Genomic DNA, 144179 nt, shown 5'->3' on the forward strand with positions numbered 1-144179 from the left:
TTAGTGGAACCATGTCCTATGGTCTGATGAGACCAAGATTAATTTGTTTGGTTCAGATGGTCTCAAGCATGTGTGGCGGCAATCAGGTGAGGAGTACAAAGATAAGTGTGTCATGCCTACAGTCAAGCATGGTGGTGGGAATGCCATGGTCTGGGGCTGCATGAGTGCAGCAGGTGTTGGGGAGTTACATTTCATTGAGGGACACATGAACTCCAATATGTACTGTGAAATACTGAAGCAGAGCATGATCCCCTCCCTCCGGAAACTGGGTCGCAGGGCAGTGTTCCAGCATGATAATGACCCCAAACACACCTCTAAGACGACCACTGCTTTATTGAAGAGGCTGAGGGTAAAGGTGATGGACTGGCCAAGCATGTCTCCAGACCTAAACCCAATAGAACATCTTTGGGGCATCCTTAAGCGGAAGGTGGAGGAGCGCAAAGTCTCGAATATCCGCCAGCTCCGTGATGTCGTCATGGAGGAGTGGAAAAGCATTCCAGTGGCAACCTGTGAAGCTCTGGTAAACTCCATGCCCAGGAGAGTTAAGACAGTTCTGGGAAATAATGGTGGCCACACAAAATATTGACACTTCAGGAACTTTCACTAAGGGGTGTACTCACTTTTGTTGCCGGTGGTTTAGACATTAATGGCTGTATATTGAGTTATTTTAAGGGATGAATAAATTTACACTGTTATATAAGCTGCACACAGACTACTTTTCATTGTGTCAAAGTGTCATTTTGTCAGTGTTGTCCCATGAAAAGATATACTTAAATATCTGCAGAAATGTGAGGGGTGTACTCACTTTTGTGATACACTGTACATGTTTGTAAGTAGCTGCTTTCAGTGGGGTTGTAGATGAATTCAGATGTTTTAAGCGGTCAGATTTCTTGTTTGTGGAGCTTTACTTTCTCACGTTACTATCATGCTGTATCACCACAAAGCAGCTAACTCATACCACGTAGAAGAAGAAGAACCTTTATTGTCATTATACTTGCATACAACGAAATTTAGTTAGACACTCTCCGAAAGATAAAAAGAAGAAGCAAAGTATTTACATAAGCATATGGTTATTTAAAAAGAGGCAAACATATTTATATAAGCATATGGATATTTACACAATAACCAGTACAATCTAAAGTATGGATTTCAAGATAAATAATAAAATAAAATATGGGTGAATATGAATATGTAAAGTGACTGTGCTGTGTGGAGATACCAGTTCAGTTTCAGAAATGATTTATGTTGAGTGGGAGAATGGTTGTATGAAGATGTGCAAATACGCAATGTTCAAGTTTACAGTCTATGAGGTGTTGGGAGGGGTGATGGAGGCCACTGCTCTTGGAAAAAAGCTGTTTCTCAGTCTGTTCGTGTGTGCACGAATAGCTCTGTACCGCCTCCCAGATGGTAGCAGGGAGAACAGATAGTTCCCAGGGTGTGTTGCATCCTTACTGATGCTGTCGGCCTTGTTCTGTAAACGGCTGTTGTAAACACTGTCCAAGTTGGGGAGTTCGGTCCCGATGATACGTTCCGCCGCTCTGACCACCCGATGTAGGTCCTTCCTCTCTGAGGCTGTGCAGCTGGAGTACCACACAGTCATGCAGTTTGATAGGACGCTCTCGATGGTGCTGCGGTAGAAGTTCACCAGGAGTTTTTGAGGAAGCTGAGCTTGTTTTAGCTTTCTCAGGAAATAGAGTCTTTGATGTGCTCTCATGTTCAGGTACGAGGTGTTCTGTGTCCATGTTAGATTGTTGGATATGTGGACCCCAAGGAATTTCACACTCTCCACACGTTCCACTACTTTTCCAGAGATGTGAAGGGGGTGATGTTCTGACCTCTTTGTTCTCCTGAAGTCCACGATGATCTCCTTTGTCTTGGAGGTGTTAAGTACTAGGTCATTGACTTTGCACCATTCACCCAGACATTTCACCTCGTCCCTGTAGGCACATTCATCACCATCTGTAATTAGGCCAACAATTGTGGTGTCGTCAGCAAATTTAATTATCGTGTTGGAGGTGTGGATTGGGGTGCAGTCGTGCGTGAACAGGGTGAAGAGCATGGGGCTCAGCACGCAGCCCTGCGGGGTACCGGTGTTCAGGATCAGAGTGGAGGAGGTGTGACGTCCTATCCTGACACATTGTGGTCTGTCCGTGAGAAAGTCCAAAACCCAGGAGCAGATGGAACTGTCCAGGCCCAAGCACCCCAATTTCTTGACCAGTTTGTGAGGAATTACGGTGTTGAACGCAGAGCTAAAGTCCACAAATAACATCCTCACGTACGTGTTGGACTGTTCCAGATGTGACAGTGTGGTGTGCAGTGCCATGGAGACAGCATCTTCAGTGGATCTGTTTGTTCTATATGCAAACTGATGTTGATCCAAATCCGGGGGTATGATGTCTCTGATATGTGAAAGAACCAGTCTCTCAAAGCACTTCATGACTACCGGTGTTAGTGCCACTGGTCGATAGTCATTAAGGCATTTCACTGCAGACTTTTTGGGTACTGGTATGACTGTGGAGGTTTTAAAGCACGTCGGGACAGCCGCTTGTTTTAGCGAGAGGTTAAATATGTTTGTAAAAACCTCAGCTAGTTGGTTGGCACAGACCTTTAATGTCCTTCCAGAAACTCCATCTGGGCCCGCTGCTTTGTTGGGGTCCACTTTCTGCAGGGTGGTTCTCACCTGATGACACTTTAGAACCAGTGTCTGCTCCTCAACAGGTGGTGTGATGTGAGAGGCAAGTCCGCTGTTTTGCTGATCAAAGCGAGCGAAGAACTGATTTAACACATCAGGTAGACTGGTGTCATTACTGTCCTGCAGGGTGTTGGTCTTGTAGTCCGTCAGTGTTTTAATTCCATTCCACATGCTGCGGGGGTTGTTGTTCTCGAAGTGCTCCTCAATACGCTGTTTGTATCTGCGTTTGGCCTCCATAATGCCTTTTTTGAGGTTCCTTCGAGCTATTGAATAAGCATGTCTGTCTCCAGTCCTGAATGCTGTATCACGTCTTTTAATCAGAGTCTGTACGTTCCTGTTTAACCATGGCTTCTGATTAGGAAACACTTTTATTGTTTTTGTTGTGAGTGCATTCTCAGTGCAAAAGTTTATGTATCCCATGACTGATGATGCATATTCCTCCAAATCTGCCCCCTGTGCAAACAAATCCCAATCTGTGTTATCAAAACAGTCCTGCAGTATTGAGGTTGTATCCTCACTCCACACCTGTACAGTTTTGATTGTTGGTCGTGTCCTGCAGATCAAAGGTTTGTACACTGGGGTCAGGTTCAAGGTGATGTGGTCCGAAAGTCCGAGGTGTGCAGATGCTTTGGCTTTGTATGCATGTGGAATGTTTATGTACACCTGATCCAGAATGTTTCTTTCTCTCGTGGGAAAATGCACACATTTATGAAGTTTCGGCATGACCGACTTCAGGTCTGCGTGGTTAAAGTCCCCTGCCACAATAACAATTCCGTCCGGATGTTCTGTCAGCTGGTTGTTTACAGCGTCATGAAGCTTGCTCAGCGCTAGCTTAGCATTAGCTTGTGGAGGAATGTATACTGCCGTGATTATAACCGCGGTGAATTCCCTCGGAAGAAAGAACGGTCTGCATCGCAGTGTTAAAAAACTAAACTGTTAGATGTAGTTGTTTGCTGTGTAAATAAATGTGTAGATTTGTAATAATGACCTGAAATATGTGTCTTTGTTAATTTAAAAAAGAAATATATGTTATTCTGTTTACATTTATAAGCACAAAGTCAAAAGGAAAGAGCACTTATTTATCAAAACAAACACACGGGAAAAGAGCCTCACTACGCATGCGCAGACGGAACAAGGGGATTACGTAGGATGCGCAAAGTGCGTAAAGCGCGTTCTGTACTTTACGTACGTATAATTTACACTATTATTTCCATAAAATTGCCCCTGTTTCTGTATGTGCAAATCAAATTATTCAAAAACATACAAAATATAGCAGGAATGTTATAGAATGATGTCTGAACTGCTGATATAAGGCATGTTGTGTCTATGGAATATATAAATCAACCCCACATTATTTTTCTTACTTAAACTTCATTTAAGATTCATGTTCTTGGTTGTCAGGAGCAGAACTTAATTAACAGTTCAGCAGTTTCTGATAGACTTTAACCAGCCCCTCTAATCACCAAACACCATGCCACGACCAAAGTTACTCATTAATTGGCCAGTATGTTAATTCAGCATAGTCTAGATGTATAATTTTTATTATGTTTTTTTTTTCAAGCGACTTACATTATGTGAATGATTTTTTACGCAACCCAGGGAACACAATGCCTCTTACTCTCTCCGTTTTGCTCTGTAAACTCTGGTCCCAAGATGTAATATAAAGCCTTCACAAGGGGGTGTTTGCATAGAAGTTCATTTCACGTTTTAGATCCTGTTAAAATTTGTTTATTTAATTACTTATTTTCTCTCCCTTTTTTATGGCTCACGACCAACCTAGGAGTCCCGACAAACTTGAATACATATGCAAACCGAATGATATGAGTGAAGTATTCGTTGCTCTTGTTTATCACTTTCTTTGTGGACAAAATACTTAATCAGGCAAAAGACACGATGTGATTAAATTTCAGTTTTATTTAACATGTCTAATAGCAGTAATATAGGAAACATTAATTGCATAAAACTGTATAATGCTGACAAAATAAGTAACAGCAACAGTACCATTTCCCATCCACAAAGTCTCTTTCAAAAATTCATTCATCAGAAAAGCTAAACTGCAAATTCCATTAATAATGACATGATAATAATATACGTTTTTCATAAGGCACAAGTTGACGTGTAAATAAAAGCTCAAAGGCCGACAGTAAAATTTAAATGATTGTGAAAGCTCTGCATCATTTCTTTCAACAGGTAAAGTATTACATATTTGCTGGTCATTTGTCATTTTAAAACTCTATAAACTGTTCTGAAAATTTCTTAGTTTTAACTGTACACGATTCAGTTGTGTACACACACACACACACACACAACACATTTTCTGCATGTACTGATACATTAACATTAAGTTGGAAAAAATACGGCAGTTAAAAACGTTGCAAATTCTGATGAGTTGAATAAAAAGAAGACACAAAACCGTAATCACATTGTCCAACAGGGTAGATTTAAAGTGTAAATGCTTTTCTTGTGTACTGCATGTGAGGAAAAAACACCAGAAAACTGGAATGTACATGATGAGGCTTCAAACGAGAAACATATCAACCGTAATGGATGCCCTGAATTTTATTGTTACATACTGAATAAAGTAAAGCGTATACTATCCTTATGTAGGCTACAGTACAAACAGCATTAAGTGCATAGGTTAAACTAATTGGGCCTCGGTTTTCAGTGCCTATTATTAGCTGATTACAGGGTCTGAAGAGGCAAATCTATTACATTTCACACTGCATCAACATGCTTCTTCAATGATACTTTCTGTTAGCATAAACTTGATTTTAAATACAAAGTCATAAAGTACTATGCATAAGACTAAAGGCTACATTCAGTAGCCCTCCGCTATCATAATACGTCCCGATATGAGTTCATTTTCACATTAGACACATTTGACATCATCATCATCAACGTTTGCTAAAATTAGAAAAAAAAATAAAAAAATCCTAACTGCATTTTGTGAGGCTTTACATCAAGAAGAACTTATAACATGTAAGACAGTTGAATATTTGGCTTAATACGTTTTGACACCACCAGCTATGATGTTAAACCTAGACAAATTTTAGACACACGAAAGCCACTTCATTCAGGCACTAAACATCTGTCCCTTTTTCCGTTTCTAAGTTTAAAAACGACAACAGTCCTCCCAAAATATCCCACAGACGAACAAACTTTGGGAGGCTCCTTAACTCCAGACGTCCTGTGAATAGCGCCCCTTGGTCATCAGCTTCTTGATGTAATCTGTAGCTTGGGTGCGAGTCATGCCACCCAATTCTTCTGCTATTTCATAGAAAGTGGTTTGGACGTCCCTTGCCATGTTACGTGCGTCCCTGGGGGAATAACACATTTAACTACGTTAAGATTAGATAATTGGCATTCACAGTACATAGCTGTTTCATTTTAAATCCCTTCAGTTTGCAGACATGTCTCCTGCTTGGCTAACTTGAAGCTTTTCTATTGTTATGGCGTCACTGTGATTATTTTAAAGTTAGTATAAATCTAAATGTGTCTTATGCAAGTGGATATGGGCCAATGCACTTACAGAAACAACACCAGAAACTAAGTTTAACCTTTCAATGCTTTTCATGGTGACTCACCCGCAGATGTAGATGTGAGCATTGTCTGTATGGATTTGCCTCCAAACAGCTTCCTTGTTTTTCTTCAGGAGCTGCTGCACATAAACCTGTTTGGGAACAAAAATAAATGAATAAAATAACTAAAATGCATTATAAAAAAGAAGCACGGTTTCCAAAATTCCTTAGCGTAGAATGTTTAAGTTCTATGTTAGTCAGAAGGGGCCAGTTTACCAAACATGTCTTAAATCAAGCTGAATGTCGCTGCTAAATAGCCTGTTGCACTAAGCTAACATGAGGCACTTTATAATTGTTTATAAACACACTAGGATAACCAGAAAATCCTGAGCCTTGCACCTGCAGGTGCACTTAACTTGGTGTAACATTTTAAAACTATAAACATGGATCATTTTTTATGTTGTTAATAATTTTCAACAATGTTATGACTGGGTGGCCTTGCTAAATCAAACTGTTAACCTTGCTAATGCATCATGTCTCGTTTCTAGGATTGTTTTCATTGTTTAAAAGTGTTTCCTAGAAACGTCTCTCGTGTAAATAGCTGTAGATGCGAACATGACATGTTTTAAAATACACTGTATTCATAGCAATGACTATTTATCCATGTGGTTATTGACTGGTGAAAAATTGCCCTGAAGATGACTAGAAATAAGCCTCAAGAGATTAAAAAAAAGGTTAAAAAAATATTCTGAGATCTACAACCCACAATACCATTTATACAGCATAAACAAGTGTTTATGTGGCATTAGAGAGTAGTCTTCGCCCAACTCGCATCAGTAATTGCAGAAACTTCTTTCAGAAGGCTTTTTAAGCTTAAATGAATAATTCAGACACTTAAAACTAACCAGATTCTGAAGATCTATAGAAGTACAAATTAACATCAGAATTGCAGGTTGACTTTATAGGATTTCTTCACCCCTACTTTCTCCAGTGTCCACCTGACCACCCTGAGACTTTAATAGCCTAGACTGAAACGAAGAGTGAAAACTGAAACCTGTGGTACCTTATGCTCCTGGTCCCTGGAGAAAGCCACATTGAGCTGTGTCAATGTTCCTGTCTTCTCATAGGCTTCCAGCTCTTCTTGGTACAAAAAGTCTTCAGCCTTGTGCCGGCAGCCAAAATACAACACAGTCTCTCCAACGTCCTTACCTAAAATTAAATAAACAAATAAATAAATAAACAGGTAAATTTAAAATGCCAGTTTAGGGCAACTTTTTTTTTTTCATTATGCATGTTGTATTAAAGGGAAATCAGAATGTCTTTCTGTCCAAGCTGTTTAATAACAGTGCTTATTCATTATTGCCTCTACACAACATCACCTTACACACAAACAGTCTTTACCTTGCTCCTTAAGCCAGGTGCGTTCCTGAATGAAGCCCATGAAAGGTGCAATGCCTGTGCCAGGCCCAATCATGATGACCGGGTTGCTGGCCTTAAAGGGCAACCTGAACTGGGACTTGCGAATGTACATGGGCACGGTGGCCTTGTGTCCGTTGTCAGTAACCACTTTGGATTTGAGCCAGTTGGTGGCGACACCTTTGTTGATGCGGCCCGTCTTCGTCCCGTACTCCACCACTACGGCGCAGATATGGATACCGTTGGGATGCACCTGTCACAGGAGGGCGCCGTTTAGCACAATGCAGCATAACGCTTGATTTAAAAGTATGTGAGATAAGTAAGCACCTTGGAGGAGGACGCGATCGAGTAATATCGAGCCTGTAAACGAGGTAGAAGCTCACAGAGATGGTCGATGGGTGGCCGTAAAGACGGTAAGTCATCCAAGATAGCCAGAATGTTCCGGGAAGAGTCTAAGACCCAGCTCTGGTACAGTGCCTGGTAGAAAAAAGACCCAAAAATGCAAAATAATTCTTAACTCTCAACGGTTGACCACAGTTCAGATCTTGACTGAGGATAAATTCTAGACCAAAAAGCATTTTTAAATAAATTAAATGATAAGCAGCAAAACTGATTTTTTAATTTTTTAATTTTTAATTTCAATCAAGGTCCATACTGAATCTTATTAAAGAGCTACCAAGTAACGACAAGCAATTCCACGATTAATAAATGCAGAACCAGTCTCCTGGTTTCACAGTTTACGTATTTTCCTCACAATGTTATGTTAAACACTTTAGGCATTTCCAAAACATCGAGAATCAGTTTCTCTCTGGAATGTCAGTGCTTCACTTCAGAGTACCTCATTTAAACTTTTGGTAAGGCTTTAAAAAGCTCAGCAGCAAACAGTGTCAAAGTTTATTTAGACTGAACTTTGATCGTAATGTCAAGCTGTAAAACCAGGAGTCAATGCGTCAAGTCTGCGGCCGCTTGAAAGTGCATCGGTAAGGGTAAGCTTTACTGCATCACTCCATAGGAAACAACGGCACAGCCAGCCGTGTATCACGTGAATGCAAGTGTTTCAATTTAAGACTAAGACTATATTAAATAACAACAACAGAACAACAGGTTCAATACATGTTTCTACTCAGTCATAAGGTACTGGTACGTACTTTTCCCTCGGGGGACGAGGAAGCCATCTTGCGCATGTTTTCCTGCTCCTTGGGGTCTGAGGCGTACTGTGCAAGCTCGTACAGGACGTTGGTTCGCGGCGAGTTTGTGATGTCCAGGTAGTGTGTGAGGGCTGTGCGGTAGGTGGTGGGGCATGGGAATGGGTGTTTCTTATTGGATTCCTCTGAAAAATTAAATCCCCACACAACATTATTAGGATACGACAAGCCTACATAATAACAGTATTTTGAATGTTATTAATTATGTTAGTAGAGACTGCAATACATATAACTGAGATCTTATTTCCCCAACCAATTGTAATATGAGAAATCTCTTAAAAAGACGAAGATAAGTTACATTTTGTGAGTGCAAAATTTGAGAGGTCTAAAAGCTGGTAAAACCTTTGAAATAATTAATAAATAACTGGCTGATAAGAAAGTGATGACCAGTGATGTTTGTAAGGACATCAAGTCTAAAGCAAATTAAAAGTAGGCAGTTTCTAGAGATGCCAAGAACAAAAGATTCACTTACATATTTTCAAATGCGACTCAACTAAAATACATCCTAATTAAACTATTAAACTTTTGGTGGAATTGTTCCCTTACACAGGAAATACACAATTTCTATCCCAAAAAATGGACAAACTAATCAGAGCTTCGTGACGCCGTATCTGGTAAAGTGGGTGTCGCAATGCAACATGGGTCCTAGGGATCTTGGTTCACTCCTCACTTACTGTCACTGTCTGACAAAGAAAAACAAGCTGAAGGTGGAAGACTCCTTAGAATTGCCCCCCTAGGTGGGAGGAAATAAAAGTAAATCCATGTGCCATGCCTTGTGATGGATTTATAGCTTGTACAGCACCCATTGTTTCCAGGTGCCGCAGAACCCCCATATTAATCAAATATAAGGAACATTTTCATCAAAATGCAACAAAAAAGCCCCAAAAATAAGAACACTATATGTCACTTAGCCCCGTGAAGCCCTGGTGTGACCTTGGCACTACGGTTAGTCACACCGCTTAGAGACATTTGAACAAACAAATGAGTCGTACTGCTCAATGTCAAGGTCATACCGTCAAGGTTGTTGAGCGTGATAACTGTATCAAGGTCCACGCCAAGGATCTCCCCGAGTCTGTTCACAATGCTGGAGTCATTGGTGGGATACACGGCCACGTGGTCTCCTGACTCGTACCTGGTTGGGTAAGCAAGGAAACATTTAGTACAATCCTAATTCCAATTAAGAGCACATCAACTGTTATCACACATGGGCTGTATGATCAGCTGCCTGCCTTATCAGAACAGGTAATCAAAAAAGTGTTTGCCTTTCCTTTGCTCTATATTAAAGCACAGTCTGATAAGACAATTACATCACATGGTGTAATAAAACATGTAATAAATCAAGCCAACTCCCCAAAGGCATCTAGTTATTTCCAATTCCCATACCTGTGGCACCCAAAAAAGATTCCTATTGATGATACAACTCTTTCACACTCGGTCTACTGACATTTTTAAAATACCAAGTCCACTTTGAAAATAATCAGTAATCCACATATAATTAGGATACTGATTCATGACATCAGATTAGAAACTGTAATCTGAACTGTATTTTCATCTGTTTCTAAACTAAAGTACCCTTAGATCAAGCTCTAATTCAACACATGCTTTTCTACATCAAACTAAATTCTATTACTTGAGCTCAAGACTGGTTGCTGCAATTTAAAGTACAGTAATTAGTAGTAGAAAAGTTTTTTACCTGATCTTTGACCCTGTGATATCCAGCTCCAAGTGCATCAAATGTCGATCTCCTCCTTTGTTGAGCTTGCGGTTAACAGTGACAGGGGCCAGGAAGGGATTTTTAGCATCAAAAGGCCTAAAAGAAAAGTTCAGTATTGTGTGTTACCTATTAATTGCTTTCACATGAATATTCTAAAGAAAAGCAGCTGCTTCTGTATTTCGGGTCACCACAATGAATAATTCTGGCGTGCATACCCAATTTGGGAGTTTTTAAGCCAAATGCCCTTTCTGGTGCAACCCTCCTTGTTATTTTCTAGGCTTGGGACTGGCACCTCCCAATGGCTAGGCTGTTCGCCAACATCCCTCCCCAATACACAGTCAATAGTGTCTGTGTATACACCCGATCAGTTGATAGCACCTCTGAGATTCAAACCACAGATCTCAGCAGCAGTATATATTTATATATTTATTTATTTATATATTTAAATGTTGTGCCACCAAGCACACAGAAGCAGAAAATAATAAAAAATAAAAAACTCAAACTAAAGATACACTCATAAAGAGAAAACAGAAACATGTGCACTACATGAAATTCTCTAATTTTCTTCGGGATCAATAAAGTATCTATCTATCTATCTATCTATCTATCTATCTATCTATCTATCTATCTATCTATCTATCTATCTATCTATCTATCTATCTATCTATCTATCTATCTATCTACAGAAATGTGTCTTTATCAGAAACAACTGCATCTTGTTTACTTTTCTGCCTTAAGTCAACCATGTTTTTGAGAACAATCATTTGGGAATTTTTGGGCTTCTAATACAATGCAGTATTGTGTATATATTGTAATATATACACAATAATGCATACAGAACTGTAAGAAAGGCTCACTGAGGAAATACTTCCTGGATTTGTTACCATGTAATAGACATTTCCTGAATAACGTAACTTTAAAGGATATTAAAGGTGTGAGAAAACAGCAAACTAAACTGTCCTGGAACAGCATTTCCTCTATGAATAATGCAGGGCATCCTGAATTATTGATGGCTATCTTTAAATGACTTCAATGGTCCAAATAAATATGTTCCAGCTGCAGGTGGTAATGAAAAATGTTTTTAAAAACCATAATTTAAATGGTTACACATGAGTAAATTACATCAATGAATATGCAGAGCTAGGTACTGGTGTCCTACGGTGTTTGATGTGGTAATAATAAAAAAAGCAGCTAACATTTGCTTTTTAATGGAAGGTCGCTGCTTCAAGCCCCACCACCACCAAACTGCTATTTTAAGGTCCTATGCAAGGCCCTTAATCAATTGCTTGGATTGTATTTGGTAACTATACTAAGTCTCTTTGGATAAAGCGTCTGCTTTGTGGAGAAAAGTATATGTAAAAATTCTGAACAGTAATATTTGTTAGGGAAATAAACAAGAGTCTGTATATTCTCATGAATTTAGGACTGAGAGTGCTGTTCTGCGCAAGAGCACATTTTAATACCCAAACCTCTTTTATTCTCATTAAAATGACAGAAGGTTTAAATCAGCTACATTTAGACTAACAATAACATGACGCCAAAATGAACACTGCTCCAATACCTGTACTCGACAGAATGCAAGACATCTTCATGTTCTGCATTACTTTACCTTATAATGACAGGTATCTATAGCTATTGTGTATTTTCTCGTTGTGAAGGGAACCATGAGGGCAACAGTACAGTATAAAAACGTAAAGTATAAATGAAAAGAAAGATTATGCATTACATACGGTTTCTGGTTCTCAAAGCTTTTCAAGCGTCCCAGTTCTCCTGTGTAGATCTTATTCATGTTCAGGTCCTCATGGACCTTCAGCTCATACTGACGAATGCTAAGGGTAAAAAAAAGTAATAAAATTAGACCAATACTTTCAGTAGAAAAAATTGTGTGTGTGTGTGTGTGTGTGTGTGCGCATTACATATATACAAATACTCTGATTCTTTAATTTCAGGAAGCTGTAGATATATACCTGAAATCTTCTCCAGTAGCTTCAACTCCGAAATGCTCACACACAGCAGGCCAGAACTGCTCTCTCCATGAAACAAAGTCCTCTTCAAGGCTATTGGGGGGAGGGAAGGTGTTAAACAATGAAATACAATCAAAGTGATCAGTTTTAATACCATGTTTATATAATAGAGGAACATAAGACTAGGCCAAGTTTAACAATTTTAACTTACTTGCCGTCATCGTCTCCCTGTCCGAGATCAAAGATCCTTTGGGCACCCAGCTCCAACAGCCTCTTGTCCACATACTTTCCCATGGCATTGTAATGCTCATATGTTTTATTGCCAAGTGCAAACACCTACAAAGGGAAAACACTTTGATAAGGCATGAAATGGTACAAATAGGAAACGGCTTTAATTTCTCCGTAATAAGAGAAACAGCACAGAAATGTTGCAGTGTCATAGTGCTATCATATTCTGACAACTCTACTACTTGTGCTACGACTGCCCAGTAGATTAAACAAGTTGATAAGACATTCAAAAGGTCATTCATAACAGTAACTAAAGAAAAAAACAGCAAAACTTAAGACAAAAACCCTTCCAGCTAGATCTTCACTTACCGGTTTTTATCAACTGGTAAATCAATTTTGATTTTCTTTTTAAACTAGTGTGTGTGTGTGTGTGTGTGTTTGTGTGTGATGTAGCAAGTAAAAGACTTCATGTGTGCAAGAACACTGCACAACTGCTGCTGGTGTTGAGATGGCCTTTGATAAGCCTTTAAATGTATCTCAGCACAGCCAGATTAGAACAGAACATTTTATTAGGCAGTTAGTATCTACAGGGGTTGGACAATGAAACTGAAACACCTGTCATTTTAGTGTGGGAGGTTTCATGGCTAAATTGGACCAGTCTGGTGGCCAATCTTCATTAATTGCACATTGCACCAGTAAGAGCAGAGTGTGAAGGTTCAATTAGCAGGGTAAGAGCACAGTTTTGCTCAAAATATTGCAATGCACACAACATTATGGGTGACATACCAGAGTTCAAAAGAGGACAAATTGTTGGTGCACGTCTTGCTGGCGCATCTGTGACCAAGACAGCAAGTCTTTGGGATGTATCAAGAGCCACGGTATCCAGGGTAATGTCAGCATACCACCAAGAAAGACAAACCACATCCAACAGGATTAACTGTGGACGCAAGAGGAAGCTGTCTGAAAGGGATGTTCGGGTGCTAACCCGGATTGTATCCAAAAAACATAAAACCACGGCTGCCCAAATCACGGCAGAATTAAATGTGCACCTCAACTCTCCTGTTTCCACCAGAACTGTCCGTCGGGATCTCCACAGGGTCAATATACACGGCCGGGCTGCTATAGCCAAACCTTTGGTCACTCGTGCCAATGCCAAACGTCGGTTTCAATGGTGCAAGGAGCGCAAATCTTGGGCTGTGGACAATGTGAAACATGTATTGTTCTCTGATGAGTCCACCTTTACTGTTTTCCCCACATCCGGGAGAGTTACGGTGTGGAGAAGCCCCAAAGAAGCGTACCACCCAGACTGTTGCATGCCCAGAGTGAAGCATGGGGGTGGATCAGTGATGGTTTGGGCTGCCATATCATGGCATTCCCTTGGCCCAATACTTGTGCTAGATGGGCGCGTCACTGCCAAGGACTACCGAACCATTCTGGAGGACCATGTGCATCCAATGGCGGTGCCGTGTATCAGGATGACAATGCACCAATACACACAGCAAGACTGGTGAAAGATTGGTTTGATGAACATGAAAGTGAAGTTGAACATCTCCCATGGCCTGCACAGTCACCAGATCTAAATATTATTGAGCCACTTTGGGGTGTTTTGGAGAAGCGAGTCAGGAAACGTTTTCCTCCACCAGCATCACGTAGTGACCTGGCCACTATCCTGCAAGAAGAATGGCTTAAAATCCCTCTGACCACTGTGCAGGACTTGTATATGTCATTTCCAAGACGAATTGACGCTGTATTGGCCGCAAAAGGAGGCCCTACACCATACTAATAAATTATTGTGGTCTAAAACCAGGTGTTTCAGTTTCATTGTCCAACCCCTGTATATATATATATATATATATATATATATATATATATATATATATATATATATATATATATATATATAAAAGAGATGGGACGATCGATCGGCTACGAATCGGTATCGGCCGATTTTTAATCAAAATATGCTATCGGCGATATTTCCTAAAAGTAGCCGATCCGATCGTGTGATATATAAAGACCATGTTAAGTTAACAGCTCAGTGGATTGATCCAGACTTTGAGCTACGAAGCACCAACCATCACATCACCATTCATCAACAATCGTACAGAAACCATCGTGAAAGCTCTTACGATGTAATTTTGCTGATTGTAATATTTACTTTAAAAAGATAATTCAACCCGGTCACATCTGAGTCGATTCTATCAGCACGTTATATAAACTCCTGGTTCACTTTGGTAAATCGTAAGCGGTTCTTACTTGTGATGTAGATGAGAACAGAAGACGTTACAGAGCCAATCCGAGGCAAAAGTTTATTCATTACCAAATTCGTTAGTTCAGGATCATCTGCTGAACTTTTAGAAAACTTTTAGCTCCTTAGACGGAACAAGTCTGACTCGGTTACAGATCTGTGGTAATAGCAGTTTAATGAAGCTTTTTAATGTAAGAGAGTCACACAGAATGTTCTGTAGTAGCTGGTGTTTATTTAAAACCACGACATTTAATTAATAACAGTAAACACGGAGAGATAACTGAGAAGAGAAACTTACACTTCACATAAAAACGAATCAACTCATGAATCAATGAATCACTTATAGCGATACTGTGAACAAAGCGTCTCTTCTAAAGGCGCACACACACACGCACGCGCACGCAGCTCCGGTTTATCTTTACTGTGAGGCTCTTTTTACGTTTATTTACTGCTAATCCCCCCCCCCCCCCCCTTCCCGAATCGGCTATCGGCCGATGTCCCTGAGAGGAGATCGGAATCGGTGCAAAAAACCCCGATCGGTTATATATAAATAACACACACACACACATATATATATATATACAGTATATCATGCTGCTTTATGTATGTATGTATATATATTTATCATGCTGTCTAGTGTGTGCTACACTGGCTGGCCTGCAGTTCAGACCAGTCTACCATTAAAGATGGGTGGCACATTATGAAGTGCTAAATAAGACAACAAAGGTGTATTTAGTCCCTAAACTATTATTAAAGGATCAACTGTAATATAACAGTAGTAACCCACTTCTGTTCCAGCTCTTTTGAAACATGCTGTGTGCATCAATTTTGGTTATATTTACAGATAGAAGACAGAAGAAGGTAAAACATTAATTCTGGAATTTTGAATTTTATTAACATTTTAGATACTATCTCCATTATTTTAGAATTGAGGTTTGTAAACTGTGTACAATGGCAATCAGAATCAGAAATATCAGATTATAAAACAAAGGCACAAATACAAAGGAAAAGTACAAACAATAGAGGATGCATTTATAGAGTATTGTTTCAAGACGCATGTCTGTAACCTTTCATGGAAGGAAGAGGGACAATGGGCCTTTCAGATTAGCATGGGAAGCAAATTCGAATGCTTAGAAGCCTAAACGTAGCATATATCTAGCTGGCTTCCTTGGCTAAACTAGGTGACTACTGCTTAATAGGAAACATTTGTAGTGAATATACCTTAATATATCTCAACAGGACAGAGTTGCTTTGACTGACTAGAATGATTTTAGCTCTGTGGGTCCCCCAAACCTCCCTACTTTGCTAGTTATGACAACGTGACAACAAAAAGCAATCTTAAAAGTGTCCAGCTAATTCAGTTCATACTTTAATAGCCGGTATGGCAAAATTTTGGTAATTCATGTTTGATTGTTCAGCATCATTATTTTACTGCCATGCACTCACTGGAACGCGTTTCTCAGATGCAGTTTTCTAACGAATAGGAAAATCTCACTTCGTTCACATCTCTTTAACATGTACATCACCACTTCGTTTGTATTAACAAAAACAGTACAACTTGAACCTAATCGCATCTTTAATACATTTCACTTTAACTCTTATTTGCAAACGAAGCAGCAAAGAAAAAACATAAGAGAGCAGCAAGCAAAGAGGAACACGGAGTTCTGCCATTTCACCTCAAGTACTGTTTTTAAGTTAGATTCCCAGCATGAAGAACACGAGCAGAGCCGGTTTTTCAGCAACCAAACCAAAGCCTTTTGTAATCCGACTTCAATGAGCAACTCTCATCTCTGAATGCTAATTTAATCTTTAATCTGCTGTGTAATGCAGAGCTGGAGCGAAATGAAATGCGGAACAAAGCAGCAGCTGCTGTTTTATCGCCGGGTTTCCATTTGAAACACGCTGCAACCTTTTGTAGATACCAGAGCCATTAATGCTCAAAGAATGGCAAGGGTGTTATGACCACCTTTCTATTTGTACATTATGTGAAACATGACAACTGAGCTTCCAGCCTTGTAACTGTCAGTAAATCGACCTTTCCAAATCAGGGTTTCTATTTTAGCTTGTGACTACACATTCATACATGTTCATACTTCTTGTACAGTAATTCTGCTTAGTCAGCGGGGGTTTTCTAGATTTCGCAATGTTTAAGAACAAGGCTAATAATGACATAGCTAATAATGACTATGAGATTTCAGCAGTGGTGGAATAACGTGTTTTACCACTCTGCCGCCAGAGCACCAATGAAGGAACATTAAGTACATGTCGATTTTATTTTCATTAACCGCTTTATTGTGTTGAGGATCGTGTTTAATCCGGGTCCAGCGGAAACACTGGCCGCTTTGGCCACCCACCGCCCACTCAGTCGGCCATAGTCAATCATGTCTGTGTAGACTGCCGGATGGTCAGTAGACCAGCTGAGATTCAAACCTGGATGAGGGCTAGCATAATAGACCACTACACCACATTTGAGTTAACCATACAAACTTCTACACCTTTAATGAAGGAGGTTGACAAATACCCAACATTTCAGACAACAGTTTTTTTTGTTAAGAAAGTACTTAGTTTAGTTATTTTGCAATCTTGTACGCAGTAGATGGTTTCCTGTGTGGTCATCAGTTACTTACTAAATAAGAGAAGTGTGACAACATTTTAGAATCAAGTATGACCCTGCTTTACCCGCTCTCTGTCACTGCCTTGTCACCGAGCAATGGTGTGCTTAAGAGAAAAACAAACTGTTACTAAAGGTCACCGAGAGCTTATCTGTGGATGACATGGCATTTTGCAATTCATGCTGGTTCAGAAATTTCAAATGGGTGTAAACTGTAAACTTGACCGCAGGCAGGGTGAGTAAAATAGAAGAGTCATCGAGAATGGGTTTTTAACATTTAAACAAAAGCCTTAAATAAATAACAGGTCACATTGTAGAGAGGATTCTAATAAGATATCAAACTTATAAGGCAAGTTATTTAGACTCACTTTTCAGACAGCGATTACGGCGATTGCATCACCGCAGTTTTCTCTTACTAAGAGAACACAGTTTTCCACAGGCCATTCAAACCAATGGGCTGAGGCGGCACAACCTGCTAGCATGCCAGCTAACATCTAACTCCGTGTACCAAAAATGGTTAAACGGTCACTTCGAATTAAGGCACCTTAGTAGGCAGAATTTTAAGGCATCTAAGAATTCGGACAGTCTTCTTATCAGGAGTGAGTGTAGGATGTTGTACATGCGTCTATGTAAAGAGATCACTAGATTTTCGGACCGACCCATGGAGTGACATGAAAGTACAAAAGATTTAACTTGCCGTGAAATTGACTCCATCTAGGTCCATGTCGCCCTCCTGTAATAAATCATAGAAGTCCTGGGCGTTATCTGTTGGGTCTCCCTCACCATACGTGGCCATGCAGAAAATGGCCAAGGAGTTGTTGATCTCTTTCAGCCGACACAGTTCATTCTGAAAAAAAGAGAAGGATGTGGGGGAGAGAAAGAATTGAAAATACAAACTAAAAAAATCCACCCTTAACATGTCGCACAGCAATATGTTTACACACTATTTATAGAAACTTCTTTTTCCCTAAGATCCCATTAAACAGTGGCTGGCTTGACATTAGTGCACAGGAAGCAAACTGTAGCTCACAACATTACTCTGCTCTTCTGAAAGATCTGGTCAAAACAGCCAAACTACAGGTGCAATCAAAAATATTTAGAATAGAATAGAATCTGTATCGTCACTATGCACTGGTACAATGACATTTCGTATGGCATCTCTTCGATAGAGGTAGTCGCAGCAGTATAGAAAAAATAGTAGCAGTAAAAAAAAAATCACAACCACCAGAATAAAATAAGGATTAATTACTAATCCTTCAGGTTGAATGATTTAGCAAATGAACAAAGACAAATTTTGGAAAGTACTGAGGCTGGGGGTTGAATAATAGTGCACATGGATATTTGTCAAGAGAACTAAATGTTTTTTATTCATATGTAAAATTACCCGCGTCAATAAATATTCTCTCTTTGCTTACTGATACTTCTTGTTGGATATTTTACTTTAATTCTATACATCACTATAATACCATTGAATACCTGTGAATAAAGGAACAAAAATATTACCAAATCATATTCCTCTGGATCTGCTGCCATACCCTTCATGCCATAGCGCTGGGCATCTTTAGACAGTCGGTTGGCAAACTCTTCAGCAGTACCGGTTTGGGAGCCGTAGAACACGACAATGTTCTTGTTCTGGTGATTATAGAAAAAGAAAAGTTACGTGTTTAATCACATTTAAGGTGGACAGTAATTAACTAAGCATTTAGTGCATATTCTATAAAATGTTAGTCAAGTGACCATGACCAAACTGCATAGGCTAACAAAATTATGACACGCCATGAACTCAGTTTTAGAACGGTGCTTTATTCATATACAATAACACTATCATACAGCATGTCAGGTGACCCCCATGATTTGAGGTGTCTGTACAGGCTGTGTATGAACTATACAGACATAACAAAACTCCAGACTAAACAACTTTATTATATTTTAAATGATATTCCACGATGTTTCAGTTCTAGGCTTGGCAAAAAAAATGATAAAGTACATATACGTACTGTTTTCTTCATCTTTTCGATGAAGCTGGTTTCTCTTGCTGCCGCGGGTCTAAAATAAAACATACAGATTTTTAGGTGATTGCAAAAATCATTAGATTCGCAAAAAATAAACAACTTATGAACTTGGACAACTTAGACTCCTTTAAATTCAGTCAAAAGGGGCAAATTAAACAAACAACCTTCACAATAAATTTTGAGAAAACAATTCAAACATTGTCAGCACTAAAAATCACCTCCAGCTTGCTCATTTACAGGCTGTTAAATCAGTATCAAAATTATTACACAAGAATTAAAAACACCTAATTATGGCTTATGACTTAGAGCTTGTGCTTTCATTACCAAAACATTTCAAGAACGACAAACTGACCAATCACGTGCAGTGTATTTAAAAAAGCATGAATCAGTATAATTCCATTTTTTACCCATCGATCCACACTTACTGTAGATTACAGTAGTAAAGTATGGAGGTGGGAGCATCATGAGCTTCTCTGTAAATAGTACTGGGGTAATTAACATAATTGACGGAAAGATAAACTGATGTACCAGGACATATTACAGGGGAAGTAAATCTCATCTGCTAAGAACAAAACAGCGTTTAACATAATGCCACAATTACTCATTGAAAATGTATCAAGGATTTTAATAAAGCAGATCGTTTAGAAAAATTACTGTAACCTTAAAAAAAAGCAGTGGGTCAAAATTAATACATAATACTGCAAAGAGCTTAATTTATAATTTTCATTTGTGGTGATAGAATACTTCTTCAGTGTTCAGTGTTTATAAACATAACACAGGCATAGCGGGTGGAAAGTTAGCTCTTAACTCTTTAATAAGTTTCTCTTTAATTTGCCGTTTGATTAACAAAACAATCAAGTTTCCTGAACCCAGTTCTTATTTTTGCTAGTTTTTTATATTCTCATGTTTTTAAATGATAGTTGGCAAAGTGCTATTACTTTAAACTAAACTACATTTTACACAAAAACTGCAGATGAATACTGCCGCTTAGTAGCAAAAAAAAATTTGCTAAATAGCAGTATAACACCTTGTACTTGTACATCTTTTGACTTGCAGCTTAAAGAAAGTTTAATTTTATCCCCTCACTTTGACAGCTGTGCATGGGAGTAAAATGCCAGTATTTAGTCAATATTATAAAAAACAGAAAGACCTCAGTGCAATTCATAAATGTTTAGACTGAAAGCACTAGCATAAACACAAACAGACAAAAAAAACTATTTTACTGCCTGTAGCATTCTAGCACACTCTCTAACTGATACTTCATAAAATTAATCATATCCTTGTAATATAAATTTAATTTCAGTAACCTGAAACGCACATGGAGTAAAAAGCATCCCATTTGTCTCCTAGCAACTAAACTAATCTCAGCTTCTTAAATCTCAGCAAAAGACGTTAATGTGTGATCATTTACATCAAAGCTATAAAGTCTAGAAGAAACAAAGCCTTGCTTTAGCAGACAATCCATTCTTTTCTGTGCATTTTTCATTGTCAGAGACACAGGATGAAGTTTGGAGTGTAGCGGGTTTGCATAACAGAGCATGCTCAGTGTCCTATTAACTTTGGACTATGGTCATTGTGAACCCTGAAAATAACTGTGCCGTGTGTGACTGCACTGACTAACAGCAATTTTAAACCACGTACAGAACACTGTGTTTTATATTAACAGTGTCATGTAAAGAAAGTATACATACAGTACTTACATTTGCTTGTTGGATTAACCAATACGTTTAGCATTAATCATGCTTCAGCCAGCCAAAAACAATTTCAGGTTAAAGACCCACCTGTTGGCAGCAGCCAGTTGCTCCTCGGGTAAGGAAAACACACAGCCCATAGTTTTAGAAAGCCAAGTTAAACCCAAAAACCAGAGAAACTCGACCAATAGCCACGGCTCACTAAGGCACTACACACTCTTATAACAAGAGATTGCATCTAATTTGTATAGCAGCTTTTCCCCAGCAAAAGTTTGCGGCAGCATCAAACAAAAAAAACGGACGAAAAAAAAGAAAAAAAAGACCTTCGCAAAAGAAAGACTCAAGTATCGCAGTTTGTTAAAGATGTCATGAGTAAAATCCAGAACAGATGACTAGCGAAAAGCTCCACAACCTCAACTGCACAGGAGGATATAAGCAATTGTCCAGTAGGCATTTCCTGCGTCACTGAGGACTGACGGAAGGAGCGAGCTCCGTGCTTTCCATTCTCACACACATGCACACCCCATCCGCCCCATGTGAGGAACATCTGGCAACCACAAAGGCTGTTTTGGTGGGAAAGAAACCAAGGCTGTTTAATGAAATCAAATCTCGAATAAAATATGCAGCAGACCAGCACTCAAACTAAAGTAAAAAAAATAAATGAAATTAAAAACAAACCAACAAAATACCAAAAGCTCAATAGTAACAACTCTGTAACCCCGGCAACAGTTGTAGTAATGACAATGTTACTGCATTTGCGAGAGGAAGAATGACTGAACGCCTCGGGCTTTTAGGCCCACCCCGTGCTCGCTGCAGCTCGCTTCTGATTGGAAAACGTGGACTGCCATGGCAACCTCATCCGTCATAAAAGCCGTCTCTCTCGACAAGCCAGGCCCTACGCCATTCAGGAACGCAGCGAGAGCAAATTAGAGACGCTCTTTGCTGAGAAAGGAGGGTGAAAAAAAGCAGAAAGAGGAAGAACAGAATGGAGCGCTTGTCTCTCTGCTCAACTTTCCACCTTTGGAGAAAGCCCTGGCTGGCCTTTCCTCTCACGCTCTCCAGGGAACGTTTAAACGAGGTTCTGGGACACAAAATAACAAGCGGGGGCCCCGGACAGACTTAACACAGATACACTCTCTTTCTTGATGATTCACTAGGACAGTTTAGAATACAGAATCGAAACTGTATGATGGGAGCAGGGGAGAGATCCAAGAGAACACAAGATTTCTTTTTCATAAAAGCTTTGCTGAAGTGAAGATCCTCCCCACTGTAGAGAGTAAGTAAGGAAGCAGGGAAAAGAGAAAGGAAAGTCTGTGTGTGCATTTTCACAAGTACTCAAAGTTCTTGTTTGAACAACTGCCATGATCCATAATTACTGGGGGCTTTTTTAATCCTGCTTTATCCTGGTCAGGGTTGTGGTGGCTCAGTTTCCCCAGAATCAATGGGCACAATGCAGTCGCACACTATGTACAAGATGCCGAATCCCCAGACATAAGCAATCATGTCTGTATCTAGACACCCAATTAAAATGATAGAAATGATAGATTTATTGATCACAGAAGTTTCCACTATGGTTAAGACAGACGATAGTGGTGGCGTGTTTCCGACTTTCCGACTACCAGTAGTATTACACAGACCCGAGTAAAGGTCTGTGGGTTAACAATCGGTCATGCAGCCCGCACACTTGAAATTAGCTGCTCCTGAACTATGCCAACTTTATTTATACAGCAGCGAACCGTGACGTTCGGCTTGCTTCCATACGTGCAGTCTCCCACAAGTGCATTCCATACGTTCAAAAATGTCGGCTCTGCTTATAGTCAGGTCTACTTTAAAGGCACTATATTCACTTCCCTGTTCACAATTGATATTGACGGCACACAGATGTAACCTTTTTCACTGGCACACACTGTTAGGATTGGTGTACCATCAAAATCTTTCATTATTTCTTACAGAATGCAAGGCTGTGTGATATGCTTTCTCAGATGCATGTTATAAAGATGTCTGAAATATTTGGCTCATAAAGTAGGTTTTAGCCACCTGTCAAACCAGTAAAAGGGTAATAAACAGGTTTTAGGTTAGGAAAAATGTACAAAAAAAACACTGTTAATACTTGTTTGTCAATGCAAAGCACATCTGGGAAGCCCAAATTCACAAAAGTCCTGGTAATTTTCAAGAACCTTTGTTGCTCTGGACAAACTTTAAACCATCAATTTAGCAGATCATCAGATTATCTTTTCTTTTCAGGAAGATTATACACGGAACTTGGAGTAATCAGATTTCCCTGTGGGCTAAAGAAGCTAAATAGATCTGCAAATACACAAGAGGCTATATCACAAGCACTGAATTAACTTAAAGTTAGTGGCATGTTGTTGAATTCTATAGCGCACACACACACACACACGTACGTAGAGCGTTCTGAACTCTGTATCACCTGCATACAGTGTATCACAAAAGTGAGTACACCCCTCACATTTCTGCAAATATTTTATTATATCTTTTCATGGGACAACACTATAGACATGAAACTTGGATATAACTTAGAGTAGTCAGTGTACAGCTTGTATAGCAGTGTAGATTTACTGTCTTCTGAAAATAACTCAACACACAGCCATTAATGTCTAAATAGCTGGCAACATAAGTGAGTACACCCCACAGTGAACATGTCCAAATTGTGCCCAAAGTGTCAATATTTTGTGTGACCACCATTATTATCCAGCACTGCCTTAACCCTCCTGGGCATGGAATTCACCAGAGCTGCACAGGTTGCTACTGGAATCCTCTTCCACTCCTCCATGATGACATCACGGAGCTGGTGGATGTTAGACACCTTGAACTCCTCCACCTTCCACTTGAGGATGCGCCACAGGTGCTCAATTGGGTTTAGTCCATCACCTTTACCTTCAGCTTCCTCAGCAAGGCAGTTGTCATCTTGGAGGTTGTGTTTGGGGTCGTTATCGTGTTGGAAAACTGCCATGAGGCCCAGTTTTCGAAGGGAGGGGATCATGCTCTGTTTCAGAATGTCACAGTACATGTTGGAATTCATGTTTCCCTCAATGAACTGCAGCTCCCCAGTGCCAGCAACACTCATGCAGCCCAAGACCATGATGCTACCACCACCATGCTTGACTGTAGGCAAGATACAGTTGTCTTGGTACTTCTCACCAGGGCGCCGCCACACATGCTGGACACCATCTGAGCCAAACAAGTTTATCTTGGTCTCGTCAGACCACAGGGCATTCCAGTAATCCATGTTCTTGGACTGCTTGTCTTCAGGAAACTGTTTGCGGGCTTTCTTGTGCGTCAGCTTCCTTCTGGGATGACGACCATGCAGACCGAGTTGATGCAGTGTGCGGCGTATGGTCTGAGCACTGACAGGCTGACCTCCCACGTCTTCAACCTCTGCAGCAATGCTGGCAGCACTCATGTGTCTATTTTTTAAAGCCAACCTCTGGATATGACGCCGAACACGTGGACTCAACTTCTTTGGTCGACCCTGGCGAAGCCTGTTCCGAGTGGAACCTGTCCTGGAAAACCGCTGTATGACCTTGGTCACCATGCTGTAGCTCAGTTTCAGGGTGTTAGCAATCTTCTTATAGCCCAGGCCATCTTTGTGGAGAGCAACAATTCTATTTCTCACATCCTCAGAGAGTTCTTTGCCATGAGGTGCCATGTTGAATATCCAGTGGCCAGTATGAGAGAATTGTACCCAAAACGCCAAATTTAACAGCCCGGCTCCCCATTTACACCTGGGACCTTGACACATGACACCAGGGAGGGACAACGACACATTTGGGCACAATTTGGACATGTTCACTGTGGGGTGTACTCACTTATGTTGCCAGCTATTTAGACATTAATGGCTGTGTGTTGAGTTATTTTCAGAAGACAGTAAATCTACACTGCTATACAAGTTGTACACTGACTACTCTAAGTTATATCCAAGTTTCATGTCTATAGTGTTGTCCCATGAAAAGATATAATGAAATATTTGCAGAAATGTGAGGGGTGTACTCACTTTTGTGATACACTGTATATGGGTGTGAAAGACTGCAGTAAAGAGTTAGAAAAATGTCACACAATCTGTGTACCTCAGATAAGAGTAGTGTAATCTGGCTCGGTAAGGTAGCACACTCAGTTGTTCTGGCCTTTAGCACAGAGCGAGTACAAATCAATAGTGTAGTTGCAAATATGCACTCCGGTACACCTTAGAATAGTGGACTTTAAGTCAAGTGCAAACCAGAAGCACCAAGTACAACCATATATGTAGCATATCATAGCCTAGCGGTTAAGGTACTGAATTAATAATCGGAAGGTCACTGGTTCAAGCCCCACCACTGCCGTTGGGCCCTTGAGCGAGGCCCTTAACCCTTAATAGCTCAGACTGTATACTGTAATAGCTCAGACTGTGTACTGTCACAGTGCTGTAGGTCGCTTTGGATAAAAGCGTCTGCTAAATGCAGAAAGTATAAATGCATGTTTCTAAAACATATACATGCACACTCAGTTGCCTAAATGAGCAGCAAGTACAACCTGCTCTTTTGCCTCCAGGTCTTTTGCCATTTTTTGACACATGCTAAAACCTAGCAACCTAGAAACTGTGTTAAGAGCAGCATCAGACAGAACATGACAGCTGGAACATGTTAAGCCATCCTTCTTATCTATTCTCTCTTTCCAAAGGTGGTGTCTGATACAGTAAAGAGCTTGCAATATTATCTCATGCACCTGATCCTTTTATCTAATACATTCAAGTTTTAGAAAAAAGCTGTGAACTGCATAGTCTATAAACAATAAACAGACTAATATAAAAATATATAAAATTCAATGGGTGCAAATTACAGAGTAAAAATGACATTTTAAATCACTACCACATACCACAGTTTAAGGACGACCCCTTTCAACCAGTTTTAAATTTAAAACAGTACAAATATATTAAGAGCTTTTATGTAATAAATATAAAAACAATCAGTAAGTCAATAAGTACTCACGGGGTTTCGATTTTTCGAAATTCGGGAATGGGCTCAGGCTTCTTGCGGAAGAAGAACCAGTATATGATTAATCCCACGATGAGAGAGAACAGAAAGATGTCCAGGTTACTAAAAAGCGCCTCTTCTTCATTTAGCTCTGGTTGCGTTTTCTCCGCCTGCTCGTCTGCCATGTCTGTGATGAGCTCTGAAAAATTATGTTGTTCTGGTTAGAAGAAAATATATATAAAAAATACTAATAAAAAACAAATAGGCTAAAGAGAGCAGGCTGATCGCACTGCTGGGGATTTAAAACCTGGAGCCCCAGCAGTAGTGGGCAAGCGTAATTTACCCCTGTGCCACCCGAGCGCCGGTTTTAATTATTTTGAAAAGCAATTTTAGAATGACAATAAATAGCATGACAGAAAACACTCAGTATCTTTTTGTTAGACAGACACACATATTTTAATTATTTTTTACCCTTATTGTGCTAAAGAATCATTGTTATTCACTAACTACTATACAATTTAAAAGGGTTTTTTTTCTGTAGTGACTATAAATGATAAAATCAGAGGAAAGACTGTAAAAGATCATTTATCACCACCTTGACAACAAATGTTTGATTTAGTATCTCTGGCAACTGTTCCATATGTTATCAGGGCATGTTTGTTAACGTCCCCAAGAGGCACCCTGTGATGTTCTCTGGTGTCTAAATGAACAACACTGAACATAAAGAAGTGTAACGACAGTTTAATCACTGCAACCAGACATCATATTTAATAAAGGAAAGCAGCAGAACATACAGTTGTAATCGGCAATACACAACCCCTCATTTTCAAAGGTATTATGGTGATGACTATAGAATAAATAAAAAGAATTACTCAAAAAAGCTCAGTAGTCTCAGCAGCAGAGAAAGAACATTTAATACATAAAAGTAATTTTGAGTTTAAATGAAAAACATTTAGCTCTTCTGACAAGTATCCATGCACACTACTATTCTACCCCAGCCTCAGCACTTGTTGGAACGTCCATGGGCAAACAGTTCTAGTTTTGATTTGACTCAGCAGGCCTATTTATATTCCTTCTGCAGTTCACCCTTTCTGTTCGTCTTAATCAAGTGTGACGTGCAGTGTGAAGTTTGACCATAAAGTCATTTGTTTATCTTATATCACTGCTAAAGCAACATTTAGCAGTCATTATTGAGTTCTCAATGGCTTAATCATGCTGTAACTCAACTTTAAGTCATATGGAGTAGCATGAGGCTTTAGGATTAGTAAAATTATGTAGGGGCTGAATAATTGTGACATGGCAGTATTAACAAATACTACATCATTCATATTCTTTGTTCATTTGCCATACTATTTAACTGATAAAGACTTCATTTAAAGCATATAAATCCTTTCTTTCTGGGGGGGGGGTACTAGTACTTTCTACTAGTAAACTAGTACTAGTTTACTAGCTGCAACTAGTAAAATGGAAATGTGTTGGTGTAATGTGTACATTTACAAAAATTAAATGATAGCTAAAGAAAATCAACAATTGGCTATAAAAAGATTAGAATCTTAGTATAATTTCTGTACTCTAACCATGCATTATTTCAAAATAGGGATCTTTAGCATCGAACTTAAATATAAAACACATCACAGAATTTCATATCCACATGGTTTCAAACTTTACTGATTAAATGGAGCTTAACACGGTGAAGGTGGAACTAATGTAGAACAGTACGATGAAAATAAACACAGTGAGCAGAAAATGCTCATCATGATAATAATGAATGCAATAAAGATGCAGTCAGTATATTAAAGCTCTTTCTAAGGGCATTAGTGGGGTTATTATATGATACAGTTTCTACCTTTATAATGGGACAAAACATTATAATAGAGGGTAAGCTGTAGCCTAGTGGTTAAGGTACTGGACTAGTAATCGGAAGGTCGCTGGTTCAAGCCCGACCATTGCCAGGTTGCTGCTGTTGGGCCCCTGAGCACGGCCCTTAACCCTCAATTGCTCAGACTGTATACTGTAACTGTAATGTAAGTCGCTTTGGATAAAAGTGTCTGCTAAATGCAGAAAATGTAAATGTAAAATAGTAGGATGATTACATTATTGATTAACTGGAATCCAATCATTTCCTTTGGGTCCATCCATCCCATCCCATCCATCCATCCATCCATCCATCCATCCATCCATCCATCCATCCATCCAATGCACAGATTGAAGCTGCCTTAGCTCTATAAATACCATTACAACTAATAACAATACATTCATTTTTATTAAATGTTTTATCCTGGTAATCCTGCCGGTGGTAGCTCATCGGTTAAGATACTGGCTTGAGGATCGGAAGGTTGTTGGTTCAAGCCCCTTCACCTCGAACCTGCCACTGTTGGCCCCCTGGGCAAGGCCCTTCCCTTAACCTAAACAGCTTGTTCTGAATTCAGTCCCAATAGTACCAGTCGTTGAATAAATGCTAGTTAATGCTGTTTCTATTCTCCACATGAGCTTGTAATAGTTCCAGCACTGCACACCTGATGTTTAATTCTGTCTGAATCAGCTGGTTTGCCACCAAACTTATAGCACAACTCGTGTCTGCTGTTGAACTTTAATGACTCTTTGCACAATTGATTCAAAAAGTTAAATCAGTTCAGGTCAGAACCTTTGAACAGCTATTCCAAAAGCTTCATTTTTGCCATTCCAAAACCAGTTCTAACGTGTGTTTCAGGTTACTGTCCTGCTCAAACACAGAACAGTGTCCAAGATGAAGAATTTAAAGGGGGATTCTCATTCATTTGTTTAAGTTGACGTTTTTGTGTTCTCATGATATGGTCCCTGTGAACTGAATGGAGTTTATTTACACACTATACATATTTTAAACGTTTTAAGTGGAATTTATTGTGAATAGCTGTCACAGGTAACGTTATATTTAACTGTACCAGCAAGCTAAACTAGGTTAGCAGCTCAACAACACGAATAACAGCTCGACAGAGGCTGTGTTCCAAACAGCTGCCTTTACTATAAGTAGTGCACTACATCTAGGCTTAAAATCAGAATTATATACACTCTATAGGTTAGCTGATTAGATAATATATATGCATTTGGGATTCTGCCGGGCTCTCCTCAAGTAGTCAGTCCAACGACCGAAAAAGGTAAAAAGCGAAGATTTTAGAAAGTGCCAATACTGCAGTGTGAAACATACCTTAATCCGTGCGGTGTCTTTTTTTTTTTTTTTTTTTTTCAATCTGTAAGTCGAAAATGTGGCAGAGAACGAGCTAAATGTCCAAAAGCTAAGATAACTTATCTTCAGACTTATTACACTGACAAGCGGGTTGCACGACACGAGATCCCAACGTCACCGCCTCCACGCACAGTGCTAGCTCAGTCCATTCATATACAGGGGTGCGCTGCTATTCAGTTCCTAAATAATCACATTTAATAAATAGTTTTAGCAATACACATAATTTAAAAAATATTTAAAATTATTATGCATTTTATTTTAAATACATTTTATTATTTACTTAGCTTAGGTCTGTTACAGTATTATCTAAATATTATACAACTCCCCCCTTTTGTCAGTGGACGAATCCAGTGCGTGTGGATCATGGGGCTGAATGGGATTGGTCGGTGCTGTAGTGAAATGATCTCAAAGTACAGTGAGCGGAGGTCAGGGTTAGGCAATCATTTCAACCGTATCTGTGGCCCTGAATCTCACTCGCCTTCCATCATACTGCACTATTAGTCTTGTTTCGAATAATTACCTTATATCTTGTTATAACTTTCTTATCTTGATAAATGGTGAGATCAAGTGTTTACATACATGTACTCTAAGAGCATGTGGAGGCCTGATCATAAACTTGTTGGACATCCTATTTCAAAACCATGGGCATTAATCTAACCTGTTTTCTTTCTTTCATTCAATCATTTAGACTTTGTGAGGTCAGGGTATGTTGTGTTTAAAGACCTGGGTCATTGAGTTTGAGTTCCTTAACATGAAACTTGTCAAACTGTGTCTATGCTTTGTAGTAAGGGGGCACAAAGCAAACAATGGGTGTGGGTAAAAATGACTGAAAAGGGTGTGCACATACTTTTGTCCATATAGTGTATGTCACAGCAGTCTCAGGATTTCAATACTTTTAGTCGAAATGATTGGACCAACAGTCCTCATTCTTTAAGGATTTGATTGAGATGTTTTTGCTGACATTTGTTCACTCCTTTTCAGTGCAGTACTGATTATGCCCAAATTATGTGCTGTATTAAACATCTCTTTAAACCCTTAAAATAAATCTCTCATTTATTAGTTTTAAACAGTAGAATTTAAACACTAGAACAGTCCACCACGGGTATCTGTGCTTAAAATAAGCCAAAGGTTACCAGATTCCTTAAACTGTGTTGTATCTACAATTCACACTTTACTGCACTGATTGCAGCGATGCAGTAATGCAACTGCCCCATAAACATATTGGATATAACATCCACTTGTGAGAGATTGATTATTCAGCGCATGTAACAGCAGCTAGGATAAAGTTCATCATTTTATCGGTAACATTGCTGCCAAGCAGTTATTGCTTGCTTGAGCTATTAATTTCCTGTGTGTGTGTGTGTGTGTGTATGGGTGGGTGGGTCTGTGCGTAATTTGAGTTGCGTTGTAGGCACCTTTTTATTAACACAAGAATGCAAATGATCTGAATCATTATTTACAATAATTTTTTATTTAATTTTATTTATCAACCGTTTTATCCTGGTCATGGTTGAGGTGGATCTTGTTTACCGGAAAACACTGAGCATGAATCCATCGCAGGGCTTTGGCCACCCAACGACATCACCAATCATGTCTGTGTAGTCTGCCATCCAAGCGATAACAAAGCTGAGATTTGAACACAGACCTCAGCAGTGGTGGGCTACCGTAGAACCACAGCAGGTAGATCACATTGCCACCTACCATACATATTACTGTGAAATTATTCAGGATTTTTTAGGATTCTCTGTTGAATGTACATGATCTCTGAGACCTCAGACGGCACTCCTTGCAAAACCGTCAAGGAACTGTGATAAATATAGTTACATGGACTCAGGGATACTTCAGGAAACTGTTGTCACAACACAGTCCACCAATACATTAGGAAACACTATTATGCAAAGAAAAATAAAATGTAGCATATTCTAACATCGTTCCAAAAAGTTTGACAATCATCCAGGTGCAGTTTAATGTTGTGGAGTTAGAAAGACTTGCCTTGGTCAGGACTGGAGACATATGAAGTTATTTAGATGTATTTTTGGGAATATACTTTGTGACAGGCCTTTCAACAGGATGGGTACTCTTGGTTAGATTTACCACTGTTTAAAGGTACTGTGGTTGGTTCGGTGCTAAAGTTAGCCCTGAAGAGGGCGCCATTGCATTGCAGGGCAACATACACTCATTTATTCATGAACTCACTCACCTGTGGGAATTTAAAGCAGCCAGTCCACCCTGATGTTTTAGGAAGATGTGAGAAAAACAGAAATACATGTGAAACTTATGTATTACTGTAACCTGAACTAATGATTAAACTCTCATGTTTTATGCAGCACCCACATTTCAACACTTTGTTAAAAATTATTTTTCATACTGGGGCATGTTTTCTGGTGGTGGTAAAAACTGAAGTAACTTACACACTGGAGAACATACCAAACTTTAACATTAAATGAGAAATTAACTGCCTGTCCTAAAATAGTGTGAAATATTCCTTTCCAGTCCTGCAGGGGGCGGAGTGCATTACTGCGTGCACAGCGCTGCTCACCAAGAGCTCCAAAGAAGAAGACAAGCGCTACTGCGTAGTCTCGCGTTGATCCGAACAGAACCAGAATGTCGATATTTACACCAACTAATCAGATCCGCCTCACTAACGTGGCGGTGGTGAGAATGAAGAAAGGAGGAAAGCGATTTGAAATCGCCTGTTACAAAAATAAAGTGATGAGCTGGAGATCGGGAGCGTGAGTAGCTTTTTTTCCTTCATAATGCTAACTGTTGCTAATGCTAACTTACATATGGCAACATGTCACAGCTGTCATTATACAGTGTAGACTCGAATCTTTACTGTTTACATCGAGTTGTTGGTTTCCATGCGTTTAACTACTATTCAGGGTCGCTGTGGGTCCGGTGTCACATCTGTTTTTGGCTGATGATCCTTGTTAGATTCATTAATTGGGCACCTACCACTTAGAATCTTAATTATCAGGTTCCAAGTGTGAAACGTAAACTTACTGACACTTTGTTAGGGCCTTTCCCCCACCTCAGGTACCCACTGACATCAGCAACTTTGCCAGTGACACCTACACCAGTGTCCATACAACAGTAGCTTTGAATAATAGGACATAGACACTGGTGATTTTCATGTTTTATCACTGTCTTATCCTGGTCAGGGTCGCAGTTGGTGTTTCCAATTTCCCCAGAATCACTGGGGTAACACAAGCCAGACAGGACTCCAAACCATTCCAGGGCCTCAGCAATTCCCCCAACCATTCACCCAACTGGCTAATAGCACAGCTATTAGGATTTAAGGTATTCGACCCCCCGGATCCAAGCAGTAGTGGGCTAGAGTAATTTCTAGAGTAACTGCCGCATGACCTCAAGTTCCTCCTAAGTTTTCTTAATTTTGGAAATAATAGTTCTTACTGTGGTTCAGCTTAGTCCTAGAAACCTTGGGATACTCGACATGGTAATGATTTTGCTCTTGTTGAGAAAAATAATATCAGATTATCTAAAATACATTTTATCATAGCCTAGGATAGTGACTGAAATAAAAACAAAACACAAGCTGACAATTTGACTGACAGGAAGGTTTGTGGTTTTATTCTATAGAGTTGGCTGTGTTTAATTTGCTAAATTATTTAACCTGTAACTTAAATTATTTGATACATTAAATTATGTTTTATAAATGTCTTCCAGATCTCTTTACATAATATGTTTTTAATATGTTTTTAGGGAGCTTTTCATGATTTCTGTATGTGATTCAGAATTGCCTTATACCCATGTTGTGTGTGTTTTTATTATCTTAGAGAGAAAGATCTGGACGAAGTTCTTCAGACACACACAGTGTTTATCAATGTGTCAAAGGGTCAAGTGGCCAAAAAGGAGGATCTGTCCAAAGCATTCGGAACAGAGGATTTAACTGAGATCTGCAAACAGGTAAAGTTTTTATTAATAAAGACATCCTTAAATGCCTGATCTTATTAAAAAATACTGTATTATTATATTTAAAAGACTGCACTATATAGACAAAAGTATGTGTTGGCCCCTTCTTATTAAGGGTTATGTATGTTAATCATGCTCACTGCTGGGGAATAAAATAAATTATATATGGTACAGTTCGGGAACAGCTTTTTACCATTCCATGCGCACAAAGTTTTGTTTAATAAGGTGTGAATGGTGTGCTTTTTTTAGATTTTGGCAAAAGGAGAGCTGCAAGTGTCTGATAAGGAGCGCCAGACTCAGCTGGAGCAGATGTTCCGGGATATTGCGACAATTGTGGCAGAGAAATGCGTGAATCCGGAAACCAAGCGCCCATATACAGTAAATCTGATAGAAAGAGCGATGAAGGACATTCACTACTCAGTGAAAGCCACTAAGAGCACAAAACAACAGGTAAGCAGAAAAACACTGACAGTAAGTGTATGGCCAAAAGTATACGGATACCTGACCGTATTCTGCCATTCCGCTTGTGGCTACCACAGCCTCCACTCCTCTGGGAAGGCTTTTTCCAGGATTGAGTGTGCCTGTGAGGTTTTGTGCCCATTCAGTCAAAAGAGCACTTGTTAGGTCAGGAACACAGCTGAACATCTGGCCCCAATTCAATCATTTTTAATGTGTTCAGTGCAGCTGAGGTTAGGGCTCTGCAGGACCTTCCTTCAATCGTTACCCAAATTGGAAGTAATCTTTAATTAAGAGTTGTAGTCCACATACTTTTTGCTATAATGTCTGAGCTGTTTAACCACACTAAGTATTTCTCTCTCTAGGCACTTGAAGTGATCAAACAGTTGAAGGAGTCCATCCAGATCCAGAGAGCCCACATGCGGCTTCGCTTCATCCTGCCAGCCAAGGATGGGAAGCGGCTGAAAGAGAAGCTGAAGCCCCTGTTGAAGGTGGTGGAGAGCGAAGACTTCGATGATCAGCTCGAGATGGTGAGAGACCATCGGCTGAAAAGTTTAGGCTTGATCATTTATTGCAAATGTATTTTAATGGCATACAAGAGCTGGAACTGTAGTTGCTTTACCTGTGTACATAATTATTATTGTACTATTATTATTGTGTTATTATTGGGGATGTAACGATACACTTTACCCACGATGCGAGTTACGAAACTGAGTTCACGATATGATTTTTTTCCCGATTTCTTTAAACTGAAATTGAAGACAAATTATGACATCTTAAAACATAAAATAAAATACTGTATTTGTGCTTATCTTTTATTTATCTAAATAATGAATGCCCTTTTATTTCTGAGGTAGGTACAAACTATGCAAAACAATTTTGAATTGAGCTCAATTTGGCAACCAGGCGTATAGCACCAGTGACGTCAACTAGGCGAGGTGAATAGCGCCAGTGCCCTCTGCTGTTTAAAGTCAATATCGATTCATTTCACATGTCAAATCTATTTGAATCGTGGAATTTTTAAATCGGTTATTAACTGTCTTGTGGTGCATCGTTACATCCCTGGTTATTAATAATAATCAGAGGAACAGTCAAGCAGTACAATAGTTGTGATTAGAATCTGAAGGTTAAAAGACACCCACTAAAAGACTTGCTTTTCCCGATCAGGTGTGTTTGATTGATCCGGGCTGCTTTCGGGAGATCGACGAGCTGATTCGCTGCGAGACGAAAGGCAAAGGCTCGGTGGAGGTGCTCAGTCTGAAGGACGTCGAAGAAGGCGACGAGAGACTCGAATAATCCACGACACTGCACACACACCCCTTACATTGTTTTTTATGTATCTTATGTTTAGTCAATTTATATACTTACATATAATAATAATAATAATAATAATAATTTAGCAGCATCTGCTGTGTCTTGCTTGATGGACCAGTAATTATATCTTTATAGTTCATACATGCAAGTAATTCTATCAGAGGCTTAAACGACTTGATGGCAGGAAAGAAAAAGTCAGAGTCAAATCACAATGAATGTTTATTTTCTGTGAAAATTGAAGTAATTTGTGTGCTTGACTTGAAAAAAGTGGTCTGATTTATTAAAACACATACCAGTACAACTTGTTGTACAGCATAAAAATGATAGTATCTGTACTTGCATATTTGCCAACCAGCTTCTGCCCCCCTTGCATTACCCCTGCCCCTCGTTCCAGAACCCACATATATCAAGAATGCCACAATATCTGACACTTTACACACAGCTTCTGCTACCAATGTCTAAAATAAAAATATTTACTAAAAAGTGCACTTAAATGATATTAACAGGTGTGTGAATGTATTTCTTTGCTTTTAACTTTGGGGCGACAGTCTGAGGAAGGCCAAAGAAAGACACAAATCCACACTCTTCTGTACATTCTGGTTTTATGTTACATCTTGTAAACCACAGTGTGACCAGATTGTCACCATTTTTATTAATTAAGTATATTTCATTTTGTGTTTTGTTTCGAATGATCGTTGGTGTTGCCTGGTTCGCGGTAATAATCTAAGTAATTAATATTTTAAATTTCTTATAAGGCACATGTGTCAAACACGAGGCCCGAGGGCCAAATCCGGCCCGCCACGTCATTTTATGTGGCCCGCGAGAGCCTTAAAAGACGTATGATTGTCTTAAAATACACAAATGTGGGTTAACTGAAAAAAAGTGCAGCTTATAAAATAATCAATGAATGTACCTACCAGATGTGTATCTAATAAAGTGCTCATTAAGAGTAGTACGTAATGTGTATTAGGAGAGAATTATTATTTGGTATCCCCTATGCAGACTGCTGCCTATGTTCCTGTGGGGCCAGCTGCCAGTGGCGAATTCTTATGAAAAGCTTTAGCGCAAACTGAGGATCACACTGTGCTTGCTGTACTCTTTTGTCATTTGTGCCTGCTTACAGCTAAGATACTAATTATGTTTAATAAACAGGCAGTTGGCACCACTGAGACTTGAACTTGGACTTCTGATCAGATTAAGTAATTTTATTATTTCATTTTTCACATTCCTGTTAGATTGAATTCTAAAGTATTTTGTCCAGTTGTCTGGTGTTGCTGTCAGCGGTGTTCCAACCTTTCACAGTAATACCATAGAAATGTGTGACATTGTTAACACTCAATAACACTATGGTGTTATGCTCTGGTGTTACCACGTCTCGCTGTAAAACCGAAGTACTGGCTGGTGTACCCAAGTCTTATACAATAACTTCAAAGAACCTTGGTGTCCCTGATGGTAAGATAGATGGTAAGACCAATGTATGTGGTGTTACCACTACTCAGAGTAAGTCCAAATAAATGTCTGTGGTGTTATCAACTCTCACAGTAACACCAGAGAAGAGAGACACACAAAAGCAATCTAGAATGTAATCTTTACATGTGTGACCTTTCCATCGCTCGATAACACTTTGGTGTTGTGGTCTGGTGTTACCACGTCTCACTAAGACAGAAGAACTGTCTGCAGTTATCGTGTAAGACTTGGGTACACCAAAGAACCTTCGTGTCTCTGATGGTAAGATCAATACTGATGTCTGTGGTGTTACCACTTCTCAGAGTAAGACCAAAGAAATGTCTGTGGTGTTACTCTCACAGTAACACCAGAGAAGAGACACACACAAAAGCAATCTAGGATGTAATCTTTACATGTGTAACACTATGGTGTTATGCTCTGGTGTTACCACTTCTCACTGTAAGACAGAAGAACTGTCTGGTGTACCCAAGTCTTACACAATACCTTCAAAAAACCTTGGTGTCCTTGATGGTAAGATCAGTAGCAATGTCTGTGGTGTTACCACTTCTCAGAGTAACACCAGAGAAGAGAGACACACCAAAGCAATCTAGGATGTAATCTTTACATGTGTGACATTGCCATCTCTCAATAACACTTTGGTGTTGTGGTCTAGTGTTACCACGTCTCACTGTAGACTGAAGAACTGTCTGGTGTACCCAAGTCTTACACAATAACTTCAAAGAACCTTGGTGTACATGATGAGATACACACAAATCCAATCTAGAATGTAATCTTTAAACATTAGGACTTATTTAACTGTTGAAATGGGAAATATGAAATATATAAACCAGAGAAAAAGAAATGTGACCCCGAAATGGAACCACCTTTTAAAAAGATCCATGTAAATATAAATATAACTTATTAACAAACACTAATTACCAACAAAAATGGTAAAAAAAAAAAAAAAAAAAAGCAAAATGAATGGCCAAAAAACTAATCCAAGGAACTCATACCGTGCAGATAGTGTGGACAAAGCTAGAAAACACTGAAGTACATCTTTAAAGCTCTCAAATTGTAACTATCAGGAAGGTCATTTTTATCAGTGCAAAAAATTCCGTAAACAGGTCCAAGCAACTCACAATGTCCCCAAGTCTGAGTGCAAAAGTTCAAAAGTTGTCTTTATTTACACGGGTCTCGTGGTCTGCCTGTATGGACTCGGTATGAACGCAGCACTGTGTATGGCGAACAGAGGGTCCTCAGCTCCCGGCTCCGCTCCTTGTATTGTTCCTGCTTGTCCTTGCTCCTGTGGAGCTGCGTTACAGCACCAAGTGCCCAGCACTCCTCCCCCGACCATAAACAACACCGTTCCAATCCATCCGAAATACAGCGCTGCACCCCAGTCCTTTTTTAAAGTGATCAGTGTCTTCAAATTACTGTTTGTGATATGAGTGACCCAGCTCATGAGCACCAGCATGAGCAGCCCGGATAAGATGAAACCGAACCCAGCTGCGGCTTTAATTCTCACCATCTGGGGAAACCTGGCCAAGCAAACTATGTAGAGCACTGTCGGGATAGCTCCTACTCCAAGCAACACGTTGAACACCACTTTCCAGGACCCGAAGCCTCCAGACAAAGACAAAAGAGACTGGTAGAAGTGGCAGTGCAAGTCTCCCAAACTGGGTTCCTGCCAACCTAGCCATATTCCGTCCCAGTACAAAGAAAGAGTGTCGGTGGAATTGTCTACAGCTCCGGTCACAATCCAGACAGGTAGGATTCTTGTCAGGATGGCACAAATCCAGCCACAAAGAGCTACCGCGAAGCTGGCTAGCTCGAGCCTGGAGTCCATGACTGGTATCAGCTGAGGAAGAAAAAGAAACAACAAGCTCCCTGCAGGAGCAAACCAGCCGCTCTGGATTCCAGTTGTGGGCGTGGAAGCCACAGTGTGTTCACCGCTGTGTGCTTGCTTTTAAATCCATGGTTTCAAAACACTGTCAGGCCCTTTTTTCTCTTTCTTCACTCAGCCGCTGGGACAATAATGTCCTTGTGCGAAATCAGCAGCCTTCTCTTTTGTCTTGTAGGGACAAAAAACCACACGGCACATTCAAAGCCAACAACGCTGTCGAGCATGGAAATGAGAAGCAAATTTTATTCAAATATGAACGGACATTAAAGGCATAAGGTACAAGGAAGCAGTCAGAAGATGATTGGGTTCTCCATGAAGCAGTGTAAACGTTGTACTAAGTATTATTTTGCAAAAAAAAAAAATAGTCGACCAGACTATGAACTTGTAAAACATTCAATTCCAGAAACGTAGGCATTAGTATGGAGTCCAGTTGTCTGTTACACAAAAATGCCTGTTTTGCAGTCAGTGTTCTAATTCCTCCTAATATTGTAATGGGCCCACCTGCTGTGGAGCTTGGCCGGAGGCTCGGTTATGGATATGGTAAAGCATCATGCATATTGTGTTCATTGTCGCTTAATGCAGGTGCAGGGCTACACCTGGCTATTCATTGATGAGACACGATCCCTATAAAAAAAGGTATTCAATATCACTGTAGTCAGTTCACTGAAGTTACCAATTATGGGGGATGGGGCGGATGGATTGGCTCCCTGTCCAGGATATTCTTACTTTTTGCTCAGTGTTTTTCGGTGGAACTGGTCCTGCCTGGATCCTGACCAGGATAAAGTGGTTAATTAAAATAAAATAAAAAAATAAGATATATAGCTTTAGAATAGTAACATCAGCACTGGTAGGGCATATTACCAGTAATATGTACATAATATTACACACTATTTTGGATGCAGCAAAAAATGGAGGTACTGGACTAGTAATCAGAAGGTAACTGTTTTAACCCCACCACTGCCAGCTTGCCACTGGTTCTCAAGCTTAGATGGTATTGAGAGGCCACAAATGTCAATTGATTAATACTGAGGTTTTATTTCAAGCAACTTTGTAAGGTGTTCTGGATAAAACAGTGTAAAATACAGTAACTGTAAATGTATTCTGACAAAACTCCAGGACTAAAATCCCTCTTGTTTTTAATTGTAATGAATGTAAACCAACAAGCTGATCTTCTATTATAGAATTGTAAAACAATTGTGCATTTTAAATTCTAAACAGTATTGATTATTCATAGATTCTAATACTCAAAGATGTATAACATTTTCCAGGTTTAGTATTACCAGTTCAAAGCAACTTTCATTTCACACATAGTTCCTGAAGGCATATGTACTTGGGCTGCTTGACTTTGTTGCTGTGTATCTGGGAGAGTGCTTGACCCTCTCTGGTGGGCAGCTGGTACACAGAACTGCCCCTCCGACAAACAGGAACCCTGCGGTCACCCAGCCCACATAAATGGCAGCGCCCATTTCCCTCTTTAGTGCCTCGTGCACTGTAGGGTTATGAAAGTCTCTGATGATGGTGTCGGCCGTCCAGGACACCGGAATCGCTGCTCCCAGCCCTGAAAGCATGAAAGTGATCCCAGATGCCACCACGATCCTGGCCTTCGCTCGAGGATTGCTGAGACAATTGGTGCACTCAGCTCCCACCAGAAATATAAGGAATGCAAGGCATGCAAGCGCCATAGTGGTAACCACTAGACCTCGTGAGGCCTGCAGGGTCGGGTCCAGGTCCAGCAGCGCGTCGTAGAGCTTGCACTGCATTTGGCCTGTGTGCTCGTACACACAGGTCATCCACAGGCCCTCCCAGAAGACTTGTGCCACCACGATGTTAGTGCCCACGAACGCTGTTACCTTCCACATGGGCAGTGCACAGATGATGATGGTGCCTGCCAGGCCAATCATGGACAATGTAATGCCCAGCACCTGCAAAGCCATGGAAGGGCCTGAAAAGAAGAAGGAAAAAGAATGGTGGGGTAAGGGGCAAGTATCACAAATTCACATTGTGCATTTACAAAAAGCACAGAGTGAACGTTTATTCATTTAATCCTTAATTTACTCATTAATTCCTCTTAATTATTCAGTTCTGAGGGTTAATCTCAGAAACCCCGGACACAATGAAAGAAAACACCCTGGAAAAGTTGCTAATTCATTTAAAAGCATCAGACATCAGAAATTTATTGAATGCCATCATACACTGCTCATTTTTTTACACACTCCATCCCTACTGGCATATGAACATTGGGAGAACATCACAAATTTCACACAAAAATAACCAGACAAAGGGATTATGTAGCACACCCTCTACCTGCTGACCCATCATGCAGCTCATGTGTTATACATATAATATGTATTCTTCTTCTGTTTACTCTAGACTGCCCATAGGTGTTCCCAGTCTGCAGTGGTTAGTATCTATCAAAAGTGGACCAAGGAAGGAACGGTGGCAAATCGGCGACAGGGTCATGGGCGGCCAAGGCTCATTGATGCACGTGGGGAGCGAAGGCTGCTGAAGAAGTTAATGCTGGTTCTGATAGAAAGGTGTCAGAATACACAGAGCATCGCAGTTTGTTGCGATCCACCCTGTCCACCGCCGAAAGCGCCAACAAATGGCTTGTGAGCATCGGAACTGGACCACGGAGCAATGGAAGAAGGCGGCCTGGTCTGATGCATCACGTTTTCTTTTACATCACGTGGATGGCCGGGTGCGTATGCGTCGCTTACCTGGGGAACACATGGCACCAGGATGCACTATGGGAAGAAAGCAAGCAGTGCGGCAGTACAAAGTGCAGAAAAAGAGTGTAATAAACACAAAAATCTACAATAAACACAAGTAAGATACATTATTAGACCTAAAAGGTGAAGGGTGAGAGATCAAAATACACTACAGGACCAAAAGACAAGTGTGGTGTTAGTCAGTACATGATACTGAGTAAATGTAATGAAAAAGAATACACAACATACTTTCTTTTATCAATTTTTCTTTTAAAAAAATGTAACGACAAGTTTCCTTTTTGTATTTATCACTAGATGGTAGTATTGCACAAAACCTACAGGCAATAAATTCCCCTAAGGGCATCATATAAACGTTTAAAACGTCGGATTCATGCTAAAAGAACAGACGTGTTTAAACAGATACTGGCTTAATGCCAGGTCATGCCATTATACTTTCATATAACCTGAAGGCCCAGATTTTTAAAGGTGAAAGAGATCAGTTCCTATTCACAGAAAAGCAGTTAAAATATCACCTACTTATGTTAAGTATTAGTTTACAAGCTAAGCTAAACATTACAAGCTAAGCTAAACACTACAAGCTAAGCTAAACACTACATGCTAAGCTCTTTATTAGAACTAAAAGAGGTTAAAAGTGGGATGAATTTGTCCATCTCGGCAGTTTAATAAGCGTAACAAATATTTAGTAGATCCAGTCCTTTCTTATAAACAAGGTCACATAGAATCAGGAACTGATACGATTGTTTTGACTGAATTACAGACTTTGACACAGTAATTTGCCATGTATACTCTCCTGTCACCGTTACACATCCGCTGACCTTAGTTTAGAACTTTTACTGTAGTTACTGGGTGAATCACCATTCATTATTTCAGTTACGCATTACACATATTTATTCAGTCAAAAGAGCATTTGTGAGACTTTGTGCTATCGGCCTGTCAGGCATCTACACAGTCATGATTTACTATGTTTTGATGCTGAACAGCCTAGTCACACCTAAATAAGGGAGCAGCCAAAAGGAAAAAATACCCCTGTTAACAATGGGTGTAGCTGAAACTCCTGCACTCAATTATTAGGAGTGTAATTAAGCTTGGTATATTATAGAATGTTGTAGAAATATAGTGTAGAAAGTGTTAACTGTTTCCTTTGAAATACTTTGTAAAGTAGAAATGTCTGAAAAATACCTGAAAAGAAATGTTAAAATATCTTTATTTCAGTTTAATCCATGCCAAAAGCTGGAAATGCACTTTTACTTCTTGTTATTGTTGCTGTAAGGAAATGAGAGTGCTGTAATTGAATCATTGTTTGTACTTGACAGCATGATTTAAGGATACAGGTAAAGCTGGTGTGGCATGGCAGAGGAATGTGTGTGATGGAAGAACAGGTTGTTAAGCAGGTTTTAGGAGTGTGCTTACCTTTAAAAGGTAAACACAGCAAGAGTGGAATGACTTGAAACACACGTCAAAATACTTTGGTGTTTATTACTTAATACAGCGGGCCGACTCATAAATACCACAGAGTTCTGGTTCTCTTTACTGGATACATTCAAAATAGTATTAATACAGAGTAAATTTATCTTAAAACATAACAAAAAAACATTTTTTTTCTTATATTTGTATTATTATTATTATTTATTGATTATATATTGATTATGTATGTCACACTTTTTAATGCACTCACATAAATTGGGCCAGTATTAACAACATTACAAAGACATTAAAATGAAATAATTAAAAACGTATCCTAATAATAATAATGATAAAATGGTAGCCTAGTGGGTAGACAGTGGTAGCCATGGGGTTGAGCTTTGGGCTATCAATTGAAAGGTTGATAGTTTGAATCCAGGTTCTGCCATGCTGCCACTGTTGGGCTTCCAAACAAGCTGGGATATGCGGAGAAAGAATCTTGTTGTACTGTACACCTGTGTAAGTATATATGACAAATAAATCCATTCATTCATTCATTCATTCATATAGCTAAAAGTATGTGGACACCTGACCATGAAGTAATTGCCAACAAATTCAAAACCAGGGATGCATTGGAGCTGTCTTGATTTTTACAGCTGTAACTGCATCTCATTGTCTGGAAAAGCTTTGTACAAGGTTTTGTAGTGTGTCTAAACAGCATTTGTCAAGTCAGGCTTGCAACTGATGTTCCAGTTCATCCCTGTGCTCGGTCAGGTTGATCTGGAGTTTCATCATGTCAAAACACTTTTTAATGGACCTTGTGTGGCTAAAAGAACTAGGCGTAATACTTAGGAGAGGTGTACACATACTTTTGACCATATAGTACTTATCCACATACTTTAAAAAGTAAAAATATTACATCTGTATAAAGATTACAGTGCTGTTATTTTTTACTGAGCAGAGCTTTCAGAGATGGTTCTCGCCCTTCATTTTACAGACACAAATTTTTTTTTAAAGCTCTAGCAATGATCAGTCTTTTCTGATATAATAAAAGAAGAAATCTAACTGATTACCTTGACAAAAAGTCACAGAATATCAAATAGATGTGGCAGTGCTTATTAAAACATACAAATAAAAATCCTTCAAATGGAGAAGAGTAAAGCTTCGCTCAACATTTTCACATTAGGATCACATCACGTCAGCTTAAATCTGCAGCACTATTCACTTCATGTTCACCACGTCCTTAATAAGAGTCTAGATGTAGGTCTTAGATATTGACGTGATGGACCTCGGTGCTGAACTCTTTGAGCTGAATACCTGGGACTTGCTGGCTGATTGATATCTGACAGATGGTGGACGATCGTCCTGTCGGCAAGCGGCACAAAACAGTGCTCCTCCCAGCACCAAGAGTAATCCTGCTCCCCATCCGATGTAGAGCGAAGCCCCAAGCTCACGCTTCTGTGCGCTGACCAGCAAAGGGTTGTAGAAATCCTGTATGACCACACTGGCTGTCCAGGACACAGGGATGATGCAGAGGATACCCGAGATGATTAAAACCACTCCAGCAGCCACAGTAGCTTTTGCTTTGCCGTTTCCCTCCGCGATCATGTTGGTGCACTTGCCGGCAGCGAATGCCAAACCAATCCCAGCGATGCCTACCACCAGCGAGACGACCATCATGGCACGGGCGGCCTGCAGGTCTGAAGAGAGCGCCAGCATGGAGTCGTAGACCTTGCACTGCATTTGCCCCGTGCTCTGCACCACGCAGTTCATCCAGATGCCCTCCCAGAAGATCTGTGATGTAACTATGTTGTCTCCGATGAAAGCAGTGACCCTCCACATGGGCAGGCCGCAAACGACGATCACCCCGACATAGCCGATTATGGCCAGAGTGGCAGCCAACAACTGCAGACCCATCGATGCCATTGTCACGTTGGGTGTGCCTAGCTTCCAAGCTTCCAAAGACGGATAATCCTTGCTCCTCTCTTCAGTGCAGAAGCGATCTGAAATAAGCTCGTAGCTGTACGTGGTCATAAGAGGTGTGTTCTGTTGTTCAGTGAATACCAGCTTTGCAAGATTCTTTGTGGACAATGTTGGGCGAGGGTTGCGTCTCTGTTCTATTCTATTTTGAAGCTCAGTTTACAACCTCGTGGTTGAAACTGTTTGCGAGGAATTTCTAAGCATGTCGAGTTCAAATGGCAAACATGCAGCTACTCCAGTTTTGAGGTTTGTCTTGGTTTGTAAATCAAAGACAATAGAGAGAACACAAAAAGCTCCTGGATGGACAAACCCAAATCCAAAGGAAGATGTTTAATGTTTCAAATCACATTTATTGGTTTTGAATATACAAGCATTTTTAAATTTGGTGGTCAGTGGCATGTTACTAAGTGTATTAGTTATAAAAGTGGATTTAATTTTCTTTTTTCTTTTTATATGATATAACACTTCACCTGCTCAACAGTCCAAGATCTCCGTTGTTGTATAACAGGCTGCAATAATGTGCAATATGTGCAGAATGTGGCTATTGTCTAATTATTAGTCATTAATATAGGTCTATTATATTGTCTATTTGGCAGCATATGTCGCTCCAAAACCCTAAACCCCATACAATGAGAAATGCTGTCTTTTTAATGCTGTGTTGGTAACAATTGGGATGGCCTGTATTCTTTTTGGCCTGGAGGACACAACGTACGTTATTTAAAAAAAAAAAATTTAAATCGCAGGGCTTCGGCAACCCCCAGCTACAGACTTCGGAATAAGCCAATCATATCTCTGTACACACCCAGCTGGCTGGTCGGACTAGTATAACAGAGGCTGCGCCACTTTAGCACCCTCCCTTCTATTCAGTTATTTAAAATAAATTATATGGTTTCATCTGTGATAACAGATTGTAACAACTGGGACACTTTGCACAATGCAGATTTTATAAAGATGATGATTTAATCAGTCCAATGTGGAACAACTCCACTGGCCTGTATAGAGCCCTGACTTCAAACTTGCTCAACACCTTTGGAATGAATTGGAAAGTTAACTGCAAACCGGACCCCAGACCTTCTTGTGTAGCTGTGCTGTTGACTAAATAGACAAAAAATTTCCACATTCAAATACAAATGGAAGCTGTTATAGCCATTAGGAATCGGGGTGGGCTATATAAGATAAGATAAGAAAAGATATACTTTATTTGTCATATATACAGTACATATACACCTGTACAGTAGAATGAAATTTTGCTTGTTTGGAAGCTGGGGTCAGAGCGCAGGGTCAGCCATCGTACGGCGCCCCTGGAGCAGACAGGGTTAAGGGCCTTGCTCAAGGACCCAACATTGGCTGCATAGCAGAGCCTGGATTTGAACCGCCGATCTTTCGGTTGATAGCCCAAAGCTCTACCCACTAGGCTACCACTGTCCCAAATATTGCCCATCTCAATATAAATAAATAATGTTGGCACGTTTTGTGACCTGGTCCCTAATTTAATGTCAGTGATTGACTATAGCTGGTATCTTCTCTGTGCCCAAAAAACTAAGGCTAGAAATAAACCTCTACTCCTATTTTTATTAGGGTGCAAATTTCGGAAATTGGGCTCCTCTTTAAACCCACAGCAAAATAAAGCTTGGGCTTAGAACAGGTTACCCAATTTATAGCAGCTTATATGAATGAATCCTTTAATTATTGTTACACTATATCTCAACTTATTCAACTTATTGGTTCCAGCATGACTGAGTCCTTGTACACAAATCTCACAAAGTAAACACTGGGATGGATTGGAATGTCGTTTGTGAGCCAGGCCTTTCCATTCAACATCTTACAGATGCTTTTACATACTATAAAATCTTGTGGAACAAGTCCTGCCAGAGTGACAGAGACTGTTATAGCCGCAAGCGAAGCTTCTTACTAATGCCTATAGTTTTGGTATAGGTTGTTTAACTAGCTTATCATAAGTCGTCCACATACTTTTGGACATATAGTTACAGTAACTGCAGTTACAGGTCATTAATATTCAAGATTAAAACACTTGACTCACAGTTCTGTTCATGTGAAATCATTTTAATTGACAATGTTTGATTATGAAGCAAATCAGTAAGATTTTATTTTACATGAACAATAAATATACACACATACAACCATCTTACATGAAACTAAACTAAACAAAAGTAAAATGCTCTTATTTTAGACACATCTGGCTCTTTTACAACAAAATGAACATTATTAAAGTGTTTAAATGCATTGTCTAGTCCCATGTTGGACCTGTTTACCCAGTTCACATCTCAAGTCCATTTTCACGCCTCCTTATTCACAGTACTCAGCGTGTCAAGAACAAAGGCAGCATATAAAACATTAAAAAGTCCTTCCTTGGTGATTTCTCACTCACACATATGCTTTGCTGTGGGCCACAGACCGTGGCTGTGAGAACCTGTAGACACCGTTGTAATTCTTTTCATCTTCAGGTGGGCAGGAACTGCAGAGCAGACCACCACCGATTAACAGAAGTGCCGCGGCACCGAAGCCGACGTAGAGCGAAGCTCCCAGCTCCCTCTTCTGAGCCGAGATAACAATGGGGTTGTAGAATTCCTGGATGATGCTGTTGGTGGACCAGCAGACCGGAATGAGGCAGAGGACCCCGGCGATGATGAAGGTCACGCCACTGGCGATAGCTACCTTGGCCTTGGTCGTCTCGTTCTCCACAAAGTTGGTGCACTTGGCTCCGACGGTTCCCAGCAAGACGCCGAACACACAGACGAGGATGGAGATGACGATCAGAGCTCGGGCGGCCTGCAGATCCTGAGGCAGCGCCAGCATGGAGTCGTAGATCTTGCACTGCATCTGACCCGTGCTCTGCATCACACAGTTCATCCACAGGCCCTCCCAGATGATCTGCGCTGTCACGATGTTGGCTCCGATGAAGGCCGTCACCCTCCACATTGGAAGAGTACAAATAATGATGGTCCCTATGAAGCCAATAATGCCTAGGCTTACCCCTAGCATCTGCCGGCTCGTGGACACCATTTTTAGAGTCTTTCAAGGACTGCTGTGGAAGCTTTTGGTCTGCAGTAAATCTCAGAGAAGAATGACGGACGTTGTTCAGCCAGCAAGTTAAAAGGGCTTTTTGAAAGGGTGGAGCCAAGTGACAAAACACTTGGAACCAGTTTGGTTTCAGGCATGGCAACATTCTTCAGTCTTAGTACGGACAGTTTCGATGAGATGCATCTGTAAACGAGTATCGCTCATGTTCAGTATCTATTGGTTTACATTTTTCTCTGCATTTTCATTAATCCTTTTTAGAATTTGGATAATTTTCGTGATTTTTTAGAGTTATTTAGTGACTATAGCGAGTCACTTTTATGTGCCCATACCTATAGGGCTAGTTTGACTGTATTTAGACTATATTAAGTACATTGAACACTTGTCTCTTGCCAGTATTGAGAAGATAACAAAACAGTCATCATGCTTAAAGTAGGTTTGTATAGATTGTCATATGTAATCAAAGAACCAAAAAAAAAATACACAATACACAAGAAAGTCCCTGTCAAGCATCAAGTTTCGATTTCTGGTTGATTGACCATTGAATGATGTCATACATCATGCAGGAAAAACAACAGCGGAAGCAATCAGTAGTGTAAACAGAAAGTCACCAATATTTTCATTTATCTTGGGAGGAACGTGACACATTCACATATTAATTTAAGATTTGGTTTAATTACATTCATTTTTAATTCAATTAATTTTTTTTATACTTTTTTAAAAAGTAGACATACAATGAAAGTCCAAAGTTTATATGTACTTGTATGGGACATGTCTGTGTCATGGCAGTCTTGGGATTTCTATGATATGATATTTTCTATGTTTCTTTTTCTATGACTATAAACGTATTTCCATATAGTTTGACTTCAAAAATTAACAAAATGTGTATTTTAGCCAGAGGTGCTCAAAATACATATTATTATGATACCAGAAAGATATTCTGGTGGTGTTGGTTATAAAAAGCAAATAGGAACAGGAACAAAAAGGCTCTTGTTAAAGAACAATATTGTATTTTGTTTTTAAAAAATGTGCACAGTTAACTAATAGCAAAACAAAAATAACAGTAAAATAACTATTTTTTTAATTTTTACCACAGACTGGTAAAGAATGTAAAAGGTAAGAAATTTCCCTGTGTAATTGTAAATTATTATTAAATATATATTATATATTATGGGTAGAATCAGAACACTGTGTATCCACCACAAATCAGAACAAATACAGCAAAAAAGCCAATGAAAAGTAAAGCTCCGGACACAGTTCATCCACAGGCCCTCAAAGATGATCTGTGCTGGTGTGTTTTTGGCTCCAATGACCGACGTCTCAGGAGTATCCACTTAGCCAACGATGACCAGGGTAAAACCCAATATCTGACACCTGCATCCCATTTTAAATGCTTTCTTGGTGGTGTGGAAGCTTACAACTCACAAACAATCCCTTGCCAGCAAGTTATGGTATGGTACTGGTACAAGATGGCTCTTTTTAAAGAACAATATCGTATTTTGCTGTGAAAAAATGTGCAATAACAATAAAATAAACTATTTTTCATCATAAGTGAACATCTCAGACTGGTAAAGAAGGTAAGAAGGTGCAAAATTATATGTAACACTTGAATGGCGGGAACAATTTATTTGCAAAACATACTTCACATGTGTAAGATGATTTACAGGACAGTCTCACCCTGTTTGCCATCATGTTCAACACACAAAAAACCAGCAAGCAACAGTGCAGTACCATTTAAAGCCCGGACACACGGGCAGGGAATAGATCCATTAATGTTAACAATTTTGACTCACCCGGTATATATGTGTGTGTGTGTGTGTGTGTGTGTGTGTGTGTGTGTGTGTGTGTGTTTTATGATTTTTGTGAGTAGGAACAGAACACAAAGCATCCACCAGAACAAATACAGCAAAAAAGCTAATGAAAAGGAAAGCTTCAGACACAGTTCATCCACAGGCTCTCAAAGATGATCTGTGCTGGTGTGTTTTTGGCTCCAATGACCAACGTCTTAGGAGTGTCCACTTAGCCAACAATGACCAGTGTAAAACCCAGTATCTGACACCTGCATCCCATTTTACATTATTTTAAATGGTATCATGCTGGTGTGGAAGCTTCCAACTCACAAACAATCGCTTGCCAGCAAGTTATATGGTTATTTTTAAAGGGTGGAGATGGGTGCCACCATACTTTTCATACTAAACCAGTTCTCAGTTTTTAACCAGTTTCAAGTTTTGGTTTCAGGCGTAGTCACAGCAACTTGGACATGTTTTAAAAAAGAATATCTCCCATTAACACAACTAAATGTTTTATGTTAAATATAGGCTACAACCACTCTTGCAGCTTGAACGATTGTTTATAAAAGTCGCTAACTAGGTTCACACAAATTTTATAACAAGCATTTTTACAACATTGAATTAAGATAAACTATACAGGCAAAGACATGAGCAAGTAAAGAAGCAACCCATTAAGGTGGTAGTCCAAGTCAATTTCAGTCTGTGTGTTGCTTACAAATATTGTCCAGGTACGGCTGAATAAGCTCTAGGGGCAGCATACTGTTTATTTGGAACATATGTCCCAGAGTATGTGACGCTAGGCCGATATCCTTTTGCAGGCATGTAGGGTCCTGCTGGTCCCATCACAGGCCCTTGGTAGGGATACATGCCCATGTTATTCCGATATACACTGTCATTTGGTGGACAGGAAGTACATAAGAGGATCCCTCCCAGAAGTAGAACACATGTAGTTCCCCAGCCGATGTACACACAGGCGCCTATTTCTCTCTTCTGAGCAGTGGGTGTGAGGACGTTCTTGTAATCGGAGACGGTAAATGCGGCCGACCAGCAGACAGGAATGAGGCACACGATGGCAGCCACGATGCACAGCACGCCTCCACAGATAACCGTTTTAGCCATGGACGACTCGTTCTTCAAGCAGCTGGTGCATCGGCCCCCGATAAACGTCAAGAGCACGCCGGCGAACGCTATCAAGATGGCGATGACAGTGAGGGCCTGGGCGACCTGCAGGTCCTGCGTCATGTTCATCAGGGACGACTGGATCTTGCACTGCATCTGTCCCGTACTCTGTATCACGCAGTTCATCCACAGGCCGTCCCAGACGATCTGACCCGACACGATGTTGGCCCCGATGAAGGTGGTCACGCGCCACAAAGGAAGGCCGCAGGTCAGGCAGATGCCGATTAAGCCGAGGAAGCACAGTACCTGGCCCGATACCTCCTTGCCAATCCTTCCCATTTTGAAGGTCTGAATTAAAAATTATGGCAGCTGTCAGAGTGCTCTGTTACGACTGAGACGCGATAAGGAAGTGGTAGCCTGTTAGACAAGAACCCTCACAGGGAGGTGTTGACTTCTTCCAGTTGTTGCTCTTCCAGAAAAGCCAGATTCCTATGATGCTTTGTGTAGACTAAGAATACACATACCAGTAAAGGCACGACTACACCACAGGATTTAAAATGGATTAAACGCAATAATGCACAATGAACGATGATCAAAATTTACTTGGCCATATATGCTTATATATGGCCAAAAAGATGTGGACACTTGACCATTAACTTTTTGAAACCAAAACCATGGCTGATAAGATGGCTATTGTTTGCAGCTCAAACAGCCCCCGCTCTTCTTGGAAGGCACACAGTCATGGTGGGAAAGGGAGGGTAAAGGCAGGTAGTAAAGCAACTACACTGTTGCTTTAATGTTGACTGAAACATCTATTCAAAACACCTACAAAAGTTGTTCATATACTTTTGGCCATATTTAACAAAGACCTTTACTAATTTAGGTTCTTTTGTAAGTATATTGTGGCTTTTTCTGAAAATGTGTTGTGATAAATCTAAATTTCAGAATCTAAGACTGAGACTAAGACTATTTCACAATCTACAGTGCATAATATCATTATTCTCATCTCTATACTAATTAAAAATAATTTAATATTAATCATCTACTAACATGGTGCTTCAATCAGTCTAAAATCAGACATCTGTCTCGGTATGGGGTGCATCTGTGCCCCAACATGGATGACTTGCATATACAGTGTATCACAAAAGTGAGTACACCCCTCACATTTCTGCAAATATTTCATTATATCTTTTCATGGGACAACACTATAGACATGAAACTTGGATATAACTTAGAGTAGTCAGTGTACAACTTGTATAGCAGTGCAGATTTACTGTCTTCTGAAAATAACTCAACACACAGCCATTAATGTCTAAATGGCTGGCAACATAAGTGAGTACACCCCACAGTGAACATGTCCAAATTGTGCCCAAAGTGTCAATATTTTGTGTGACCACCATTATTATCCAGCACTGCCTTAACCCTCCTGGGCATGGAATTCACCAGAGCTGCACAGGTTGCTACTGGAATCATCTTCCACTCCTCCATGATGACATCACGGAGCTGGTGGATGTTAGACACCTTGAACTCCTCCACCTTCCACTTGAGGATGCGCCACAGGTGCTCAATTGGGTTTAGTCCATCACCTTTACCTTCAGCTTCCTCAGCAATGCAGTTGTCATCTTGGAGGTTGTGTTTGGGGTCGTTATCCTGTTGGAAAACTGCCATGAGGCCCAGTTTTCGAAGGGAGGGGATCATGCTCTGTTTCAGAATGTCACAGTACATGTTGGAATTCATGTTTCCCTCAATGAACTGCAGCTCCCCAGTGCCAGCAACACTCATGCAGCCCAAGACCATGATGCTACCACCACCATGCTTGACTGTAGGCAAGATACAGTTGTCTTGGTACTTCTCACCAGGGCACCGCCACACATGCTGGACACCATCTGAGCCAAACAAGTTTATCTTGGTCTCGTCAGACCACAGGGCATTCCAGTAATCCATGTTCTTGGACTGCTTGTCTTCAGCAAACTGTTTGTGGGTTTTCTTGTGCGTCAGCTTCCTTCTGGGATGACGACCATGCAGACCGAGTTGATGCAGTGTGCGGCGTATGGTCTGAGCACTGACAGGCTGACCTCCCACGTCTTCAACCTCTGCAGCAATGCTGGCAGCACTCATGTGTCTATTTTTTAAAGCCAACCTCTGGATATGACGCCGAACACGTGGACTCAACTTCTTTGGTCGACCCTGGCGAAGCTTGTTCCGAGTGGAACCTGTCCTGGAAAACCGCTGTATGACCTTGGCCACCATGCTGTAGCTCAGTTTCAGGGTGTTAGCAATCTTCTTATAGCCCAGGCCATCTTTGTGGAGAGCAACAATTCTATTTCTCACATCCTCAGAGAGTTCTTTGCCATGAGGTGCCATGTTGAATATCCAGTGGCCAGTATGAGAGAATTGTACCCAAAACACCAAATTTAACAGCCCTGCTCCCCATTTACACCTGGGACCTTGACACATGACACCAGGGAGGGACAACGACACATTTGGGCACAATTTGGACATGTTCACTGTGGGGTGTACTCACTTATGTTGCCAGCTATTTAGACATTAATGGCTGTGTGTTGAGTTATTTTCAGAAGACAGTAAATCTACACTGCTATACAAGTTGTACACTGACTACTCTAAGTTATATCCAAGTTTCATGTCTATAGTGTTGTCCCATGAAAAGATATAATGAAATATTTGCAGAAATGTGAGGGGTGTACTCACTTTTGTGATACACTGTATGTGAAAGTGTCATTAGGATCATATTAGGATTTATAAAGGTGACGTCTTTTCCCATAAAGTTCTTGAATACTTCAGCATAACATTGCAAGTCATCATTCTGTATGTGGTACAACAGTGTGGCTATGTAGACTGCGTGTGCTTGACTGGCCTGCCAGCAGTCCATATCTGTCTTCTATTAATAATGTATGGTGGATCATAAAACAATGGCTACAAAACACTACACTTTGTTAATTCCAAAGTGAAATGGATAGGAAAGATAATAACACAGAGGTGAACACGGCTGCTGACCCAACTTTTTTGTCGTGCAAACACTGAACCCAAAACATATTTACCAAATATGATTAAGTTGGTCTGTAAAAATTTGGTCTGTGGAAATCTGTTCTTTGCACTTTGGTCAGTTAAATCAAAGTTCAAGAGAATTAGCAATTACAGATTCTTGTTTTTATTTATGTCCCGACTTTTCCTTTTGGCTTAATTAGTGCTAATGTAAACCAGTGTTGCAACAACAATTGTTCTTGTGAATTTAACTGTTTTGGGGAGTGACTTGTAGAGCGTGTTGATTAAAAACTGGTTTGGAATGACGTTCTGCTATAGAGTGTACCATTACATCCTCACAACAAACAGAAAACGTTTAGAAGCGTACAGCAAACAAGACCGTCTTGTCTCTCGTGGCTAATCTCCTTATCAGTGCAAACAATACAGAGGAGCAGAGGAAGCTGTTAGATGACAAATGTTTAGAAGGATAATCCAAATGAGTTGTAGACTATGGACTTATTGTATAATCCACATGATACTGTACATAAATTATACAATTATACTGTACATACAGAAATATGTGGTCATCACTAATATTACTAGTTAGTTGTTTTCCTGTTCCAGCGTGACTGTGCTCTGTACGGTCCATGACAAAGTTTAACAGGTATGGTGTAAAGAAACTCCAGTGAGTGACCAGCACATCACTTATCATAAAGTATTCACATACTATTGACCATATTTTGTATTTTATCTCTAAATCCAGTATTATTATTTTTCATTTCAAAAGTGGTTCAATTTGTGTTTGGAATGTAATCATTTTTATTGTTTTGTCACCTGCCCCTATTCAGTGTGTTGTCTAACATGAAAAATAAAACCAATGAAAACAATGACACAAAGTTGGAAGAATATAATTAATTTTATATATTTGATTTTATTTACATTTTAGCCATTGGTTTAATAAGTTTTATTAAATGTATCTTTTCAACACATATTAAGTAAGTCTCTAAATCCAGTCGAATTTATCCCATTTTGGCACTTCATCCTAGGATCTGTATTTTCAGAACACTTGCTAATACTATGTTCATCATTAAACATATTTTAAATAAACATTTGCATGGTAATAAACTATCAAACTATCAATTTATAAAATATAAAACATGAAGGATTGTTGATTTTGTTTTATTGATGACTGATGTAGAAACAACCCACATTTATGTTAAAACCACAAGATCTACAAGCCACAGAAACATAAGCGTTTTTATCATAATGTTTTTGCAAACACATCAGACCCTGCTGGTAATGGTCCATATAAATAAAAATAAATCGTGACTATGATGTATTAATGCATGGGTACGAGATTCTAATGGGTGGTCATGACGTGGTGGTCATTAACACGTAAATATAATACGATGTTATTAGGTCATAGGCATGAATTAGTGACACATGATTCTCTGTTATGCCAGTGATGGGGAAATATACAGGGAGTGAAAATAGTAAATTTGTTTATTTTTATTTTCCTTTTGGAGTAAATTATGGTGATATTTTGGAGTCCATACTTCTAAGCAAGATACACATTTGAATACAAAAGCACATAAATCATCCAAGAGCTATATATAATTCTGTATGCTTGCATACTCCACTACATTATGGCAAGATACATGATAAAACAAATAAGTTAAGCTTCTAAAAATAGTTCAGGTAAATGTTACAATGTAAATGTAGCATGTGGCCACCCACATAACTTTATATTTATTATATTTTTCAGATAATTATTTATAATATACTAGTTATTCCTGTCTACTGAAAGTCACTGGAAACAACATATTCTAGTCTCTCTCAAACATATTCCTTGGAGATGCAGCTTGATCTCACTTGGGAGAATTGTGGGTTGTAGATGCGCTGGTGTTTGGGAGGGCAGCTCATACAAAGCAGTACTCCACCCAAAAGAAAAAGTCCGGCAGACGCCCAACCAATGTACAGAGAAGTCCCCAACTCCCTCCGTTGTGCGTCCATCATTAACGGGTTGTAAAAATCTGCGATGATGCTGTGGGCTGACCATGACACCGGGATCAAACAGAGCAAGCCCGCGATTATGAACAGGATCCCGGCCGTGATGCACGCCATTGACTTGGAACGAGCGTCCTCGATGCAATTGGTACATTTCCCACCAGCAACGGAGACCATGATCCCGCAGATTCCGGCCAAAATGGCGACAATGATCATGGCTCTGGCGGCCTGCATGTCTGCGCTGAGAGCCAGCATGGAGTCGTAGACCTTGCACTGCATCTGCCCCGTGCTCTGCACCGCACAGGTCATCCAGATGCCCTCCCAGATGATCTGCGCCGTCACAATGTTCGAGCCGATAAACGCGGTTACTCTCCACTGAGGCAGGCCGCACGTGATGATGGCTCCCACCCATGCCAACAAGCCTATGACTATGCCCATGATCTGAATTCCTTGAGACGCCATCCTTACTTCTTTCAGTCGGTCATTCAAAAACAAGGATCTAGGAAGGATTTGGTATTTATGGGTTACAGGTTGTAGAAGGTGGGCTGGACTTTTCTTGGTCGAGATGCAGCTACTTGACACCATTTCTCACATGGTTCTTAAGGAGGCTGTTTACACCACAAACACGACCTCTAAAAACACCAACAGACAAATACCAAGGTCGTCTGTCTCAAAAGTCTGTAGAATGAATTAATCTGAATTAATATAAATATACAGTATATACATTAATTTAATTATTTGTTCTCTATTTTACTACTGCTTTATCGTGGTCAGGGTCATAGTTTGGTAGGAAGTGAGTGAAAGGTAGAAAATACACTGACAGCTCACCAGTCCATCCACCAGTCTAGTCCAGGTGAGTTAAATGACAAAGTGGATTTTTAACACCACCAAATAATCTAATAATTATTAAAATTATGTATATAAAAAGTTAAATTAATATTGTAAATAGCAATAAAAACAAGAATCTGTGATTGTTAATTCTCTTGAACCTTTATTTAAGTGACAAATGTACAAAAAACAGACCTTTAATGTTCTTGCAGACCAACTTGATTACATTTTAAGGCCCTGTGATAGACAATCACCTGGTTCACACAGAGTTTCTTTTCTCCTGCCAGTGGCAGAGTCTAACAAACAGCCTTACAGCATACAGAAAGACATGCTATGAACTCCACAAATACCCCATCATTACTGTAGGAGCCTCGACTACACAACCCAGATCTGATTGTATCAGTCCAGTCAACCTCCATCCCTCTCTCTTACAACCAACTGTACCTGTTTGGATGCCGGGTCAGGTTGATAGCACCACCTGGGACACTGTGTATACCATAAATGGGTAAAAATAGGTGGACACCTGAGCATTATGAATTCGCTTCCGACCAGCTATTACAGCCTTCACTCTTCTACTTTTGGCTTTTTCATGGTGGTTCCCAGTAGATTTCCACACGCAGAATATCACATTTTGCATTATGTTTTTTTTAATATAATAACTTCTTTAATTTATAATAAGATGTAATGTACTTACATCTTTAAAATAAGGCCTGAGCGTTTACAGCAGAAGGCTGTAGTAAAACTTAATTTTGTTCATGAGTAGACTGATACACTTGTTGATACACTTGTAGTAACACTAGGTGTCGCTGTCACATACATATTTCTAGTAAAGCCTAAGCAAAGTATGGAGCTACAACCATTTGGTCATGCAAAAAGACCTACAGTAAAGTAATATGTACTAATGCACTTAAATGCACAGTTGTACCAAGGCACTTGTGAGGATATAAAATATAATTAACAAATACATCAATAGGTCCAAATGTGTAAGAAAAAATACAATATAAAGAAAATAACTATAAAAACAAATATATTTGTTTTTGACCCTGTATTTAACAAGGAGTCTAAAAGCTTTCTGCAAGATTGTGGAGTGTGTCTGTGGCACTTTGTGAAGTGTATATTTAAGGTCAGGCACCGAAGGCCTGGGTCAGGACTGATTCCAGTGATTCCCAGAATGTTTAACAGGGTTCATGTGAGGGCTCTGTGCAGGTCACTGGGGTTTTTCTGCACCCAATTCATCAAACCATGACTTTATTGACCCTGTTTAAACTGTTGCCACCAAGTTGGAAGCTTGTAATTTATATTTTAAGATTGATTTTATGAATGGGCAGTAAAGCAGTCTGTAAGTTACTGTAATACGGGTCAGACAGTTTATATTATTCAAAAAAGCACTTTAAAATCCTTGTGTAATCACATTGTAAATAAAGAACCACATTAAAACTATATGAATCAATGTCGTAATAATCTATTTACAACCTTGATGCAAATTCTAGGGTATAACATACACAGAAAAAATGGCTCCAGGAATTACAATATATAAATTTTAAAATACCATACTGTTTTCTTGGTCTTGGGACAAAGGGGACAAGCATTGGGACAGCACCGTTACTTACAAAATGTGTTTATCTGTATTGATCCGCTACTACAAATATTAAAGTATAACACAAAGTACATTAGCAGTAAAGTAAAGTACAGTAAAGTGTGTGTGTGTGTGTGTGTGTATAATCAATAAAACAGTTTAATACTACTGATGAAAAAACATTGGCATGTAACAGCAGAGAAACATAAGAAATGTAATGGAAACCGTAATATTAAAAATTTAAATGCAAATGTAATGTTTAATAAAGTTCAACAACACAATAATATACATTTAAATGGCTTTTTTTTTTTTTATGAAATAACAGCTTAATACAGTAAATAAGCTCTTCAATATAAAAAAGGATCCCAATCATCTTTGGCAAATGTTGCAGAAGTCTGTTAGAACCTGTGAAATACTGTAATGCCATAAATATGTGTCAGCTCACCAATCTGTGTTATTATGGCTTGATTACACATATCCCTTGGATTGTGGTGATCTGGCTCCGGAGTACTTTGCAGTGTAGTTGTCTTTAGTAGGACAGTTGCAGCAGAGCAAACCTCCTCCGATGAGCAAAAGAGCAGCAGCGGCCCATCCGATGAACAAAGAAGCTCCCATCTCCATCTTCTGTGAACTTATAACTTGGTTGCTGTAGAATTCTGTTATGATGGAGTTGGCTGTCCAGCAGACCGGGATCAGACACAGAAAACCAGAGATGATGATGACCACACCTGCAGTGATTCCCACCTTCGCCTTGGTGTCTTTGTCCTCCACACAGTTGGTGCATTTGCCTCCGGCTATGGCCAGCAGGATGCCGACGACGCCCATCAGGATGGAGATGACACAGAGGGCACGGGCAGCCTGCAGGTCGGAGCTGAGTGCCAGCATGGAGTCGTAGACTTTGCACTGCATCTGTCCAGTGCTTTGCACCACACAGTTCATCCAGATTCCCACCCAGGTGGTCTGAGCTGTTACAATGTTATGACCAATAAAGGCTGTGACCTTCCACATGGGCAAAGCGCAAACCACGATGACCATCATCCAGCCGATGATGGCCAGCGCTGTGCCGATCATCTGAAGCCCAGCTGATGCCATGATTACTAGCTTGTGTTGACTTGGTATTCCACAGAGACAGGAGAGCCTTTTATAGGCTTTGGAAAGGAGTGGCTGTGGACACTCACTCCCCCTTTCTCACCCCCTCTAAATTTCTCTCGGCATTTTAGTTTTCCTCACGAATTAAGTCATAAGTAACACTTATAAATTAAATTAAAAAAAAACTCCAGGTTAATTCTAGTATGTAGCAATTGTATCATTTTTGTGATTTCCTTGTTGGAGAAGATTGTTGTATATATGATTAAAATCGTATATCATTTTTTAACATGGTACAAACACAAACCACAGTAAAAACCAATAAAAATAAGAACTGCACCGTCTACTAGACGAAGGAGGGCAAATACAGATGCACATACACCTATACTGGCACCAACTTGTGCACCAAAATTGACCACAACTTTAGCAAACGGGGTGATCTAAAGCTGACCGCTTTGATTAATGCACCCATTTGTGAACCCTTTGGAATAAACTGGATTTGTGTAGTATATATTAAATGATGTCTGTAATTCATCCAAGCAAAACAAATGATTTTAGTGAAAGGTATACGTTTATTCAAAGTTTTTGCTGGTCTCTTGGTGTGATCTTTGCAAACCCCACTCCTAAAACAGTATAAAGTTTTTACCATGTGTAGAAAATTGCGTCTTGAGTTGAGTAAATGTGTAAATCATCTTTACAAATGCTTTCCCAGCTTCACCTAGCTGTCAATTTTACTGGACATTTTCTACAGTACAGTAAAATTGAGTCTCTAACTGATATGAACAGATTTCTTTTCTTCATGTGTCTTTTTATATCATCACACAATAACCTCAATTTTTATCTTTTATCTCTATAATAAGAACACATGATCTTTGGATTTGGAGAACTCATTTACATAAAGGTTTACATATATTTTGCAACCTGACCTGTAAATGATATTTTATCTGTATATATTCAAATGTAAGTTTTTGGTTGTCTGTTATCAAGACAAAATCAGAGCACATTATAAGAACTATCTATGCATCCAAAGTCATCCAAGTGGTTCAGAACTTGCAGCTGTAGTTTTTACCACATGCCCGAAATCAGCCCGAAATCTATAACATCAACCGTGTTTATCAACAAATAGAGCAGCACAGACATAACAAACCTTTTCACTCTCCCACAGTCAAAATAAAATAGTTTGTTTAAAAACTAAGTTAATTTAAATTCATTTAAAAAATAATGTCAGAATGCCAAATTAGCACTGATACAAAAATCATGAGAATAAAGAAAATCTGACCTTTTCCTTGCAGTCCAGATGGATGCAAATGTGCTCAACGTCCAAGGGTCCGATGTGCTCGATGTCCAAGGGTTTGCAGATTAAGGACACAAGCAGGACATAGCGGCTGGAAAAAATCAAAATAGGGTACTCGAGAGTCCAAGTAAGAGAAACTTATTGTTTCATTAAAGAAAGAGAGCACTGTTCAGGAGCCAAAAACTGCCATTAGGACAATAAAGGGTCTTTTTTTAGGAAAGGTAGCTCATTAAACTCTACTTGGCTAGGGGTCGGTGGATAGAGTTCCATGTGCAGGTACACAGGTAAGGAATTTCTACAATTAAGTAGCTGAGGAAAGACATCTTGGAGAATATCACTTTCTTAAGGTCTTAAATTATCAGAGACCAGGTGAAATCAGAGACACCAGTGGGCCAGAATAACAAAGTTTGCTGGACAAATAGCCATTCAGTGTAGAAAATAATATAATATCATTTGGGTTTGTGGCATAGTCTTCTATTTTTATATATATTTTTGTTTTATTGGAAGGTTCTAATCATTCAGTGACAAAACAATTGCAAATCATTCATACTATACAACCAATCAATCATACTATACAACCATATGTAAATGTTTGATCTTTACTGTATTCTAAATGGTTATATATATAAAAAAAAAGCAGATACAGATGGACAAATATGTGGACACCCATACTAATTAGGAAGTTTGGGTGTTATAGCCACACTAATTACTAAATTATACCAATGTCTATATTATAAATTATATATAGGCTTATAAAATTATTTATGTAAGATAAATTTGGGAAAGGTCCTTTCCTGTTTCAATCTGACCGTGTCCCTGTGCACTAGGGTTTATAAAAATGCTTTGACTAATTTGGTGTAAAAAAAACTTCAATGACTGCTAATGAACACTGACCTCAACCCAGTGAACATCTTTGGAATAATGTGGCATAGTGGCATACTTTGTAAATGTTTTATATAATGAGTGAGCACAAATTTCCACATTCTTTGCACACTCAACCTTGAACAGAAACTGAACTGAAACATTAAATTAAGTTACAAAGTAAGTTGTAGCACTTTTGCCTCGTTGTTTTTTTCAAATGGAGAAAATTTGGAACAAGAATGGTCGTCCTGCTGGAATTTCTCCAAGAGCTAAGATAGGACTCATCCAGAAAGTCACAAAATACACTGTAGTTGGAAAACTACAGATGTTGAAGGTCTATGGGACAGGAATTACTTCCTGTGCCTTGCTAATTCAGTAGTCTGGTGGTCAAATGGAGAAGCTTAGAGCAGCCATTCCAACCAAGAATGGCTGTTCTACCTAGATGATTCTTTAAGAGTCATAAAAAATTCAAATTAAACACCTGAAGAACCTCAGATGATACTAGCCTCTGCTCAGGCCAATGTTTTGACCTAATCTATAGGACAATGCAAGCTGAAATTGCCTCCTGTGTTGTGTTGTTTCCTGTGAGTTGTTTAGAGTCTTTGTATTAAGCATGAGCGATTTTCCGCTACAGTAAATAAGTAAATGAATGACTTGTTTGATGCTGGCATTTTTTAACCTCAGGGCTTGTGGGTAGAGCAAAGTAAATAATCAATGAAGTTGATCTCCAGTCTCATTTAAAAAAGGTCATCTTGACCACTGATGTCCACTGAGGAAATGTAAACAAATTCTACTATATGGACTAATCTAGGACTAAGTCACTCCAAAGCTTTAATTCTGTGTATTTCTAACCATTTAAATGTGGACTTTTTGGTATTGTAGACTGTAAACTTTGTAATGCTTAAGATAGGATTTGCAATTTATGTTTAATACATTTACACATATCCAATTCACCTTCAGTGCATTATCAATCATGTGCAAGACATCCATGTTGGCCAAGCAGGAGTTGGATACCTTTTTTATTTTAGTGTAATGTTGTCTTTTTTATATTAATGTGTAATCACTCAAAATACATTAACAAATGCCACCAAGGAAACATAAAGAATCTGATGGTTTTGTACATTAGCTGTTGTATAAAGTTAAAGCATTTCCTCATTATCTTTTCCAAACAGAAGCAAAGTAAATAATTACTCATGACCATCATTTACAGAATGAATAAATGTTAAATCATATCCTTTCTCTTGCAATCTAGAAACACATTTTCAACATGAATAAAGATAAATGAAACAGCAAACATTCTCAACTTGAGTCAGCTTCACTATCTGCTATCACTTCCTATGAACATTCATTCTTTGAACTACAGAATGTAACCACAATATCTAGATATATTCCATTGCCAAAAGTATGTGGACACATGACCATTAGCTTGTTGGATATAGTTAAAAATGTAATGTTTTACAAAAGTTGGCTTATTTTAGTCCTGAAAATAAAAAAAAACAGTTGTGTGCCTGTTCAAACTATTTCAAGTAAATATAAATGCCAACAGGTGGTCCATTCAAAATCACATTCATAACCCCCTCCAAAAACGAAGCTGTAATTTCACACAAAAAACTGCAAACCTTATTTCCAGGACAATGTTTGATTAAATGTGGGAAAAACAAGAATTATTTTTAATGTTTTGACTGACCAACTTTCTAAAAATGTAAAAATATAACATTTTTACCTGACAATGGAATCTGACATTGCCATTAAGGTAACATCTTTCCCTACGAAGTTGCTGGTTAATTCAGCAACACATTGCAAGGCCATATGCTGCATGAGCTACAACAGCAGGACTCTATAGACACAGAGAGTGTGTGTGCTTAACTGGCATGACTGTCGAGCAGCTAAAGTCTAGTATTAAACAAAAATGGGCAAAAAATATGAAGGTTCAAAGGAATAAACAAGTCACAGATTCTTGTTTTACTGCAAGTCCCAACTTATTTGGAAATGGTGTTGGTATGCATATATAATCTTAAATAAATAGATATGCAATTTAGATATTATTGAAATCACATGAGAACATCTGTCAGGTCGACAAAAGACCAAAGGTTACTAATTACTTTCTGGAAAAGTGAACCATTTCAGAGGATCAAACTATTGTCAGTCTTGTTCAACTATAGAATAATCGGTTGTACCAGATGCAATCCGAGATCAGATAATATCAACCCTTAATTATTCTATAGACAAAGAGAGGAATTGTCCTGCTCTCTTCTTTCAAAAGCAAGGCTAATAAGTGAACTGCTTATATGAAACACAAGAGTGGAGTCCATTTTTAGCATTTTTAGCTTCCAGAAATGAGTAGCGAGGTCAGTATAAGCTTGATAAACAGCTCACTGAACCTTGGTAATGTGGATTAAGATTTAAATGTGGGGTTCTGTCGAAGTTTGCTGGTTGCACAAGTATCCTCCCTCCCCAAAAAGCCCCTGGTCAATACTTGGCAAATACTTTTGGCTGCGATTACAGTTGCTAATGTTCTGGTTTCTGTCTCAGCTTGAATCCTGATCTCTGTCAGATTAAATGTAGAACATTGGTAAACAGGGCTGTTTCCAATCATTCCACAGATTCAGAGGAAGTTCTTGACCTTTTTTTAAAAAACATTTAACACATTAAAGTTCTTGGTTCAACCACTCAAATCTGACTTTGGCAGAATGGTTGGACATTCCAATTTTAGGGCAGAGGTTAAAAACAGGTTTTCTTCTAGGATGACGGGCTCCATCCATCTTGCCTTTAACCATGATCAGTTACCCAGTCTGTACTTATAGTGTTTTCAGGGTGATATCAGCACTGGGCTGCGCATTGCACAAAGCACAGCATTGGTTTCAGATCTGAGAACCATATATGACAACTCTCCATTAATAATTGGCAAAGACCAAACAAGCTTTGTGGAGCGTCTAAGCTATGGTTACAGTGGGGTCAAAAAGTATTTAGTCAGCCACTGATTGTGCAAGTTCTCCTACTTAGAAAGATGAGAGAGGTCTGTAATTTTCATCATAGGTACACTTCAACTATGAGAGACAAAATGAGAAAAAAAAATCCAGGAAATCACATTGTAGGATTTTTAAAGAATTTATTTGTAAATTATGGTGGAAAATAAGTATTTGGTCAATAACAAACAAGCAAGATTTCTGGCTCTCACAGACCTGTAACTTCTTCATTAAGAAGCTCTTCTGTCCTCCACTCGTTATCTGTATTAATGGCACCTGTTTGACCTTGTTATCTGTATAAAAGACACCTGTCCACAGCCTCAAACAGTCAACCATGGCCAAGACCAAAGAGCTGTCAAAGGACACCAGGAAGAAAACTGTAGACCTGCACCAGGCTGGGAAGAGTGAATCTACAATAGGCAAGCCGGTTGGTGTGAATAAATCAACTGTGGGAACAATTGTAAGAAAATGGAAGACATACAAGACCAGTGATAATCTCCCTTGGGGTCAAGATCTCATCCCGTGGGGTCAAAATGATCATGAGAACGGTGAGCAAAAATCCCAGAACTACACGGAGGGACCTGATGAATGACCTGCAGAGAGCTGGGACCAAAGTACCAAGGCTACCATCAGTAACACACTATGCCGAGAGGGACTCAAATCCTGCAGTGCCAGGCGTGTCCTCCTGCTTAAGCCAGTACATGTCCAGGCCCGTCTGAAGTTTGCCAGAGAGCTTATGGATGATCCAGAAGAGGATTGGGAGAATATCATGTGGTCAGATGAAACCAAAATGGAACTTTTTGGTAAAAACTCAACTCGTCGTGTTTGGAGGAAGAAGAATGCTGAGTAAACACCATACCTACTGTGAAGCATGGGGGTGCATCATGCTTTGGGGCTGTTTTTCTGCAAAGGGGACAGGACGACTGATCCGTGTTAAGGGAAGAATGAACGGGGCCATGTATCGTGAGATTTTAAGCCAAAACCTCCTTCCATCAGTGAGAGCATTGAAGATGGAACGTGGCTGGGTCTTCCAGTATGACAATGATCCCAAACACACCGCTCGGGCAACGAAGGAGTGGCTCCGTAAAAAGCATTTCAAGGTCCTGGAGTGGCCTAGCCAGTCTCCAGACCTCAACCACAAAGAAAATTTGTGGAGTCCGTGTTGCCCAGCGACAGCCCCGAAACATCACTGCTCTAGAGGAGATCTGCATGGAGGAATGGGCCAAAATACCAGCTACAGTGTGTGCAAACCTGGTGAAGACTTACAGGAAACGTTTGACCTCTGTCATTGCCAACAAAGGTTATGTTACAAAGTATTGAGTTGAACTTTTGTTATTGACCAAATACTTATTTTCCACCACAATTTACAAATAAATTCTTTAAAAATCCTACAATGTGATTTCCTGGAAATTTTTTTTCTCATTTTGTCTCTCATAGTTGAAGTGTACCTATGATGAAAATTACAGACCTCTCTCATCTTTCTAAGTAGGAGAACTTGCACAATCAGTGGCTGACTAAATACTTTTTGGCCCCACTGTAACTGGTGAACATCATTCTGAACTGTGGATGCCTTTAACTTCTTGTTTGCTTTTTACTGTACAGCCTCCTCCAGGCAGGTCTTGGTTGTGCTCTATTGTTCCATTAAAATGGTACTGTATGAAATGTCCAAAGTTTGAGGTAATTTGCCAAACCATGACTAACTTTTTTAGAACTTAGAAGCATATTGGTCCTAACATTGTTTGTTTAGACATGTTCTTCAGCAAACTCTGGGCACACAGGTCGATCCCATCAACTAGAGCCATTTTAGGGGGTTACAGAAATGAGGATAGATTTTCCTCCTTAATTTCTTGGGATATTTTGTGTTGGATTTATTTCATGTCGATTAATGATGTGATAATTTAGTTCAAAACTCACAAACCAAAAGTATACAAAAGTATTGGGACACCCCTTCTAATTTTTGAATTCTTGTGTTTCAGCCACAACAATTGCTAACAGGTGTAATAAATCAATTATATAAAGGAAATGAAGGGGACATGCTTTTTACTTTAAAGAAACAGTTTGGGGAAGGTCCTTTACTGTTCCAGCATGTCCCTGTGAACAAAGCAAGGGCCATAAAGACATGAAGAAAAGCTCAGTTTAAAGAAACTCCAGTCCACTGAACAGCTTTGTACTGAAAACATGAACTGAAGCATCAATGTCCAGCCATACAAATGCTCTTTTGACTGAATGAGCACAAATCCCCACAGTCATACTTCAAAGTCTTGTGAGATGTTGAAAGCTGAAAAGATTTGTTTCTGAAATGGGATTTCCAACAAGCTCATGGTCAGGTGTCCAAATACTTTTGGCCATATAGTGTATAACGATTGAATCCACATGTAAATGAAAATGTTATATGAAACACATGCAGCAGATTGTGATCGCCCTTAGATGATAGAACATTAATGTTTTTATACTATTTATTAATAGAGTACATTTGTACCAAATTGGTTTTAATGGTTCCACCCAATTGCAAAGGACTGACCCTGAATCCCAGTTTGCTCTTATACCAGTGCACAGATGATGCCATCATGGTCTGACTCCACCTTCGAACTATAAGTATAAAGAAGGTAGAATCCTTTTCTCTGCCTCCCCTTCTCTTTCCTCCCTCCCTCTCTCTCTCTGTATCCTTTACTTAAGCTTTATCCAGCATTGGACCGGGCAGATCTAATAACACACCTGTTTTTTGGGACACAGAGGACTGTTGAGGACTGCAGAGCACCAGAGACACGAGGGACTATGGCTTCCGCTGGCCTCGAGATCCTGGGCATAATCCTGGCCGTGGCTGGCTGGCTGGGCTCTATGGTGGCCTGCTGCTTGCCCATGTGGCGTGTGGCGGCATACGTGGGCCAGAACATCGTGATCACGCAGGTGGTTTGGGAGGGCCTGTGGATGAGCTGCGTGGTACAGAGTACGGGACAGATGCACTGCCAGATCTATGACTCCATGTTAGCTTTGTCCAGTGACCTGCAGGCATCCAGAGCCCTGGTTGTCATTGCTGTGTTCGTCGGCGTTGTGGCCATGGCACTGTCTGTGGCGGGAGCCAAGTGCACCAATTGCACGTCAGATCCGACCAACAAGCCACGCATCATGCTAGGCGCAGGAGCGGCGTTTGCAAGCACTGGGCTGCTGCTTCTTATAGCCGTGTGCTGGACGGCATACACCATCGTCCTGGACTTTCATGACCCCATGCTGCAGGACACACAGAAGAGGGAGTTTGGTAACTCACTGTATTTTGGCTGGGGAGCGTCCTGTGTGCTCATCCTAGGGGGAGCCATACTTTCATGTTCTTGTAATTCCAGAGCGACTAAAGACGCTGGGTCTGCTGGAGCGCAGTACTCAGTGGTGAAGTCAGTGGCTGCAAATGGGTACTGCAGAAGGGACTATGTTTGATGTTTGAGGTTGCCAGATGAAGCGAAGACCATACACTTGCATTTAAAGACAATTAAGACTGTCTTGGGACTATACTGGATGAAAGAGTGTGTAAAGTGTCAATCTGTGATGTAGAGAGGAACAATAAAGGTAGCATTTGGCATTGATGTCATGTAGAGTATGTCTTCTGGAGCTGAAATAGACATTTCAATGTGTAATAACCTTTGTCACATTTGATTTAAGCATTTAAACAGATAGGTCATGCAAAAATATAGGTTTAAAAAATTATACCTGATAAGTGTACAACAAGGCTATGCATTAGGTCCAATTATGATGCTATTCTTTGTTATGAAATTTACATGTAGGTTATTAGTATGCATTCATAAACTGGTGGGTATGGTAACACTAATAAATAAAACATTGGATACATGACTTGTGTTATGCTCAGCCAGCGCTACAGTGTTTTTCAGACTTTTTACCTACTGGGAATGAGTGATAACTCCCCACTGAAACAGGATCCCTTTTCAAAGCTTATCTGGTCACACTGAAATGAGGAATGTTCACTAATCCTTATCTTTTGAGATCTACCTAGCTCCCAAAGGCAGCTACACATTCGAAATTAGCCTCCCTGCATCTGTGTGTAGCCCTGACCATGCACAATGCAACCGTTGTTCCCAGAGCCTCTGTTGCTTCTTTGTGTCCTTGTTCAAACTTTTTAGCTCAGGAGTTTAGGAGCGTAACTGAAACTGACCTTCATCAGATGAAAGCGCTCACCTTCTTTCTGGGAGGATAATTCTCCAGACCAAATCCTTAATGGCTCCAGTGAGCTACAACAGTAAGCATTTGGATTCAAAGAGGGTACAATGCTGTGATATTCCTTTGTTTGGATAAAGAACATGGGGTATCATTTTTACCAAAGACATTTAAAATTGCACTTAATTAATAAATTAAGATTATTAAGATGTTTCCTGTTTGTAATACACTTTGCAAATATGTAAATGTTTGCAATAATCAATGGATATAATTCTCAAACTGGAGTCCTTGAATCCTTGGGGGTCTGTGGTGTATGGGTAGGGTGTCTGCAAAAACAGTAAAAAACTGTGAATTTTACTTAACCACTAAAATAAAGGGGATCATTTTCCAACCTAAAATGAATGTTAAATGAACCAGAAGAATTTCTGATATATGTTGTTATGCAGTACACGTTACTTGTTAATGTTCACCAGCATAGCAACCATGGAAAATATTTCAAACTGGCAAATAGTGAGAACTTGGACGCTATTAGTCATCTGTGGACTTAAGGCAAACTTAGATAGCGAAGGGCGCTTGGGTGGCCCACCACCACTGAGATCTGGGTTTGAATATTGGCTGTGATATCAACTGTCTGGGCGTCTGAACATACATGATTAGCTATGTCTAGAGGGGGACGCAATGGATTGGCTTTCTGTCCAGGGTATTCTTCTTATGGAATCGCACCCAAGAGCAAGATAAAATAGTTGATGAAAAAGAAATGAAACCTTATAGGCCAAACGTAATTATTAATGTAAACTACAGAAAATGTGCCCAAGTTCCCTCTTATTAGGGATTAGGTATTAGGAATGGTGTAGTTTCTCTGGCGTTGTTTTCTTCAAACCTACCACTTGGAGATCAGTCCTACTAGTTCAATCTTGGTCTACGGTCATCTGCATAGACCGGCCAATTTTTGCCCTACTTTAAAGCCTCTGGTAGCTTTCCTTCTGGTTTGGACATCCAGGTTGAAGGGACAGCCTGATTTTGGCAAGGTAGTAGCAGTGCCATACAGTTTCCATTTCTTGATAATGCTCTGAATGGTATATTGTATTCTACTCCTAACTTGAGCCATCCATCCATCCGTCCATCCATCCATCCATCCATCCATCCATCTCTCTATCTATGAACCATGGTGAATTTTTGTGTTACCATGCACCATTAGTAGTGGTATCCTCAAGAAACAGCTGCTGTTTATTCTTAAATAATAAAAACCACTACAGTGGGTGTTGAGTGTTCATTAAGCAGTCTGGTTGTACGATTTGAAAGGTTGATTGGTTATACCTGACCAATTCTATTATGGTTACTCCAATGGGCTGGTTACTCTTCCAAACCATATTTTATTAATGAAATTATAAATACAGTTGGAAAAAGTTAGACTCAGTTTATCTCTAACAAAGGTCAGAGATTTTAATTAGGGTATGATGATTCTACATAGGCACTATAGTTGTGTTTTTGTCCGAGTGTAACCATGTCTGGATTGGACACACTAGTTCTTTTGTGTTCTGTGTCCATGGAAGACAGCAGTGACCGCCATTAGTCAAATACTCTCAGTCAGGTAGGATTTGAGGATAAGACAAGTTTTTTGTAGGAAGGAAACTGGACACTGCTTAGCTCTTTGTGTCACTGCTAGTAATTTCCTATTTTCTCCAAAGCCGAGATTTGAATAAAGCGTTTATGTGACTTGGTAAAACCTTGCTTAAGATTTATAGGCTTAAATTCTCTAAAACAGCCTCCACAGGTGCAAATTTAATACATTTTCTGGTTTAAGTGTCACATATCAGTTATTCTTTAACCAGACTTCCCCAGTCTCTGGTTAGCAATTCACTGTTTGAGCAAATAGTTCAATCATTAAAAGTTTCTGTGCCAAGGTTATACTAGAGAAAAAAAGAAAAGAAGAAAAAAACAATATTTTGAAAGTTTTTGACCAATCCCTGTGAGATCTGTTCCATCAAAGCTCCACCTTCCCCTGTCTAGATAAAGTATTGCTGAGAACCTCCTTCTGCATCTGAATCCTGTGTATCCATTTCTCTGGTGGATTCTCCAACAGAAGCAACAAGACAGAATGGCGAGTCAGGGATTAGAAATCCTGGGTGTCACGTTAGCAACTCTGGGCTGGCTAGTTGGCATTGTCTCGTGCGCCTTGCCCATGTGGAGGGTGACGGCCTTCATCGGATCAAACATCGTGACGGCGCAGGTCATTTGGGAGGGAATCTGGATGAACTGTGTGGTGCAGAGCACGGGCCAGATGCAGTGCAAAGTCTACGACTCCATGCTGGCTTTGTCCCAGGATCGGCAGGCGGCTCGGGCACTGTGTGTGATCTCCATATTGCTGGGCGTGCTGGGAATCTTGGTTTCGGTCGTAGGGGCCAGATGTACCAACTGCATTGAGGAGGAAGCCACCAAGGCTAAGATAATGATTGCTGCTGGAGTGACGTTCATCTGTGCAGCAGTCATGCAGCTCATCCCTGTGTCCTGGTCGGCCCACACTATCATCATGGACTTCTACAACCCTTTGATTACCGAAGCCCAGAAACGGGAGATGGGCGCTTCTCTGTATCTGGGCTGGGCGGCTGCCGCTCTGCTGCTGATAGGGGGAGCGATTCTGTGCTGCAGCTGTCCACCACGCCAGGAGAAAAACTACGTCCCGGGGAACAGGATGGTCTACTCCGCTACAAGATCTGTAGCACCCAGCGGCTACGACAGAAGAGATTACGTCTGACCTGATGAGTGGGACCTTTGATGAGTCTAACCTTGCACTAGCTTTGATCAGGCTGAGGAGGTGAAAGACTGATTGGGATCAGACTGATGCTTCAGAGAAAAATGGGCGAGTCAGAGATGCAGTAGGGTTACCTTCATGGCTGACTGAATACTTTCATCTTAAAGGTTATTTAAACTGTATTTTTGTATATTTTGGTCATGTTTAGTTGGTATAAACTGTACACCATGATTATCACATACATGTATGGACTTTTGAGTATTATTAAGTATATGGTAAACAGAATGTGGATTATGTTTTTGTGCTTTTTATGCTTTGTGTGTATTTTTAGAACTATGCAAACTGCTTTTATGACACTCAGGCCAAACAGAACTGTGTATGTGTGTTTTTTTTTTTTTACTGTGGTCTGTATTATAGTAAAATAAAACTTTGCTTTTGGTTGTTTCAGAAAATGAATGTTTTTTTTTTATAATTATTGATAATAATAGGAACTTGTTTACTAAATTACACATTAAATATGAGTCAGTCATTCAAAAAGTATTAATTGCATTGACTAATTGCATAAAAAAGTAAAAAACAAAAAACACAGTATTATTATTATAAATATTATTTAAAAAAAGCACAGTATTCATATTATAAATATTATATTATAAATATTATAATATAATATTTATATAATATTATATAATATTATAATATTATAAATATTATTTTAAAAAACACAGTATTAATATTATAAATATTATATTATAAATATTATAATATAATATTTATAATATTATTATATAATATTATAAATATTATTTAAAAAAACAGAGTATTAATATTATAAATATTATATTATAAATATTAAAATATTTTATTTATTGTATAATATTATAATATTATAAATATTATTTTAAAAAACACAGTATTAATATCATAAATATTATATTATAAATATTATAATATAATATTTATATAATATTATATAATAATATAATATTATAAATATATTTTAAAAAACACAGTATTAATATTACAAATATTATTTTTAAAAAACAGTATTAATATTATTATTATTATTATTATTGATTTTTGTGTGGAGTTTCCTGCGGGTGCTCCGGTTTCCTTCTACGAGTCCAAATTCATGCAGTCAGGCCAAATGGAGTTACTAAAACCATGCTGTGCATGTGTGTGTGTGCACGCGCTTTTGATAGACTGGTGCATTTTGCCCAATGAATCTGACCCACTACAATCCTGACCAGGATCAACAGGTGGTAACACAGACTGAAAGAATGAATGAACATTTTAATGTATTTAATGCCATCAGACCATGGAAAAGCGTCCAAGGAAAAGTCATACTGTGGAAAAGTCATACTGTGGGGTCACAAATATACATAAATATGCAGGTTGGATCTTTGGTCTCCTTATTTTGGCACAGTTGGTACAGTTCAACCAAATTGGTTGGTATTTTTTAAACATTTTTCACATATCTCTCCCAAACGTATAATTGCCAGTTCTCATGCCACTTGTACCACCCCCGGGCTGGCCGATAGGGGCTGAGATGATCAAGTGTCCCCTCAGACATGCAAGCAGTCACCGGGTGCATCTTTTCACCTGCCAGTGGTGGGGTCATGCTATGAACTCATACCCACCGCTGGCGCAGATGCCTCTACCAGACACCAGGGATTGCACCTGCACAGTTTAATGTGTTGATATTGGAGCGGGGCACGACAATGTAAAGCTTACTTGATTGTGGACATGTCACCCATGTTTCTCTTTTTTCACCTCTTAATTCATGCCTGGTCTGTGTTAGTGATAATTAGATTACATATGACAATATGAGAACTTTAGGTTGTCTTTCCTTGACATGGTCAAATAGGACCAAAGCCCCATGCACTGGATTACTGGACAGTAATGTGACCTTCCTGACTTTCAGAATATCTAAAGATCTGTAGAGCTTTCTATACTGTCCAAATGTAATAATGCTTGATCCTATTCAAATACTGGGCTGAAATGTTTAATTTGGTTTTAAAATTAATCAAACTAACAAAATTCAGTGTTAATTATTACCCCCCTCTCACAGTTTGCACATAACAGTTTGTAACCAATGTTCTAGCTGGACATACCAAAAACAAACAAAAAAACAGGTCTCAGTAAGAAGGTGCTGAATTAGAGCTTCTGTTTACTGGCCTTTTGCAGCTTTATAAGCTTTCCCCACAAGGCCCCGGTCCAACTGTCCATATAACAATGAAGCTGTTTCAGTGTAGCAAGCTAGAAACCAGCCGGTGAGTTTAGACGCCATGGAATGTCAGGGGAGCACATTATCTAAGCCTCTGGGCCGTATCTAGTGCACCCTCCCTGTAGTTAAAGCCTCAAGGCCACAGGAATTAGGAGCAAACAGGCGAAAGATCCACAAACACAGAGGGGTCAAGGAATGTGGATAGTCACACAAAAGGTGAATAGTCACACACGGGTAATTCAGTCTATAGTAATGTGCTTAAAAATTGGTGTTTTAGACCGGTGGTTGTCAAAATTAAGATACAATACTACCCTGGTTCAAGGTAAATAATTCAGGTACCTCCTAAAAGCCGAGGAATACACACACTCATACACACACTTATACTCAGTAAGCCTGACCATTTTCATTGGGGGGGGTCTTTTCTTTTTTATAGGGCAGGAAACCTCTATAAGGCACAATTTCAATCTCATCTCATTAATTGGATAGCCTTAGAAAACATCATTTTCTTATAATCCAGGTCATTTCAAAAGGTTTAGAAGTATTTATTTTGTAGCTGTGTATGATAAAAGCCACAGCTGTTAGAATCTTTAATCCAGACAAGATAAAGCAAATGAGTAATCACACTATAACTTTAGAACACCCTAAAGAAGGAGACTACTTATCTGAATGTTTTGAAACACCAATTTTCCTGGCAGGTGTGGTACACTGGGAGGGTTAGATCACTACCATGCACTGAGTGTAACGGCCAGATTCTTGTTCGCAGGATTTGGCTCAGTGGTATCTAGATACAGTGTATCACAAAAGTGAGTACACCCCTCACATTTCTGCAAATATTTCATTATATCTTTTCATGGGACAACACTATAGACATGAAACTTGGATATAATTTAGAGTAGTCAGTGTACAGCTTGTATAGCAGTGTAGATTTACTGTCTTCTGAAAATAACTCAACACACAGCCATTAATGTCTAAATAGCTGGCAACATAAGTGAGTACACCCCACAGTGAACATGTCCAAATTGTGCCCAAATGTGTCGTTGTCCCTCCCTGGTGTCATGTGTCAAGGTCCCAGGTGTAAATGGGGAGCAGGGCTGTTAAATTTGGTGTTTTGGGTACAATTCTCTCATACTGGCCACTGGATATTCAACATGGCACCTCATGGCAAAGAACTCTCTGAGGATGTGAGAAATAGAATTGTTGCTCTCCACAAAGATGGCCTAGGCTATAAGAAGATTGCTAACACCCTGAAACTGAGCTACAGCATGGTGGCCAAGGTCATACAGCGGTTTTCCAGGACAGGTTCCACTCGGAACAAGCTTCGCCAGGGTCGACCAAAGAAGTTGAGTCCACGTGTTCGGCGTCATATCCAGAGGTTGGCTTTAAAAAATAGACACATGAGTGCTGCCAGCATTGCTGCAGAGGTTGAAGACGTGGGAGGTCAGCCTGTCAGTGCTCAGACCATACGCCGCACACTGCATCAACTCGGTCTGCATGGTCGTCATCCCAGAAGGAAGCTGACGCACAAGAAAGCCAGCAAACAGTTTGCTGAAGACAAGCAGTCCAAGAACATGGATTACTGGAATGCCCTGTGGTCTGACGAGACCAAGATAAACTTGTTTGGCTCAGATGGTGTCCAGAATGTGTGGCGGCGCCCTGGTGAGAAGTACCAAGACAACTCTATCTTGCCTACAGTCAAGCATGGTGGTGGTAGCATCATGGTCTTGGGCTGCATGAGTGTTGCTGGCACTGGGGAGCTGCAGTTCATTGAGGGAAACATGAATTCCAACATGTACTGTGACATTCTGAAACAGAGCATGATCCCCTCCCTTCGAAAACTGGGCCTCATGGCAGTTTTCCAACAGGATAACGACCCCAAACACAACCTCCAAGATGACAACTGCCTTGCTGAGGAAGCTGAAGGTAAAGGTGATGGACTAAACCCAATTGAGCACCTGTGGCGCATCCTCAAGTGGAAGGTGGAGGAGTTCAAGGTGTCTAACATCCACCAGCTCCGTGATGTAATCATGGAGGAGTAGAAGAGGATTCCAGTAGCAACCTGTGCAGCTCTGGTGAATTCCATGCCCAGGAGGGTTAAGGCAGTGCTGGATAATAATGGTGGTCACACAAAATATTGACACTTTGGGCACAATTTGGACATGTTCACTGTGGGGTGTACTCACTTATGTTGCCAGCTATTTAGACATTAATGGCTGTGTGTTGAGTTATTTTCAGAAGACAGTAAATCTACACTGCTATACAAGTTGTACACTGACTACTCTAAGTTATATCCAAGTTTCATTTCTATAGTGTTGTCCCATGAAAAGATATAATAAAATATTTGCAGAAATGTGAGGGGTGTACTCACTTTTGTGATACACTGTATCTTATCAGGTAGGAGTGTGTAGTGTCATGCAGAGAGATTCATTGTTGATCTTAAAAAGTCAGTTGCTTTAAAAAATATATATATATAAAAAAGGCCCAAACTGGCAAAATAAATTAGAAAACCGTAATATACAATACAATTATCTTGTTAACCAAGGGTATTGCTAGATAGTTGCTGAGGCTTTGCTATGATGCTTCAGGTGGTTGCTAGGGTGTTAGTAAGCAGTTGGGATTGTATTTTAGATGGTGGTGTACTCTGCTATGGTGTTGCTAAATGTCGGCTATGTTTAAGAGTTTCTGACTAGTTCCTATGGTGTTTCAACGTCCGGCTTTTTTGTTTGTTTGTTTGTTTTGTTTTATTAGGATTTTAACGTCATGTTTTACACTTTGGTTACATTCATGAGAGAAACTGTAGTTACTCATTACACAAGGTTCATCAGTTCACAGGGTTATATCGAACACAGTCTTGGACAATTTAGTGTCTCCAGTTCACCTCACTTGCATGTCTTTGGACTGTGGGAGGAAACTGGAGCACGCGGACACGGGGAGAATATGCAAACTCCACACAGAAAGGCCCTGGACCGTCCCACCTGGGGATCGAACCCAGGACCTTCTTGCTGTGAGACGAGGTGGCTGCTTTGGTTTCCCAGGTGGTTGCTAGGATATGCTAGCTGGTTGCTTTGGTTTCCCAGGTGGTTGGCAGTGTTTTGCGAGGTTTTTGCTTTGGTGTTTCAGTTAGTTGCCTGGGTGTTGTTTAGTGGTATTCATGGTAGCCCAGGTGGTTACTAGTAGATTCTAGGTAATGTATTCTTGGTGGTTTATTAAGTTATTAGTTTAAGTTTATTAGTAACAATAAGACAGCCTACAAAAATGTACTGAAAATAAGTACTGGACCTCAGTCGGTGGTGTGTTGATAAGCATCAAACACTAAATACAAGCAAGACCAAAAAAATGATCCTACACTTCAGAAAAAGCAAATATAAGTAGTTATCTAGATTCTCGACATAAAAGTGAAGCAATAGATAATACATTTTAGATGACAGAAAAACAGTACAGAGGAGTGGATGTCAGTGCCTAGTGCCCTGCAGGACTCCTCCCTCCACCTGGGCTGAAGTATAAAGGATACTTGTTTTGTAAATGAACCACATCACTGACTCTGAGGCATTGCTTTCGCTCTGACCGCTTCTTATCATTTGCTGCTTGGCTGAGACTCCTCCAGCTGTCGCCAAGCACAAAACCGCAACTCGAGAAAGCAGTGCGCGTCCACAACCATGTCTGTCGGGTTGGAGCTCATCGGGATCACGTTGTGCGTGCTGGGATGGCTTCTCGCCATCGTCTCCTGCGCCCTGCCCATGTGGAGGGTCACGGCCTTCATCGGCTACAACATCGTGACGGCGCAGGTGATCTGGGACGGCCTTTGGATGAGCTGCGTGGTTCAAAGCACCGGTCAGATGCAGTGCAAGGTCTACGACTCCATGCTTTCGCTTTCCCAGGATCTCCAAGCAGCCCGGGCCCTCACCGTCATCTCCAACCTGTTGGTCATCCTAGCCGTGCTGGTGTCCGTCGCAGGGGCTAAATGTACCAACTGCATCGAGGATGAATCATCCAAGGCCAAAGTCATGATCGTGGCTGGTGTTATTTTCATCGTGGCCGGCATCATGCAGCTGGTTCCCGTCTGCTGGTCTGCAAACACTATCATCAGGGACTTCTATAATCCGTTACTGAGCGACGCGCAGAGAAGGGAGCTCGGGGCTTCGCTCTACATCGGCTGGGCTGCCACGGCTCTTCTAATTATGGGTGGATTGCTGCTGTGTTGCTCTTGCCCACCACCAAGGGTGACTTATTCTGCACCACGCTCTTCAGTAACGCCAGCGTATGACAGAAGAAACTACGTCTGAGTTGCAAAATGAGATGGACTGTTTTATGTTAGGTTTTGTTTCCAGACAAGGGTACATAAGTGCCCTCTCAGACTCCATTATGAAGGAGAATGTTTGACTTTTTATTTATCGAATGCCTAAAAAGATTTTTTGGACTTTTGATTTATTGTGTGTATTATTGTGGCTCATGATCAAAACGTGATGGCACATGACTAGAAGAGTATTTCATTTTTATACAATCTTAATTCTCAATTACTTTGATGAGCAGTGTGTATTTTATTGTAGAATACTGTATACGTGCAGTGTAAGATTATCCATACTTGTGTATACTGTAGTGTGGGAAAAGAACTAGACAACTGAGAGGATCGTGAATAGCTCTTTGTTGGCAGTGAAGCAAAAAGGAACGTTTGGATCATGCTGTCTCTACACTACACTGGAAGATACTGTTCTGCAGTTTTTATGGTGCATTTCTGCTCCTTGCAGAAAGAAACTAAACCTTTAATTGATTTCAATTGTATTTGGTTTAATGTACATCTGAAGTGTAATAATACCGTGTTAATAAATTTTGTTAATGTGTCATATATTCACTATTTGTTCTTACCATTCAATCATTGCTGTTTTCTGAGAAGGTACACTGAGTTATAACAAGCAGAAGGTGGATTGTCTGCATTCAGTTGCCCCCATTTGTGAGTGTCTGATCCTCTGTTATGCTGCCTTTCATCTTTTGCCTTCTGCTTAGTAGTTTGTGTTTTTTGGCCCAGTGTTTCAAGATTTCAGATAAAGATTAAGGGGTTATAGAGGCTAAATCAATCAATAAATAAATCAATCAATGAAAATAAATAATAAATAATTATGAATAACTGTAAAGATAAAATGAAGCACAGTAGCAGCAGGTGGTATTGGTGGCGAGTTAAGTAATTAATTTTGTGTCAAAATAGTGTCATGTTCTTTCCATGCATTATTTATCACTGACCCATAGAAAATACACAGTTAGGAATAACACCTGTCTTGTAATTAAAACCATTCATTGACATGCCATCTGGACCTGGCAACAAAAGCACTTTCAGATGCCCCTTTCAGGAATATCTACCAGATGTCTTGAATAAATATTTCAGACTGTTAAAATTTAGTGGAATTCAATAAATATTCATACTACTACTGTAATCACCAATAAAAATAAAAGCCTTTTGACAGCATGGTGGAGAAGCTACAGGGTCCTGAGAGCCTGGGTCTACTGTATGTAGAGTTCTGAATGATCTCCCTGTGTCAGTGTAGTTTGGTACCCACTTGTATCACTTTCAGATTACTAATATACAGCGACATTCAATAATACTCATACCACTACTGTAATCAATAATAAAAATAAAAGCCTTGTCGACAGCATGGTGGAGAAGCAACAGGGTCCTGAGAGCCTGGGTCTACTGTTTGTAGTTTTGCATGATCTCCCTGTGTCAGTGTAGTTTGGTACCCACTTGTATCACTTTCAGTTTCCTAATATACAGCGACATTCAATAATACTCATACTACTACTGTAATCAATAATAAAAATAAAAGCCTTGTCGACAGCATGGTGGAGAAGCTATGATCAGCTATGAGTTCTGCATGATCTGCCTGTGTCAGTGTAGTTTGGTACCCACTTGTATCACTTTCCTCCTACCTATTAAATAAATCCCAGTAGGGCACTATAAAATGACCCTAGGTATAAAAATATGAAATGGGTGACAGTGTGATGCTCTGTGATGGCAAGGTAACCAACACACGCTGTGACCCTCATCAGAATAAACCCATTAAATATGTTAAACATACTTTATACCATTTGGACCAGTAAGCATTCTTACCAGTAGGTGTTAATTCAAAATGAATGAACAATTACTTAACAGTAGTTATTGTTCAGACAAAATGAGTGAGTTTATTTTTTAATAGCTCTATCATATGAGTGTTTTATCTTTAAACCAGATCCCTGTGTTTTGTGTACAGTACCTGATCAGTCTCTAAACTCTTTCAGTTCAGATCAGATATTTTTGTTGCTTCATTAAGGACACAAGAGGTAAAACTTCCTCAGGGAGGTAAAACTCAGACAGGTTTCTGAAACTGCCTCCACGTGACCGATACTAGAGGGGGGACGGAAGCAAAGTCAGGTAACTAGAGTCATCAAGAGCATGAGGACAGAGAATGGAAACAGTGTGTCTGTTCAGAAAGTCCTTATCAGATAAGGAAGGTTAAGCTTGTGTATACTATTTAGATACAATCCCGTATGAGAGTGAAGATTTGTTTTGTATTAACCAGGTTTACATTTATTGTATATATATATATATATATATATATATATATATATATATATATATATATATATATATATATATATATATATAATATAATATAATATAATATAATATAATATAATATAATAATGATGCAGCTATAATGCAGTAATAATGTAAAGATGTAATATACATTATGCTACCTGATCTCCTACTATAATAAATCTCTGAACTAAAACTAATTAGTTGTCATTAGTTGTAATTAGAGTCATATTGAAACATTAAGTGTCTGTCTGTAAAGAACATTCACTTCCAGGATAAAAATGTACACAAATGACCAAAGGTTTATGGACACGTCAGCTTGCAGGACATCCTATTCCAAAAATATTGGAATTATTATTTGTCTTTTACCACCTTTACTGTTTAGAGAAAGCTTTCCACAACATTATAAAAATTAGTCTGTGGGGTTTTCTGGTCATTGATTTTAAAGAGCAAATGTACGGTCAACTGATATGTTATATGTTTATAAGATATATGTTTAGTTCTTATTTTATCTACTCATAATTTCACAATCACAATCAACAAATACTAATCTAAGCAAATAAATCCTTCATACCTATTCTGTTTGTGTTGGAATGCAAAGGGTTCAATTAAAAATGCCCTTTTGTCTCCCTGTCAGAATTTAGACGCTTCTGCTGTTGCTGTGAAGAATGGTGGCGATTTGAGATCCAGCTATAAATTAAGTTAAGAAGGCGAAGTGTAATAGAATAATAGTGTAGTGTTGTCATAAGGGTTTTGTAGACAGGTAACAAGCTTTTATTTTGAAAGAGTTGGGTTAAAGCTCACTTAATCTTTTATATTATCATAATGTTCAGCTTTAAGATATTAAGTTACTAAAATAGTATATTTGCATTAATTTGCATATCGTATATCGTATATCTGCACATTGTACATGGTATTAGTTACATTTCTGCTACCTCCACTGTCACACCAACCACCTGCATGTCCTCCATAAACCTCCTCTTTGGCCTTCCTCTCCTCCTCCTGCCGGATGGCTCAATCCTCGGCACCCTTGCATTGTCCAACATGCTACCTGCTCTGTCCCTCTAATCAACTCGTTCCTAAGTGAGATTGAAAGGAAACGGTACAATGATCTTTATGGTAGGACAGCTACGTTTAGAAATAAAAGCTTGTGTGTGAATTTGTAGGTGTAATGTGTGTGAGGAGTTCTTAGAGAAGGCTAAGCAAAACCTGATTTGGTGGAATTAATGCTCAAAATTAAGTGGAATGCTGTACATACGGCCGTTGTCCACAAGATGGCGATATTAAGCAGCAGTTATATCTAAAAGGGGCTTTACGTTTGGAAATAGAATATATAGTTTATATAATACCAACCGATTTACGAACCTGACCTTTAGCGTAGTTCGAATTTGCGTAGGATGCGCAAAGTGCGTAAGGTGCGTTCGTACTTTACGTACATATTATATACACATCATTTCCATTAAAATTGCCCCTTTTTCTGTATGTGCAAAGCAAAGTATTCAAAAACTGACACTTCTGTCAGAAATGAAAGAAGAACAACAAAAAAAATGAATTAGATATAAACATACACTTTAGCTAGCTTTAAAGCGGCACCATGGACACAAAACCAAACCATGGACAAACATTAAATGTGGTTTGCATTATTTCTTTTTCTGATAATAATTAGAACTACATACTGTATGGATTTATATGTTTATGTGCCAGCATAAATAGCTGTGAATGTTGGTGTGATTTTTGCCTGATTGGTATGATGCACTTTTCCAGTACTGTAATACCTTTTACTTAACCAAACAATACAACATTTCCCTGCAACTACCCACTTTTTCATTTCCCAGTTTGATTGAACAAACAGATCAAGCGTATTTTCGCATTCAAGACCCATTTTTATAATGCAAAGAAGCCTTTAATCAAGCAATTGAACCATCGTATTTACCGCTACAAGCGCAACTAACTTAGCTTATCAGTGCTGTTAACAGATGATCATTTATCCAACTAACGATTCCTGGCATCCTTACTGAGTTTGTCTCGGTTTGGTTTCCTCTCTTTTCATGTCTGTTTCTCAAGTTTTCACTGATACGAAAGAATAATTAATTAAGTAATGCACATTGCACGTGTCTTTGATGATACAGCCACAATGGCGCATCGGTGACGTAACAGGCACTAAACACACGTCACCCATGAGCAACTAGTAATGAACTAAACAGACTCAGGATTCACATCATTCATTTCAATGCGTATTATAATATTGCTTATTTATATTTAAATAAAAACAATTAATTGCAGTTCCATATGTGAAAATAATAATTTGTACTTATTAAGTATGATAGTGTTGATAATAAACGGAAATTTGACCAAATGAAGCGTTTTCTGTCAGAATGTTTGTGGTGTTTCTGCGCCATTATGTGGATCTTTGCTGAGGTAACTTGTCCACTTGGTATAATCACAGATTAATACCCAGTTAATGCTAGATTAAGTCGATTTATTACCATGTCTGATCGGTGTGTCTTTTGTAAAAGCTTTAGTGAGTCGATTGATAACTTTGTGTCTAAACCTTTTCCTTTTGGGTGGATGTGTTCTGGGATTTGGGTAAAAGAAATTTTGTTTATTAGGATTTTAAGGTTTTACATTCATGACAGGAACGGTAGTTACTTATTGAACACAGTCTTGGACAATTTAGTGTCTGCAATTCACCTCACTTGCATGTCTTTGGACTGTGGGAGGAAACCGGAGCATCCGGAGGAAACAGACGTGGACACTGGGAGAACATGCAAACTTCACACAGAAAGGACCCGGACACACACTCTCTTTACTTTCTTATGAAACAGGAAAATGTTGTGACTGTAGCGAAGAAAAAGTAAAATTTAAGTATCGATCCGATTCCAATACCAAGGTTGATATCAACATTATCGATATTTGGATCGATCCCACCCATACAGGCTACACAAGCAGTAAACAAGGACAATCCTTTTAACTATTGCTGATGTCCAACATGCTTATTGCTCGATTTTCACTTATATTTAGCCATATAGAGTATGTTTAAAAAACAATGAAAAAATAACATTAACACCAAACAGTAAAAAATGTCTAATTAAATAGATTGTCCCGTCTTACATACTGGACACTTACAGAGTACAGTGGTAAAAGCAGCATGGTGGCAGTTGTGTATTTTTTTTACCTCAGTAAAAACTAATGAAGTAAAATAAACTTCCAAAAACATTTATTTGTTTAAAAAATACTGGCCTGTTTAATTAAAGGCACCACAGTGTGTTATTAAAGCAATAAGCCACGAGAGGCCGTGCGTTACTGCGATTTTATCACGGAATGACGTTTTTGGCACGACGCAAAGCAGAGTGCCTAAAACTTCTTTCCCCGTGATAAAATCATAGCAGTAACGCATGATTTTATCACGTTTTATTCCTTTTATAAAACGGCGGTCAACATAAAATACAATAAATACAACAATGTTTAATTCATAAATGTATTTATTGTGTATAAACTTACAATAAAGCATTCTTCTGCGACGCAAGGTAGTCCGTTAACAGTGTTGCTACATGAGGGCAAACATAACATTCACTTTTTCTTTTCAGTGGCGTATTAATATGGAATGATGTGAGGTGGTCATAGGTGAGCGTTTATCTGGGATTTTACAACGGCTTCGAACGCAGCTCAGCCAATCAGATTTTAAGACCAGAACTATCCGTTTTATAATACTACATTCTCTTGACTTGCACTATTTTATGTTTAGTTTGCTAAGCTTATAGCATTAATGCTAACAGCATCAGTAGTATAGTTTCTGTAATACAGTGTCTTTTTTATAAGTAAATTACCAGCACATCTGAGGAAAATGTTGATATTCCTGACTTATTTGTGTAAATTTCTCAAAGAAATCAAAGCATTTTTTTGTTCATCAACCTTAAATGTTTAATGTTATGTTTAGTTTGCTAAGCTTAGGTAGCATTAATGATAAACTACGTTTAGTTAGCATTAAAGCTAACAGCAACAGTAATGTAGTTTCTGTTTAGTTTATAGTGTCTTTTTAATTAAATTACTAGCACATTTGAGGAAAATGTTGATATTCCTGACTGATTCATGTTCATATCTCAAAGAAATAATGCAATTTTTGTGTTAGTCAAGCTAATTTACTCTCAAATATAGGATAGCATGTGCTGAAGAAATACTCAATGTGAAGCTGAAACTTATCCACAGCAGTGCTGCTGTTTGATATATTTATAATCATTTAAAGTGTGTAATACAAGTTATTCTTCTCATATAACTGTGCTTAAAGATATAAACACGTGTACAAAATGCATAGATACATTTAAACTAAGAATGTTATCAGGTACAAAAGTTAAAATGGCTATTGTTCTATCTAATACATTATTTAAATTCTTAGCCGTCTGATTTAATCGAACACAGAATTCAGCACTTTATCCTGACTGAGATTTTTATGTAAACATTTATTATTTTTATTGAGCTTTCAGTCCTATCATTAACATTTTTTAGGCTGCATGTAAACTAGATACTGTCAGCTGAAAAGCAAAGCAAGACACTTTGACATCTAAAATACTTTTTCTTTCCCAACAGGGTTGGGGTGTCTTTTTTATTTATTTTGTGATCGATTATACTAGTGACATGTGGCAAATAAATTTTGCTTTACCCTACACACAATTACAACTACTATTAGGTATAACAATACTTTTGTTTATGCATTTTCTCCCCTTTTTCTCCCTTTTTAGCACGTCCAATTGCTCGATTGCTTCATGCTTCCTCTCCACCAATGCCGATCCTAGCTCTGATTGAGGAGAACGAAGCTAACCCACACCCCCTCCGACACGTGGGCAGCATGCCGTATGCATCTTATCACCTGCACTTTGACGAGTGCAGTGCAGCTCAGCGTTGTGTATGGAGAGACACACTCTGAGAGCACTCTTTTCTCATCTCTGTGCAGGCGCCATCAATCAGCCAGCAGAGGTCGTAACTGCACCAGTCATGGGAGAGAGACCCCATCCGGCTTAGTCCCGCCCTTATCTAAACAACAGGCCAGTCGTTGTTCATGTGGCTGCTCAGCCTTAGCCGGCAGGCATATATGCGGGTGTTTTTACCGCTGCGCCACCTGAGCGGCCTGTATTGATAGTAGTTAATAGCTACTTCATGCAGCCATGTTGTCTTCTATCGCTCTGCTATATTTTTAATGTTAAAAATAGATAAACAACAGTTTTCATTTAAGTAAAAATAAGACTTGGCACATAAATATTACAACATTTCCTTCTGTCATCATATAAAACTAAGAAATGTAGCTAGTGTATTTTTAATCATTTTAAATACTGCCAACTCAATTTGAGTTATTTTCCTGCGAAGTTTCATCTAAACTATTTAACATTAACCTTTAATTTAAAAAACACTCCGGAATGTTCTTATAGCTGATGCAGGTATTTTGGTTGCTCATGCATGTTTTCATTCATGCAATTCATTGCAGTGAAAAATGTCCATCTCAATACCTGTCTGTCTTAGAGCATTCACTAGATTATTTGTGTTTCAACAAGTCAGTAGTGAGCTTTCATATAAATATAAACACATGGCAGAAAATATTGTCTATAGACATAGTCTTGTAGTTGAACTCGAATCAGAAGAACACAGTGACCTCCTACATGGCTTTACGGTCGTTTCTGTTCATGAATTGAAGCTTGATGACCAGAGCCACCTGGTCTGGTGTGTCAGTGTTTCCGGTGCTTCACTAGCAGTGATTTATTTGCCCAGCTTGAGCCAGTCTCTCCAGGGAGAATGCCTGGGTACATGGTTGATTTCAGGCTTGCAGGATGGTGAAACTGATGTCTTCCGTGATTTGCGGAAAAACTGGACGTGCCCTCCGTTGGACTTCTTCGACTGCATCTGCTGCTCAGTCTGGACTTTCAGCTGCTGGTTGATGATTGTCTGGATGTCATCCTGTTAGGAGTGATACATTTGGTTAATCAACAATGTATTGAATCTTTGTTGTCCAACACATTTACTCACATTTAAATTCTTGTGGAAAGACCTTCCAAACAAGTGGAAACTGCTTATAATTGTAACTCATGGCTGCTTTATGTCTTCTTTTAGCAATTCTGTTTGGTTGATTTATCACTGATTATACCACAGCTTCAAGTAACAGCATGGAAATCGACCCTGACCTGAGTGTTTCCTCTGCTTTTTTAACTCACATTTTAAGATGAAAAGTCCCTTCAAAGTTCAAAGGTTACATCGCATTCATAATACATCACAAAGCATCAAGCAGAAGCGTGAAAACTGACCCTGACCTGTAAGCCTAAGAGAGAGAAAGTTTTATTTACCTGCCAGGCCTCCAGTTCCTGAGAAAGCTCCAGTTTACGCTGGATGGCCTCCAGCAGCTGGTTGTTCAGATACATCATGTCGTTCCTACTCCGAACCAGCTCTGCCTCCATCGCTGTTTTCCTGGACGAAAGGTTGACAAATCCATCTTTATGCAAAAAAGAGTCTATGTGCTGCACAAGTTCATGTTATGTATCACTAGGAGGTTATTGTGTTAACAAATTGACTTTATCACATACTTTGCAATGGCATTGTCTCTGTCTTTTATAGCCCTCTGGACGACCTCTTCATCTGTCCTGCTGTCAGCTTTACGTCTGAGTTCAGCGTTTTCTTTCAGGAGCTTCTCGTTCTGAGATAGATACAGAGGAGGACGGTAAAAATGGTAGTTTGATCAACAAGGGTGAGACATTTTACTAGAAAATTTCTAGTCACAAATATATTTGCTTAAGCTTATAGGTAGCCTTTCACATTTAATGGGCTTACACATTAAACATTCAGACCTCTAGAGAAAAGCCTATTTTGGAATTTTCCTGAATGTAATATAATATTTTTCATTGAGATCAAATCAGCATAACAACCTGGGTGAAAAGTTGAATCTTTAAAAAATCTAATAATCCATGTTATCCAAGCATGAGCTATGTTTACATCAGTGTTTGCTTGGATATCCTTCTTTGTCTTTCTGAGCATTCTGTGCCACCATGAATCCTCAGTAGGGTTTAGGCAAGATGAATGAGGAGAAAAAGTCCATGCAAAGTCAGCACTCGTTAATCTTCTTTGGTCTTCAAGTAGTTGTTGAAAATCTTTAGGGTTTGAGCTTTGGAATGGAACATGTAATAAAACTAGGGAGGTGCATTTCCTGAAGAAAATATGAGTGATATGATTGCAGCTCAGCAGTGGTCAAGTATGTGGGGGGTTAAATACTTTTGGTCATGTAGTTGGTGGTGTCTGAATACTTTTGGTCAGGTAGTTGGTGGGGGTACAAATACTTTTGCTCAGGCAGGTGACTTTGTGTGTTTTCAAGCTATCGTTTGAGCAGAAACCTTCCCATAATAACAACAACATTTTAAATGGGATGCCCAACAAGCTCACCGTCCACAGGATTCCACAGGGCTCAGGTGTCTACAGGATTTTGGTGAATAGCAAAGAGATCGACTGGTCTGGATTTGTTACACGTTGTTTGAGCTGTTTCCATGGACACAGAAGTATTTGACCTGGCATTTCTTTCGTAAGTGGTAAGTGGAGACCAGAGACCAGGTCAGAGGAAGCTAATGTCCCTCTGATAGCTTTAACACATGAGCCATTGTTACCTGATCACGCAGCTCCTGTATCCAGCCCGGCGTCTCACACTGTGCACTCCCTTCTCCCACAATGGCTTTCAGTTCCTGAAGACACAGTGAAACAGATACGGCGCGTCATTATCATTCCACTGATACGAGCAAAGCCCTTTGTTAGGGGCTACAGGGAGGGTCTGATAGCACGACCTATGCAACGGGATCGAATAGCAGTGATGTGAATGGCTTATTTTACTCCACCACCCTTCTTTTACTTGCACTCTTTCTGCTTTACCAAGCACGTCAAGAGGCTCAAAGAGAACTGACGTGTGTCCTCTTTTTAGCATGAGTTGTAACGTATGAACAAAATGAACAACCATTGCAGAAGTGTCAACTGGCAAGACCTGAAGACATTGAAGGGGCGTAGTGGTGCAGATATGTGGATATCCACTAGGTATGATGTGTCTGATGTGTCAGTGAATGCGTAAGTGCCCTGCAATAGATTGGTGCCCCATTGGCAGTATTTTGTACCTGTAGTGATTGACTGTGCGTGATCTCTTCTGCCACCCTCTTCAGCCGCCCCAGCATGCCTAGCAAGCCCTCGTCTAGGTTGTTGGAAGCCGCTATGCCAGGAGACACAGGAAGTAGCATGTCCAGGATGGAGTTCACTGCCTGTGTGACCTGAAAATGAGATCAAGCAGCTCAGTATCTCCAAGTTTACTATGTAGGTTTCAATCTTACACAGATCTCATTAAACCGCTGCACCACTGTTTTATATACATTATAGTGGGTGCAGTCAAATTAGCCTTATTTACTGTATATGGGCACAGAGAAGTCACCAGGTGTAGTCAATCATAATCAACCAATAAAAATCATTAAAGTTTATAAACATTTGAACACTTTTTAAATAAAGCTGGTGTTTATAATTATTCAGTCACAGAAAAAAACAGTAGCAGAACTCCCGAAACTACCTTGACATACACTATATAGCCAAAAGTACATGGACACCCATGCCATTAACTGATTTAAAGAATTTTAGGCACACCTGTTGGTAACAGGTGTATTTAATTACTCACTCACTCACTTTCTTGACTGCTTATCCAATTAGGGTCGCGTAAGGGTGCTGGAGCCTATCCCAGCTTTTCAATGGGCGCAAGGCACACAGTAACACCTTGGACGGGGCGCCAGTTTATCGCAGGGCAGACACACATACACACACACACACACACACACATATACACACTCATTTACCTACAGGGCAATTTAGTGTCTCCAATTAACCTGACTGCATGTTTTTGGACTGTGGGAGGAAACCGGAGCACCCGGAGGAAACCCACACAGACACTGGGAGAACATGCAAACTCCGCACAGAAAGGACCCAGACCGCCCCGCCTGGGGATCGAACCCAGGACCTCCTTGCTGTGAGGCGACGGTGCTACCCACCGAGCCACCGGTGTATTTAATTAATTATATACAATTAATTATATACTGATATGGGTCCAAAGTTGTGTAGGAATGGAATGGTTTGGGGAAGGCCCCTACCATTCCCAGCATGACTAAGCCTCTCTAAAACCGCCACGACCGTTCATAATGTTATGACGAATATTAAGCCTTTTAATTCATGCTATTTGATTGTGTGATTAGCCTGAAGTAGGATTATACTGTATGACATCATTATTGATACCGTGTACGGTAAATAAATAAAACCAAATATTTCCTCAGTCTGTCAAAGTTTCAGGAAATGCTTAGTCTGGTAAACGCTAGCACACAAGACTTATTTCCTGCTTACTCAAAACTTCACACGTCTGAGGTATTTACACACATCAGACTCACATGATCAGGGATTTTTTCTGCGATAACACCAGCGCACTCACAGCTTCAGTATGAAAACCAAAGCCTTTGTCTTCCTTGACGCTAACAATTTACCATGCTAAAAAAAGCTCTCTGTCAGCGAACAAGTTCCAGTCATGCAAACAAACTATGCCGCTAAACAAACAGCACGGCCGGCCAGAGATAATTAAAGAGTTTCTAGTGAAGGTGTTTATTCATCCCTGTAAGACTAATATTAGCACTACAGTTTCCTTTAGATGTTTCATTATGATAGCTAAGCTTGGCATATTTGTCCAATGGTTTTCCATAAAAGAGAGCACAACATGTTCTGCTGTTATCTTTGTTTTGTGTCTACGGTGGCAATTTATTTTTTGTTTGATACCGTGCTGATGAAACGTCCATGTATAGAATACAGGTGGTGTTACAAATCAATAAAAGAAACCTGTCAATAAACTATCAATAATAACGGGATGGAATTTGGTGTAAAACACATTAACCTGGTCAAAATAATCTTTCTACATGGACATTGATTTGAAATAAGCTGTATTTACTCTTCCTCTCTACTGATGCTGATCCCCATCTCTGATTGAGGAGAACGAGACTGACACACGCCCCCTCCGACACGTGTGCAGTGCATCCGACGTCCGACTGCATCTTTTCACCTGCACGAGGTGTGTTCATACGCGGATCAGCTTTGTGCACGGAGAGCCACACCCTGTTCACATTATCCCCCGACTCTGTGCAGGCACCATCAACCAGCCAGAGGTCATAATTGCACCAGTTATGAGGTCCCTATCCGGCTTCCCACTCTGTATGAAAAACAAGCCAATCCCAATCGTTTGTCCAGGGGACAGTGGTAGCTAAGTGGTTAAAGTACTGAACTAGTAATCAGAAGGTTGCTGGTTCAAGCCCTACCACTGCCAAGTTGCCATTGTTGGGTCCCTGTGCTTGGTGCTTAACCCTAAATGCCACGAATGTAAATGTAATCCTTGGTGAGGCTGTATTTGATGGGATTTTCACCTGCTCCTTGTCTTGGCTGCAGTTCATGCTGTCCAGGCTGCGGTCCATCTCGGAAAGTAGGGATGAGTCTGGGCTGCGCTGGAGTGAAACCTCTTCTTGTAGTTCTTCCATTCTGGACTGGAGCTCCTGAGCTTTACCTCTTGCTGCCTCCACCTCCTGTCGGGCCTCCATCAGCTAAAGGACAGAATAAACTGTACATTCATTTTTATGGCAAGTTGGGACATTTAGGTACAAAGCAAAAATTTCCACTGAACAACTTAATTGTAAGCAGTAAATATAAACAAACATGGAATTTACATCATATAATTATGTCATTATATATATAATTATAATTACATATATAATTACAAGTATATTATGTAATTACAAGTATTCAAACCTATTGAAGATTACAAGTATTTCATTACAGGTTGCATTTTTCTTGATACAGCGGCATACTGCGTTAAGTGACAACCATTTTCCGAAGTACCCCCGAGCCCATGTGATTATATTTGTCACAGTGGTATAACGGTTTCTCATACAATACTGTCTGAAGGCTCAAAGGTCATGCATATTTAACAGCACTTTCAGGTCATGCACTACACAAATTGAGAATTCTCCAGATGACATGCATCTTTTTACAATATTATGTACAGTAGATGGTGAAAAACCTAAATGATTTGCATCTTATGGTGGTGCGAGTGCTGCTCTTATAATGATGATGGTAGACGTGGTCCCAGGTCCTGGAGACGCCTGTGCCTGTCTAAGCTGATTTAGAAATGTGATCTGGGGGAATGTAAACTAGCATACTGTGTTAGTTTAGTGTGCAGTGATAGCTCTGTGGGTAAAGTACTGGACTAGTAATTAGAGGGTTTGCCAAACTGTTGGTCCCCTGAGCAAGCCTTTAACCCTCAATAGCCCCAACTGTATTCAGTCATAACTATAAGTCGATAAAAGTGTCTCCTAAATGCCAGAAATGTAAATGTGTGTGTGTGTGTGTGTGTGTACCTGTTGTGTCTGTGTGTGACTTTGCTGCTCCTGGCATGCCAGTCGGGCGTACAGTGAGGACAAACTGTCTTTAAGTTCTGTGTTCTCCCCACAAACCTCTTCCAGGCGCTGTGCCAGAGCCTGCTCCCGCTGGGTTAACCGTGCAACCTGTAACCATCACCCCAAACACACACACACAATTAACAACAATTATATATGTATAAGAACAATTCTCAATAAAATAAGACTTATTTTTAGTTCTTGTGTCCAGTATATAGGAAATGGGTAGTTTATAAGCGTTTATGGCTGTGTCCCAATCCACTTCATACTATATTAAATACACGTCTATTTGGTTTATACCTATTTAACACTAATTGTTACATTTGTTACTATTGTTCTAACATTTGTTGTTTTTATTTATATAAATATGCTGGCGGCTTGGTCACTCAGTGGGTAGCACTGTCGCCTCACAGCAAGAAATTCCTGGGTTCGATCCTTAGGTGGGATGGTATGGGTCCTTTCTGCGGGTTTGCTCTGGGAGCTCCGGTTTCCTCGCACAGTCCAAAGACGTGTTGCCTGGCGTGCCCCTCTTCATGCTAGCACCTTGACCAGACAGCAGAGGTCATTATTACAGTGGCTATAAGGAGAAACCCCATCCGACCTTCCCTTCCTCAGACCAGCCAGACTGGTAACACTGGTGAGATTCTACCCATGAATACACCAGGGTCTTGTGTGTGCCCGTCTCCCAGGTTGTGCATGTAAGGCAGAATAAATTACCTGCTCTTTAAGAGCGCTGAGCAGTTCCTCGTCCTGGGGTCTCGATTTGTCCCGCTCACTAAAGTCCTGCTTCAGGCTCTGAAGCTGAGCCGTGACCGTTCGCTCCACCTCCATGGCCTACAAGTACAAATAAACACGACCACAAATTACATACGTTTGAACCTTTGTGTCATGGATCAAAACGATGTGCTGATTAATAAATTACATACAAATTCAATTGCACTAATTACCATATAGCCAAAAGTATAGTATATTCAGGCTTTTAGAACTAGTGCATCAGAAAACTGTTAAAAGGAAGATGATCACCACTGAGCAGGTTTACAAGATAGCCAGAACAGAAAACCTAGTGATCTCTCTACATAGGCAGCATTTTACACTCTCCTGAGAAGACGGCTGTCCAAATTCTTAGATACCTTAAAATGCTGCCTACTAAGGTGCCTTAATTCGAAGTAATAATCTGACTGAATAATGAGGAGCATCCGATGCTTCCTTAGCGGTGAAGGCAATCCCAGCATTCAGTGCGGCACAACTTCAGGCTTGTCAGTGACACATAGGGAGATGTTAGCTGGCATACTAGTGGGTTGTGCTGCCTCAGCCTATTGGTTTGAATGGCCTGAGGCTAACTGTGTTAGCTTACTAAGTGATAACTGTGGTGGTGTCATTGCCATAATTACTAAGTAGTGTGTCTAAATAATCTACCTTGTGAGTTAGATGTCTTATTAGAATCCTCTCTACTTAGGTAGCTGCCCAGGTGGGCAATAGGCAGCAAGGCAGCTCACTAGGTTAAGTCCGACAAGTTATGTTATACAAGTTGGACATGTGATGAGCCATCTACTGACAACATTGAAGGCAGCTCTAAGGCAGGACTTAAGGAAGGACTCAAAAGATGAGGATGACCAAGAATTAGCTGGACTGACAACATAATGACGTGGGATAGTCTGCTACAGGCAACACGAGACCGAGGACACAGGAGGAAGCTGGCCCACTGAACCTGCTGGTAATGCCATGGTATCAGATATCAAAAGACGTCTTCAGAGGTCTTGTGGAGCAAATGTCTCGGCAGGTCAGAACTGTGGTCATAGTGTTTTTGCTTATCACTGTATGTATGTATACTGTATATCATTTGTTAGCCAGTGACAGTCTTGCTGGTCCCTCTCTTGCTGCTTCTAATAAACACAGAGCACAACTGACTAAAGGGCCCGATTACAATGTACATTTTCTAATTGTTTTCCGCCACAAGGAATGCGCCTCGGTGCCCCAGCAGAGAAAGAGAGTTTTGTGTTCTTGTCAACACCGGGCATCCCGATTCAGTGGTCCGTGTCCCCTCACGTCAGCTCCCATCACACACGCTTGAAGAGGGATCAAAGGCGAGCCCGACAGATTGAGTGTGGCATCTCTGTCTTGGCAGTGACATCATCATGCACCATTAGGCACAGTCGGGGGTACCAATGGACTCAACACTGAAGTAAGCCATTTACAGTTCACTAACAGTGGAACAACAGTGTTTTAAAAATGTTTATCAATACAAAATGACACTTTATGGCCAAGAGTATGTGGCTACCTGACCATAAGGTGGACAGTCCATTCCGAAACCGTGGGCATTAATAAGAAGTGGGTACCTGCTTTGTAGGTTTGTAGCTTTACAAGCTCCTTCATTATTGAAAAGCTTTCTACAATTCTTTTAGGTTAGTGTGTGGGAATTTGTGCTTATATCAACGGTCCAGTTCATTCCAAATGTGTTTAAGAAGGTTAAAACCAGGGCTCTGTGTGGGCCACTGGAGTTCCTTCCCAATAATCCATTTATGCCATTTATTTCTGTACAGAGGGGCACAGTCAAGCCAAACTGGTCCATCATTAGTACCTCACAAGTGCTCATTAGTCCAGATAATCTTTTGGAAAGCCTTTTTAGAAAAAGCTTTCCCATTTAAGTATTTGTTGATGCAGAAAGCAGCAGTCACGCCCTGCCAAAGCAACCCCCGGGGAAGAGGAAAGATAAGACAGGACGAGATGGGCAAATTGGACATGCTTCTGTAATAGTGGATTGTGGGTGTAGTTCCAAATTCTTACAATCTTTTCATTATTAGCACAGAAACCTTTAAATCTTTCTGCCTAGGCCACCTAGTTTGGACACACACACACGCACACAGTTTTTTTCATTTACCAGATGCTTTAATCCAAAGTGACTTACAATTATGACTGAATACAACATTTAAAGGTATTACAGTATATACACAAAATAAAGCTGTGTCACCGTGCACAAAGCAAAGCCCATAAAGAACCAATGGCTTTCACTGACCACCTTTGGGGTGAACTGGAATGAAGATCGCGAGTCAAGCCTTCTTGTCTGAAATGAGTGCACAACCTCACAAATGCTTACTGAGGACGCCTCTCAACTGACATACGCCCCCTCTGGCATGTACAGTCAGTACAGACTGCATTTTTCTCCTGCACGAGTCGAGTTCATATATACCGATCAGCACTGTGCACGGAGAGCCACACCCTGATCGGCATTATTCCTCAGCCCTGTGTCAGCCAGCAGGGGCCGCCGTCGCACCAGTTATGAGGACCCATGATCCGACTTTCTTACCCTCTAACCCTGAACAACAGCCAATCGTTGTTCATGCTGCCGCCCAGCCTAGTCGGAAAGGCAGAGCTGAGATTCGATACGAGGTATTCGAAACCCCAACTCTGGTGCGCTCTTTTGGATGCTCTTTTGACCAAATGGGCACAAATTCCCACCAACAGGCTTCAAAAGCCACCTAAATAGTGGAGGCTTTGATATCTGCAGCTCCTTATTATTGCCTGCTGTTTTTTCCCATAGAAAGGAAACAACAGTGTAGAAACAGCCCAACAGCGTGACTGAGAGCTTCACGTAAAAACGAATATACACTACGAGCCAAAAAAACAACCCTAACAGACATATGAGGGCTGCACAAGATGGTACGAACAGACCCTAAATTCCTGGCATGCCTAGATTTTGGTTTCCAGTAACACTTTCTGTAGAACCTAACTGGTTTCTCCCACACCTTCTGGCTCTGCCTAACTATCCTCCTTCACATTTCTCGCCCAGATAAGCAGTCGCCAGGCTAATGTAGATCTGACCGTCTAGCTACACATTATAGAGGTTGCAAACTTACCATGGTCATGGATGATCCAGCATTCAATGACATGCCATCAAACTCTGTAATATCCAAGCCATGATTCAGACTGGTCTCTAACTCCAAAGCAGCGAATCATTCATAATGAAAGCTGCCTGCAAGCGAGTTATTTCCTTCTCTTCACGTCTGGAGATGGGCTGATAGTTCCTTGAGAACACGTGATTTTTCTTCATGAACTCTGATTTCTCAGAAGAGCTTGTTACGGTGCAGCCCGAGTTAGATATTACACCACAAAAAAGGTATGACAATGCCTCCACAAGGCTGCTGCCGGGGTGAGAAAATGAAGCCTTGGCGTTCGTCTCATTTACTATTTGATTACTCATAGTAAAACTGATATGACGTTCTCATTAGTTGGAACGAGGAGTTTCGGGACATCAGCAATGTGTCCAGAGTGAATGTGCAAGATCTGACCTTGAGACACATGCTGGAGAGATTAGATTAGAAGCAGAAAGTCAAGAGAACAAAATATGTTTGTTCTTTTTACATGAACAGCCAGTTTAAATATGCTTTGAATGACAGTTATTTGGACTAGTGGTTAAGGTACTAGTTCAGTAATCAGAAGGTTGCTGGACCAATCCCCACAACTGCCAGGTTACCACTGTTGGGGCCCTGAGCAAGGCCTGAGCAAGGCTTAGATTGTATACTGTCCCAACTGTAAGTTGCTTTGGATACATGCTGTAAGTGTAATTCACTGCTCATGGCCTGGCTAATACCATCCCAGTGGTGAAATATGGTGGTGGTAGCATCATGCTATGGAGGTGCTTCTCAATGGTGAGGACTGGGAGACTAGTAAGAACTTAAGGACAGTCAAATACATAAACCTTGTAAATTCCACACATTCAGACTGGGCCAAATGTTAACAATGACCCAAAGCATACAACTAAAACAACACTAAAGTAACTTGAGCTTTGAGCTACCTCATCAAAGCCCAGACTTAAAACCCATCAAACATCTGTCGTGATATCTGGCTATGACACTTCACAGATGCTCATCGTTCAGTCTGATAGAGGCTGAGAAGATGTGACTTGAACAATGGGATAAACCGCCCAAATCCAGGTGTGCCAAGCTGGGAGCCTCATCAAGGAAGACTGTTAGCTGTAGTTTTGCCACAGGGCTTCTACAGATTACTAAACAAATCTAAAATACAATGGATTTTAGGGTTTTGCAGATGAATGCAGGTAAATAAGGACAAGGTAGATCTGTGGTTAAGGTACTGGATGAGTAATCAGAACGTTGCTGATTCAAGCCCCACCACTGCCATGTTGCCACTGTTGGACCCCTGAGCAATGCCCTAATCCCTCAATGCCTCAAACTGTATTCAGTCACAATTGTATGTAATTACAAGGGGTCTGAATTTTCCATTTTTCACCTATGCACTCTGCACAGGCGCCTCTCTACCTACTAATCAGGGTCCTTACACAGCGTTTGAAGACCCCACCCACATAGTCCGGTCATCCCACCCTAGCAGAACGATGTCTGCTGCAGGCACTGCAAATTATACCCGCTAGATGGCGCCCAGTCAACCGGTAGCAAGGCCAAGTTTTGAACCGAGGAGTTCAGAATCTCGGCGCTGGTGCGCTAGCGGAATATCCCGCTGCACCACCTGGGCGCCCTGAATATTTTTTCATCCAAAATCTAAATTGTTTAAATATAGTATGTAGAATATTGTTGCTGCAGTCAGTGTTCCTGGGTTGTTTTGCTGTCGTTCAAGCAGAAGCAGACGTTCACATGCTTCACTAATGATCTCCAGCTCAGGAAGGAAGTAGGAAACAGAAGAGCAGTGCAGCTAAACAGTAAAGTGATCCACGCTAACATTAAACCAAACAGCACATCAAACATCCTGTGGTCCAAACCTGATCTAAACAATAACGAAGCCCTGATTTGGACTTACATGGAATATCAACATTTAATATCAGCTCTCTAATTTCTCTAACTATGGTTCGGTACAAAACAGCACAGCTAGTCTGACTGTAACTCAAGGCCACCGCTCCTTATCAATGATCTACTATTATGTCAGTGCAGTAGCAGCTGGGAGTGACGCTGCTGGTTTGTAGGACAGAGAAATAAAACCTGTATGTTCTTCCAGAGAAAAATCTGAACAACCTCTCAGGGGCATTTTGTTTTTTGCTATGTTTAGGACTGTAATCATGTGACCAATGTGGCAGCTGGTTTTGAGTCATTACAAGACGTATCATGTACATGTCTGGGCTGATATTGCAAATATGAAGCTGAGGTCATCAAAAACAGCAGATCAAACCAGGCCTTGTACGAACATTCTCATTTTCTTCACAAATATCAATATTAGAAAATAATAAGTACTTTCAGTGATAGATTATGTAGCTATATATAATATATGTATTTTTTGGCACAGTGGATCTGGTCTGCAGACCAGACCTGGCACTTCTTGGCTTGGGACCAGCACTGAGAGCACACTGACAAGTGCACTTCACCAAAAACAGCTGTTTCGGCCACCGAAATTTACATTTTAGGCATTTAGCGGACACTTTTACCCAAAGCGACAAACAGTTCTGTGTCAGCATACAGACAAAGCAATTGAGGGTTAAAGGCCTTGCTCAAGGGCCCAACAGTGGCAACCTGGCAGTGGTGGGGCTTGAACCAGCGACCTTTGGATTACTAGTCCAGTACCTTAACCACTAGGCTACAACTGCCCAGCCCTAGGCCACCAACACCCCAGACCCAATCATGTCTGTTCAGACGCCCAACCAGCCGACAGCACTACTGAGATTCGACGTCAGATCCCCAGATCTCAGCAGTAGTATTTTAGTAGAGTTAGAATTCTAGCACTTTGCCATCCAAGAGCCTTGTGTATGGAGATGCTGCCGTCCATTGGCACATGGACAGGGTATGCACAGTGATAGTGAGACACTTAGGCTGACCATTGCTTTTTCTATACTGTGAATGTGCCACTCAGGCATCGATATTTAGTACGGCCAGATGTTTATGGACACATGACTATAATACAGAAGGATAGTATGAGCCATAGAACATGACAAAGTGTGGGTGTCATGCATGTGTCAGTGTGTCATGCATCATGCACTAAACACTAATGAATCTGGATTAAAATAAATAAAAGGGGTTTATAGGGTCAAAATTATGCAACTAAGCAAAACAAGCAAACGAGAGATCTGATAATACAGAAGCAGGAAAGCACTTACCACCTGGAGCTGTTCCCGAAGCTGCTGAATGATCTGGTTGTGCTGCTGTTCGCTCCGGCTTTTCTCTCTCTCCGTCTCGGTCAGGATCTGCGTCAGTCGCTCAACATGGGCATTTAACGCCCGGACGTCCCGCTCCAGCTCGCTTGCCTGGCTCTCCCACTGAGCCTGGCATACCTGCAGCTTTAGTCGCAAATCGTGTCTGCTCTGCTCCAGCTCCTGTAGAGAGAGAGCCTGGGTGAACTACACAGCCAACCGTGCCATTCTATGAAGTCTTCTACTATAAAACCATAGGCATTAATATGATGCCCCCAAAGTCCCTGTTTTGTAAGAAAGGCATTCTACAAGATTTGGAAAATTAGAGGAAATTTTATATTCCTGGACGAGACTGGAATACCGTAGACAGGGTGCCAATCTATCGCAGGACTTTGGCCATCACATATAGCCAATCATGCTGATAGAACCACTAAGATTTGAACCCAGATCTCAGCTGTGGTAGGCCAGCACTTCTGACTATGTCAAATAAACAATTGTCTCATTGGTGAAGCTTTAAAAGGTTTAGCATCAAACTCTGTCAATGTTTAATTAGACTGAATTTTAAGCGCAGCGGCGAGCAGTAAAAACAGTGAAGCAAAGCAGTGAATCTGTACTCTCAATGTAAGCAGCACTCCTCATCTTAAAGAGAGCACAAAGTGAATTTGAAACTAATCATGCAAATCATGTTCATTAAAACAGAACCGGAATAAAAAACAAGGCAACAACATATGCACACAGTATACATTTTCAAGGGGACAAACAGTTGGGCCCTGATTCAAAACAGGTTAAGAGTCATGTATGTATGGTATGCTTGTGATTTAGGAGAAAAAATTGTGGCAACCAACTGCATTCTTTCCTACACTTAGCTGGTATTAACCTTAGCTAAACTGAGTCATTAGAACACTGGTCTTTAAATATCTGCTTAAATGCATCTACAAGTGTTTCCTTTCAAAACAACGTAATTAAAAGTCATTATATGCACTTTATATAACTCCTGCTTGGGGGGGAAAGAGTGACTTTTTAATTTATAAAACTCTGAAAAGGTCATAGAAAAATGGTCCAGTGAACTATAACGTTGACGTTCCAATTTAATTTGCTACATTTTTTATGTTAATAAAAATATAATAATAATAACGTCACCCTTGTCTGTTAATTAAGTTTGATGGCTCAATCCTACAGTAATGCTGATTGCATACTTGCTGCAGCTGCATCTTGTTACTTGACCACAAAGAAAGTGCTGCTTCCAGCATCAACTGCAAAAGAGTGTGTTTGCTGCGTTTTGCACAACTGCTGCACTATTAGGCCAACAGTATGTGGACTCCCGACCACCAACTTGACGGACATGCCATTCCAAAATCAATGGCCAATTTGCTGCAATTAATGTCCCCCTCCAGTGACAAAGGTTTTTCCATTACAAAGTCTTGGAGTTTGTTGTGGGAATTTATTAAAAAGAGAACTTAGGAGCTCATCAACGTATCAGGTCAGGGTTTTCAATTGGAGTCTAGATAGCAGACAGGCCACCTTGTTGTAATACTGGCAGAAGGTAGTTTGGCATTTACTTGCTGAAAGTAGCCGGAACGTCTCTAAAAAGATGTTGTCTAGATGTGACCCTTAACACACATGTTGTCGGTGGTGCCAATGGTAGGATATGCAAGCTGGTATAGTCATTCTCACCCTGGTTTTTAAACTGTGTTGGTAACAGTTCATCTTATCTTGATTTATCTGTCTCAGCATTTATTTTATTAGGTTTTATTTGCCTTGCCCTTTAAGCATAGAGATTTCTCTGGATTTTATACATCTTTCATAAATGTTATGGACTGTAGATGGTGAAATCACTTAACTCATTAAAACTGTGCTAGGATAAACACTGTTCTTCAGTTAAATGTGCTTTTTTTGTTCTCTCACCTTGATTTTATCGCTGTACTGTTGGTGTAAACTAAAGGTGTCAGTGGTGGGATATGCAAGTTGGTATGGTCATTCTCACCCTTTCTAAACTGTGTGTTGGCAACAGTTCATCTTATCTTGATTTAGCTGTCACAGCCTTTTTTTTTTGCCTTGCCCTTTAAGCATGGAGATTTCTCTGGATATTATAAATCTTTTATAAATGTTATGGACAGTAGATGGTGAAATCACTTAACTCATCAAAACTGTGCTAGGACCACGATTTTATCGCTGTACTGTTGGCGTACACTAACGGTGTCAGTGGTGCCAGTGGTGGGATATGCAAGTTGCTATGGTCATATCATGACATGCTGGTTTTTACACGTTGTTAACATCTTACGTTGATATGTGGCTTCCGCTTTGAATAGTGGAGATCATTTTTTTAAGTTAACCTTTTACATTTTTTATTAGTTTTTTTGCCTTGCCCTTTAGGCATAGAGATTTCTCTGGATTTTCTGAATCTTTTATAAATGTTATGGACTGTAGATGGTGAAATCACTTCATTCATCAAAACTGTGCTAGGCCTATGCAGAACTTCAATCCACCCAACTAAGCCTTGTTTATTTGTTTATTAAGATTTTAACGTCATGTTTTTACACTTTGGTTACATTCATGACAGAAACGGTAGTTACTCATTACACAAGATTCATCAGTTCACACAAGGTTATATCGAACACAGTCATGGACAATTTAGTGTCTCCAATTCACCTCACTTGCATGTCTTTGGACTGTGGGAGGAAACCGGAGCACCCGGAGGAAACCCACGCGAACACGGGGAGAACATGCAAACTCCACACAGAAAGCTCATGGCTTATTTTGTCCCTGACCCACTTTTTTGTTAAATGCTAAGTAAAATGATACGGTTAAACATTATTATTTCAATTAAATTACTTTAAAAAGACCAAGACTTAAAGCCATGTCTATGCTTTTTGGTGTTACTTGCAAGTTATCTACTGTCCCAACATTTTTTGAATTAAGATTATACCATAATTTTAATATTCTTTACCATATACAAATAAAGCAAGCACACATTTATAATGTAAGGGTAAAAAACAACATTACTAAAACTTCACCATGGAGTAAACAGTCGCGGTTAACCATGACAAGAGGAAACTGTGACAGGTGTCTCGAACCCGCAGCACCTCTCCATGACACAAACCGAACAACAACACACTTTATTCTCTATTAATGTGTTTTTTTGTTCTAATACCTCGATTTTATCACTGTACTGTTGGTGTAATGTGTTCTTCTCCTCCTTCAGCTGCCGGTTCTCCATCAAAAGCGCGTTCCCGAGCTGCGCCGCGAGTGCCAGTTCGGCTCCGTCTCCATACTGATAAAAATCCTCCTCCAGCTCCATCCTGTGAGCTCTAAAACAAAACTCCTCCACCTGACTCATTATCCCCGAATAAAGCTTCCAGATCACTGAGTTAACATAGACTGGGTTACAAGTTCCCCCGAGAACTGTCACATACGTGTGGAAGCCTGAGAGTGAATAAACTGAACTGAACTGAACTGAAGCGGGTTGGAGGATGGAAGGAAACTTCACCTCCAGCCACAGTGAGGGAAAAAAACTGGGCAGGACCTGAGTGTCACTCACAGGTGGCTGTGTGTACTGTTCTCCTCTGAACCAACATAATAACACCATCAGTAGGAGTTCAGATACAATAAATGGTCAAAAGTATGTGGACACCTTCTTTACTGTTACATCAACACGCCCCACACGTCTTGGGACATCCCATACAAACCCCAAATGGGGCTTACATGTGTTGGTCCACACTGGCCCTGTACAAACATTAGACATTGCTTCCAAATGTGGGTTGTCTTTTTGATCAGTGAGTAGGTACAGACATCTACACCTCCTTGTGTCCATTTTATCAGCTCCACTTACCATATAGGAGCACTTGTAGTTCTACAATTACTGACTGTAGTCCATCTATTTCTCTACATACTTTTTTAGCCTGCTTTCACCCTGTTCTTCAATGGTCAGGACCCCCACTGGACCGCCACAGAGCAGGTATTATTTAGGTGGTGGATCATTCTCAGCACTGCAGTGACACTGACATGGTGCTGGTATGAGTGGATCAGACACAGCAGCGCTGCTGGAGTTTTTAAATACCGTGTCCACTCTATTGGACACACCAACACCTAGTTGGTCCACCTCGTAGATGTAAAGTCAGAGACGATCGCTCATCGCTTCTAGACTTTCATCAGTGGTCACAGGACGCTGCCTACGGGGCGCTGTTGGCTGGATATATTTTTGGTTGGTGGACTATTCTCAGTCCAGCAGTGACAGTGAGGTGTTTAAAAACTCCAGCAGCACTGCTGTGTCTGATCCACTTATACCAGCACAACACACACTAACACACCACCACCATGTCGGTGTCACTGCAGTGCTGAGTATGACCCACCACCCAAATAATACCTGCTCTGTAGTGGTCCTGTGGGGGTCCTGACCATTGAAGAACAGCAAGAAAGGGGGCTAACAAAGCATGCAGAGAAACATATGGACTACAGTCAGTAATTGTAGAACTACAAAGTGCTTCTATATGGTAAGTGGAGCTGATAAAATAGACAGTGAGTGTAAAAACAAGGAGGTGGTTTTAATGTTATGGCTGATCGGTGTATAAAAGGCCCAAACGGGCTGGTCGCATTATGCATGGGTATCTTGAGGGTTGTCACCTGGCAACCCAGAATCAAACAGGGCAGAGCAAGGGCTGTTGAAGACAGGCCAACACTGAGGGGTCTGACTATTTTTAGTAAGCAAATTCCCATGAGGCTTCATTGCAAAACCCTTTACTAAAGAAATAACATATTTGGGGAAAAAAGACACCTGACCATGAACTTGTTGGACATCCCAATCCAAAACTATGGCCATTATTATGGAGTTGTCCCACCTTTGAAGCTATAACAGCCTCCATTTCTGGGAAGGCTTGGTGCCCATTCAAACAGTTTGTTCCAATTCATCCCAAAGGTGTTCACTAGAGTAGGGGGTCAGGGTTTATGGACCTTGCTTTGTGCACTGGGTAGAGTCATGCTGGAACAAGAAAGGGCCAAGAAAGAGGCTCAAGATTCAAAGTGGGGACCCAAGCCCCCCAGTAGTTTCTCAGTCCAATAAACCTACATTAGGTCCTGATTTCATGTAACATGGGTGATGGAGGGTTAAATCTATCTGCGTTTGCTTTCTAGGTCTGGAGTCGACGCATAAAAAGCTGTTCAGGTGGAGATTAGTCGGGGTGTAAATGAAAGAGGCCAGCATCATGACGCACGACCCTCCCATTGTGTTGTGGAGACCCAACGCGTGTACATATGGCAGGGGGGTGAGAACGAAAGCTTGGACATCAAAAGCTGTCCACACAACCGCCACACTCCCTTTGTTATGACACAGTTTATGGGCTGCTAATGAAAGGAGGTATCAGCGTGTGTCAGGGAGCGGGACGCACAAAGGTTCAGGCATCAAACAAGAGGAGCTTAATGGGACAAAACAGTTCAGTTCAACTATGACCTAAAACATATAACATTACTAGTGAGATACAGATTTATTTTTTACAGTGCTCTAAAAGTATTTGACTTCCACTGAATTTCTCAATTTTGTATATTGGTCAGACTAAAAGATGTTGGATTCTTATACAAAATAAACAAAATAGTATTTAGATGATCATTTATTCCAGGAAAAAGGTTACACAACACACTATGCATTATGCGTATGTACATGCAATCTTTTATTAATGAATATTTTCTAAAAATATAAAGACACTCTTGGCTTTATATTTTTAAACTGAGCACTTTTCTCTGTAACTACAATTTTTTTATTTACATTTACAACAACACTGCTGCACCTGCTACACTCATGTGAATACAACAAATGTTATTTATCATGTTAATGCTATGTTAAAATTATTACATCGTTGAGAATGCTCCACCAATCAAACATCATCTGGCTAGACAAAAACAGACAGGTGGGGTGGGGTGGGGAGGATGGTTAGGACACAGATGGGCTCCTAACGTCTCTCAATTTTTAAAAGTACACAATCAGTGCTGCCCTCTAATGGTAACAGTACAGCATAATACTACCAACCTACACGATCAGCCATAGCATTAAAACCACATTTTTATCAACTCCACTTACCATATAGAAGCACTTTGTAGATCTACAATTACTGACTGTAGTCCATCTGTTTCTCTGCATGCTTTGTTAGCCCCCTTTCATGCTGTTCTTCAATGGTCAGGACTCTCCCATGACCACTACAGAGCAGGTATTATTTGGGTGGTGGATCATTCTTAGCACTGCAGTGGCACTGACATGGTGGTGGTGTGTTAGTGTGTGTTGTGCTGGTATGAGTGGATCAGACACAGCAATGCTGATGGAGTTTTTAAACACCTCACTGTCACTGCTGGACTGAGAATAATCCACCAACCAAAAATATCCAGCCAACAGCACCCCGTGGGCAGCCTCCTATGACCACTGATGAAGGTCTAGAAGATGACCAACTCGAACAGCAGCAATAGATGAGCGATCATCTCTGACTTTACATCTACAAGGTGGACCAACCAGGTAGGAGTGTCTAATAGAGTGGACAGTGAGTGGACACGGTATTTAAAAACTGCAGCAGCTGATAAAATGGACAGTGAGAATCAAAATGCTGGTGTCGCTTGAGTAAGTAAGGCCCTTAACCCCCTAGTCTGCTTAAATTGTATACGATCACAGTTGTAAGTCACTCTGGATAGAAGCATCTGCTAAATGCTGCACATAAATAAAACAACAGCACATGCTTGACTGGAGGTGTTTTTTATTCAACATTTTTTCCAACATGTACACAGGGATTTGAATGTTACAGTATACACTGTACATACATACACATTTGTGCATATAACATTATCTAAAAAGTCAAGGACAGAGGGTATGGTTGCTGTGCGTTTTAAGATAGGAGGGTGGGGTTTCAGATCTTAACCCACACTGGCGAGAAGGGCAGATTTAGCTACGAGGTTGTACAGTGGGGTACTACGCCTATACCCGGTGCACTTCAGTCGAATGAGTTGGAGAGATACGCATGTGGTTGCTGCCACCAGAAGCTAAGCCCAGCAATACTGGTTTCCTCTTTATGATTGATGGCACGAACAAAAACGATCGAGTAACTACCGGAAAGAGGGTACCGTGTGCGTAAGGTGTACAGCTGTCTCATTCAGTACAATTATATGACGGACGAGACATGGACTACGAATGGTACGCTATATGGACAAAAATATTGGGACACCCCTTCTATTTTTTGTATCTGTGTATCTTTACATAAAGAATCTCCACTAGCCTGCACAGAGTCCAGACCTTGGCCCCACTGATCAGCTTTGGAGTGAACTGGAACATCAGTTGAGGCTTTCTTGACCAATATCAGTGCCCAGCCATACAGATACCGTCATCTTTTGACTGGATGGGCACAAACTCCCACAGACATTCTTAAATAAGTGGCTGTTCTGGCTGAAAAGATCTGCATTTTGAATGGGACGTCCAACAAGCTCATGGTGGTGTCCAAATACGTTTGGCCGTATCTCAAGACCGCCACTATAATCTACAAAGATGATACAAATTCCTAGCAAGAATTTTACTGCTACAGAATCGCTGAACCCACTATTTTCCCTTCCAAAAAGCCTCTTTAAAAAACAGGAGGGGTGTGTGGGTGTGTGTGTGGAGGGGAGGCAAAAGCAGACATTTCCAATTCGGTTCAAATTTAGGACCCGTATGTAGCAAGTGGCTCACATTTACAATCATTCTGATGGCGAGGCCCTAAGCGAGCCTGTTGTCGGCCCTCTGTCTGGGAGCCGTCTGCTGCACGGGACCTCCAGGTCTTTGGTACGATCAAGCGCCTCGGGTTCGACATACAATCGACCATAAATACTGCATTAAAAATCTAGCAGCTCTACGCAGCTGAGGGGGAAACAAGACGGAGGAAAGTGAAATTGATTCGTATCAAAATGAAGTGAATTACAAACAGAAGTTCCAGCTTGGCTGTTCCTGTCTCGGCACGCTCGAGCTCGTCTTCCCGCTGGACCGAGGACTGTCTGGATCGGAGCGCTTGTGTGCGGGAGAGACGTAACCGCTTGTGCAAAACAGGAATGGAGAGAGTGTGACGTGTCTGGAGGGGTTGGGCGTGGGCTTGAGATTAACACAGCTGCTGTGAAACCGAGTGGTACGGCTACATCATTCCCAGCTGCATGAGGGAGTTGGCGTACGCCATGGGCTTTACATTCGGATGAGGCTGTGGAGACATGGGGGGGGAGGAGAGAACATTTAATTTGTTAATGATGTGGATTTACTATATATATATATACACAGTGCCTTGCAAAAGTATTCAGCCCCCTTGAACTTTTCAACCTTTTGCCACATTTCAGGCTTCAAACATAAAGATATGAAATTGTAATTTTTTGTGAAGAACCAACAACAAGCGGGACACAATCGTGAAGTGGAACGAAATTTATTGGATATTTTAAACTTTTTTTAGAAATAAAAAACTGAAAAGTGGGGCGTGCAATATTATTCAGCCCCCTTGCGTTAATACTTTCTAGCGCCACCTTTTGCTGCGATTACAGCTGCAAGTCGCTTGGGGTATGTCTCTATTAGTTTTGCACATCGAGAGACAGAAATTTTTGCCCATTCTTCCTTGCAAAACAGTTCGAGCTCAGTGAGGTTGGATGGAGAGCGTTTGTGAACAGCAGTTTTCAGCTCTTTCCACAGATTCTCGATGGGATTCAGGTCTGGACTTTGACTTGGCCATTTTAACACCTGGATAAGTTTATTTGTGAACCATTCCATTGTAGATTTTGCTTTATGTTTTGGATCATTGTCTTGTTGGAAGATAAATCTCCGTCCCAGTCTCAGGTCTTTTGCAGACTGCAACAGGTTTTCTTCCAGAATGGTCCTGTATTTGGCTCCATCCATCTTCCCATCAATTTTAACCATCTTCCCTGTCCCTGCTGAAGAAAAGCAGGCCCAAACCATGATGCTGCCACCACCATGTTTGACAGTGGGGATGGTGTGTTCAGGGTGATGAGCTGTGTTGCTTTTATGCCAAACATAACGTTTTGCGTTGTGGCCAAAAAGTTCGATTTTGGTTTCATCTGACCAGATCACCTTCTTCCACATGTTTGGTGTGTCTCCCAGGTGACTTTTTATAGATATCTTTGAGAAATGGCTTTCTTCTTGCCACTCTTCCATAAAGGCCATATTTGTGCAGTGTACGACTGATTGTTGTCCTATGGACAGAGTCTCCCACCTCAGCTGTAGATCTCTGCAGTTCATTCAGAGTGATCATGGGCCTCTTGGCTGCATCTCTGATCAGTCTTCTCCTTGTTTGAGCTGAAAGTTTAGAGGGACGGCCGGGTCTTGGTAGATTTGCAGTGGTCTGATACTCCTTCCATTTCAATATGATCGCTTGCACAGTGCTCCTTGAGATGTTTAAAGCTTGGGAAATCTTTTTGTATCCAAATTCGGCTTTAAACTTCTCCACAACAGTATCTCGGACCTGCCTGGTGTGTTTCTTGGTCTTCATGATGCTCTCTGCGCTTTAAACAGAACTCTGAGACTGTCACAGAGCAGGTGCATTTATACGGAGACTTGATTACACACAGGTGGATTCTATTTATCACCATCAGTCATTTAGGTCAACATTGGATCATTCAGAGATCCTCACTGAACTTCTGGAGTGAGTTTGCTGCACTGAAAGTAAAGGGGCTGAATAATATTGCACGCCCCACTTTTCAGGTTTTTATTTCTAAAAAAAAGTTTAAAATATCCAATAAATTTCGTTCCACTTCACAATTGTGTCGCACTTGTTATTGATTCTTCACAAAAAATTACAATTTCATATCTTTATGTTTAAAGCCTGAAATGTGGCAAAAGGTTGAAAAGTTCAAGGGGGCTGAATACTTTTGCAAGGCACTGTATATAGAACACATGTCAGTAACTACTTTAACCTAATCAGGATTGTGGTAGGTCTGGAGATCATTCTGGGAATACTGAGCACTAGGGCAAGTTACCCAATTTGCATTACGCTTCCTTTTTACCGATGTTGATCTCCACCCTGGTTAAAGAGAGAGTGACTGACACACACCCCCCTCTAACACGTGTGCACTAGCCGACTGCATCTTTTCACTTGCACGAGGTGAGTTCATAGGTGGATCAGCCTTGTTCACAGACAGCCACACCCTGATCAATGCATAGTCTCCCTTGTCTCTGTGCAGGCGGCACAGTCGTAATTGTTATGAGGTTATGAGGAATTCCCGCCCTGCACCCACCCTGTATGAACAACAGCCAATCGTTGTTCGTGTAGGCGCCCCGGCCCAGTCGGATGGCAGAGTTGAGTTTCGACCTGACGAGTTCGAAATGTCCGCGGCACGAGGCAGGAATACAGGCTGGATACGGTGCCAGTCAATTTTAGAGCAGCACACATTTATTTATGACACCACATACAAATCACACTTCTATAAAATGCAATAAAAAGAAGAACCTAATTCTCTTGAAGCTTCGTTTAAGTGGAAAAAAAATTCCAAGGTTTTTATTAAACAAGTCAGTTGTATTTTGTTGTATTGTTGTTTGTTGTATATTGAATATTCTGATGGCACAAGCTGGTCAGTTCACAAAATTTGCATTCATACCTACTAGACATGAAGTCCCACATCACCAACTGATTCTAATTACTACTCCAAATAAATCCAGTGAATACAAGAAGTGTACTGACCACAGCAGTGAACTGGTGGAATTCAGGCTTAAGGTCAGATCCCCTGAGGTGAATGTAGGCTCCTTTGTTACCCATCTGGTCACTGCAGGCAGGAGAAACAGAAAAATGATGTCAAAGAAATTCAGTCAGAGTGCCTCTAAACTTAGTTAGCAATACATTACCTTTGTAATAATGACACCTTTTTAAAAGCCTAGTTAGAAGTAAATTTGAATCAAATGAATCGAATTGGTGATTTACCAGTAGTTGGGTGCGGAGAAGACCGTGATGCACTTCCCTGAGTGAGTGACTTCATATCCCTCAGCCTTCACCTCATGACTGCGCACGATGTACTGCAGCTTGTTCTGCTCCAGGAAGCGCTGGGTGACGTCAGGCCCAAACTGACAGCTCACGCCTCGCTTGCTGATGGACCGCCCGTTCTAGGAGACAGTTACATTTTCAACATTTAGTGGACGCTTTAATCCAAAGCGACTTACAGTTGTGACAGTATGCAGTCTAAGCAATTGAGGGTTAAGGATCTTGGCTCAAGGGTCCAACAGTGGCAACCTGGCAGTAGTATTACTAGTCTAGTACATTAACCACTAGGCTACAACTGCCTTACAAAAGGAAGGAAGGGAGCAACAGAACAATTTCATTTTAATGCTCATGATTTGAAATGGTACTGGAGATACATGACCCATAGGCTGGAGTTTCCCCATCTATGATTTAGGGCAATATATAGCACATGGAAAGTTGCTTTAAGTTAGCATTAAATGTCTGGAGAAAGAAAGAGGGGGGGATTGCCCGAGACCACATGATGGATTGGTTCCCTGTCAGCAGTGGGCTACTGCATAGCGCTTAGAAATTCCGGGACAAATGGACCCACGTTGACCTTGACTATGATAAAGTGGTGGTAAAACATGAAAATGTTGATGATACCATCTTGACTTTGAAACTTGGATCACAGTTTTAATATTAGAGCAGAAAGTCTTACCTGTGGCTGTGGATCTGACCACAAGAGATCACACATAGGACCTGAAATTTGAGAATTTGGGGTAAAAAATATTAATCAAGAGGAATACGCTCAATTCAGTAAGATAATGATGCACTTATGATGATGAGGTAATTAAGGAATGAGTTCCTACCTGAGTCTGGCGGCTGTCTGTTTCTGTCGATCTTTCTAAGATCGTCTAAGGTTACACCATCCTCGCTGAACAGACCACCGTGCATCACCTAAAACAAACATTATATATACATATGATGTGCAAAAATATGTGATTACCTGACCACGAGCTCACCCCTCCATAGCAGCTATAATACCCGCTACTTCTCTAGTTATAGTGGAGAAAACGGGCCGTCCTGCATGAAAAACAACTGAAGTACCTCCTCAAAAAACTCCTGATACAAAGTGTTTTTGGACTTTGCATTGTACATGGGGGATCACGAATTGATTTAATAAAATTGATTGATTTAATTAAAATAAATTCATTTTATGAAATTAAAAACACATGCAATTATTAGCACCAGTACACCTTACTAACTGTAATCTCCACTGCACTGAGTCTTCTCCTATAGTGATTGAAAAGACACCAATAGATGTACAGCTGTGAATCACATGGTTACAGCAAGTATATATGCTGAAGGTGAGTCCCAAAGTTCTTCATATTAATAACATCACAACACCGAACAATTTATGACGCTTCATCAGCACTCTTACGGCAAGATATGTAAGCAAAACGTGCACACAAAAGCATAGAACCTGCTACTCACCAAAACTTGACTATTGATGCACTGTACAAGCGGAAGCCACTGGAAGACCTCGCTGAACAGCTGGAACATCTGTGCTGTGAACTTGGCCTTGACCTCACCCTCGAAGCCATACATCTGGTTCATGTTATCCGTCTCGTGGTTACCTGGGGACGAATCCAGCATTACTTTTAAGCTCTGTAAACATGTGTGCTCATTATGTTTACTGCAGCGTGAGGCTGAGTGTGGACGACTCACCCCTCAGTAGGTGGAAGTGGTCAGGATAAAGCAGCTTGAAGCCAAAGAGCGTGAGAATGACCTCCAATGAGAAGGAGCCACGGTCTACAAAGTCACCGTTGAACAGCTGAGAGCTGGGGTTAAGACTCATACGAACAAGGGTTGACTCAACGCCCGTAAAAGTGGGAATGAAAGAAGATATTCAGATATGCTCACGATGCCCCCCCAATATACTGACATAAAAAATATAAATAAACATGTTCCACTCGCTAGATGTGTGTAATGTTAGGATCCATCAGTGTTTCCATCAGTGTAATGTTTTAGAATGGCAGGACACTCCTCCAATTCATTCCTAAAGCCTTACGTTATACAAATAAACACTGCGACTTATTCAAATAAGCTTTGAGATGCTGCACCGATAGTCTGTAAACTTGACAGCAGGATACATATGGGTTGGTTGGAGATGGTAAGCCGTTCAGCTCGAAGATGTTCAGAAGATCGTAGTACTGACCATGTGTGTCACCACAAATCGTTATTTTCTCTGACTGGAAAGAGTCCGAAAGATGAAAGAGTTGTTACATCAAAGGAAACAAATAAAAACAGGATCTGATATTCATGTATCTATATAAAGATGGCCTTGCTTTACCAAGGATGTATGATATTACAGGATAGTTAGTTCTGACCTTAAAATCCGATTGTGAGAACATCACAATCAACTGATGCGTTGCCAAGTAACAAGTGATGCATTACCAAGTACTGATGAGCTTTCTGCACATGAACCTTAGTTGTTTTGTATTTATGCTTATGTATTTATGACCAAATGGATTATAATGGAACATAATGTTTGACCTGCAGCCTGTTAAAAGACTCACACCAACTGAGAGAAAAAGGTGGAGGGCACTCCTCAGTGCTGACCGTGGCACACTGGACACAGTCCAGAGGCCACCAGCAAAGCGTGCAGTTAAGGCAATGCATAGCAACAACTTATTCTTTTGTAGAACTACTTTTTGGTGGAAGGTTTTGCCAGTATTAAAGCGTATACATTATAACATTCAAGGATTCTTTGAATTCTTTTGTAAAAGAAACTGAGGAGACGACACACTCGCCCTTACGCGGTAAAATAGAAAAAAATTTGCCCGACTAATTTGTACAAGGCAAGGTCTAATTTTCCCAAATTAGCCCAGATCAACCTGATTGCAGGGTGTGACAGAAGCATCATTATCACAGTGTGGGAAATTTCCCTGATTAAGTTTTGTGTTTGCTGTCTGAAAGAACCTGGCTAATTATTAACATGACTAGCTCCAGTCATTACAATAAGAAAAAAATACCCTATTGCAAAAAATGTAAAAACCCAGTGTCTAATTTGTTAAGTATCTTTGCTTATGACTGTAAATGACTAACTCGGTGTGTGAGATCAGGACTTTAATCAGGTTACTTACCTCTTTTAATGAAATTTCAATAAGACTGGGAAGTTTGGATAAAATGTCTTTTACTTGAACCAGCATCTGAAAAGACCCATAAAAACATTAAATGGAAAATATAATAATATAAATATAACAATACTAATATAGCATATATGTGCATACCTGGTAAGCACACTTTCTGTGCAGTTTCTTTTGCTCTTTAAACCATTCCATCAGCTCCTTCATGAACTTCACTGTTACCTTACCGTCTTCAAGTTTAGGGCCTATGTACTCGTCCTCGATCGCTAAGTGGGAGGGGAAACATTTATTTTTTTTATTTTTTTATACCTCTGCATAGCAAACCAAGTTCAGCATTCATAACGAAGGATGCATTTTCAATACTTGTAAATGGAACCCAAATTATCTATTTATTAGGATTAATGTCATGTTTAACACACTTTGGTTACAATGATGACAGGACAGGTAGTTACTCGTTAAACAAGATTCATCAGTTCGAGTTTTTAATGTCAAACACACGGTCACAGACAATTTAGTATCTTCAATTAACCTGACTGCATGTCTTTAGACTGTAGGAAGAAACCAGAGCTTCTGGAGGAAACCCACACATACATGGGGAGAACATGCAAACTCCACACAGAATTTAGTTTATATACCAATACTGCTTCTGAGTGCCAGAGCCAGTACAGTATCAGTGCATCCTTATTAATAGTTAAAACCCACCGAGTGAGAGCAATATAGCAGCAAACCACGACTACAGGTCTACTTACTCATGTTCTCGATGTCTAGAGAATCCACTACTGATCGTTTGAGCTCATCACTGGCGATGGCTCTCTCGAAGGCCTTTTGCTTTACGATCTTGTTGCACTCCTGATATTTCAACTTGGCATCCTTGTCGTTGGGCCGCACCCTCACTACCTGTTCATGACAAAAATAGGAAAATAGTAGTGAAATTATGAGCTTATGACCTGAAATTAAACAGCATTTAATTTTCAGCAATTACAGGAATAGGAACAAGATTTTATACAAGCTACCTGTTTCAAATTTCCGGATTGGCCAATCAAATGCCCCCCACCACAACATGCTTCTTTGCTTGTATATGTGTCACACTAAATGACATTAAAACTAAAAAAACAATAAACTAAGTAGCACATTAGATTCATTTTAGTCCTCATACACTATTAATCCTGCAGGTACATGATTGCTTGTGTAAGACCACAACGACCTGATGATGAAAGCTGCACTGTTTTCCAAACTTACCGTCTCGTAATCTTTAAGGGCGGCCTTGAACTTTCCCAGTGCCATGTTGGATGTGGCTCGCCGATAGTAGCCCTTGATGTAGTTCTTGTCGATCTCCAGGGCACGGGTGGCGTCCGCCAGGGCGTAGCCATAGCACTCGGTGCGCAGGTACGCGAGGCTGCGGTTACTGAAGTAGATGGCACTGGATGGATTCAGCTCCAACGCCTCGGTGTAATACTTGATTGCATTTTCGTAGTCTTTTTCTGAAACGGAGCATCAGAGAACGATTAATGTGTAATCAGGACTGAAAAAAAAGACACGAAAGGAACACTGACAGCTGAAAACCTTGAACATTTTGTTTACCATGTTCTGACATTTCATTGTTTTTTGTTTGACGTGTAAAATATCCATATTTAATATATACATATACTTAGATATATATATCTATATCTAAATACACCACTAAAAATCTGTTATTTCTACTGTATTTAATCAGTAATGATAGTACATTTGTTGGCATCTTATGAGTTAAAACCTTTAATGGGTCCAAACAAAAGGCAGGAACTCAGTTATTAAATGTCATTAAAGCTCTGCTCTGCTCTCTCAATACCAGCTCAATGAAAGGATGGTGAATGAAAGATTTGGCTTCAAACGTATTTAATACCCTAAATACTTGAATAGGTGTCGAGCTTTTCTGTGAATTTTCAGTCTGTCTGTGACATACAATGGAGTATAAAGCCAATATAAGCCATGATAACCAATGTTAAACACACTATATGGTCAAAAGTATGTGGACACCCTTTCTAATTATAGAGCAGAAATGTGTCATCCAAAGCCAGTATAACATTAACAGTATAAAGCAGTACATATGCTTCACAACGTTGCAACTGTGTGGGGAAGGCCCTTTCCTCTTGCAGCATGGCAATGATCACATTGTAGCAAGATAAGTGCTGGGTGGTATGACGGTACATTCGGTATACCGTCTTTGATTCCTCATACCGGATGGATTTTTCAAATACAGCCATACCGTGGCTAGTTAATAGTGAATACAACAGCTGTAGGCTTCAGTAGGCAGCAGATCATATAATATTGTTCGCCGCTAAAAGCGATATGGAGCGTTGTGCAGATCAGGTACAGCTCACTAGTTAGCCAGGTACTGTTAAAATGACAGTGTGAACAGATGAGAGAGGCTTCCTTGACATGGTGGAGAGAAAATAAAAATAAAAAATAAAAAATAAATAAAAAAACAGATGGAGGATGAAGAGAGGGGGACCGAATATGCACCGGAAGAACATGCCACAGAAATGAGGCGTGTGGGCAGTTTAGAACAGACTAAAACACTGCAGTATATACTGTACGGTTTGTCGAGACACGACTGTTGCAAAGACCGACATTACGAACGCAGTAACGATCCAGCTTTAAGCGCAATAATTAGAACAGTGGTTTCCAGGTTTGAAAATACTTCAGGTCAGTTGTTAAACCAACGTTATAAGGGAACGATTTAAAGTCGTCCACATTCCTACAACAGATCAGTTGTACAGTGGAGTTTGCAAACGGGGTTTTATTTGTAAAAAGGGAGAGCTAAGGGTAATTGTACAATACATATTAAATAAACAATAAAAACTGTATTTATGGCAACTGTTTCACGCGTACTGATTCTGTCATATATTGGGTCATTTTGTGGGGCCAAGCAAAGCTTACAGTCCTCAAAACCTTCATTATATACATGGTGAACTTTTTATATTCTATGTACTTATGACAATAAAATAAGTCACAGGCATATAAGAAGTCCCAGACATACAAAAAAAAAAAAAAAAAAAAAAAAACATACCGTAATATACCGTGAAACCGTCAGAATCTTAAAAAATATCGTGATACAAATGTTTGGTCATATCGCCCAGCCCTACAAGATAATGAGCCAAAACACCTCAAAGCTTTACAACAACCAATTAGTCAAGGACTGCTTAAGTCATGGCGCATTTATGAGGACAAAGACCGAGAAGACAGAGAAAGCCAAGCATTTAATATCATGACAGGATGCTCTTTGGAATATTGTGAAACTAGACATGAGACAACATGGACCGTCAGATTCTGAGCAACGTTGTGAAGTTCTGAAGAATTTCAGTCATGTGGAAATTAGAGTTAGCTTAGCATAGTCAGAGCCGGTGTCAGAAAATTCATGTCCAGATGTTATGTGTCCACTAAAATTGTTATGTGATCTGTAATAAAATTATAAAATAGAGGCACTTTCACTAGTGGTCTTACATTTTTGACCCTCGGTGTTTACATGATATGATGCAGGTGGTACGAACTCATAGGAAAGCATCATGGTACCGGTCACCATGACGTAACCATCTGTAATAAGCAGGATAATAACACCAGGACGAAGAAAATAATTATTAATTTATAGTCATTAATAAAAAGACATTCGGACCTGCTGCTGAATTAGTCACATATTCAGCAGTAATATAAAAAAATAAAGCCGCTACAGTACATGCCGGCTCTGAGTGAAGCTGTTCAAACTGACTATGCTAAGCTAACTCTTCCACATGACTGTGCTCACACGCCGCTCCTTCCACAACACCCGTAAACACTCCAAAATTCCCCCAATTCTCAACGGACATGTTACCGAACTACCACCGGTGTTAGTCTCACCTTTAAAATAACCATTCGCCTTCTCCTTGAGTTTCTCAGCCTCGGCATTCCGCTCATCCTCCGCCATCTTCTCACTGCCGTAAACCGTCTTCCCGGCCGTCAGGGAGCCCACATGTGGTCGTAAAGGGACTACTGAAAGGAAAAAGCATTGCGACAACTTGTTATTTTTATGGTCAGTTCTAGAAGCAGTTGCTGCGTCCCAAATAGCACCATGCTCCCTATTCCCTGTAGACTACGAAGGATTAAATAAAAGAAATCCCTAAAACTGGATGATTCAGGAGTAAACACAGTTTTTACAGTATTTTAGATATGCAAAAAGTATTCTAGACTAGGCGTCTAGAATTTGAACATAATAAGCAAAAATTCGTAAAATAGTGCACTACATTGTAAACAAGGTGTGATTTCGGACGTACGCCCACTTGGCTCAAAATGCCAGGTTTAGATTCAAACTGAAATTATATATGTTGTCTGAAAAACCAAATCCAGATTATAAATCTGTAAATTAAAAATCTATAACTAATTAGCCCTCAGATTATGTTATTATTACTGTTATTAAGTCGATTCCGAGTACTGGAGACCATATGGATGATGTTTCTCCAGAACATTCTGTTTTGTTCCTCAGGTTCTTTATTTCTCTAATTCTAGTTGTATAAATCTAGCTGATTTCTTCCTCTTTTACTATTAACTTTATCAAACATAAGTGTCTTTTCTAATGAACTGGTTCTCATAATGTTATTTTACCTCAAGAAAAAGTTTTACTGTGTTTTGTTTTGGATAAATTATAAGAAGAACCAGTTTGTTGGAAAAGACAATTCTGCTTTAGAAAGTTGAGGTAAAAGAGGAAGAGAACGGCACGCTCAGGTGGCGCAGCCGTAAAAACACACGCTGGAACCAGAGCTGGGATCTCGAATACATTGTATCGAATCCCAGTTCTGCCTTGCCGGCTGAGGCTGAGCGGCCACATGAACAACGATTGGCCTGTTGTTCATATGGGCGGAACTAAGCCGGATGGGGTCTCTCTCCCATGACTGGTGCAATTACGACCTCTGCTGGCTGATTGATGGCGCCTGCACAAAAAAACAAGACAGAATGTTTTAGAGTAACCAGGAGTCAAAAGAAAATGGTTTATGTGGACCAACTGAGCTTCCTCCATTGCACCAATGTCCAATCTTGACATTAGACCGAAGTTACAATCCATGTGAAGTCCATTTTTGACAGTGGACAGAGGTTATAATGGGCATTTTCACTTATTTGCAACTGTACAGACCTGTACACAGAAAGGTCTGATGCATTGTGCATTGTGACATTCCCTCCTCATCAACAGTAATACAATGATCTAAAATTTTAGCCTCACTAGCTATTTTGTTTGTTTGTCAAGTCAAGTCTATTTGTTTAGTGCTTTTTACAATGGACATTGTCTCATAGCAACTTTACAGAATCCAGGACCAACAGACCAAAAAACCCTGTTGAGCAAGCCAAGGGCGACAGTGACAAGGAAAAACTCCAATACAAATACAGGAGGAAACCTTAAGAGGAACCAGACTTAGCAGGGACCCCCCATCCTTCTTGGGTGGCCTGGAGATTCTGTTTGTCCCAGAAGAGCTAGCCTTTATTGTCCATAGCATAAATGACCACCCAACACACTGTCAATGACAGTGGTTTGTCTCTCCACTGTTGGTACATATGAATGCCCATGATTTTGGATTGTTATGTCCAGCAAGCTCATGTATGTGTGTCTACATACTTTTATCCATGTAGTGTTTATGGATAAATGCTAGGTAAGAAGTTTAGCATACTGCAATGCTTTACTTTGGTCTGTAGGAGGCGTTCCAGCTCTGCTAAAGGTTTCATGGACCATAACAATTCATTATAATTCGTGATTCACAACACAGTAATAACATATTATTAACCTATAGTCCCACTAAATCCTGTTCCTTCTTATCATACGAAGTTAAATTCTTTAAAATGACTTTATATTATTAAAACAAGGTCATCTGTTTGTGTTTCCAACTATTTTCCTTCATGAAGCTGTTCATGAGGCTGTTTGCTTCAGAGCTTTCATCTGTATGGGACCCTCTGGGTAACACAAAAAGCATGGTTCAATAAAATAAAGAGGTATTGGAATGGACCAGAGTAACACAGGTGTCCATGGTGTTACTCACACACAGCCGTGCCATCTGAAGAACACACCCAGCCCTCATCTAGCACGCAACCTTTAATTAAAACCTTACCACCCCAGTCAGCTTTCATGAGGGCATCAGTAAACAGTATTGCTTTGGACTTGTGAGTGTGAAACCCTTTCTTTCTTTTCCAAAAAAGGATTCATACGTCTGAGTAAACTGAAACAGTTCAATCCGATAGAAAAGGTGAGACACCCTTCAGCCTCCCTGCAGTGTCATGACTAAAAGAAAAATGTGTATGTGTGTGTCCGTTTGCTTGTGTAGGGGGTCCCGTCTGGCATTTTGACTCACCGTGGGGATCCTATGGGTGAATCACCAAACATCATCAAACTGCAAAGAGGCAGACGATTCAAACGTGAGCGAACTTTCACTCACCGGCGTTTGAGCGATGAGTCTCTTTCCCCAATGACATCAGAGTTCACCATTCATTCCTCATAAGGAGTAAAAAGTAGCAGGCACTTGGTGCAGGTAGGAGACAGGAAGGCAGAAGTAAATGGAAAGAATTCCTCAGAGGATAGTATAATGCCAACCTGACCAAAAAAAAGTGTGAGACACACAGACTCACAGAAATAAAAGGACCAGTAGGCTAACATTCTCAATCAATTGCAGGGTACAGTCAGTTTCTGAATTACTGGCACCAATGGTAAAGATGGGTTTTGTCTTTGTGGTTTAATCATATATGCAATATTATTTCTTCTTTTTCTATCATTCATATGAATTACAGTAAGTTCAACAACTTAATCAAGACAAGAAAAAAAAAACACTTTGGTTCTAACAGGCTTCAGCAGATTCGTGTTCTTTGACTGTTGTTTACTAAAACTTGAGAAATGAAATGTTTACTATGGAAGCACTTCTGTAAGTCGCTCTGGATAAGAGCGTCTGCTAAATGCAGAAAATGTAAATGTAAAAGACACATTACACAAATAAAATGTTACACAAGTACATGGACACTCTTCCTACTCATTAAATTCTAGTGTTTTCTCAGTCCCGGAGATCGTATATTGCAGCAGCAACAGGAGGAGACCCCATATGACCGTCCCTCCTTAAAACAGCACCAATTGTGTTTGTGTGGACACTCGTCTGTGACTCTGCAGTGGTTTGCTAGCGCTTTAGATTGGGAAACTCACAAAACTCACACACATACAGCCAAATGACCCAACATATAACATAAAACCGGGCCAGCAATTGGACCAGACCATGAGTGCACCAGACTGCCCAGACACCAAAACCCCAGGACCGGAGCTCCAGACCCCTGTTTTACAAAAAGCTAATCAAAAGTATGTATTGAATATATAGGGTAGGGTAGGTATGAGAATGCTCTTCCCCTGCTGTATATTTTTTTTAATTCTAGGAACTAAAAGTAGCCCTGCACATTGTGAATGAAGTAAACATGTTAGGTTGTGCTTAGTAAGTTCACTCAAATACTGTGGAGTCAGACAATGTGATAGAATAGGACTAATATGCTCAAACCTTCTAGTTCTAGTTCTATTTAGCACTCAACATGCTGCATATACAACCAACTGGAGCTTGTTTATGGCTCTACCAGAACATCTAGTGAAAAGGCATTGCAATAATCTAACCTGTAGTCATAAATATATGGATCAGTATCGATCCGTTTTTAAGGTCTGAATGCTTTGTGATGCCCAATTCAAGTTTTTACAAGCTTTACATTTATGGAGGATCACGCTATGCCCTCTGTAGTCCTCTTAGTCAGACAGTAGGAGCTGTCGCAGTGGCAAGGGAGTGATTCCCCATCCGGCCTCCTATCTCTCAGGCACAGCCAATTATGTCCTAGTGGCTCCACTGAGACCCTCCCAGACCCTGTTAGTCCTTGCATTTTTTGTGGGCAAAAACACTTTCCACGTGTTTTCACACATACAAACTCGTGTTAAATTTAACTACCGCCTTAAATTCTATTTAATATGTGTGGGGCTTTTGTGGTAGAGTTGTTTCATTTCCTTTCAAATTCACTTAAAGTGCAACACATCATAGTCGGATGAGTGTGGGCTAGAGAGCAGACAGATATTAGCTGAGGGACATGTGTAATCACCATCCTTAAGATCACAGAATCTTGTTTTACATGAATAATAAATTATAAGCTATAAGTTCAAACACATTTTACCTGTCTGCAGTGTCTCAGTCACCATGTGATCATTTCTTTTTTTAGTGTTTTAGTGACTGTGGTTTGTAACGGTACATGAAAGCTTGGGTGTGGTACTTTGGCTGGCTTCCTTGCCTTCTGCCTGACAATTTTATTAGCAGCCTACCCCCTCCAAATCCCTGCTGGAACATGAGTGATAAGCCCACTTTACATCATTAAAGAGAAGACGGCTGCTGGGGGGGGGTCTGCCTGAGGTCCGGTAAGGGAGAGTTATATGCACATATGCTTTTGGAATGGGCTTGAGGGGCCTGTGAGGGACACTTCAAAAAGAAGCTGAAGTCATTGCTTAAGTAAATAGATGTTGACTTGTTGAGTCGCACCCTTCCGCTGTTTTCACGCTCTTACTTTCTCTGGCAACTTCCTCGTTTTTCTCTGCTCTGGCGACCTTGGGCATCAAGTCGTCTATAATTGTTAAGCTTTTTTACAAAACAGTGTTCTCAGATGATTCACTGTGTCTATCTATTAAGGCGTTTCTTTCAATGTACATACCGCAGGCAGTGATGGTGATGTAAAATGCTTCCAGGGTGTTAATCAGTGTTTAGAAATGCCACCTTTAAAGTTCACTGGAAAGTTCACGGAAAACGTAGGCAGCCTAAAATGCCTTCGGTTGCATTAATGCATCGAAAAAAAAGGCTCTTCATCTTCAACTGCGTGTCTAAAACATACACATACACACATACTTTCAGAAACAGAGATAAGAAAACACACAGCAAGTGCTTGTTTAGAATATCTCCAGTGTCTATTTACACTTCTTCAAGAGCTGTTGGGAGATGTAGTACAGGGTATCTCCCCACAGTAATTCACCTAAACCTCCTAACCTATCATTTCCACTGATGTTAACATACTGATTAGACTTTTCTGACTCATCATACATTCCTAAAACATACTAAATGTGTTCAAATGTACCATCATTTATTAGATGTACTCATAAAATACATGGAACAGTAGTCTCCATGTAGTACTAAGGTCAGAAAGAAAACCAAACTGTCAAACTGTTGAAAGCCAAACCTGCTGATTTTGAATCTAAGTTGAGTATAAAAAAACACATTTTAATGTGTTTCTTAGTATTTGGCATTACTGCAGAACGAGTCAGTGTTGGTATTTTTACCATGCTGATTCCTTTGTATAAATGGTCGACAACAGTTATAGTCTCATTATCCTCAAGACTTTGAGTACTTGGATTTGACTTCCTCACCGGAAGCTTGTTAAAGTTAACTACACCCTATGACCAAAAGTATTTAGACCTGACCAAGAGCTTGTTGGACATCCCATTTCACTTACAAATGTAATGGATAACAACATCCACTCTTGTGAGAAGGCTTCTCACATGGCTTTGAATTATGTCTGTGGGAATTTGTGCCCATTCCGACTAAAGAGCACTTGTATGGCTGGACACAGATGGTCAAGAAACCCTTAACTGACATTCCAGTTCATTCCAAAGATGTTCAGTGGGGTCGATGTTAGGACTCTGTGCATTTACATTTACATCATTTAGCAGACGCTTTTTATCCAAAGGGACTTACAATTGTGACAGTATACAATCTTGCTCAGGGGCCCAACAGTGGCACCCTGGCAGTCATGGGGCTTGGACCGGCAACCTTCTGATTACTTGTCTAGTACCTTAACCATTAGGCTACAACTGCCCTGCGCAGGTCACTGGAGTTTCTTTAAACCAAGCTTTCCTTAATGTCTTACAGTCATGCTGGAACATAATTGGGCCTTCCTTAAACTGTTACTTCAAAGTTATATATACTCTCCCTTAATTTATTAATTTTGATTGAAACACATGGTCATTTACATTTGTGGCATTTGGTGGACGCTTTCATCCAAAGCGACTTACAATTATGACTGAATACAATTCAGGCAAATGAGGGTTAGGGGTCTTGCTCAGGGGGCCAACAGTGGCAATTAGGCAGTAGCCGTGGTTACTAGTCCAGTACCTTAACTGCTGAGCTACCGCTGCCCTATAAATTATTAGAAGTGCTGTCCCAATATTTTTGTCCATATAGTGTATTGTAAATATGGCCATACAAAATACTAATGAATCAATGTACATTTATCAAAGAGTCAACGTATTTGTAATGGAAAAACATTATTAAATCTGAGAAAAATGCTAAACTTGTAACGAATTGGGCTAGGACGAGACAAGAGGTGGTGGACACACGCAGAGATGTTTAACAGTAATTTTTTTTTTTTCTCTTTTTCTCCAATTGTTTCCCCTAATTTTCTTCCCTAATCTAGTCATATCACTCATACCCTGCGTTACGCTTCACCTCTACCGATACAACCCTCCACTGCTGACTGAGGAGCTTTGCAACTAACACATGCCCCCTCCAACATGTGAGCTTTGTGCACGGAGAGCCACACCCTGATCAGCATTATTCACCAACTCTGCACAGGCGCCATCAATCAGCCAGCAGAGGTCGTAATTGCACCAGTTATGAGGAACCCTGGTCTGGCTTTCCCATCCCTGCACAACAGCCAATCATTGTTCATGTGGCCGCCCCAGACCAGTCGGATGGCAGAGCTGAGATTCGATATGATGTATTCAAAATCCCAGCTCTGGTGTGCTAGCGTATTTTACCGCTGCGCTACCTGAGTGGCAAAAGTGATTTATTTTAAACAATAGACAAGAAACAAAACAGACAAGAGACTAAAACATGACCTATGCTAAAGCTAACCTAGCTAATCGCTAAGCTAAACACACATGAACTAAGCTAAATGCTAAACCTAAACCTAACACAAGACAAGAACTAGACTAAACACTAAACTAAACTTCTAAACATGGACAACAAGGAGCCAACCAGGAGCAAAATTAAACCAAAATAGTCCCCACTGGATGATCCAAAGCTCCTTGCTTAAATGCCTTAAGCATTGCACCTCCAACAAGGTGCAGCTGTGGTTAATTTGCAGGGGTCCAATCAAAATGAGAGACAAAACTAAAGAATTTTGATTAGTGTTCTAAGACTTTTGGCTCCCATTGTACATAATTAACACACAATCATGTATTTTATTATTAAGTTCTTCCAATTATCCACTTATCCACACACACACACACACACACACACACACACACACACACACACACACACACACACAAAGAAAACAACTAAGTAAAAGGTTAAGATCCCAAGAATGCCTTGTCTTACACGCCCTTTAACAAGTGTATTTAAACTTTTGACTTCCACAGCAGCAGAGGTGGAAGTGGAAATTCAAGACCAGCGCATAATTTCTCTTAAATGACATAAACAACCTTCCTCAACTATAAAACTTTCATTTACGGTCTGTTTTTTTCCACCAATAAAAAAAGTTCCTATTTTTGCACCAATCCAGGGAACGTGAGCTGCTCTGTGACCCATTAGCCTCCCATGTGAACATACAGGACAACGTGACCCCACAAAACAAATGTAATATGATTTTCCTCCCCTTGGGTACAGACCGGGGTCAGTATCACATATAACCTATAATGTGGATTCCATATGTAATGAGTTCGGGGATTATTGTGTTTTTACTGTCTTAAGCAATTATGGCCCACTCTAGATTCACTGGCACCATAGTTTCATTACAGGGAATTAAGAAAATTGCTGGTTAAATATTTAATTGACAGAAATAAAACGAGCGAAGTGGAAGAAAATGTACGGCACTTCTCAGAACCCAGCGTGAGCACGAACGGGGATTTCATACTCCCACCTCTTCCCAGCGTTTTAAAGCCTGCAGACTTATTGTCTGGTTTGTAAGACTATCAGGAATTCTTAGGAGGGGTGGACTAATTGCGCTTCGTGATCCCTGCTTCTCCATCTCTTCGGATGCCTCCTCCACTTTCCTTTTATAGCTCGATCTCAATTGATTCCTCGGTTGATCAGGCATCTGTAGGCGCTCAACAAATGCTCCTTGTCTCTATTCCCGTCCTGTACACCTTTGACTAAATTTTATTTTTTATTTTTTTAGACTCACCCTCACCCTCTCAGAGTTCAGCTTGCTTATTTTTCTTAGGGACCTTAAGGACTTTTTGATGTGTTGGGCAAAAAAGCAGAGGACAGAGTACACACCCTAAAACAGGAAATGAGAAATTCAAGCTAATCGGTCAATGCCTGTGAGAGGGCACACACATGTGATTACAGACGGAATTACCAAAAGGAGATAGAAAAATAGCCACGGGAAGGTTAAACCAATAAAAATCTACAATTAAAGTCAAATAAAATCTTGGGAATTTTGGGATTTCCGCACCTGTGTTTTTCTATACACACACACACAAGTCCAGTCAGAACAAAAACTCTGAGACCGTCACCCAATGCTGAGAGGAAATAGATTGGTCATAATGATCAGAGAATCACTAAAACAGATCTGCCATAGCTAAGACACTGCTGGAATGACACCAATGACGTCCACAGTCAAGCAATCTTAATCTTTAGGACACCATGGGCTCAGAAGCTGTTGTGGAAAACAAAAGACCCTGCTTCTAATTTTTTGGTCCATTTACATTTACATTGACATTTTCGGCATTTAGCAGACGCTTTTATCCAAAGCGACTTACAATTATGACCGAACACAATTTTGAGCAGTTGAGGGTTAAGGGCCTTGCTCAGGGGCCCAACAGTAGCAACTTGGCAGTGGTGGGGCTTGAACCGGCAAACTTCTGATTACTAGTCCAGTACCTTAACCACTGAGCAATGAGCAAAGAAAACATTGGCCGAGTTACTACAGTGGACCCTTGAGTTACGAACGGTTTACCATACGAACATTTCGGGTCACGAACGATCTTTTTCAACTTAACGTACGAACTAATTTCAGATTACGAACAGAAATTCGCGAAACACGTGACGTCTCTGACCGTCTCTCTCTCTCTCTCTCTCTCTCTCTCTCTATATATATATATACTGTATATAGTGAGCAAACATTCAGACAGCGGACGGTGTTTTTTCAGTGTTTTCTTTATATTTTGTAAAATTCAATATTAAAATGTCCCCAAAGAAGGTGCAGAGGAAGTGCAGTTGTAAGAAAATGAAAAAAAAAAAAACTATTTGTTGTGTTGTATAATAACTCCTGCCAGTAGATGTTAATGTGTATCAGACAGAGGGGACAGTGAGAGAGAAGGAAATTGGCTCAGTAAAGTATTCTCTTTTGTGCAATTACACCTACAAAATACGATACTATTGAAATAAAGAAGGAAATAATAGAGAAATAGAAAAAGAGTTATTGTTGTTTCTGGTAGACACATTTTATATAAAAAGAAGGAAATGTATTATGGTGTATGGTGTACAGCACACGTACTGTACTGAAATGTGATGTGTGTTTTTTATGTACTGTACAGTACTACTGTGTATTGTTGTTTATTATTGTTTATTACATTAATGTCTATTCTATAATTTAAGATTTAGGGGAAAATATACTTGTATTTATAACAGAAAAGACCTTTTAAGACATTAGAAAGGTTAGGTAAGGGGGGGTTTGGGAGGTCGGTCACGGATTAATTCTATTTACATTATTTCTTATGGGAAAAATAGGTTTAACGTACAAACATTTTGACTTAAGAACAGAACTTTGGAACCAATTAAATTCGTAAGTCAAGGGTCTACTGTATTTTAAAAGCAGGTGCCTTTTTGCCATGGCAGCCATAACAACAATGACAAAGAAGAGCCAGGTTGCAGCAGTTGGGCCCTAGAGCAAGGCCCTTAACCCTCAATTGCTCAGACTGTATACTGTCACACTACTGTAACTAGCGGTTAAGGTACTAGACTAGTAATCGAAAGGTCACTGGTTCAAGCCCAACCATTGCCAGGTTGCTGCTGTTGGGCCCTTGAGCAAGGCCGTTAACCCTCAATTGCTCAGACTGTATACTGTCACACTACTATAAGTCACTTTGGATAACAGACTTCCATTGCACACGTCACTTCCAAGTGTATGTTTTAAACACAGTGAACCAAACGTTGGCAGGCATGTTATTGTCACATCATGGCAGAATCTAAAATTACTCTTTTTTTGATGGATGCTCTATATATGGACTGCATGACAATATGTGGCTTGTATAACTACTGCTTTCCCTTTCCCAAAGTTTCCCTTTGTCATCAGCCGGTGACCCGTGTTTACTGCCACGCAGAGGTCACTTCTATCCTTAGACGCAGAGTGTAACATGGGGACGCTGCTTCATGGTTATACCAGCCGTTCCAGGCAGACACTCTGCTGTTTGTTTGCCTTCTTAGTCAGTCTGTTTTGGACCACCTCCACCATTCACCATCCATCCCACACTCGGGTAACGCATGAGCTCGCTAGCCACCGGTGGTTTGTGACTTTGACCCATTAAATATCTTCAGAAGTTTGTTACGGAGCTCTGAAATGTCGGTTTGGTTTGCTCACACTGCTAAAACGTCAGCCACCGTGTCTTGCGGTGAGCAATTAGCATGTTTTCTTGTACCCAGTTTATTGTTTATAGGCAATCAGTGTTAGCAAAGGCACACATGGTCGATCTAACCCACATCAACAATCCACATAATGACTGACTCAGTTAGCAAAGCGAAGCAACCAGACTTTAGTTGGACTACACAGGAAAGCATTGAAGGAAATGAACCGATGCGGACGTTTTTAGACGTGTTATTATCAAGTGGGCCAGTCTCAGGTCAAAACGCAGATGAGACAGGAGTATATTTTTCTCCATTTTACCCAGACTCCTCCACAAAATTCGTCTAGCAAACTGTCGCACGCAAACGATGAGCCTTCTGTCCCCGGTGACGCCAACGATTCTGCGCGCTCGATTAAAAATACTGAAAAAAATCCGTGACTCAAAATGGTTTGCTTGCATATTTCCTGTTCCTGTTTTTCAGTGCTATGCAACTTCCTGTTGGTTAAGCTTTGTGCTCGGGTTGGAAGTCATAATAATAATAAAAAAAATGAGAAACTGGCAAAATATGGTGTTGGTGTTCCTTCTAGACAATCTGATCGTACAATAACACTGTCAAATGCATTTTTCCTCCACTTTAATAGGGAAACATTAATAGAAACAGATTCCAATGATTTGCAAACTACTTTTGTCATGAATTCAGTTAAAAACAGTACAGAAAACATTATGGGTCTGTCCGAAAACCTAGTGAGCTGCCTTGCTGCTTACTGCCTACCTAGGCAGCTACGTAAGTAGAGAGGATTCTAATAAGACATCATCATAAAAGGCAGGTTATTTAGATGCACTACTTAGACAGCAATTACAGCGATTACTAAGCTAACACAGTTAGCCTCAAACTATTCAAATCAATGAACTGAGGCAGCACAACCCACTAGCATGCCAGCTAACATCTCCTTTCGTGATCCCTTCCTCGATTAATAAATTGACAGTCAAGCCAAAATTATTAAATAAATTACACTTGTACACATTTATATATAAGTTCAGGGGCCCATTGCTGCACATTGCTTTTATATACTGTACATGGAATTTCTTGAGGGGGCCTAACATCAGATGCTCCCTTGTCAGTTAGTAAGATTATCGCTTAGAATTAAGGCACCTCAGGAGGCAGCATTTTAAGGCATCTAAGAATTTACACATGCCATCTTCTCGGGAAGGCAGGATAATGTAAAATGCATCTATGTTGAGAGATCACTAGGTTTTTGGACAGACCCTTGGACATCAAGTTGTAGTTCAGTTCAGCTACTTGAAAGTCCAGGGTCTCTGTTTAAACCAGGGGCTGCTGGCTGTGCTCTATTTTAAAAATGGACTGCAGGCAGACCAGTCTAGTACCTGCACTCTCTTACCTCCAAGCTACATCTTGCTAAAACGAACAGGAAAGAACCTATAAAAGATCATCCGAATGGTAGAAAATGTTCCACAATGTGTTTGTACCCCTCTGCATTAATGGTTCCAAGTTAACCATGCCATCAGCACTAAGACATCCCCATACATGCATTTACATTTCATTTACATTTTCGGCATTCAGCAGACGCAACTGAGGGTTAAGGGTCTTCCTCAATGGCCCAACAGTGGCAAGGCCACTGGAGAACATGGCAACCATTATTCATATTTCCAAAATTATTTGAAAGGTGGACTCATCACACCACAGCACAGAGAGGTCAGTAGGATCTAAATTTGCATTTGTGGACGCTACGATAAACCGTGTTTGCTAACAAAAGCATAGCTAAGCCCATGTGCATGTATTTAATACAAAAGAATGTCGGTTTTTAAGCAGGGATCAAAGGTCAGGGAGATTCAGTATTCCTTTTTTTTTTATGTTATAGACTGTAGATACGTTTACTAGTCCAGTATGTTAACTGCTAAGCTGCCACTATTGTACTATTTTAAAAAAAAAGTTGTGATGTACCTCTCTGAAACAGTCATTCTGAAACAGGAAAGATCCCTCCCCAACGTTGCCATGTTGCACCTAGCTTGAGACCCCCCCCCCCCCCCCCCACCCAGTTCTAGTAGAACATTCACTGTATTTAACAGCCGTTTTTTTAAGATTCAACTCTTTGCAATTGAGGGTTAAAGGACTTGCTTAGAGGCACAACAGCGGCAACATGGTGGTGGCTGGGCTTGAACCGGCAACCTTCTACCTTATATTAACCATTACCAATGTGAAACACTTGACTATTTGTTTGGCTCCAGTACCATGAGTCCATGTTTTGGTCATTAGACCTGTTGAGCTGAATTGCTATTTACAGACGTGCTGAAGCGTTCAGAACCATTACTCTCTCCCATGGGGAAAAGTCTGTAGGAGAACTGGACTACAGCCCGAGGACTGTTTTTCGGAGGCAATGACTGATTTGCTATTTGGCTGTTTGTGTGTACCCCAAGTGTGTATATGAGGCTCTCACACAAATGTGTAAATGTTAGTTTTAATAAGCATATAATGCAGCGTCTTTGTTCACTCTCAGACTGCCTTGTTCACAGGAAATGGCCATCAGGAATGACTCAGCCCTTGAACATCCCCTCCCCCTTTTCCATGGCATCTTTAATTAGGGTTGTGAATTTATTTGTTTTTCATCCCTTCTCTCTTTTCCTCTCTCTTTTCCTCTCTCTCTCTTGTTTGCTCTTACAAACTTTCTTTTAGGGATGACTCATAGCTTTCTCCTCCACCCATCGCCGCCTTCCGTTTTCTGTTGTAATTGAGACACTCCAGATTTTGTCCCAAGTAAAGTTGGGGGGCAACGAGTTCCTACAGACATGATATCTAAAAATTATAAAATCATGTGCAAAGTCTTACCAGAAGAGCGAGTGTTATCATAGCTGCAAAGAGGAAAGAAAGGAATGCCATAATAATGCCCATAGTTTTAAAACTGGACGGCCAGCTAGCTCACTGTCAAGTGTCCGCATACTTTCGGCCATCTAGAAGAGGGTATATTTGCCTGCACAACCCAACAACCCCTTTTTAACCGCTCATACTTTGGTGGATTCGCACATCAGGCCAGTCGTGCACTGATCTCAGCATACCTTCACTTATGTACAGGCACCTAGGACTACTAACCAGAGTCCTTACACAGCATTTAAGACCCCGCCCTCTTTTTTAGGTCTGTCTTTTCCCACCCAACAGACTAGTGGCCAAAATTGTCTGCTGCAGGCAGTGCCAGTTGCGCCTACTAGAAGGCGCCCAGCCGACCAGTAGCGGAGCAGAGATTTGAACCCAGAGAGAGGAATGTCCCAGTGATGCCCTCTTTGTGCCACTCAGCACAAAACAAGGTCCATAATTCCAGATTCTGATCTCACAAACTCTCTTTTGACAGAATGGGCACAAATTCCTACAGACATAAAGTCTACAAATTAAAAACTCTTGTGGAAAGCCTTACCAGATGAGTAAACATGATCATAGCATGATCATCATTATGGTGATGGTGAACGCTGGCGCATTTGGCTGCCGCTACCGTTGCCGTATTTTGTTTTATTTTATTTTATTTTTATCGTAATTTTCTTTCATTTTCATCTTTTCGCACACTCCTGTGGTCACTAGCCATTTGTGCATTTTTGGGTCGTGAGAGATAATGCTGGTGCGTTTGAATGCCGCTTCTCCCCCGGTGAAACTGTTTGAACGGAAACATTGCACGAAACATTTTACTGGATTTTATGCATTGGATTTGGGATCTTTTTTACTGTGCTTGTGCTGCTGATGCTTCTATGATGTGGAGCGGTGTATCCGGAGCAGTGAGAGTTAGCGGATTAACTGTTTTCTGTGTCCGCTGCTCTGTGTAACATCTGCTGTTGTGTCTAACTGTCAGTGTGGATGGTTTTGAATTGCTCCTTTGGCTGCTGGGATTGGATGGCTGGAGTCTCTGCAACTTTTCTGGTCTAGACAACGTCTCATCATGACGATGGAGCGCTCTTACAGTGAACTCTATGCTCTGGGACATTCACGGTATAAACCTCCAACATCTTTACTGCTCCACCGCGACCCTGGTATTTTGCAAAGGCCTAAATATTCCCACCGAGCCTCAGGTCGGACTTCTGTTTACCAACAGCATGCTAACAGCAACATTCCCTCACTCTGGTCACTGCAACGCCGTGAGGTTGCCAAGGTGATGCTAGGCTCCTCCCACCAGAAGTACAGAAATCTTATCTGCAGCAGCGTTCAAAACCCTCAAAACATCGTTTCCAGCTGACTCAGAACTGTGCCACATGTTTGGTGTTTCCTATGTTTGTAAATGTGTATTTTATTTATTTCTTGCTTAGTAAATGTGTATTTTATTTATTTCTTGCTTAGTAAATGTGTATTTTATTTATTTATTGCCTAGTAAATGTGTATTTTATTTATTTCTTGCTTAGTAAATGTGTATTTTATTTATTTATTGCTAAATGTGTATTTTATTATTATTATTATTATTATTATTATTTTTTTTTTTTGCTTAGTAAATGTGTATTTTATTTATTTTGCTTAGATTTTCCATATTCTTATTGTACAGTGTCCTTGGGTGTCATGAAAGGCGCTTTTCAAATAAAATAAATTATAAAATTATAGCGGTACAGAGGAAGGAAGGAATGCCATAAAACTAGACCGCCAGCTAGCTCACAGTCAAGTGTCCGCATACTTTCGACCATCTAGCTTGACAAAGGATAATAACGTGCAGATCTATTTGAAAATGAGAGATTCCTCCAGGAGGTGCAAGGGGGTTCTCACATTACGTAACTTACTACACCCATCAATTCCACCACAGTGCCATTGACTGGCAGACCAAAGATTTATGGGTAACAAGAGGCTAATCGAAAACAGAGGATGCACTCTGTCCAACCCTGATACCTCGCTGGCCTCTATTGTCCTGCGATGGGGTCCAGTTACTGTTCCACTGCTCACACAGTGTGATATATATACCTGGGCTCATATGTTTCAGGGACCTCAGAGTCACCCCATATTTATACACTTATTTGTGGATGCGTAAGGCAAACTCAGTTCCTACATCATCCTCACTGGTGATAGATTCACCCATGGGTGTGTATTGTATATTATATCACACGTGTGGGTCAGATCTGTGTTTTTTCAACACAAAACCAGCACTAGCCAGTTTAAACCAGCAATAGACTGGGATTTGGCAGTACAACCCAGCTTAGACTAACAAACCAGCTAATGATGGTCTGTTTTCTCAAGCAGGGACATGTTTATATCTTGTTTTAATGGTGTTTCTTTAATTTGAGAAGGTGTCTCATGGTTATAAACCACCTAATTCCACGTATACCCATCATCCCATCAAGTTACTGTACTCTCCGGGCCTAAAGTACCACATACTAACTCTGTAGCACGGATACTCATACACGACCCAATGCCCATCCATCACATGGACTGACTAGCACCCACTGGACCAGAGGTAGCAGTCCATGATGGACCACATGTGTCAGTCACCTCCATCACCTGTCCAAAGTTCCCCCTCTCACAGATCTCTTTGGACTGTTTATACTCTACAATTTGGTAAAGAGAACAGTAAGAACTCATTTTACTCACTTATAGGGGGTCAGGGGTCACGTGACAGGACCTGATGTAGTTGTTGCTCATGTTTCTTCAGAGAGTACTCACCCTCTCTGAAGAAACACTGATTTCCCATAAATTTGGGGCGACCATCACGCAGTCCCTGTCCTCCCCGCTGATTCATTGGGCGCATGGCAGGAAACACTCCGGACAGGTCGGCAGTTCATCACAGAGCACACTCACACTTGCGTTTTTTGGAAACCAGAGCCAACTCCACACAGAAAGGATACTGGCCAACACACTCCAAAATCTTGTGGAGTTTTCCTAGAGGAGTGAGGTCTGTTATAGATGCTAAAGCTTTTACCAATATAGCTCATTGTTTTGGAATGGGATGATCAACCCTGTTCCAAGTTCATAATCAGATATCCGCATACTTTTGACCCCAACTGTGATGGACTTATAGGAAACCCCATCACCTTATACAGACACAAGTATGAAAGTGTTAATTCTGAACCCCTTGTAAGGTAACAGCACTTCTCACTGCACCACCATGCCACCTAAATAATACATGAACTAGGTTGAAATTAAGATGAGTTTGGCAAAGAGCCTTGACCTCAACTTAACTGATTGCGAGTCAGCATCAGTGCCTGACCTCCAGATACTGTTTGACCTAAATGGGCACATATTCCCACAACACACTCCCAAATCTTGTGGAGCCTTCCTAGAAAAGTGAGGTCTGTTATAGTGGCTAAGGCTTTTACACATATAGCACATTGTTTTGGTTAACCCCATTCCAAGTTCATGGTCAGATGTCCACATTCTTTTGACCCCAACTGTATTAGACTTATAGGAAAACCCCATCATCTTATACAGACACAAACATAAAGGGGTCAATTCTGATTTTTTGGATTTTTTGGAAACCAAAGCCAACTCCACACAGAAAGGATACTGGCCAACCTGCTGGGGAATCGAACCCCTTGTTGTAAGGTAACAGCACTTCTCACTGCACCACCATGCCACCTAAATAATACATGAACTAGGTTGAAATTAAGATGAGTTTGGCAGAGAGCCTTGACCTCAACTTAACTGATTACGAGTCAGCATCAGTGCCTGACCTCCAGATACTGTTTGACCTAAATGGGCACATATTCCCACAACACACTCCAAAATCTTGTGGAGCCTTCCTAGAGGAGTGAGGACTGTTATAGTTGCTAAAGCTTTTACAAATATAGCTAATTGTTTTGGAATGGGATGATCAACCCCGTTTCAAGTTCATATACTTTTGACCCCAACTGTAATGGACCCCATCACCCTATACAGACACAAACATAAAGGGGTCAATTCTACCGATTTGCACGATGACCGATCGTGTTGAGATGTTAGATAGACGGTGATACCAGCGTGTGATTAGGTCCGGTATAAACGCCAGGCGTAAGGTGACGGCTGAGTCAGGTCAACACTGAGAGGAGAATGCAGAGAAATTAGATTCAAAAGCTTGGAGAATTTCCTGCCCCCCTCTGACCCTAACCGAACCATCCCACCCCTTTTACCCTCAGGGTTTTCAACCCAAGGAGCGGTCAACAAGCCATAAGTCGGAGCAGTTCTTCAGTTTTTGAGTCCCAAAGAGTTTTATTCTGCTCATATGGGAGAATAAAGCCTCCAGATGGAAAAGGATAAAAATAATAGGAGGAGGTTAAATAAAAAATGACCAGAGTAAATTGAAATAGCTTTTAATTTAGAAACATTATCTCATCGAGGCCAAATGAATGAGTAACGCTTGACCAGACCTTTCAAGACATGCCACACAAATCGAACCAGACGAGGTTGAGCTGAGTCACCACTCACGACACGGGCACTGGTCATAAAAATACACATAGATGTGATAAATACAGCCAGACGCGATGCATAACACAAGACGAATAACCCCAGACGCAGACGTTTATGCACAGCCTCTGTTCCCACACTTTCATAACCTGATCAGACACATTGCACAATAGATGAGAATCTTGAAAGGAAACGGACTGTACTGTCCAGACGCTAGAGAGTCTCAAGGCAAGAATCACACATCGCAAATCATTCATCAGGAATTCCTCTAATCCGGTTGGTCGTTTGATCTACGGACTACTCGTTTTCCTCCCCCCCCCAAGAATCAAACACGAATCGCTATGATCTTTCGTCTCAGAATCTGCGAGAACCACCTCGACCGACTCAGTCGGTTTTTGGTCTGGATTTGAGGAATCCGACTTTCCACAGAATCTGACATCCTTCATGAATCATTCTCACTTTCCATCCCACGAATCGAGAAAGTCAGATAAACACATTCTCTGTGGTCATCTGGTCGAGGTGTGTGTGGTCTTGGCTTCCTTCTTTTCCCACCCTTGTTCTGTTCCGTCCCTCTTTCTCTTCGCTTACCCCTATCATGCATTGTCTTCAGGAGACAATGAGCCAGCGAGTGTCTTCAAAGTCCCCCAGCTTTACCCGAGTCAAAGAAAAGACACGCTCTGTAGAGCATTCAGCGATAGCAACCTTAGATGAAGTGTGCAGGTGTAAAGAGAGCGAGAGTATTAAAGCATGCATTACCAAAGAGAGAAGAGGGACGTATTTGTCATATGTGGGCTCTTAATGGTGCTTTTAATAGTGGAACATTTTAAAATAAGTCAGAAGTCCGTCATAAATTTACCGTAGTTTCCTTTTTCCTTCATTTGTCATCAGTCTTCGGTTGTCGTCCACAGTTTATTGTCCTTGGGTCGGTTACTGAAGTGCGAGGCGAATTTACACACCTGCAAGAATGGAAAACAACCCAGGTGCGAATGTTTAATCAAGGTAGAACAACTTTGTGGCTAAAAGTCACTAACAAAAAGGGATTATTGCAAATTAATAGAAACAAAGAAGCAAATACATTATTATGACCACCCACTAATATCCAGAGAAACCACTGTATGCAACACGGACAGCAGCTAGACGGGCTGGGAGTGACTCAGTAAGGTCCTGGTAGGTCGTCACAGGTATCTGGAGCCATGCTGACTGCAGTGCATCCCAAAACTGCTGGAGGGAGCGAACACGACCATCGAGGTGGTCCCACAGATGCTCAGTTGGGTTCAAGTCTGGGGAATTAGAGGGCCAGGGTACTTGGACGTCTTGGTCATGCTCTTCCAACCAGTGTTGGACATTTCTAGCTGTGTGACGCGTCGCCCTGTCCTGTTGGAAGATCCCAACCCCCCCAGGGACGACGATCAGCATGGATCAAGTATGGATGGATTTATACCCAAATCGGTTGAGAGTGCCTTCCAACTCCTGAAACGTGACTTCCTTCATGAGCTATGCACTGCAGCCGTCGAAAGTCGGAAGTGGTCATAATAATGTGACAGTGTAAAAACAAAATAACAAATGAAAGACACAAGACAGCCCAAGACAAAGAAAGTGCATAGAACCGGGATAGCGCAGAAGTGAGAACAAGGTTCTGGCTATTATGCACAAGCAGAACCCCTATCTCACCAACTGGCACACCCCAGGAATAGCATGGATCTAGAGGTGGGGTCCACTCCTGAACAGGAACATCATGACATCATGGTTTCCCAGGGTGGTTTCATCATAAGGCCCAAACTCTACAACACTGGGTTGAGTTCTCAGAAAGCTAAAGAATGTTGGAATCAATCAAGAGGAATGGGTTGCATTTGTTAAATTACGAGTAAACACCTGGCAACCATATGGATACCGTTTTCCAGAAGATTCCTTCTGGTAGTCATTGAAATGACATGAATCTATTTAAATTCAACTGTAATCAAATGTAAAAATCTTTTATTACTCTGCTATGCTATTCCATCCACTCTACAGGGAACATGACAGAAACAAAACAACCTAGCAAGCTGGTAATCAGCCGAGCCACAGTACGTCTTATTTTTCAGTAGAGCAAAATGCAAATACCGTGTTTTTATGTATAAACCTTCACCTCACACAACCTGTGTTGAACCGCTTTGAAAGAAGAACAGATCTAGTATCGTTTTCCTACACTCAAAACAGGGGTAATTACTGAGCTAGCTTTACAGGTACTGGTTCAGCTTCGTATCAGTTACACTCGCAGGCCTGACAGAGCAGTTTAGAAGCCTGGGTGCTTTCTGACAGGACAGATGTGGTACACACAGTGTGACCCCTAACAAAGCTCACATACAGTACAATGTGCTCGAATTAACATTTAAAACAGTTGAGATTCACATCACTTGTGTCTCTTCTTAAAATTTGTTTTTGAATCACTACAATGTGATTGGATTAGTTTAGGGACTGGAATGCTATACACAATATATATACGAGGGTTCTTCAAAAAGTTTCAGAACTTTTTAACTCTAAGAATTTCAAAAACAAATTACATCACTTTTCTACATAATCACCTTCTGATGCGTTTCTTCCAGCATCGTTCCAACTTTTTAATGCCATCAGCAACTGATGCACAGCTGCTTTCATATCATCATCACATGAAAATCTTCTTCCTCTTCAAGCTTCTTTGAGCGTCCAAAGAGGTGGAAATCAGATGGCGCTAAATCTGGACTATAAGCATCTCTCAGACTCTCTGACACGACCGATTACTACTCCTCAGGTCCTCACCGTTTCCAACCACAATATAAAAGTTAGGAAACTTTTTGAAGGGGCTGGAGCCTATCTCAGCTTTTCAACGGGCGCAAGGCACACAGTAACACCCTGAACGGGGCGCCAGTCCATTGCAGGGCAGACACACACACACACACACACACACCCATTCACGTATAGGGCAATTTAGTGTCTCCAATTAACCTGACTGCATGTTTTTGGACTGTGGGAGGAAAACGGAGCCCCCTGAAGGAAGCCCACGCAGACACGGGGAGAACATGCAAACTCCACACAGAAAGGACCCGGACTTCACATTTGGAATATTATTAGGTTAAAATGCAGAATTCTAAGAAGTAAACAGTTAGCATTTATTTAAATTTATAATCATTACACCTTACCTGAATAAATAAATGTAGACACATTTATTCTAGAGCCACGTATTGCATCATTTGGGTCCACGTGTCCCCTTAAATGACAAGGTAACTGCAAATCTAGCATAAAGAGTTTTAATTAGAATTCATTTTAATTAGTAGGTAAATAATAAATCACAATTTTTCATGTTAATAATGGACTGGTGTGCAGACAGGAACTTAGTTTACCCAACTTGAACCTGGGGTGAATTCACCCCTAACCTCCCAGCAAATTCCCATCAATTAAAGTGTACATGTAAAAGAGCTGTGTGTGTGTGTGTGTGTGTGTGTGTGTATAAATCATGAACGTACAGCCCCTGCATTAACCCCAGCTGTAGAAGATAGGATAACAAAGGATTACACTGCAGAACTGATGTTTTAATCAGGACAAACATAGTACAGACACTGTGCATATGTGTGTGTGTGTGTGTGTGGGTGGGTGTGTGGGTGTGTGTTCATGTCACAGGAGTGTGTTAGCTCACACTTGGCTGATCCATCCTGTCCTATCTCATGACATAAACAAGCGCGTTCTTAATGAAGCTGTGGGCTAAGATCTGAAACGATCTGACGTGATGTAATTGCACTGTCTTTATTGTGTGTGTGTGTGTGTGTGTATGAATCTTAGATGCTTTTTTAAGGAACGATGATGTTCACTTTTCAGCCTTTAAAAGTTGTTTAAAGTTAAAAGAGTGCAAGTATAATTAGCGGTAATGTAACAGAGCAATTGACTTTTAGTTGCTTTTTACAAGCACTGATTGCTTTAACAAAAGGAAACAATTAAACTACAAATGAAAGTCGCGTTTGATGTTAAGAAAGAATTTCGTGTCGTCGCCTTGTTGCGGGCAGCGCTGGCAGAACAAGCCTTTCTCATTCTTAATGTTACTTCGACATTAAAATAAAAATCCCCGGTGACTAAAATAGGTTTTGACCACTTTGGTGAGCTGTGTCATGCTACAAGCTTCTTTTGTCATGACTTGAAGTCAAAAGTTTACAAGTATTTATATAAAAAAACAGAAAACATCTACACTATACGGTCAAAAGTATTTAGACACCTGACCATGAGCTTGCTGGACGTTCCATTTAAAAAAGAAATGGTATTAAAATAGTGATATTACGCTAGCACACCAGCGCCGAGATTCTGAACTCCTCGGTTCGAAACTCGACTTTGCCACCGGTCGACTGGGCGCCATCTGGCGGGCATAATTTGCAGTGCCTGCAGCAGATACTAATTGGCCACCGTATCTGCAGGGGTGAGGGGGAAGGGGGGGCGGACTATGTGTGAATGGGTGGGTCTTCATACACTGTGTAAGGACCCTGATTGGCGGAAGAGACGCCTGTGCAGAATGCAGAGGGCTGTGCACGTGTCGAAGGCTTCTTACAAGAGTTTAAAATTTGTCTGTGCCCATTCAGGTCAAAGAGCAGAGCTGAGGTCAGGGCTTTGTGCTGGTCAGAGTTTCTTTAAAATAAGTTTTTCTTCATGTCTTTATAGATCTTGGAATGGGATGTCAAACAGTTTATTAAGTACTGTAGCACCTTGAAACTCAACGTCTGGTTCTGGGACTGGCGTCGAGTTTTAAAGGCATTGAGTTTCAAGGTATTTTTTCCCATAAGGATGTATAGAAACCTGTTAATGCGTTCCATGGTCCTGTGGAACTGCATATATTTTAGGCTAATGTAAAATAATGGGGTTGTTTTTGACACTTATGCACTGAAAATAACACAAATATAATATAAAACACTGGAATACAATTGAAAACAGTTAAAAATCAATAAAAAAAGGCGTCCATTTCCTCCCTTTATAGGTGTCCAATTGCCCGATTGCGTCATGCTTCCTCTCCACCAATGCCGATCCCCGCTCTGATTGAGGAGAACGAAGCTAACCCATGCCCCCTCCGACACGTGGGCAGCAGCCGTATGCATCTTGTCACCTACACTTTGATGAGTGCAATGCGGATCAGCACAGAGAGACACACCCTGACAGAACCTTTTCCCGTCTCTGTGCAGGCGCCATCAGTCAGCCCGCAGAGGTCGTAATTGCATTAGCTTTGAGAGAGTCCCTATCCGGCTTTAATATCCCATCCCTATCTGAACCACAGGCCAATCGTTGTTCATGTGGCCGCTCAGCACAGCCGGCAGATTACACTATGCTCTCTGTATTCCTCCAATTAGCAGATGCTTTTATACAAAGCAACTTACATTATTACATTTAAACAGACTTGAGCAATTGAGGGTTAAGGGCCAAAGATGGTGGGCCAAAAATTGGGGGGGAAATTGCAAAAAAAAAAAAAAAAAAAAAAAAATACTATAAAACCTTCACTTTACCTTTACTTCTTCATACTGTTCATTGGTAATTTGAAATAAAATAAATAATTTTTTTTTTTAAAGCTGAACATGTTGAGTTTAAGGTAAATGTCTAGTTTAAGGGTACAAATTTCTCGACGAAGGGCATCAAGTTTCAAAGAATTTGAGTTTAGGGGACGTCGAGTTACAAGGTACCACTGTTTTTTTATTTTTTATTATTTGGTTTGAACTACTAAGCAACACCAAATGAATCAGGTTGTTAGTGGTACATGACTTTTGTTTGGAGAGTTTGGAGTTTGGAGAGCATGTCGTGCTGTTTATTTACATAACCCTTGGTCTGGTGATGAACAATAATTGCACAACATCCAAGACTACCTCAAAATCATCACTACAAACAACTCGAGTTAATTGCACAAGCTAACGTGCTGAAAAAAAGCACATCATGAGGCTCAGCGAGTGAGCACGACACCAGCCACGAGCCAAGTCCTGTTCGTGTCTATAAACCCTCGCGGGCTCCTTCTTCAACCCAACTGTTGAGTGAAATACACTTAGGACATGAGAAACAAGGCTTGATTTACCCGCCGGGACTCCTGTATTAGAGCTCTGAAAGATTTATGTGATGCTTAACGACGCCGTTGCTCATTTTGTCATTAGCGGCGGCGGAAAACAGGTGCGGCTGCTGGGAAGTCGTTCTCTGCTTCTATCTGCTTCGTCGCGCCTCGACGAAAAGTCCGGCTCACCACATCAAAGAAGTGCTAACGTGCCGGCCTCTGCCCAGTCGACACGCGCCACGTTTTGTAGTCAGAACCCCGTGCTTTAAATGATCGCGCGTTACGCTAAGCTGTACCATCAGGTACTGGGTACATGATGAGCCGACGGAGCTGATATGTTCCAGAACAGTATTAGTGCTCTGAATTGTATTAGTGTTCAGGCTTTTAAATTCATGGTGTGTTTACAGGATGAATGAAGGGTCGTGTGTCTAGGTGTGTGTGTGTGTATGTGTGTGTGCGTATTTTCCATCAGGCTGAGTTTGCAAAGGATAGGATTTAAGAACGGGTCTGGACCTGCATCTCTCGCTCCATAACACTCGCTCTGTGGCAGTGGAACGAAACTAATCCCCTCAGCTCAGAAATAATATGATAAAGACAAAGGGCCAATTAAAGAATCTAAAACGTAATCATTTTAGACATTTAGACACGTTTGGTCATTTTAAATGGGGAAAGGCCAGAATCCTCTCCTTGTCCTCGTTGTAACTGCTTTGGCAACTCCAATCTGTTGCTCAGAGGTTAAGGTACTGGACTAGTAATTAGAAGGTTGCTGGTTCAAACCCCACCACCACCAACAGTGTTGGGCCATTAATCCTGAATTGCTTGAATTGTGTTCTGTTATAATGTAAGTTGCTTTGTATTAAAGAATTTGCTAAGTGGAGGAATACAGAGAGCGTAGCGTGATCCTTAGTATGTTTGAACTCTTTCCGGAAAAGCTGCCCTTCCCACCAAGTCCACCTCAAATGGCTTAAACGAAACAAAGTTTAAGGGTTGGAGTGGCCTGGTCAATGTCCTTTAAGGTGCTCTAACATTGGTGCAATCCGCTCTCCCAGTACGGATCCATTGCAAGGCCATAAAAAGACCATGGGCAGTATCCAGAAAGAAGGCTGACATCCCACGTCAGCGGAAAACCAGAGCAGATCGGACTAAACACTTCAGCACTCCAGCTTCAGAGAAAAGCAAGAAAAAGGGAGAAGCCGTGATATATATAGGGGAACTTCCACCTGGAGCATATTGATGTTCATGTGATCAAGAAAGATTGACAGATCACACACTACTGTGCCTCCGTGTCTTATCTGCTGACCAAACTAGGCAGCGCAGAGGGACACGACTCCTAAAGTGAAGCATGGCTGCCATCATGTTACATTTTGTTTAGTATTAAATTAAAATCTACATTCTATCTACAGTATATCTAAAAATGATGTCACTTTTCTACATATTCACCTTCTGATGCATTTTCCCAGCGTTGTACCAACTTTTTAATGCCATCAGCAAAAAAAAATTTCGGTTGAGTACGTAGCCACGGAGACAGTGCAGCTTTCACATCATCATTACATGAAAATCTTCTTCCCCTTAAAGCTTCTTTGAGCATCCAAAAAGGTTGAAATCAGATGGAGCTAAATCCAGACTATAAGCGTCTCTCTCGGTCTCTCAGACACGACCAATTACTACTCTTCCCATCCTTAAAAAGTCATACTAAAAAAGTACTTTAAATTTGTTATAGGTCAGTTAAAATCTTGTGGGACAGACTTTTGGTGCTTGGTTGATGAGAATGTAGCTATTGGTAAACTGCAAAAGCCACAAAGGACCTAGTCTCCTTCTGGATGCTAGTAAGAGACACAGTGTGAGGGATCCGATGAGTCAAAGGGAAAAAGGTTTGTGTTTCGGGAACGTTTGGCTCTCTACACCCACATGTGAAGCCTAACTGGGCCTGGCAGGAACAGGAGACTCCAGGACAAACAGGTGTTCACTGTTTACCTGTGGGTCTCTCTCTCTCTCTGTCTTGCTCACACACACACACACACACACACACACACACACACACAATTGCTGCTGTGTTTTTCCACACCTTTATCTCCTATACAATAACAGCTGTCAGACACGGTGGACCCGACACGTTGAACAGGCTCGTGAACTTGAAATAAAACTCAGTAACATCAGTAACGTTTTCCGGTTTATTTATCTGTACGTTCTGTGATTTATTTCAAACAAGTGACAAGAAAACTGACTAAAATAAGTGCAGATATTAAACAACCTTAAAAACGGTAAAAATGATAATGATAACAACGGTGAAGCATGTAAAATGGTTCAGGCATTAGCAGTAAAAATGCTTGTAGCTTTGAAATGACCGGATATAAAAACAATCCACAAATAAACCGTCACATAGTTTGCACACATTACACAACCATAAAAACTCTAAAATACAACAAATACAAAACTATAAACTCTACGACATTCTATACACAATTATAAAGCATTCCGCGCAAGCAGGAAAAGACTCGTCCTCTTAAAGAGGTTATAACATCTCTATAACATCTCTTTGCCTCAATGTGTCAGGTTCAATCAGGTGTAAAGACTTGCTAGTTTAGGCATAATCATGCCTGGGCAGGATCATCATAAAATTAAAATGCTAATAAAACAACCTTAGTACCCAGACTTATATGAAAATTAATGTTTTAGAAATCAGAAATAGGCTTAATGTTTGATCCAGTGTCATATATTTGCCCTGACCTGGTCATCATGCCTGTAGTTTTATGATCACGGTACAGATGCAAAAGTAAGATTTTTGGGTGGGATATATTGGTGACTACTCCCTTGACCGAAAGTCTGCTTCTGATTGGCTGACGCATGGTCCTGCCCCTTGGTAGACAGGATTAAACTGAAAACGAATGCTTCAGAAATAGGCTTATTGTTTGATTCCATTCTTTTGGAGATCTAGTTTCATTGATTTGCTCTAAAGTTTGATCACGGGACAGATGCAAAAGTAAGATGTACAGTTTTGGGTGGGATATATTGGTGATAACTCACTGACATGAATGACCGAAAATCTGATTGCATTCTCCACTAATTCAATCCTCCACCACTGACTGAGGACGCTTCTCAACTGACACATGCCCCCCCGACACGTGTTCAGTACAGACTGCATTTTTCACCCTCATTAGTCGATTAGTTCATATATACCGATCAGCACTGTGCACGGAGAGCCACACCCTGATCAGCATTATTCCTCAGTCCTGTGCAGGCGCCATCAATCAGCCAGCAGTGGTGAGGCTTGAACCAGCGACCTTTTGATTACTAGTCCAGTATCTTAACCACTAGGCTCCAACTGCCCTACGGTACAGATGCAAAGGTGTGAAGTAAAGTTTTGTACTCCCTTGACCGAAAGTCTGCTTCTGATTGGCTGATGCATGGTGACTAGTGGCATACCTAGTACCATGTACATAATAAAACACAAATGAAATGACTTTAGAAATAGGCTTACTGTTTGATTCCATTCTTGTGGAGATCTGATTCACTGCTTATGTGTTTTCTCATAGGTAAGAGCACACTTCAGTAGAATTACTAGTGTTCATATTTTTATGACTAGCTAACAATTCCTTTAGCATATATGAATTTACTCTGACTGTCTGCTTTTTATTGCAAACAGCACAGACGAAGCACCATTAGTCACTTTCACATGATACATTTTTATTGCATTTATTGTCTCATCCACACTCGACCAGAGTGTTCACACTAGA

At 40.4% G+C, this 144179-nt stretch overlaps 10 protein-coding genes and 1 non-coding gene across 12 annotated transcripts; 3 read left to right on the top strand and 8 right to left on the bottom strand.

Annotated features, from left to right (window-relative positions):
* Positions 1 to 4586: 4586 nt before the first annotated feature.
* Positions 4587 to 29561, bottom strand: porb (P450 (cytochrome) oxidoreductase b). 2 transcript variants are annotated; one of them, XM_062987733.1, is made up of 16 exons: positions 29454 to 29561; positions 26285 to 26468; positions 19594 to 19642; positions 19100 to 19228; positions 18294 to 18443; positions 12721 to 12845; positions 12513 to 12602; positions 12276 to 12374; positions 10525 to 10641; positions 9845 to 9963; positions 8775 to 8956; positions 7954 to 8103; positions 7612 to 7879; positions 7274 to 7419; positions 6277 to 6362; positions 4587 to 6009 (listed from the first exon to the last, which is right to left on the bottom strand). In XM_062987733.1, the coding sequence occupies exons 2-16, from the start codon at positions 26452 to 26454 to the stop codon at positions 5865 to 5867; spliced, it is 2025 nt and encodes a 674-aa protein (XP_062843803.1). In that variant the 5' UTR covers positions 26455 to 26468; positions 29454 to 29561; the 3' UTR covers positions 4587 to 5864. The 2 variants fall into 2 exon arrangements, with proteins under 2 accessions (XP_062843803.1, XP_062843804.1); XM_062987734.1 differs by lacking the exons at positions 26285 to 26468; positions 29454 to 29561 and adding an exon at positions 21390 to 21575.
* A 2470-nt stretch (positions 29562 to 32031) lies between these two features.
* Positions 32032 to 35698, top strand: sbds (SBDS ribosome maturation factor). Its single transcript, XM_062987884.1, has 5 exons — positions 32032 to 32224; positions 33290 to 33419; positions 33675 to 33875; positions 34247 to 34411; positions 35049 to 35698. The coding sequence occupies exons 1-5, from the start codon at positions 32097 to 32099 to the stop codon at positions 35175 to 35177; spliced, it is 753 nt and encodes a 250-aa protein (XP_062843954.1). The 5' UTR covers positions 32032 to 32096; the 3' UTR covers positions 35178 to 35698.
* A 2015-nt stretch (positions 35699 to 37713) lies between these two features.
* LOC134302830 (claudin-4-like) lies at positions 37714 to 38487 on the bottom strand. Its single transcript, XM_062988044.1, has one exon. The coding sequence runs from the start codon at positions 38485 to 38487 to the stop codon at positions 37825 to 37827; it is 663 nt and encodes a 220-aa protein (XP_062844114.1). The 3' UTR covers positions 37714 to 37824.
* A 1358-nt stretch (positions 38488 to 39845) lies between these two features.
* LOC134302413 (claudin-4-like) lies at positions 39846 to 40478 on the bottom strand. The gene has a single exon (XM_062987503.1). The coding sequence runs from the start codon at positions 40476 to 40478 to the stop codon at positions 39846 to 39848; it is 633 nt and encodes a 210-aa protein (XP_062843573.1).
* A 3450-nt stretch (positions 40479 to 43928) lies between these two features.
* LOC134302760 (claudin-like protein ZF-A89) lies at positions 43929 to 47678 on the bottom strand. Its single transcript, XM_062987959.1, has 2 exons — positions 47200 to 47678; positions 43929 to 44607 (listed from the first exon to the last, which is right to left on the bottom strand). Exons 1-2 carry the CDS (start codon positions 47676 to 47678, stop codon positions 43929 to 43931), a joined length of 1158 nt encoding a protein of 385 aa, XP_062844029.1.
* A 2516-nt stretch (positions 47679 to 50194) lies between these two features.
* cldnf (claudin f) lies at positions 50195 to 59091 on the bottom strand. The gene is made up of 3 exons (XM_062987690.1): positions 58893 to 59091; positions 55574 to 55858; positions 50195 to 50947 (listed from the first exon to the last, which is right to left on the bottom strand). Exons 1-3 carry the CDS (start codon positions 59085 to 59087, stop codon positions 50195 to 50197), a joined length of 1233 nt encoding a protein of 410 aa, XP_062843760.1. The 5' UTR covers positions 59088 to 59091.
* Positions 59092 to 66977: 7886 nt separating this feature from the next.
* LOC134302931 (claudin-4) lies at positions 66978 to 68010 on the top strand. The gene has a single exon (XM_062988196.1). It carries the CDS (start codon positions 66978 to 66980, stop codon positions 67629 to 67631), a length of 654 nt encoding a protein of 217 aa, XP_062844266.1. The 3' UTR covers positions 67632 to 68010.
* A 2369-nt stretch (positions 68011 to 70379) lies between these two features.
* Positions 70380 to 78168, top strand: LOC134302579 (claudin-3-like). The gene is made up of 2 exons (XM_062987722.1): positions 70380 to 70952; positions 76971 to 78168. Exons 1-2 carry the CDS (start codon positions 70462 to 70464, stop codon positions 77617 to 77619), a joined length of 1140 nt encoding a protein of 379 aa, XP_062843792.1. The 5' UTR covers positions 70380 to 70461; the 3' UTR covers positions 77620 to 78168.
* A 5197-nt stretch (positions 78169 to 83365) lies between these two features.
* Positions 83366 to 101867, bottom strand: si:ch211-235m3.5 (BICD family-like cargo adapter 1). Its single transcript, XM_062987562.1, has 10 exons — positions 101608 to 101867; positions 98424 to 98639; positions 92090 to 92206; positions 91334 to 91480; positions 90347 to 90520; positions 88028 to 88177; positions 87533 to 87607; positions 86465 to 86574; positions 86228 to 86348; positions 83366 to 85844 (listed from the first exon to the last, which is right to left on the bottom strand). The coding sequence occupies exons 1-10, from the start codon at positions 101791 to 101793 to the stop codon at positions 85647 to 85649; spliced, it is 1494 nt and encodes a 497-aa protein (XP_062843632.1). The 5' UTR covers positions 101794 to 101867; the 3' UTR covers positions 83366 to 85646.
* On the bottom strand, positions 97844 to 97917 carry trnat-agu (transfer RNA threonine (anticodon AGU)). The gene has a single exon. It is a non-coding gene; the product is annotated as a tRNA-Thr (tRNA).
* A 3300-nt stretch (positions 101868 to 105167) lies between the features above and the next one.
* On the bottom strand, positions 105168 to 116473 carry ppp5c (protein phosphatase 5, catalytic subunit). The gene is made up of 13 exons (XM_062987888.1): positions 116398 to 116473; positions 113764 to 114005; positions 113274 to 113421; positions 112669 to 112790; positions 112522 to 112587; positions 111529 to 111627; positions 111104 to 111209; positions 110870 to 111012; positions 110245 to 110332; positions 110094 to 110134; positions 109361 to 109539; positions 109124 to 109205; positions 105168 to 106645 (listed from the first exon to the last, which is right to left on the bottom strand). Exons 1-13 carry the CDS (start codon positions 116462 to 116464, stop codon positions 106583 to 106585), a joined length of 1446 nt encoding a protein of 481 aa, XP_062843958.1. The 5' UTR covers positions 116465 to 116473; the 3' UTR covers positions 105168 to 106582.
* Positions 116474 to 144179: the final 27706 nt, after the last annotated feature.

The sequence above is a fragment of the Trichomycterus rosablanca genome, chromosome 25, assembly GCF_030014385.1.
Source record: "Trichomycterus rosablanca isolate fTriRos1 chromosome 25, fTriRos1.hap1, whole genome shotgun sequence".
In the NCBI taxonomy this organism is placed as follows: Eukaryota; Metazoa; Chordata; class Actinopteri; order Siluriformes; family Trichomycteridae; genus Trichomycterus; species Trichomycterus rosablanca.

Coding starts and splice junctions, on each gene's coding strand:
- LOC134302931 (XM_062988196.1), top strand. CDS start 66,978: ATGGCTTCCGCTGGCCTCGAGATCCTGGGCATAATCCTGGCCGTGGCT.
- ppp5c (XM_062987888.1), bottom strand. CDS start 116,464: ATGGCGGAGGATGAGCGGAATGCCGAGGCTGAGAAACTCAAGGAGAAG. Junction 112,588..112,668: donor ACAGAAAGTGTGCTTACCAG/GTATGCACATAT, acceptor GGGTCTTTTCAG/ATGCTGGTTCAAGTAAAAGA. Junction 106,646..109,123: donor TCCACCAGTTCACTGCTGTG/GTCAGTACACTT, acceptor ATGTCTCCACAG/CCTCATCCGAATGTAAAGCC.
- si:ch211-235m3.5 (XM_062987562.1), bottom strand. CDS start 101,793: ATGAGTCAGGTGGAGGAGTTTTGTTTTAGAGCTCACAGGATGGAGCTG. Junction 91,481..92,089: donor TCAGCGCTCTTAAAGAGCAG/GTAATTTATTCT, acceptor TGATGGTTACAG/GTTGCACGGTTAACCCAGCG. Junction 86,575..87,532: donor TACAGGAGCTGCGTGATCAG/GTAACAATGGCT, acceptor TATCTATCTCAG/AACGAGAAGCTCCTGAAAGA.
- LOC134302579 (XM_062987722.1), top strand. CDS start 70,462: ATGGCGAGTCAGGGATTAGAAATCCTGGGTGTCACGTTAGCAACTCTG. Junction 70,953..76,970: donor CGGGAGATGGGCGCTTCTCT/GTATCTGGGCTG, acceptor CCGCAACTCGAG/AAAGCAGTGCGCGTCCACAA.
- sbds (XM_062987884.1), top strand. CDS start 32,097: ATGTCGATATTTACACCAACTAATCAGATCCGCCTCACTAACGTGGCG. Junction 32,225..33,289: donor ATGAGCTGGAGATCGGGAGC/GTGAGTAGCTTT, acceptor TTATTATCTTAG/AGAGAAAGATCTGGACGAAG. Junction 34,412..35,048: donor TCGATGATCAGCTCGAGATG/GTGAGAGACCAT, acceptor TTTCCCGATCAG/GTGTGTTTGATTGATCCGGG.
- LOC134302760 (XM_062987959.1), bottom strand. CDS start 47,678: ATGGTGTCCACGAGCCGGCAGATGCTAGGGGTAAGCCTAGGCATTATT. Junction 44,608..47,199: donor TCGGCTCAGAAGAGGGAGCT/GGGAGCTTCGCT, acceptor AGGCACACCCAA/CGTGACAATGGCATCGATGG.
- porb (XM_062987733.1), bottom strand. CDS start 26,454: ATGGCAGACGAGCAGGCGGAGAAAACGCAACCAGAGCTAAATGAAGAA. Junction 18,444..19,099: donor ATCCAGAGGAATATGATTTG/GTAATATTTTTG, acceptor TCTTTTTTTCAG/AATGAACTGTGTCGGCTGAA. Junction 6,363..7,273: donor CCAGGGACCAGGAGCATAAG/GTACCACAGGTT, acceptor GTTCCCAAACAG/GTTTATGTGCAGCAGCTCCT.
- cldnf (XM_062987690.1), bottom strand. CDS start 59,087: ATGGCATCAGCTGGGCTTCAGATGATCGGCACAGCGCTGGCCATCATC. Junction 55,859..58,892: donor CTGGACAGATGCAGTGCAAA/GTCTACGACTCC, acceptor ATGCAGTGCAAG/GTCTACGACTCCATGCTGGC. Junction 50,948..55,573: donor ACGCACAACGGAGGGAGTTG/GGGACTTCTCTG, acceptor TTAATTCAGACC/TTCAAAATGGGAAGGATTGG.
- LOC134302830 (XM_062988044.1), bottom strand. CDS start 38,487: ATGGACTCCAGGCTCGAGCTAGCCAGCTTCGCGGTAGCTCTTTGTGGC.
- LOC134302413 (XM_062987503.1), bottom strand. CDS start 40,478: ATGGCTTTGCAGGTGCTGGGCATTACATTGTCCATGATTGGCCTGGCA.